The following is a 142890-nucleotide window of genomic DNA, read 5'->3' on the forward strand; positions in this document are numbered from 1 at the left end:
TAATGACACTCAGACAAGTTCTGTTAAAATAGCAACGTGCACGGGTGAGCGGCTCTCAGGAGACACTCACACCGAGTGCAGGCGATAGCTCTTTATTTATAAGACACATCGCGTATGCAAATACCTTCATCTTCCTTTAATACATGTTCTGTTAAAAACTTCCTGTGACTGAGTGTGTGTATGTTTGTATGGGGTCATATGAGTGTACTCTAATTTCGGGAACTGCTGTTAGAGATTTAATCTCTTGTGGTTAGGTCGCTGTCTCTGGCCTTCATCAACATACAGAGTTAAAATGTCAGTGTGCACAAAAATGAAAAGTACAGCATATTTGTGAAATATATGAACACATCAATATGAGCTTATAGTAAACAGTAGTAAATAAACGTATATATGTTAAAAATCTCATGACAGAGAGGATCTGTCCAAGCTGGTAAACAGAGCATTAAAATAATCTAAATGCGATGACACAAATGCAAGAACTATTTTTTCCAGCTCAGCTGAGGCGACAATATGTCGCAATTTTGAAATGTTCCTTAAATGAAAGAAACAGGAACAAGACAAAGATTTTATATGCAAGTCAAGGCCCAAAGAAGACTCAAATATTACTCCAAGATTTTGAATGTTGGTGTTAGTAGTTGAACAAAAAGAAGCAAGAACCCGACTGATTTAAGAATGTAGTTCAGGAGGAGCTATAATCATGGTCTAAGGTTTGTTAGTGTTTGAAACAAGGTAATTGCTAGAGAGCCAATCAGTAACCTGAGTTACCCAGTGGACTAAGCTGGACAGCCTATCCAGCTAATGAGGCTTAAAAGACTGTCATCGGCACAGAAATGATAAGAAATGTCACTAAAAGATTGAAAAATGCCAGCGAGAAAGAAGAAGCACCTAGAAAGAAAATAATGTATGCAAACCTGAACCCTGTGGAACCCTGCAGGTTAGGGAGGCTATGATAGAGGTGAACTTGTTTGTTCTAACAGAGAAGGTCCTGTCAGATAAGTAAGAAGAAAACCAGTCTAAGGCAGAGCCAGATACACCAGCCAGAACATTCAGCATATTAAGTAGGATTTTATGATCAATTGTATCAAAGGCTGCACTGAGATCAAGCAATATGATTACAGAACAATTCCCTGCATCAGAAGCCATTAAAAGATTATTATAAACCTTCAAGAGGGCGATCTCAGTGGAGCGCTGCTTTTGAAAGCCAGATTGAAAAAGGTAACAAATCTTTAATTTGCATAGTAAAGATCTGAACTGATTTTCTACAAGTTTTTCTAATAATTTGCTTATAAGTGACAATTTTGAAAATAGGCCAATAATTACCAGTAAAGTTGGGATGAACATTCGACATATTTAAAATACGATGGAACATAACTTTGCCTCAGTTCCACATGATAGACAGCAATGTGGGACCAATGCTGGTGAGTCCCAGACAGGAGAAAAGCAGGTAATGTATCTAAGGAGCATGACAAGAATTTCATTTTACCTATTACTGTAGTTAAGTCATTAAGTGTAATTGGAGGGAAAGAAAAGTAAATGACCCAGGGCACTGAGGACCATCATAAGGGAAGCTACTTGAGGAGATTTTGGATCTTAAGCCCATCACCTTATTTACAAAGTGATTGAGAAATGTATTGCAATCATCGTCAGAAAAGAACATAGCATGCTGGGTTGGAGGGGAAACAATCCTGTTGATAGTCTCAAATAATACCCTTGGATTATTCTTATGGAAATGTATGAGATTATTGAAATAAGAGGATCTAGCCTCTTTCACTGACTCATTATATATGTGAAGAAGCTCTACAAAGTATTTGTGATGGAAACTTAGACCCGTGGACTTCCACAGATGTTCTGCTCTTTGACGGGAATGTCGAAGATCACAAGTTTGATTATCTAACCAGGGTGTGCAGGAACTGACAGAGCAATGACTACTCTGGTTTTGTGAGGAGCGATCTGAATAAAAGTGGCTATCAGGGTTCAATACAAGACTTAACAAGGAGCTCAACATGGTCACAAAAAGTTATGAAATTAAAAAGAAAACTTAGAAATGATAGCTATCAATAAAGCGCCTGTACCTAATACAAACTTGGGAAAAAGTTTAAAAGTTTAAGAGTCCATAATGCTCAGGAAATTCCTAGTGGTACTATTTGATGTGTCCTCTGCACGAATGTTGAAGTCCCCAACAATGATGACCTTGCCCAACTTAATAGCAGAAGTCTGACAGAAAAGATGCTGCAGACCCAGGTGGACCATAAATTGAAATACCATACATCGGTTGATCTCTTCCAGTTTTGATCATAATTATCTCAAAAGAGCTGTAACAGCTCGAAGAGATCATCTGGCATAAAAATGTCTTTTTAAAAATCACAGCTGTTCCACCTTCTCGTCCAGAGATCTGAAGTTCACAGAAAAATGAACAGTCTGCAGTGCATAGCTCTAAAAGATGTGAGACTTCATGCTGCCATGTCTCAGAGATAAACATAAAATCAAGCTAAATATAAGCTAAATTATATCAAATATAAGACTGTTGTCAATTGAGCGGCCATTGAAAACTCATTATTATACAAAATTTCAGTTATGTGAAAACAAAAAAAAATTAATTATCATCATTCAGAGTAACAATAACATTTAAAGTTGATATAGCAAGTTCCATTAAAAACACTTTCTAAATTCTGCTAGTACAAAATAGTCAACATTGTTTTTTGCTGTTATTTAGTGTGTTTGTTGGCCACACATACATGCAAATCCAATATTCTTTAACACAGCTTGGGTCGGGTCTCTACCACCTACTGGTAGAAGCATCTGTTCTTTGGGTTTCTGAATACACCACCAGCCAAAACCTAAACTGAGCACATGTTGTCACTAAAAACGTCATCTTTCACATACACAACCATTCAATACATTTTATCATATTACTAAAATGGCATGTCATTTTTTTTATCCATTAGCAAAGTATTAATATATGTACATAATAAATTTTGCATTAAATATGCAACAATATAATAAAAGTATTTACCTGAGTGCAACTGTTAATCACTGCTTGACTCTTTCAAAATATATATCTAATTAAAATGTGGTTGGCTGTTGTTTTTGTACCAGAGATTTCAAAGTGTGTAAATGGATGCAGTCGTCTGACTTAAATGACTTGTTTCAAATTCCTGAATGTTGTCTGCGTTCATCTTCAAACTAACAAGAAATCTAAAGAATTGGAACCAGATCCAAAGATCTGCATATCGTCAACATCTCCAGGTTTACCTCTGCTAAACTGACTGATTTTGTCTTGCAAGAGGTCTCTTTCTCTCAGTAGGCTTTGCAGCAGGTTGTTGCAGCAGGAACATAAGTGGGTTGAATTTGACTGAAATTGCTCGGTCTGGCACATGTCTTCTATCACAGAGGTGTTGCAAGGAAACTGATTGATATCCTCTTTTGAATAAACTGGAAATAAACATAATTTTGGGGTCATATTTTTTATACTTTCCATCAGAAAACATGTTACAGTACTTATGATACATTTATTTTCCATTATAAATATATATTTGTGTTCACAACTTACCGGCAAGGTGGAGGGAGATATTGAGGATGGCTTGTAAGATACACAATACTCCTAAAGTTACAATCCCCATCCTCAGGAGTCTTCTTTCTGTAAACACAAAAACAGATAAATACATAGTACATTCACAATAGTGAGACAGCTTTCTGATTACTTCAAAATCGTGACTGTTTCTCTTTTAGTTTGCATTTTTCTCATATTCTTACCTGATTGAGCAGAGTTGATGCTGCTTGTTCCAGTTTTGACCTTTTTCCCCCCAAGGTCATGTATGGTGGAATACTCAGAAAGCTCTAATTCTTCCGCCATGAGGTTAACTTACAGTGAGATGGGTTAGTCGTGCCTCAGTTTCTGTGCCCTGGCATCTGTTGTTTCTCAAATGTGACGAGTTGCCTTGACGTTATTTTCTAAAGAAAAAGCTGCTCTTGATTTGAGGAAGTGTTTTCATTGTGGTTTTATGTTGATGAGTCAGCCTCTGGAAAGATTAAATTCAGATTTAATTTTAGTTTTGAAATATGTTTCTGTACATAGTTGATTAATCACATTTATCTTTTTACTTAATTTATAATCCATTTGCATAAATACCCACCCGCCTTTTAAAGACTTCATTCTTTATGCAGTTTAAAATGGTCACAAACTCAACAGAGAACCAATTTGTTAAGGTCTTGAACCAGGCTGGTCAAATTTGCTATAAATTGATCTGCAACAGCAAGCAGTTCATTTTGTTTGTCAATCAATGTTGTCAGCAGATTTCAGTCTACAGTTGTGATTTTGTAAAGGACAAAGGTAAAAATGTTTATTGCAAGAATTTTGATATTCAGGTTGTAGCATCCAGTCGAACTGAGAAGGCCAGAACTGATGGTTGTTGAATGACCTTTATTATTCCTTGCCGTGTATCAGACAACGAACCAACGTAAGAGCTAGACAAACAAATAAAACAATTACCATATTATTCATGTAACACCATCTAAACTGCTCATTACGCTGGTCTAACCGTTTTCTATTAAACTATATAATACATATTATGCATTTCAGATTGCTCAAATTAAATCATATACATTACAAACCTTGTTCCCCTGTCGACTGTAGCTAGAACCATTCGTCTTTGTACAATTTAACCATATTCTTCTCTCCCTTTTCTCCGTTAGCATTAGTTTTCCGTTTTCTTCCGTCTTTTTGTACATCAAGTTGTTTACCATTAAACCATTCACTTTCGGTCACACAAGAAGTTACCAAAATAAAAGCACAAATGTTATATTGCGTGAATATGCGCTAGCTTTACATATCCGCCGTTACACAGGTAATATCACTTACACATACTTGTGATGTTATGATCTCACACTGTGTCCCCGGTCATGTCAGTTTAACTCTGTGCGCCATGCTTTTCGGCCAGGTTTCATGGACTCTGTGTGCACTACGTCTCGGACTACATCCTGTACGACTGTGTGTAGTGTTGTTTCACATCCAGCTTATCTAGACGCTGCTTGTGTGAGTTCTCCTGTACCTGTGGCTGCTCCTAAACTCACTCTTTCTAAGACTGCTAATTATGACATGGACAACTTAAGTACAGCAGAGTTGCTAGAACCAGCCCACCATAAGTCTCTGTTTACTGAAACTGTGTTTGGCTCCACTAACTTGGTTCACCCAGTGACTGTTACTGTTCCTGTGCTTCGCTCTCCGCCTCCAGTTCCTGTAACCAGGGCAGCGCGGGCCCGGCTTTCCCTTGCTCCCGTATCAGTTCCTCTGGAGAGGGTGGCTGAGGTCCAGCTGGTCCCTGCTTCTGTCCCCAGCCTGGCAGAGGCGCCGTTCATCCCGGCACCCGTACCTGCCCCTCGGGTGGGGTTGATGGACGCCCAGCCTATGCCTGCGCCAGTTCCGGTTCCCTGGGCGAGGTCTACTGTGACCCTGCCGACTCCTGCACCCGTCTCAGTCCCTTGGGTGGGAGCAGCAGAGGTCCAGCTAGCTCCTGCACCTACACCGGCCCCCAGGGTAAAGGCAGCCAGAGCCCAGCTTGTCCCTGCACCCGTATCTGTTTCTCGGGTGGGGATGACTGGTGTTCGGCCAGGCCCAGCACCCGTTCCTGTTCCTCGGAGGAGAGCAGCCAAGAGTCAGTCACCTGTTCAGTCACCGGTTCAACTACCTGCTGTCCCACCATCACTACAACCACAACTACAACTTGCACTTCAATCGATAGCACAGTCATCAGCTCAGTTCATTGCTCAGCAACCCGTTCAGACACTGCCCACCTCAGCTGGAAGCTTTGGTGAGCTTTCTCCGCCAGCTGGGGACTGCGTGGTGCTGACACACTTTGGACAGACTGTTTGCCCTGCACAGCCCCAGCCGTTGCATCCTAAGCCGACTGCGTGCCCTGTGCCGCTACAGTTAGCATCCGCTGAGCCAGAGGTCCCCGCACCTGCTGGCTCTGCATCAGTTTCCGCTGGGGGTTCAGGAGAACCTCTCCAGCCTTTCCTCGTCTCCGCTGGCGGCTCTGGTCAGCCCGGCCAGCACCTCCTCGTCTCCGCTGGAGGGTCCAAGGGGCCCGTCCAGCACCTCCTCGTCTCCGCTGGAGGGTCCGAGGGGCCCGTCCAGCCGCCTGTCTCCGCTGGAGGGTCCGAGGGGCCCGTCCAGAGCCGCCTGTCTCCGTCTCCGCTGGAGGGTCCGAGGGGCCCGTCCAGCCGCCTGTCTCCGCTGGAGGGTCCGAGGGGCCCGTTCAGCCACCAGCAGCCTCATCCACACCAGCTGCGGCCGCCGTGTCTCCGCCCACGCAGTTGCCTAGTCCAGCTTCATCAGAGTCTGCATCCTCGCCGTCGCCTGGTCCGGCCTCTGCTGCATCCTTGCCATCGCCTGGTCCGGCTTCGGCATCGCCTTCGCCTGGTCCAGCCTCAGCCTCAGCCTCAGCCTCGTCTTCGCCTGGTCCAGCTCTAGCATCTGCTTCTGCTACGCCTGGTCCAGCCTCTGCATCTGCTTCTGCTACGCCTGGTCCAGCCTCTGCATCTGCTTCTGCTACGCCTGGTCCAGCCTCTGCATCTGCTTCTGCTACGCCTGGTCCGGTCCCCGCATCGCCTTCGCCTGGTCCCACCTCGTCTGGTCCTGTGCCCACCGGGCCTCGGCCAGTACGCCTGACACTGGAGAGCCGCCGCTGCCTTCCGCGCGGTCGGCCCCCTGAACTGCTCCGTCGTCACCTTCGCCGCCGCAGTTGCCTTTCGCACGGCTGGCCTCCTGACCGGCTCTATCACCTGTGTCGCCCGCCTGGTTGGCCCCCCGACCGTGTGACCCTTGAACTCTTGTGCCCGCAGGCTCCGGGTCGGCCTCCTGAACTGCACCACTGCTGCCTTCTGCACGACCGGCCTCCAGATACGAGAGGACGTGGCCTGTTGTGTTGCCGCCCTCCAGGCCGACCCCCTGAACTTTCTTTGGACTATTGTCTTGTGCTCCTGTGTTTTCTGTCGATTGTTTTGTTCCCTGTTTACTTTGCCCGTCTCCCGTCAGTGTTGCGTTCACTCTTGCCGTGTCTTGTTATGACTATCAGTGTCACCTGTGTTCCCCGTGTGCTCCCACTTCCCTCGTTAACCCTCTGTGTATTTATGTCTGCGTCTCCCTCGGTTCTGTGTCACATTCTCCCTCATGTTGTGTGTGTGTTCCTCCCTGTTCCTTGGCGAGCTTTGTATTTAGTTTTCCCAGTTTAGTTTTGTATTTCCTACGTTCTGCCTCTCCAGCATTAAAGCTGTGATTTTTGAGTTCATCCCCGAGTCTGTGAGTTTTGCAATTTGGGTCCTCCTCCTGCCTGCCACACAGCGATCCATGACACACTGTTCTGGTTGCAGAGACTTTTGCCGTTCAGTCATTTGGTCAGCTTCTCCTTCTGGACTGTGATCCAAACTAAGACTTTATCAACAAATACCCACATATCTCAGCAATGAAATTGGGAATGGAAAGCCAAGGGCCATGGGGAAGAGTCATAATGATTTGACTGATCACCTACTTCTCATCTACTAGAACCATCAGCGAAAAGAAGAAAAAAGAAACACATCACGCAAGAATGATCTTGATCAAAAGAATTCAACAGATTTATTGAGCACATTTACTTATACTCCCCTACAGCACAAATCCTTTTAATTTGAGTACTCAATATACTTTCTCCAAGTTCCAGCCTCAAGCCAAGATGTCATTTTCATTTTATTATTGAAATGTTGCCATTTATATCACTGATGGAACAGATTTAATATTTCACAGTTTTGAAAAGCTCTAAAAATACAAAATTAGTTTTATACTAATACAGCTATAATGCTGCAGCCTTAAGGGATTTTTGTTTTCCTTCTGCAATCACTTGCATGCAATTCTTAAAAGTATGCTTGCATGCAAATCCAGACATATCTTCATTACTGCATTCAAAGCTAGTTGTGTTCAAAAGACTCCTTCATGGCTTTAAAGACAACTGACTTACCTTTGAATAAATAATGTGTGACTGTAGCAGAGTAATGCAGTAGTATTACTGCTCTATATAAATATACAATATCAAACCGAAACCAGCACTTTTTGCAACAAAAAAATGTCTTCAATGAAAAAAATCTTGTCCTGTCACTGAGGTAAACACACTCGCTACATAAGTCAACAATTTGAAGAGGGTGCGCGTGCTTCATAGTGGGTAGTAGAAAGAGGGAATATAGACTTTGCCCATCCTATTGTTATAATCTGTCTGCAATGCGATGGCAAGATTCAGGCAAAAGTTTTTGCAGAGCAGTATGCAGTATCACCTGGCATTAAGAACCCAGCCTTGATATCCTTCAGCAGCTTTGTCACCAAATACACCTCCATCCATCGCATGTACAGTTAAAATAAAGAAAAAATGAAAAGGGTATGGAAAAGAAAAAAAAATTGAACTGGTGCTTTTATTCCCAAAGACTTGATTGCCAATTGAAAAGCAACAGATGTTTGCCCATGTGAGAAACCAACTGATGGGTTGCATTCTCAATGGCAGTGATTTCCATGTAAACACATGAAACTCTTTGAGAGAAGAGATGGAGCACAGAAGTGTTTTGTTCATTGTGTTTCAACACCCAGTGTTAGGCTGCACAGCTGACAGACAGTGTAGCTGGTGTTTCACGGTCATTCTCTTTGAACGTACAGTATACAGTTTCCTAACAACACCAGGTGAATATGGAAAACTTTTTTTAAAAAAATCACAAACAGCACTAAATAATGGATAGAAAGATAAATTTCCCATGAGACATATTTTACCTAAGTCCTTTACACAGAGAAGAAGAAGCCTGTTATAATGTAATAGTAAAATGAAATAAAGCTGTGGCAACAGTAACAGCTCTTGGAAATTAGGGACTGTGAAATGAAATTAAATACGTGCTAACATATTACTACAAGCTGAAACTAAATCGAAGATGCATTTCATAGATATGTTTTAATTAAAAGGAATTATGCATTTGTTGAGTGTTACAACATAGAATAGTCTGTGTAAAACACACACACAGGAAATCCCACAAAAAACTGACAATAGACAACTGTCTGTTGAATATGCAGCTTTAAAGAATTTTCAATCATTTTTCCACCCAAAGTTTATTTTGTTTAAAAGGAGAAGGCAGCTTCTGACCAATCAGCATCTTCAGAGCTACCAGAGTCAGGGCACCTGGCTATCGTAGTGAGTCTACAGCAGGGGTGTCAAACTCAAATACACAGTGGGTCAAAATTCAAAACTGGAACAAAGTCGCGGGCTAACATTAATATTTATTGAAAAAAAATTTTTTCCTCCAGATATAAGAATGAATCTTTTCTTATGGACTCAAATACGTTTTGCTGGAAAACTGAATATGGAACAAGCAAAGCTTTATACTAAACAATATATATATTAGCTGTATAATACCAGTAGGCCAGCTCTAATAGTAATTTGGTATGGCTTCGCGGGCCAAATGTAATTAGGCTGCGGGCCAAATTTGGCCCACGGGCCAGAGTTTGACACCTATGGTCTATAGGTTGTATGATCTATTCTATACTGTTTAAATAACTGTATAAAACAAACTACGCACTGACTTGTATACAGTATGTTTTACATCATTAAAATGCTGAAAATTCGAAACCATTATTGGCACTAACAGGCCCTAAAGAGTGTGTGACTCACCCATGCAACATCCACAGTAATATCCACAGACTAACCAGTTAACAAGCTAACAAGCACTGACTTTACTGTCTGTCTCTCTATAAGCCCCGAGGCTCCAAAGCAGTCTGTTTGGTATTCTTTGTCATACATGCTGCAGTTTGGGATGAACAAGCTAGTATCAGCACCAATGGAGATAAGTTGAGTGTACAGTTTTGTACGGGTTTGTACTACTGAACTGCCTCAGCAGCAAGAAAATACAGGGAGCCAAAGAGGAAAACACGATTACATTAGACACAACCTGTTCTGCTGTTAAAGTCTGTGATGTCTCCGATTTTAATTGCTGACAGTTAATTTTTTAACGGTAAAAAAACTAAGTAGGCGTTAGACAGGTAACACTTTTGTAAGTAAAAGCACATCTGGTGTCCTATTGTACAAACTTAGTTCATATCAAACCTCCAGGTATACCAGTGGAAAAGATGTGGCTGAGTATAGCATTATCCATGTTGTCATCTAACCATGACTAATCATAGCACTCTTATATTTTGTCTTTCAAAATGTGGAAATGCTATCTCAGTGTTTTTAAGCTTACATAACAAAGATTGCACATTTGACTGGCATAACCTTCTACCCAAAATGTAGTGGTATGCAAAAACTTGTGTCATCATATGCAGGATCAGCCACCGCCTGTCAACCTCAGGGCGAAGCTGTAACAAGGTACATGTGAATTACACATGTGATGGGGCTCCTACATACACTGACGCCTGTTAAGCTTACATTTATGTATGAACTCTGATCCAGCCAATTTAATTTTCCCCAGAGGTGAAATGCTTGGGAGGAAAATGCTAATATATGTCACCTGAGTAGACTGCCACTGTCAAAGCAATACTTTATCATTTCAAATTAAAGCTTGAGTGCTGCAAATGATACAAATACTGACAATGCTGTACCACTCCCATATCCTCCTAACAACCACATGGGAGTCCTACATGATAGAGATGTGGAGATGGGTGAAATTAATGGGTGTGTTCAGACAGAGCAGCACTGCTTCGTGACATGCAAGTGGATTACAGGAGGCAACAGTGCATTCTAGTGGCCAAGAGGAACATAAGTTGCATTGGGTTGTAGTTAGTGCCAGAATTTTGGGGAAAAGACGCTTTTCAAATGACTAAAACAGTGATCCAATGTCTTTGTATTTTTGATATTACATGTTTACAGGTTTCCTTTTTAATCAAAAAATCATACCGTCATGCTGCTAAGGCTCAACTTTAACTAACCTGGCAAAACCAATTGGTGATTGGTAGTGCTCTCACTCATGACTAGAGTGAGAGCACTACCAAAAAAATAAATAAAAGATGATTTTGGGCTGTGTGGCTTTGAAAGATACAAGTATATCATACGGTATTTATAGCTGTGTCCATCCATGCAGAAAAAAACAATCCCAAAATCAGAGGCAGAGGCACACACACTGCACACATGGTCACTGCACACATTCACTAGCAAACACTGAGCCTTTCATGCATACCGCCGTCTCCCAATATTTCATATCATGCACCTGTGCACACACACTTTCACATTCAGTTAAATGTATTCAGATGCACTGGTGCAGGAGGGCACGCAGAAGGATCCAGCAGCACACGTACAGTTATTTTAGTGTGTGTTTGCACACAGAGCTGGTTTTTGAAAAACAATACATTTATCGTGGAAACAATAGAAACAGAAGTCATAGGTGTGCAGGTGTGTGTGTCTGGATGTATCCACTAGTGCTTACACTGTCATTCAGCTGGCAGGAACCACATATATCAACGTAGCAGGTATTTGAGGGACTGCTTTTAGCCAGCATACTAAACAGATGCCTCAGTATATTTAATATTATTTAGCGTAAAATGTTTCTCAGGGTTTTCAAAGCACTCTTGGCAACCAGCTCTATTTTTTGCAAACCATCGCCTACAATTTGGTTAGTGTGCAATGCCGACTTCAAATACAGAGTGTGCGTATATCATGTGCAACTTTGTCTACCATAAAATCGGTCAGGATGACCGACAATTCGTCTTCTGCGAAAGAAACGAGCCTGATGTGACATGTTGTTTCTCATTAGTGGCGTGCAGCTCACTCCTTTCCCTCTTAAAACAAATATTCTGCCTTGAACATGTGCGTGACAGCTGGAGATGAGTACTCAGTTAAGTGGAAGAAAATAAATCAAAGCACAGTTGCCATCTTTTTGTGATGATTTGTCTAATTCTTGTGCGTCCACGCAGGGGAGGGGAGGAGAAGAGATGGAGAGGTAGCAAGGGAATGAGGAAGAAGAGGTGGTGTGTGTGCGTGTGGCATGGAGATTTGTGAGAATGTAAGGTGGAAAAGATGGGCACAGAGCGAGTCAGAGAGACAGAGACAGAGAGAAAGTGTGTGTTTGGACCAGCTGCACAGCAAATCTGTTTATTCTGCACAATTTGGCATCAAACACAACAGACTGCTGAATGCTTGCTACTGCTTGTGGTGCCCCATTAAAATGGAATTTATTGCTGCCTTAAGAGCAAGCCCGAATTACACATTTTTCCCTCTCTGCTTCGTTCTTCTTTCTCTCTCATTTGCACTTTTTTTCTCCGGCTGTGGTGATGGCAGTGCCTCCAATTCTTGCACCACCTGTCAGTCAAGTCAGAACGGCTCATTACAGACCCAAACAGGCAGGTATTGTAGGCATGCCCACCCATAAGTCAGCCATCACCACCATCTCCACTGTCACCTGAGTGAGTAGCACTGAGACATCACTGGAAAGAACCTGGAGTTTTCATGAATGCCATGATAATATTGCGGCATGCAAATGCTATATAATACTTGTGTTTCATTTTCCAGCACGTCTCCCGCTTATTTCGTTGAAAAATGTCATCAAAACGCGCAGGCCGGCTTATAATAATCAAATATTTGGTTGAACATCAGTCTGCGAACGTTTCCATTAACACTTGTAACCAGAACTTCTGCGGCAAAGCGAGCACGAACTCTGTGCCCACATCACGCAACATAAATCTCCTCAACCAATGATAAATTCATATTTAATGACCATTGCCATCGTCTGGGAAGGAGGTGCATTCTTTCATTAATGCCTCTTTCCCCTGCTGCTTGGTTGAGATAATTGATTTCTCTGTGGTAACAAGGTATCGACCACAAATGGTAGCCAGCTAAGACAGCGGTTCGATTCAAAGGAGGGGTGGAGAGGGAGTGGAGTTTAAAAAAAAAAAGAGAGAACAAGGGATGGAGCTGAAGACGAGAGCGCAAGAGTTCTGAAAGTCAAAAAGCCACACAATTATTTGCAGTTAAGCAAACACGGGTGGGTGTAAATTGGACAATGATTCTTGTCCTGTTTTCAGGCTTTTTAAAGGCAGAACATAGTTTGGTATTTCAGCTGTTCGCAGTGCTGTGCATTTAATCCGCCAAATGGAAAGCATATTGATCACACAATCTGTCACATAATTCATTGAAAAGAGTGTCAAAAACAAATCTGGAGGACCACTTTTCAAGCACATGCTTAGCCTGCTAAAGAAGCAGTTTATTGGCCCCGTTTACGAATATGCACGACCGTACCTTTGCTCGGCAAAAAACCTGAATTAACAGCTGGTTCAGCCCAGCTCCTTTTCTTGATATGATTTTAAAAGTATACCTCAATGATGCCTTGCCTAATTCACAAACAGGTTTTCCACTCTGAAGATCAAGTTCTCAAAACACAGAATTAACGTGTACAGAGCATTTCTCTGGTGCTTTACTTGACTTTTTTTCCTTCAGAGATGTATTGATTAGATGCGTTATTAGATGTTCGGATTTGACAGTCATCCATTTCTTTGACATCAACCTGACCTTAAGCAGACAATGGTGTAGACGGCGTGTACATGCCACACGGCCGAAAGGTTGACACGTACACTTTATTTTCACTCAATAATGGCAATAAGTAAACCTTGTGAATTGGGTAATTTATTGATTACATTCAGTTTCCAGAGACGGTGGTGGTAGTATTGTTGTTCCCTTTGCCATCACTGCCTGCAATTCACTGTATAAATAGAGGAATTAAACAGTGTTGTTGTTATGTGTTTACCAGCTTACACTGTAATTTATTTAAGAGCTCTTAATTGGACTACTTACTCATTTGGCCCTCGCTGGTCCCATAGCAGAACGGAGCTCTATCACTGCACACTGGGGCATGCTGGAATATGGAGCTACAGAGACACACTGCACACAGCCAGCTGTTTGATGTCTGCAACTGTAGAGCGTATGCTGCACCGTACAGCATAAATAAACACACAATCCCCCGATGAGAGGACAGATCGACACACAGGAGACCTTATTTCAGGCTAATGAACTATTAATGCTGATTTGAAATTCAAACATTTTTGGAGGGTCTTTTTTTTTTGCAGTCATTCGAGGCTCGCTGTGTGTGAGACAGAGAATGAAAGGAAGAGAGAACAAACCAATTTGGATGAACTATGCGCACACTATTTTCACACGCACGCACACACACACTCGACACAGCTGGGCTTAGATCTCTGAGGGGCTGATGCGTTGCTGAAGCTCTGTATTAAATGAGGCCATAGAAAATCTATGTCAATGGGTTCAGCCTGGCTTAGCACTCTCCACAGCAACTGTTAATGGAATAACTATAAGATGTATAAATGATCACTGCTTTAATTCATAATAATGTTGGACCTCATCGCCTGCCCATTCAGCCCAACAGATTATGGAAATAGCTGTAATGACTATTGGAACAATGAGCCAAATTGCATTATCATTCAGTGCCACGTCAGCTTTGGAATAGCTGGTACGGTGCTTTTGCCCTTTCACTGAAGATCTTCAATAGCAATGGCCAGCATTCAATTTACACCAGGAAAAATTAAGCATTAAACATGAAAGGTTTTAGGCTGTGCATTAATAACCTGCTGATTTAATAGGGTAATACTAATCCATGTTCAAGTATAAGAGGGTTTTGTTTAGACTGAATTACCAGTAACAAAATCATATCCTACACGTCTGGTCTTACATGCTCTACAGTCTTCTTTCAGCCGGGTTCCTCAACCCACATGTCTAACCTCTTGCACAAATACCACCTACCAACACAAAAGAAACACTCTTTGCGTTTTATTTTTAGTTCAGGCATTGACTTCCACGTTATATGAGCAAAGACAAAGGGATAAATGTTAAGATTCACAGGCTCTCTGATGAATGACAATCGTTTACACGTTATTTCATTAGAGAAAAAGAACCACATGAAGGAATACATGTACAAGGATGTATCAAATATGCATAAAATAATGCAGTATTACAGGATTCTTACAACCACAAACAGCAGGATGTAGCTTTCATAAGTCAAAATGTTTCAGTTTTTATCCAAATGAATATCCCCAAATGCCTTTATTTGAACCGGTACCATCACACAGAGATTTGCTACAGGTGATGATGAGAGCAGACGACTGACTTTTCTTATCGTTAGTCTAATGGTGCAAGAAAACTACAAATACTTCACTGTGCATACATGCAAATGAGTTTTCACAGTAATACAATAAAACAGCTGAAGCTTTATTTTGTTATGACCGCATAAATGTGAGTCACAGATCTCTTGACTTAACCATCCCACATTAGTAGAGTAACTTCTAAATATCTGCTGATATATTAAATGAAAGGAGTGCCAGGATTTCTGACTGATTACGTACATAGTATACAGTATGGTGTCTTTATAGGTTACGATTGCATATGGAAAGTGGTGCAACAGCAGCCTCTAGTGGTAAATGTTACCATGTAGAAAATACACTTTGGTTTTTACAGTGTGCAAAAAGCATTCTAATTTCCCAGTGGGTATCAGTGTTTACACAGAATATATTTTTTAAGTATTTGAAAGTTTTTCTCAAAAAAATGCCATGATTGGTAAAGATCAGAGCGTGTCAACATGAATATATAAAACAAAACATAAAATCATTAAAACAAATGTTTAAATGATACGGCAACCAATGCTCTCAACAAGCCAATATTAGTGATTCTCACCTCTTTGTTCATTCTAGCTCTTTGTGCTTTTCATGTGTGCTGATGCATACCAATGACTTTCTTATGGTCTATGATGCATCCATGTAACTGTGGTTACAACCACATGTTCAGGGAGGGGGGGGCAGCATTGAAAACAGCATTAAACATCACATGAAGTAGGAAATCTCAATCCCTAAATTAGTGTGAGTATGGTTGCTCGGTCATTAAAAACTCTTATAATCAGAGACGGAGCCGATAATAAAACATTAGTGATTAAAGATACAAAAAAACAAAAAAACAAACCACAAATCCTACATTCTCTCATCTTTTAAAAAGAACAAAAATCTTGTTAGAAAGCTTTCTTAAAAAATATCTTCAGTAATTAAATTGGTAAAGTTATTGTGCTAAATTTGCATAGTCATATTCCAACATGATTATATAAATATACATATATATTCATTTACTGCAGTAAGTAACCTAGAAGCATAATGTAGTGAGGGGTTTTTCTTTCGTTACCATTACTTCAGCTGGGGGGAAGCAAAGAAGCTTCCTTGGCGATTACAGGCAGATGTCGCTTTGCTCTTGCTCCCAAATCTAAGGATGAAGAGGTCGGGGTTGAAGGGAGCACACAGAATTACAAGGTTAGTAAAAGTCATTTCAGACAAACAACTGAATCACTATTAAGATTATTGTTTTCAGGGAAAACCAGGAATCAATTCTTTATATGTGGACAACTGAGTTAACTTAATTTGATTATTGACTGCTCTCTATGCAGGCAGTCATGTTACCTACACGTGGCTTTTAGCGCCCTGAAAAACTTTCACAATCCAACATTTTCCAATTCTCTCTACCTAAAATATTGAGAGACAAATTTCTGCATATCCAATCTGAAGCCTTTAGTTAATATCATAAATGCATAGGAATATCCACAAGATGTTTTATTTCCCGCTGATTAAATGACAAGAACAGCAATGGATCTGCTCTAGTCCAGAGTCTCAGTAAGTACTGCTAGTGGCACAGCATGTTGTCGTACTTTTTACAATGTGACAAATTGAAATGTGTCATGTCTCTTGGAACCTATGAGGGAAGAAACAGCTTCACTTTTTTTAGACAAGTATGTGGATTTTGAATGCTGAAGTTCCAAAATCCTGAAGTCTCTACATGATGTTGCTCACAGGATGAGATGTGAGGTCAAATATGTCCAATATTCTGTCGTTTTGCCAGTTGATGCATCATATACAGTACCAAATAAATTATAGCCAGAATCTTTTTACTTATGTATTTTCTTGATTGCTTATCCACCTCAGGGTCTTTGTAATAGTATACAGAAAAATAAACTGGAAATGTAAAATTTGTCTGTCTTTAGCTCAGAATTAAAGTGTGTGTTTTGGAACTTCCTGAAGCTTGTTATGTTAAGGGCAGAGATGTGAAAAAACTAAACCATCAGATGTAAATTTGACTGATTTAAACTGATAACATTTCAGTCTGGATAAGATGTATGTTCGATCTTGTTTACTGTGAAAAGAATTGGAAAAAGAGAGTGAACTCACAAGGTGGTACTGGAGAGGGTGTGCTTCATGCGCTGAGACAGTGAACTGGAGGAAGGTGTTTTGGCCATCATCTGGTGCTCTGGAGTAGTTACTGGCCCCAGTATGCTCACTACAGATAAACCCATAAATCAACAGAACCTCAATTTAACAAGACAATATTATCAAATCTGTTGAGTATAAATGCTGAAAAAAAGGATTAAGGTTGGTTGATTTGATTCGATTTTTATCGTATGCCCATTTGCTCCACCAGTTCTAAAATCTAATCAAACCCACTTTTATCGGGGTATTCATTTTAGAGGAGCCTTAATGTACCTTTCATTGATTTACCTTTGTGGTTTGGAGTGTCAGTGTTGTGAGCATTGTCAATGCTTGCATTATCTGGATAAGCAAACTGGCTCCAATAGCTGTCTGGAATACTGAGCAAGCGCTCTATAACCTAAGAAGACAGGAAATAAATCCATTATTTATAGTCGAACACACTGAAGGACAAACACTGATCACTGAGGTACAACCATATACACCCACACACACACACTATGTGCTACTTTATAAGACATGCATTAGAGTTCTAAACATAATGCCTATTCTGAGAAGCCAGTCCTTATTCTTCACTTTACCCTTGGTTGCCTGTTGGTGTCGTGCAGGATGGTCATAGGGTCTGGGTTAGGAACAGCATGACCTACAAGGGTGGGGCCAAACACCCTGGCCAGGTTATTTACATCCATCTTGGTGTCCACACTTCGAGACACCCTGATAATAGAAAGAAATTCAGTCTTCTTGAGCTGACCTTATAATGCAGATTCAAGATATTTCATAATTACAAACTGTAAATCTTGTGTGTTAAGCAGAGTAAATTAAAAAATAAGATAAAAGGATTCTTAACACGACTAAAGAAAGGAATGAAAATTACTTCTGCAGATGGATCATCACACATGCCAGTGTGTCTCGGTTTGGTTGAGGCAGCTCACTCATCGTCTGATACAACATAGCAAGACTGTTGTCATCATCCTGGATTTCTACAACATCCAAAAAAATAAATTAATAAATAATAAGTACATAAGATATTTTATATTCATGGATACTCTTCCCTCTATCCCAGGCAGGAAATTCAACCACTCAGTGCAAATTCAGCTCTCTTAAAATAAAAGCGTCAAACATTCAAACACATACGAATTCCTGCAGGTCCTGCAGTCTCACGAACTCACCCGCTGCTTCCATGAAGGCTTTGTTGAGGTGGAAGGTGAGCAGTGGCTCTGGAAGGTTTCTGAGGAAGTCTTTGAGGACGCCTGCAATGACATTGATGTCTTCGACTTTGTTAAGAGGAGGTAGAGTCTTTCCTCTAATGAGCTTTTCCTTCAGCTCTTTCACCACACGCTCATGGCCAGAGACTCTGTACAGGCCAACCTGGGGTAAGGAGGAAAAAAGAAACTAGAGCTCAGCTCTCACTGTCCAGCCTTACTGTGACTCTGCTTTACTTTGAAGTAAAATACCTAATTAGATGGAAACAATCTACTGTAATCACTTAACGGAAAGGATTGAACTGTTAACATGCAAACAACAAGTAAACAGGGCTTCAATAATGCCTTTCCCACCTCATGTAGGCCTCTTTTTTCAATCTCCTTAATGCAGTAGATAACCAAAGCAGGGATCATTGGAGCAGTGAGTGGAGCAAAGTCAGCCAGAGTAGACTACACAAGAATTATATCAATTAATTACTATGTAGGTGTGAAAAAAAAAAACAAATCATGCAAAATATATGGAATAGAAGCGATGAGACCAATAAGAACAATGTACCTCAGTGTTCTTGACAGGAGTATTAAGAGCAGTAGGATTACAGGGCATGGGACACAGGTCACGACACTCAGGATGGGCCACAGCCCTGCAATCCTGGCAGCGAAGATACAGCTTGCCAAACTTTGTTCTTCTTCCACATGACACACAAAACTCTGACCGGATCACCTTAGTGATAGAGGGAACACAACTCAATTAAACAGGCCAGTAGGGATTAAGAAGATAGAAATATAATCTCAGTTATTTACAGTGAATTCATTTTAGTCAAGAATTTAGCCGTACTGTTTTGGAGATGAAGTGATGTTTCTTTCCTCCTTCATTAGTTTTGGGAGTCTGGAGTTGGGCTGGAAATTCTGAGACAGGTGTTCTGGGAGCCTCGCTGACAGTTTCAGAGTTGTCAGTAGTTGGTGTATCAATCCAAGATGGAGCAACTGCACATGTAAATCAAACCCCAAAACACTGAGGAAACTCACCAGTCCAAATCACTTATTTCAAGCGTACATTGGTTGTTTGGTATGATCATGTTGCTTTCAAGTGTGTTCGTAAGAGGCTATAAATAAAAGATGAAGAAAATTCTTACCGCTCTTCTTTCTGCTGCGCGTCCAGTAGGGCACGGTCTCAATGGTGGAGACGGCCTCAACAGCGCCACCATTTACAGGTACAGTGATGGTTGTTTTGGCCACAATGGATTCATTCATCTGAAGTGTAAGGAAGGAGATATTTCATACTAATTCATAGATACAATCACCTAAACTTAGGCTTTCAGATCCAGACTTTTTTTAATGTTATTTAGCACATCCAGCTGCAGAGGTCAGTATTACCCTATCTGATGGGCATCCAGTAGAGCGAGGCTTCTTCACTGCCTGCAAGTGACCTTCTGAAGGTTTTCTGGAGGAACGCTGTGGATTGAAATTGAATTTTCAGAACCAAAGTAAATATCAAGAGACATCTGATGTCCCTTCTGACACTGAAACATGTCAAGATGACAGAAAATAAAAAAAATCAATGCAAGAAAAGATTCATGTGTGCAAAATGTGATTTAAGGCATGACTCACTCGTTTCTGTCGTCTGCGCAATCTAACATTCTTCATCACAGATGAATCCCAGTCCTGCAGAAAACCACAGCATTTTACATTCACTTGGCCAATTTACTATCAATGTTTCTCAAAAACAAAAAAAAACAAAAAAAAACAACTATGCTGTCACACCATTTGATCAGCAGTTCTCATAAGATAAACCTTTAAGGATCATTTTACCAAAGAGTCATCCGTATGGTCGTAGCTGATGTCTGACACCAAAGAAGCTGATTCATCAATAGTAGTCAGTCTGTAAGACAGATCAAGTTAGTTGTCTGTGTATATGCCAAGTTTAAGAATAACACGGTTTTAATCACGCATATGAAATTCTCTCCCTTAAAATGTTCATGCATATGTGCTAACCTGCTACACGCAATAAAAGTTTAGCTTGTCTTTGCTCAGAGTATAGCCATTTCTTCTCAGCTTGTTTTTGTCCCTCTCCCATGCAAAGAAAAAAAGGAGAAGAAGAAGAAGAAAGAAACAGAAGTGTCTCCTTCTGACCTTCGGCTGGAGTTGAGGTTGCTATTTGCAGCTTGTGCTGCCTGGGAGTGGGCACTGAGGAAGGCCAGGGCTGAACGTTGTTCCTCACTGAGGAGGACGCTGCCACCGTTGTTCTCTGAAACCAGCAGCTCTCGGATCAGCTGTAGCTGCCGCTCCTTTTATACGCAAGGTTGAAAGAAACATAACTGTCAGTCAGCAACAAATTAATATTGTAATCTTCACAGTGAAATGGGCATCGTCATTATCTGAATATGAATCTTCATCTATTCTTTCTCCATCTAATTTCACATCAGCAATCCTGCTGGTTACATAAAGAAAGAGTAGAAAGAAAAAAAAACAGAGTAGCACTGACTAGCTTCTCATATACGGCCTCAGCTTTCTGCCGCCGGCGGATCTCCACGTCCACCTGGTTTCGAGCGTGTTTTAGTTTGACCTCCAAGGCTCCCCTCTCCGTCTCTGCTTTAGCCAGCATCTCCTTACTGGAAACTAACTCCTCGCCTGCCTGCAGCCATTTCTTGCGGCAATCCTCAAAGTTCACTGCCATCTGGAGGAACTCTGGAAAACAAGACAAGGGGATTGCTGTATTGCTGCTGTGCACACTATACAGTTCATTATTTTTATTACAAAATTTATGTATAAGTTCAACAAGGAAGATCTGTATCTCCTCATCTGTCCATTTTTACAGTGTTTGGCTGTTAGTCTATTTATTACATCACTTCTACTTTCCCACGCTGCAAAGCTCAATGCTAACACCATTGCTGTAGTCCAATCATCTTTCTTCAAACCAATTACCCTCAACTCTTCTTTAAATAGTACTGCTTATCTTTCATTCTCTCTTCCAGACTCCTTTGTGCAACCCACCTCCTCCCCATCCTTGCTTCATCCAAGCCTCCATCTTATCTTCAACGCCACAATCAGCATCTACACTCAAGGGGATCATGTCTTAATTCCCATCACTGCTGGGATTTTGTTCTGTTGTGATGGATCATTGGATTGTAATCGTCAAATAGCATAACTGAATTCTCTGTTACAATAAATCATGTTCAATTGCTTCTAATGATGGCTCCTAATTGAGATTTAGATCTGTTATTTATAATCTATACTATTTAGAAAGAGGACAAAAACATAAGATTGTTTGTAGTAAGTGAATAAATAAAAAATAAATGGAGATGATTGTGACTTTCTATTTATTTTACTAGACTCCAAATAGTTATTTCAATTTCTATTTGTATCATCAGGTGCGTTATCAATATTCACTAGCTTTCTATAACCCTGACTGAGTGAACCTTTAAATTACTAATGCAGAGGCTCTATAATCAGTGCTGCTTCTGTGTCCATACAATTCATCACACCCTCTAACAAGTACTCGGATGGGAGGAGCAGGTTGGTGTTAATAAGTTGGCTGAAATACATCCACCTTAGTACAGCTACCAAGTATAACACAATTCCAGAGCAGACGCGCTTAATGCTGTTACTTAATGCTTACAAACACTGCAGTTTCACTGAAAGGCTTCTACAAAGGTGACTAATACCAAAGCTACGTAAGAAATTAACTTACGTGGTTCAATGCTCTCATTCAGGCCGTCGACCTGGGCTCTGAGACTCTCAAACTGGTTGTACAGGTTCAATGCTGACAGCTCCATGGTGTCTTTCTGTAGATGTGTTAGCTGAAGATTAGTGAGACAATGTTCCTTTCACTTTAATTACACTTCACACTCTCAGTAATGAATCAAGTCAAAATGGGCAGTCACGTTAGACAAAAGGTTTATCGTATGACAAATAAATACTAAGTTTGTTTCCTTGTTGTTTAAGCACTAATATTGGCATTATCGTCAGTTTATTCAAACACTCGCAAGCGGCTAAGCTAACTCCATGCTAGGTTTATCATTACGATGAAGTCACTGGCATGCTAGCGCTAACTTTAGCAGGCTTGAGGTCAGCTGACTGTGCAGCCTATCGTTAAAGTAACCGAAAGAACACTGAAACAACAAAAACAACGTACCTATGCAATAAAGATGTTGTAACAGTGTGACGGGCAATGTAATGTAACACAATCCGATGCTAAGAGGGACGCTTATCCCCACAGTAACAACAAAGCCACACCTGCCCGATTAAGTTTACACATTCTTCTCCAAAGTTCAAAATCAGCGCCGCTTTTCTTACTCGTCTATTGAAACCGGAAGTTTGTGCGCCCTGGCACCCCCATGGAACCGGAGTTGTAACTGCACCATAAATGTGCGGCTCTTTATGTCCGATACACATATGCAGGTGTTACAATCTGTAATATCCATTATATATATCGTTAAAATACATCAAATGCAGTACATAGACACATGTTTCATATAAATATACTCTATAAATTTCTTATTTTCTTTAGCCCACATAATTAAACATTTCAGTTACATAAAACATGCAAATTTTGATTTTATGTACTGTATAGCCTATATAATAAGTATGTAGTCCAATAGGTATAAAATCCAGAAAGCTACACAACATAGGGGGGGTTCATTTACAAACACAAGTCTAACTTAGTTTCACACCCTTATTTTCTTAGAAAAACAAAAACAAAAACAATCAATGCTTACATGCTTAAATTTACACAAAATGCCAGAAATCTGCAGTCATGAACACATTTTTCACCAACATCTCAAAAACTATTAAAGATTAAAGGTGAGTGGATGGAATGACCGCTATATTAAACAGTTTAAAGGTAATGTTTGAAAAGCACATGCCAACTCAGAGTGTAATGAAAGAAACAAAACCTTAAATAAACACTGCATTCTTGATGGATTTTTACTGACTTAGTGCAAGCAATCGTTGCCAGTACGATTGTTTATTATGTTATTATTACTCTATGTGTTAATGTGTTGCATCATCTGTTATAGGTTTCCCGTTCATTTTTAGTTGTGTTAAATACAGGGGCGGAGCGTGGGGGTGGCTTACGGGGCTTAAGCCCGGGTTGTTTTGTCAGAAGCCCGGGGTATTTTGGAGTGTAATTTTTTCATAGTTAGATGCCTGGCTGACAACTGTATAAAACAAAAAGTACACACAATATTCGAAGCACATAGTGCACACTGTGGGAATTTACGACTGTGCGTGAATCCCCCCCTGATATTGGTATGATCCAAGCTCAGGCACTAAGCGACTGAGCGAGGGGGCGGGGGGAGCTGCTGCCCGTGAGTGCGCTGTTGGAGAGACGGAGCCAGCCATACTAAGGAGAGCTTAAGTTTGAGCAGGTACCAAAGCAAATCATTCGTACCGTACAAATAATGTAAATATGACGGTGCATCACGAAAGATTGATATCAAACTGATCACTTGACCAATATTACGTTACTTGCTCTTCAAGTGAATCAACAAATGGCGAAATGAAAAGCCGAACAAATGCTATTTTTTAGAGAGTCTTAGCTTACGTGTGTTTATTTCATATTTTCAGTTCTTACCCTCCCCGACTAATTCGGTTTCAGTTATGTACTGAAATATAAGAATGGACATTAGAGGCTTCTTTAAAGAAAAAACTCAGGTAAATGTTATTTTATATATTATGCTTTGTATGTTGTTCAGTATATTTCTATGCAAAACAAGAGGGATTTCAGTACACAGCAGGATATTCACATTTGTAACCAGATATTTACATACACTTTAGGGAGAAAACATAAAACATTTTTACTGTACAACATCAATTTAGAGTAAACTTTTGTTTTAGATAAATATTGAAATATATTTTGAATTAGTTAAATGTCAGAATAAAGAGAGACAGAGCTGTCTATTTTTTATCACTTTCATCAAATTTAGGAGTACATATACACTAAGTTTGTTAATTAATAAGAAAACTCCAGACGATTCCATTCTGAGCTGAAGAAGCTTCTGATAGGTTAGTAGAGTCCATGTGAGTAAATTGGTGGCACAGCTGTGGATGCATATAAGGCAAAACACAGAGCCTGTTTCTTTGACATGGGAAAATCCAGAGATGTCAACCAAAACACCAGGAAAAGAATCGTGGAGCTCCATAAGTGTGGCTCAGTTTGAATACAATTTGGTGCCATTTGCAATTAAAAAACACAGACAGTTTCTCTCTTTACTCTTAAAGTTAACAAATATGTTTTTATATTTATCAATCTAAAAAAATAAACATTTAGTCTGATTTGATGTTACAATTAAAAAAGTGTTTGTGTTTTGATCTGAAGAGTTTGTAAATATCTGGTTTCAACTGTATATTTGATGATTGTCAGCACAAAGAGGGAGAGAGAGGAGCAGAGATTGAGATGGAGAATGAGGACAGAACAGAGATGAACAAGAGCAGGTGAGACACACATGTTAGTCAAATGGTTGCTTACTAAAAGTATCACCGTATCATAGGTACTCATGTATCTCGTACCTAGTGTTTCTTTTTAGGTTTGCTATTTTTCAAATTCTACATTTATTAAGTTCTGCAGGCTTGTTTGCACAACAAGGCTAAACAATTATATAAACTTTTCTCAATCTAAATATTGTACTTTGGTAGAATTAAATAAATAAGTGTAGTGCAGGTCTATGATGATTTTTAGTGCTACTATCATCTAGTTCTGATTGTGGTTATGTCTTGGTTAAGTCCTCAGTAATCCTGCTTTTGAACTGTTGTAGTCCTGTTTTAATTCTGGATCAGTTCTGGGTCTGGTTGAATTGGGGTTTAGTCCCTGTGTCTTGATACAGCCCCGACTTCGTTCTGTCTTGCTGCTCAATTAAAAAACTAGTTTAAGGTGTCCTGCATGTGTGATATATATATTTCCCTATATGAAGTCATTCTTTTTTGAACAAAACTCAAAACAGAGCCTATTAATCTTTCAGTCATTTCTACACCCCCCCCCCCCCCCCCCCCTCAAAAAAAAAAAAAAAAAAAAAATCCCACATGCATACTACCCTTTAGGGCTAAGCCCCGGGTGTTTCAAATGTCTGGCTCCTCCTCTGGTTAAATACATAAATAAAAAATACAGTGAAACAATAAAACTGGGGTTTCTGACAGTATTCATCTTTGCTGAAGCTCCACATAACTGCACTGGACCACATCCACACATACAGATGTCACATTGCATATGGACAAAAATCAAGCCATGAAGTCACAGCTAAACCTCAATTTCCTCTGTATCTCATTGTAAATGTGTATAGTGAAAATACTGCAAAAATGCATGCTGTTCTATCTGTAAACCTTAATAATGTGGTCTGGGTGTTCTATGAATGTTCCAAGAACCAATAAACACAAAATAGTTTGAACTGGCCCTCATCTTCCAAGATGGAGTGGCACATTCCCTCTATGTCTGATTTCCTTCCAACCTTGACCCATTCCCTCTATGTCTGGTTAAACCCTTAAAATTGTGCATTCATATCAGTGTAGCAATGTGAAGAAAATACAGGCAGAACTAAGAAGATCCAGTTTTTCTATGAAAAATTCACTATGTGTATGGAAACATTGTTATCCTTTGCAAAAAAAAAAAACAAGCTCACAAACAAAAATGCAGAAAACCTGTTCAAATTTAGTTCTTACCACTGTGTGTTTTTAGTCAACAACAATCCATATACTGCCATGCCTCTGCTTCTCTTTGCAAATAAACAAGTTTACCTCAAGCTGAAGTGGAGAAAGTGATGATGGTGTACGAAAGACGCCTGCATGAAACAGGAGGAGATGTGATGAAAGAAATTGAATCAATCAGGACGGTTCCTCAGGTTTGTGATGATCATTTGACATAAACTGACTGGACTGACCAACTCAGCTACAAGAAAACAAAAAGGTCACCTATGTTAATCATGACATAATCAGAGAAATTAAGGGTTTAAATCTCAAGACATGTACAGATCATAGTAAAGAACAACTTTGCATGTTCTTGGTGACTGTGAACAAAGTTTTGTGATAAATGAATGCAATCTATAATATTTGTGAATCATGAACACATTGCCATTAAGCTTGCATAGAGTTTCAGTGATGTTTAATAATGAATTCGTGTTCAGCACTTAGGTTTTCATATTTGTATTTCGGTTAAATATCAGTCTATTGAAAATAAAACAGCTAAAGTCAGGTGAGAAACCTCAAGCCTGCTTATTGTATGCACACAATTTAAATTTATCACCCATAACATACATCTGGACACCTGTATGGACGGCAATACTAAAGTAAATCTCACATAATTATGATATATTTATTTAGATCAGCATCTCGCAGTAGCCATAACTTATTTTCCACACTATGCTTAAAAGATCAAATTTGGCCACATCTCCCTCAACATTAGTTAAAAATAATTTGTTCATTAGATGTACAGTTTTCACAGCACTTGTAGAAAAAGCTCCTGGTAGCGCTCACACGTGAAAACCAAATTCGATTGTTGGCTCCTGCCCCCTCAACACGTAAACCTTAGCACCTTGACTCCCAGTGTCACCCAAGCGAGGTGAAGGGATAAACATGTCGGCTTTATTTATTCAGAATAAGTTTCCCATAGTTATCATATTTTTTAAAAAAAATCTCATTTAGTTTCACAGTTTCGATAAGTATTTTAATAATTGTAATATTGCAATATGTAATGTATTTTAATCATCGATTCATCACAAAATATTTAAAGAAAATAAATCATCTTCGTGCGGAAAAAATAAATAAAATAAACAAAAAAACCCGTGTACAATAAAATTGGTGTACTGTGAAATATTGTCCGAGCGTTTAACTGCGCCTTTGATAAAGACGTTTCGCCCTTTTTCCCTACAGAATAAAATTTACCTGAAATGTATAACAAACGCCTGTTTATAATGATTTATGCCCAACTTTTAACTTTAAACTATTTTACAAACGCAAATTTCAAATTTAAAAAATAGCTATCCGTTACGCTTTTACAATAGCCTATGAAGGTTAGAATTTAAACTAAATAAGCTGCTGCATTTGTCATTTTTTATTGAAAATATCTCTCCGTAAATGTTGTAAAGTCAAATAAAACTGGCAAATTAAAGTAAATCTCTACACCGCACCAGCCTTTTTTACACAGTATAGCCTCATAAAATCGATACAGCTGTGACATTAACCAAAAACACCAAGATGTACCAGAATCCTCTTGCTATACCATGACCTGGTTACAGGGTCCAAGGAGTTTCCTTATATTGCATTCAGGGGATTCATTGACCCCAGACCCACTGCAGCTGACGACACCTTTTACGTGCTGCAGAGTCCGAGGGAGAACACCATTCCACCGCCTCACCAGACTCACCAGCTGGTATGATGGTGCTCCCTGCTGGGTCAAGCCTCCATTCTCAGGGCAGTGGAATCAGGACACTGGTTCCCTTCAGATAATGCCACTGCTGATAGAAGCAGCAGGATGAATTCATAACTGCGCAGTGCAGTACTATAATCTCTCCTCAGATTTGTCTGACGTCGGTTGATTGGACTGCTTTTAACAGTGGAACTCCATAAGGACCCAAAATGTGCTGCAAAAACAACTCAAAATTATGTTCTTAATTGTTTTTTATCGCAGAGCTCCTCCTTTCCTTTGGAAGACTTTCATTAGCAGCAAGGAATGGTGATCTAGCTGCTGCATGAATTTGGATGTCAGTGGGACAGTGGTGGTGCAGGCAAACTCTGCTTACACCTGCAAACATTTAATAATTACAAAATAAAATGTAAAAAAAAAGTGTTCTGTGGACCCCAACAATCCGGTTGTTCAGTCTGACGTCACTAGCCGTGTCTGGGTCTAAACTCCGCTGCAGGTCCATATATCAAACGATCACTATGGCATTACTGAGAGTTGAAAAACTGTCTAAAGTCTTTCATCTTTAATAAAATGATCAGCGTTCTGCTCTACCAGGTGTAACAATTGAGTTTAACATCCAGGCATCCATGAAAACGGAATTTATGACATTTAACGGAGTTAGAAGTTAGCAGGGAGTTAGCTCGCTAGCTTCTATCTAAATACAATATAGCATGTCCTGACTGCGGGGTTTTGGAAACAAATTAAAACGTACAGCTCTGCTATCACTTCCAGCATAAATGAAGACAGAAAACTAAACAGCAGTGACGTTTGTAGGGTTACTGAAGTTGGGCTAGCTGGTATATAATGATGTGCTACGTGACCGCTAGCGACACAGCTATGTTAGCATAATATAAACAAGCTAACTTTTTTTCCACTCGATAAAAGTTAATGTGAGTGTTCTCGGTGGTCAGGAACAAATGTAATCGCATGGCAGGGTGCTGTAAAAGGACCAAACTTCAGCCAGGAGAACAACTGAGATAATCCATCCACAATACGAGGTTAGTCATTCATATACTGCTGCATGGGCTGGGCTGTAGTTACATCGTAAGGTTTTAAAAACTGAGCTTAAATAAATGATTAGCGGTAATAAAAGCCGAGGGAGGTCAACAGTGGTCGCTGACTGTTTTAGGAGCTTTTTGAGATCAAATAGAAGAAAATACATAACATTAAACATGTTAACAACACAAAAGCCATATTAAACGCAGACTACTTTAGACCCGGAAGTAGGATTCGTCGCGTCATCACTGAACAACCGGATATGATATAGGATAAGGTTAGGCGATTGGACGAATATATCGACCACCGACGATAGTCTGAGGCTTTCACCGATCATTTGTACAAGAGCGATTTATTTATTTGCCCATGAGTATGTTTGGTAATAATGTTGGTGGAAGCTAAGAGAAGCAGTCAACAGAAAAAAATAATAGGGTTGTTTTAACAGCACCCTCTTCCAGCTGCGAACAAATTCATTCATTCATTTACTCAAACTCATAACAAAATAAATGGACTTGTGCCTGCCCAGCTTTCAAGCTTGGAGATGCGTTTCAAAAAAACATGTCCTGTAATAACACATAAAGCAAACCTGTGGCTAAACTAAGAATCATTTCGAAAACGAATATTACTAGTTCAAAACTGCCTTAGACCTTTGCTGTTCTTCATGCTATGGAAGAATGTCTGTCCATGACCAATTTAAACTTAAGTGCCACAAAAACACAGCCCTATATCAGTAGTCCTGTGCATATTCTCTATAGTAACAAATGACATTTGCACATTAACATCACACACAGAGAGTAAATGCTTTTTATTATGTGTGATAAACAGGACACTAACATGATTGGCCAAAAGTTGGAGAAAAGCCACAGTTGTCCTTCCCAAAAGGTTGATTCTGTCCATCTGGACGTAGTGGGAGAAACGTTTCGTCACTCAACCAAGTGACTTCTTTAGTCTCAGCTGACTGCAGGTTTCCCCAAACTTATAAACAGTACATTCGCACAATGACTGAAACCAGCCCACTAGATAATTGAGCATACACACAGTTGTCTGTATTTGGCTGAGATTCAGCACTTCAGCACACGTCTTCTTCTGCAGCTTTCTGAGCATCTCCTTCTGTGGACACGCCACTTCACCCATCACCACAGCAACCACCTCTTGTCCTCCACCAAGCCTCTAAAAACATACTGTTACCAACTTTACATATTATGTTAGAAAAACATACTTACACAGATAACGGTTCAGATGTTTCCTCACAGAGGAGTGGAGTCTTGCCTAGGATTTTCATCACTTTTAAAAATATCATTGCTCGGCACAATCAAAGGCATTGGTTACTACTGACAACAAGAAATAACCATTTTTTAGTAGTGGGGAGGGAGGGTAACAGTATGCAATATACTCAGTTTTAGGTATTCAGTGTTAACTGTAGCTAGGCTCAAAGTGTTAATGCTAGCTTATTTTAAAAAACAACATTGGCATATGCAAAAACCTAGGGTGGCACTACGGGTGGCAAGAGATTATTTTAGGGTGGCACATAACACCCTTGTTGATCCGCCCCTGAGTATAAGGCGGCTGTGGCACTACAAAGTGCTGTTTCTTTGTTATTTATTGTAGACTGTACTATTTTTTATTCTTTATCATGCTGTTGCAACACAACAGTTTCACTTGTGGTATCAATAAAGTATATATTTATCTATCTATCTATTTATTTAAACAAACAAATAATCATCATGGGCATTTTTAATATTCCTGAAATGTATAGAACAAAAGTATTAAATGTTTTTATTTTTTTTAAGATTTTCACATGAGGCCACTTAGTTTGACATGCCTACCTTACTGACTGTGAGTAAATATTAGTCAGTGATATCAGTAACTTTTATATATAGACTATGCAGTTTTCACTATAAGTTTTATTCAGAGTAAGCCACCACAATATATATACTTCCTGCTCTTTCTGTGTATATTATTGAATGCAATACAGCAATGGGAAATTATGTGTGAAATTATAAAGTTGTGAAACAGTGAGTAATTGTGCCTTGTGTCTCGTTGCCATCATCGTGCCAACTGGGATGCAACCAACAGCATCATTAATCAGCAGCGGATGGCATATCTGGGTGTAGCAGGAGCTCTTTGTGCAAGATTTAATGACAACAACACACACACACGCTTTCAACTGCAGAACTTACATGTAAGTGTCCATATTAGAACAGTTTACAATTCAAAAAAAGGTTTTAGCTGGTTTATTTTTTTATTTTTTTAAATGAGCATTACTTCAGAACTGTCTGAGTACTTCAAGTCCACTATAGCTGATTTGAGATAATCAGATTTGTCAGTCGATGCGTCCTTTATGTCTTTATCAATTATTCATCTTTATTTGTACATTTCCTCTAGTCATGGATCATTTGACTGCCAGAATATCTCTTTTCCTCTCTAATCAGCAGCTCTTTCTTAAAATGGATGGACTTGTTCTGTCTGCAAGTGTAACCACACACTTGAGGAAAAATGAGACATAATTAAATTTGCAGTGCAGTTCTTTTCTGCAGGATTTCCCCCATTCTCTGTGTTGCTATAAGTGCATGATTATGATATATTACATTTAGGTTTGCATTTAGAGTTTATTAAATCAGACAAACTGCTGTAAAAGGCACACACCCCTTTTAATGAGTTTATGCAGACAGGCAAGTCAACAAACATCCTTGCATCATTGAAGCATTGCACACCAGAAAACTGTATGGTGACATGTTTTTCTTACATTCGCGATCAAGTTTTCTTTTTTAGGCATTGTTTACTCGAATAACAAGTTTACAGATTTCCTCTGTCTGTCTAAAAGTTGCGTGGATACTACAAAAACAAGATCGACATTACAAACAAAAGTGTTATGTGCATTTCAAGACTAAAAAAGTATGAGGATGGTCTAATGCACAGAAGTTTGAAAGGAAGCACCCTGCAGATTGTGCTGAGTTAAGTCTTCTCACTGGCACCATTGGAAAGGTAATGGATCCACAAACAGCCTCATGGGGAGCACTTGGCAGGTATATAGTGCATCTACTTAGGCCCATACACTGAAGCACGACCCACTCTCTCTATACATCCTGTGTAAAGTGAAGTTTTTATGGCATGACAACTGTCCAATCCACATCAGAGGAAGATGTGCACCTAAAAGATGCAATGCAATCCAATTAGTCCTGAAAAATACTGAAGTTGAGCAGCTTACAATGTTACATTTTTGTTGAGGTGGTGTATTTAATTCAATTATCTGGTCATTGAAAGGCTGTGGTTTCCGATGAGGATGTATTAGATTACAGTCTACTGTAAGTGTGCTTTATATTTTAACCACAATAAAGGGAACTCTGCACATTACATCACAGCCTTACTTTGGAGTTCAAGCAACAGCACTCTGACAGCAAAAGCTGAAAGATAGAAGCTTTACACAGGTAGTTTTGTTGCAGAGATATATTGTTGTATCCCACTATAGATGAACAGATTTGACATCAGCCGCAATGTATTCTTTAGTCAGGGACAAAAAGTTAGCATACTTAGTTCACAGGACGTTTTCAAAGGACAGCAGAGGAATCTGCTAAGTGAGTCTGCAAAAATGTGGAAAAGCTATTGGCAAGTGAGTACTGTGAAAAGATAATGTGCATAGGTGGACTCCAAAACATCCCATCAATTAAATTACAAGTGGAATCATCCACTCAGAGAGTGGTTACTGGAAAGGGCTCCCTCCTTTTTTCACTGCTCCAGAGCCAAAGCATCACGAACGACAACAAAAACAACAACTTTCATTTCGTGAAACCTGACGCTTGGTAAACACTCTGCTCCACAAGTCAGACACATTCAAAAATGGATTAGACAGTTTGAAAATGGGCGAAAACTCTATAAAAATATTATTTTTTTAATAACTTAACATTTTATGAGCAGTATATCTTTTAAAGTACAAGAAGAAATGTTGAAACTAAACTTAATTATAAAAAGAAATCCAACTCTATTTATAAGTTACAGATGTTAAACTCTGATTTACTAATGAAACAATTATCTTACATAGAGGTGAAATAAGCCCTAGTTTGTTCTCAGGCGAACAGCAAGAACAAGTCAGGCAGTGTTCAGTGCTCAAGCATATTCACAATGCATTTTTTAACAGTGCTGTTTCTCAGAAAAGTGCAGACGAAAGGAGGGGAAAAAAAAAAAGTCCCTTTTGCATTGGCTCAGTATTACTAGTTTCAACATATGCTATCAGTTACTGTAGAACTGTTTAAAACCTTTAAAGTTAGTTACTTCCTTTGCAGTCGCTTCAGTTTAGTAGGAACATAAGTCATGAAATAAATCATAGCAAATGGGAGAAAAAAATGGCACGGGAGATGATTTACAGTGTGTATGTAACTGTACGAGGGAATGGCTATATGTAATTTCCAGTAACAGTTAAAATCCTCCTGTATTTCTGAAGTAATAAATAATGATGGTGCATGCAGAGAAATAAAAGGAGGTATTGATCATTCGCAGATCATCAAACCCGCTCAAGAGTCACAGTCTCTCCTCCACTAATCTCAATAAGAATCCCATATATGGTCCTAGGCACAGCTCATAGCTGCTGAAAATAAATATATTAACAAATTAAATGAAATCAGGCAAGAAAGTGAGTTTTCTGGAAGAGGCTTCACTGGCCCATGGTGCAAATGGGAATGACGATGATGAGAATGATAGTCACTGCAGTGGCTATAAGTGCAATCAGCTTGCAGATCTTGGCCCGGCGGAGATCAGCTTCTTTACGCCTGAGTAGAGCATCGTAGCCTGGATTGTAGATGTCGTCCATCCAGAACTCCATGTTGTTCGGGTTCAGAGACTCGGGAGCCTGAGGGACATAATTCCATTTAGTTTCTATACCAAGTAGATATATATTTATTATTTCACACTTGTTCCATGTTTTTATTGGCTGACCATTCATTTCCTTTTGCACTAAGACATTAAATGTGCAACACATAAATATAAATAAAGTTTGACTGATCGATATGGATGTCAGCTGACTCTGCATTAGGCACTGATATTAGGCAATCAAAAAAAAAAAATCATACAACATATTTGCTTGTGTCATTTCCACACTGCTTGTGTCGCTTTAAAAGTCAGAAATTCTTGCCTGTAAGTCCAATGGTGAGATTCGTGCTTCTCTGTCATCTACAGTCCATATTGGTCTTCCCCTTCCCTCGGCCAATCTGGGGTCCAGGACCTTTCCAGAGCTTAGCCCCCCTGTGAGACTGCTGTCTTTGTGGTGGAACAGGGATGAGTTAAACACTTGTTCCACCAGGCTGGCAGGCTTTTGGGAGAGTAGGTTAGTGGTGCTGCCCGACTGATCTGCCTAGAATAAATATGCACCAAACACAGATTTTATGTATGCTGTTTAGATGACAACACATCTTTAAAGTATTTAAAATTCCGTAAGTCGACAATGTTAGTTATGCTAAATACCACAATGTATATACATTTCAATATACTTCTTTTCAGTCTTGACCAAATCTTAGTCATCCTAAAAGTTTAAACCAATAGCTCACTTGTCAAACAACCACATAATCACAGATGTCTAGTCGGCAAAATACAGAGTTAAAAACATGCCTTTTTGAGGCTGAACATCATGTTTATACTCATGGCTGAAACTGTTGTGTACATTTAAGGGCGATTAATTATATGCTTATGAACTAATCTCTAATCTAACATTTATTTTTTGTATCATAGAAAATATAGGATCAAATACTATGTGGAATTACTCTACCTGCCCGGTTTTTCTTTGTGAAGCTTTGCCATCTTTACTTTTCGAGAATGACACAGTCCAGTCTCTTGCAGAGTTAGACACATTCAGTTGTTTGGAGTCAGAGACACTTTTCTCTTCAGGCTGGGTTTTAGAGGCACGACTAGATGATGCATCCTTCTTCCCTTCTTTCACGCCCTTTGAATCTGCCTGACGTTTGCTGCTTTCTGTTTGATCTCCTGGAGTATTCCAACGGCTCCAGTCCAGACTACTGGAGCTGGTAGCGGGAAACAGATGTCCAGATGCAGACAAAGGTTGAGGTTCTGATGATTCGGAAGGAGTTAAAGGGTGGCTCATGAAAGAGGAGACACCACTAAGAGGTTCAAGCCATCTCCCACCTGTAACTTGTCCGCCACCTCCGGGTGGCTGCTGGATCTTTTCATCTAATCGCTGTAAAGCAGAAAGTACCTGGGAAATCTCAGACTTCACATCATTCAGCGATTCTAGTTGTCTTTCTATCTGGCTCATACGAAGCAGTAACTTACAGACACTGGCTTTCAGCCCATCGTCACTGCTTTCTAGAGAGTGAAAGAGCCTCTGGAGTTGACCTAGCCGGCCACGTCTAGCCTCAGGGGTGTCCTGGTTAGCGGTGCTATCACTGGGGTGCAGGACTCCTGTGGAACCACACATACTAATGTCATCTAAGAAACGAAAGATTGCACTGATGTCATCTTCCCCAAACTCAGGGTCATCTAATGAGGTCATAAAAGAGAGGCGATCAGCATGAACAAGGCTACGGAGTCGCCGAGGGTCCGGTGGGTCTGTCTGTGTTGCCTGAGCTTTGAATCCATCAGCTCCACCTGGCAATCCACTATCTCCACTCTCTCCTCCTGAAGACCCCCCAAAGCCCCTACTGATAGCAGGGGTTGAACGTCTTGGAAGTTGCCCCCCTTGTGATTCTATGCCCATCCCAATGCTGTCTAGGCCTAGCCGATCCTCTAGACTGTGACTTTTACTGCTCCATGCATGCTTTTTTGTCCTAGGAGGTTGAAGGTGCCGTGGGGATGGCTCCGGGATAGAGCCGGGTCCGAAATACGTTGAGTCCTGTAGGTCATCCAAGCTTTCATGTTTAACTCGCTGCTCTGGAGTCTGGTAAACTGCTGTTGGTGATGGGTAAGGATTAGCGATCATATCAAAGCTGAGATTGTCGAATCCTTTCTGCCCTTTGTTGGGACTGGGAGACTCACTGCTAACAGTGACCTGGGGTATTAAAGGTGGCTGGTTGTGGAAGTCTTTCCTGAAGATGTTTCTCTTCTGGTCAACCGGTGTTCCCTGTTCAGCTTCAAACACCTCCACGGTGGCAGAATCTCCACTAGACTCACTGTCTGTTTCCAAAGGTAGGTAGATATTCTTCATTGCGTTGTCAGAGATTTGACTGCTAGGATACAGAAGGGTGGTGTGAGGCAAGTCGAAAGACACAGCCCTCGCTCTTATTGGGGGGGAGGACACAAGTGAGATAGGATCCGGGGGAAGACTTGCTCGTTTCCGCGCTGAGTAATTTGATTTTGGAAAAAGCAAGTGCTGGTCAATTGGCTGGCCACTGGAGTCAGAGTGGGTGCGTACTCGTTCTCGACCAGGGATATTCAGCTGGTGGATCCCAGGCAGACTGGGGCCTGGGGACTGGTCAACAGGCAGGACAGTGGGAGCTCTCATTGGTTGGCTCCCTTCAGAGACCCCACCCGTCATCTGAATAAGATTGAAGATAGTTACTATGTCAGCAGCGACACCTATGGGTGATAGCCCCTGGCCTCTGGTAGAAACTCTGTCCCTGAACAGAGTGGCTGGGAAACAGGGATCCCTGCTAGCTGCAGCAAAGAGCAAACTCCTGAGCTCAATAAGGTGCTCGAGGTCAAAGCGGCTGCTGACCATACGACAAAGATCCTGGAACGTAAGCCACTGGCGCATATTGGCCAGTTCCTCCAGGATCCCCAGAAGAACTCCAGGGTATTCCTGCTGCAGGTTAGCCATGGTTGCTCACCTGACAAGCAGAAGAAAGCAGTTAGGATAGGCAAAGTTTGCTACAATTTAAATATAGCAATTCTCAAATGCAAGACAATGCCACAAAACTACTAAGTATTAAAGCCACTTAAACATGATTGCAAAGGGAATTGAAGTCCTATATTTGACCAGTCAAAAAGTGAGTGAAGATAAAATAGTTTCCCCAGGAAAGCATGTTTGTTGAATTACTTAAATCAGAATAATGCACATGCTGTGTATAAATAACAAAAAACAATAGTGATGTAAGTGAAGTTATTGTAGCCTAGGCATTACTACTACTACACATTTCTTTTGTATTATTATTATAAAAATATAGTTTACCGGTTCTAAATGATGTCTTACTCATTTTATAGTCACATTTATTATGCTGAGGTTCTTATATTAGCTTACAAGTTTCTGTTAGTTACAGAAGTGATTCAGACACCTTCCTGTACAGAGGATACTTTTTTCAGTTTTGGAAAGCGACCTTATTCTGGGGTCCTAAAATAAACGATCATCTGATCTGATGACGGCGTCACACTGCGCACACTTACCTCACTGGACATTTTTAATCCACCTTTTCTATTAACAGCTTCAGGGCATTTACTGAACAAATGAAGACCATATGGATGAACATACTGACGTGCATTTGGAAACTCCAATTGTTGCATTTGTAAATGATCTAAATATACAAACAGTATGGACCGCTGTCTTTCTTTTGTTTTTAAAGAAAAAAAAAAGACCATGACCTCTTTTGGATTAGTGTGTCAGATGGGATAAAACCAATTACAGAAAAATGCTGCAAATATGCAATTTAGGTTGTAAACACGTCGGTAACAGTGAAGCATATCCCAAGGCAAACCTAAGTGTATTTCCACTTACCTGAATCTACCAGTGCAGAATTACAGCCACGCCTGTATCCATCAACCAAACATCCAGATTTACACTGACAGAGAAACCGTATTCCAAATAGGTCTGGTGTAGCATCGTTTTAGTCATTCTTCTCACGGGCTTCTCTGCGTTTGAATCAGTGTCGAGCCCACAGCCCAGGCAGGAGAGGAGAAAATTAGAAATCAGGTCATCTTCCCACAAGTCCCTGCAGTCCCCTAAGGGACCTCAAAATACATCCAAACGGTTTCCCCTCACCACAGATCAGCGACGACACTTGTAAAGTCAACAGTACACCGACATTTCTAACTGACACAGTGCAGGAGAAACACTCTTGGCAGGGCACTGTGATGTGCAAGAGTGGGTCAGGACCTGGAGCATATTTTCTCAGGCTGCCATGGCAATAATTGGCTATGTGTGCAAGATGAGCATGAAAATAAAGGGCAGATTAAAAATTGATGTTTGCTAATTGACACTCCTTAAACTTCAAACCGACAGTGAACCATAAGGTGCAGGCTAAATTGCCTGCTGGATTGCTGTGCACACACAAAAGTGTCTGCCAGACTCCAGCCCTCCCAGAGTTTTCACCATTACTCTGCATTATCATCCATAAAGGGTTGTACTTAAAACCCCATTAGACCAAGAGAGATGCGAGGCTTTCATCGCTGAGTAGTAGCACTCTGCTACAATGAGGATGGACATCTCTAATTCATCCAACAACTCACTAGAAAAGCATCCATCATCCTGTGTACTCAGGAATCAATACAGAGAATGAGCAGTGGTATGAAAAGCAGTGTGGGTGTAGGCAGTAAATGCTTTACTGACAGGGCCAGTTGAGTAGCAGCTCTCATAGTCGGGTATGAAAGAAAGACACAATTCATCACTTTCAGTGAGTTGTTATGTCATGATACACTTAAAAATACAGAAAAACTGAGGGAAACATTTCAGAATAACAGTATTTAAACTCTGACTTAAAACCTTTTTATGACAATACTAGTATCAACAGAGACATTTTGGCTTTATAAGAGGAAAACTATAACAACAACAAAAGAGTCAACCTTTTACAGAATATTACTGCAGGAAAATGTAAACGCTGTGAAATGATGTCAACTCTGATGAGATTCTCGTTTTCTTTCCTTCTTCTGTTTTGAACTCTTCACTGGTGTTACTACAGTCGGGGTGAGTGAAGGGTTCAAAGCTGGATCTAATGCTGGATTAAGGGCCAGCAGGTCCAGTATCGGGGCACTCTGATCACCTGTTCAAACGCAAACAAATTAAAAAGGACATGAAAGAGTGAAATGGGAATATACACAATTTAATTGTCTGGGGTAAGGGTGGTTACCAATGTCGTCCTCTTCACTGCTGTGTTCTGGATCATGGCTCTGGACAGAAATCCGGGCCAAAGCTGCAAGCTCAGTTATGAAGCTTTCTTCTGCCTCCTAATGGACAAAGCATCACAATGTTAACACAACACATCTAAAGGATGTAAATACACCTACTAGCAAAAAGTACAGTGCAGACGAAGCATACTAACCAGTAACTCTTCTTTGACCCTTTGCATGGTTTGATCCTGGGCTATTTTCTTTTGCCTAAGCTGCTCGCAAGTCATCTCCTGATCCAGATCATATTGCTCCAGCACCTTTCTTTTGTGAAGTTCAACCCTAATACATTTGAAAACAAAGATAAATTGAAAATTATATACAGTGGTCCCTCGTTTATCGAGCGAGTTACGTTCTAAAAATAACCCGCGAAGTAGCGCGCTGGGCCATTTATATGGATACATCATAATAACATCGGAATGGTTGGTAATATTAAAGTCCTGTTTGTGGCACATTAGTATATGTGAGGGGGCAAACTCCTCAAGATGGGTGGTGACCATGGTGGCCATTGAGAAGTCGGCTATCTTGGATACAACTTTTTCAATAGGAAGAGGGCCATGTGACACAGTTGTTGGAACAACAAAAGTGATGGTTTGGTGTGGTATATGGGTTACAACGATAGTGGGTCCATTCTTCATCAATGGAAACCTCAAGGCGACTGGATATTTGAAATTGCTACATGATGATGTGTTTCCCTCTTCATGCACTGAAGCTGGCACGTTCCCTGAGTTTTTCCAGCAAGATGGTGCACCACCACATTATGGGTGCCAGGTCCGAGCATTCCTAGATGAACAGTTTCCTGGAAAGTGGATTGGTCGTCGTGGGCCAGTTGAATGGCCCCCAAGGTCTCCCGGTCTGACCCCCTTAGACTTTTATCTTTGGGGTCATCTGAAGGCAATTGTCTATGGTGTGAAGATACGAGATGTGCAGCACCTGAAACTACGGATACTGGATGGCTGTGCTGGCATTTCTCCTGCGGTGTTGCTATCAGTGTTTGAAGAGTGGGAGAAGAGGGTTGCATTGACAATCCAACACAATGGGCAGCACATTGAACACATTTTTTAAGTGGTGAGAAACTTGTAAATAACTCATAAAAGAATAAAGTTACTTTGAAACCAAGCACACCATTGTTTTTCTTGTGACATTACCAATAAGTTTGATGTGTCACATGGCCCTCTTCCTATTGAAAAAACAAAAGTTGTATCTAAGATGGCCGACTTCTAAATGGCCACCATGGTCACCACCCATCTTGAGGAGTTTGCCCCCTCACATATACTAATGTGCCACAATAAGGACTTTAATATCACCAACCATTCCCATGTTATTATGATGTATCCATATAAATGGCCCACCCTGTATAATCCGTATAATCCACCCCCCCGGTAACTTCTGCCTTCCTTTAGCATGTCCAGAAGTCCAACTTTTTGTGCGATGGTTAGCATCTTCCTCTGCCTTTTGGGTGCTAGGGCAGGTACCTTTTACAGTGCAAAATGTTTCGTCGACATTGTTGTGTTTGTTGGGGAGAAAACTTACAAGCATACAGTACAGCACTTCGAGTCACAATGCTAGCGATCTGTAATTCTGTAATGTACAGGAGACACAGCACGGAGGAGATTGATTGACAATGGTCTCCAGCTGATCAGGACACAGAACACAATGTGCTGTAAAAAAATAAATAAATAAAAAAAAAGCATGCAAGATTGCACACCAAAAAAAATCGTCGAAACAGTGAGGGTACGAAAGGTGAACCGTATTATACCAAGGGACCACTGTACATGTTTTGTAAGAATTAATTTACAATAAAGTACCACTTAAAAAAAAAAAATACCAGCTCTACCAGTTTTATGTACCTCTGTTGGAATTCAGCAGATCCGGGTTTCTTGCTCCAGTTCATTAGCTCTCTCAGCAAGGCCCTGCTGCTCTTTTGCCCCTCATTCACCTCTGAAGGATTGAAGGAAATGTTTACAAGAGTAAAAAGAGTAAGGTGGATTTTCTGTCTACTGACTACTAGCTGCCGTACAATTTTAAATGTAAAACTTGCCATTTATTATGCTCATTTCAGCTCTATTATGTTATTTTCTGACTCTAATAGAACACCTCTTCTTGATTCACAGATCAAAAGAAGCTTCAGTTATCTCACATTGGAAAATGGTGAACTCTATTCGATCGAGCACTTCTGAAGCAAGTAATTTCAGCTTCTCCTTCCTCCTTACAGGAAATCATTCATAGCTTAAGCAATAACAACACATCTGACTAGCATCATCTGCTCTCTTCTGTTAACAGTTTATCTCAACCCTGTACTATCACAGCTCTTACAGTAACACTCGCTAAGTGTTCACAGTCAGTGCTGTGTACTGGGAGAAAATGCCTAGAGTATTGCCTCCTTTTGAGGGAAATCAAATAACCACTTTATATATGAGTTACCTATCACCTTGAAGTAGTTTATAGGTAACAAGTCCTATTCTTCATACCTTGTTACAACTAAGGTATACCAAAGAGCATCTCTGAGCACACAACACATCAACCTTGAAGTAGATTGGCTACAGCAGCAGAAGACCACAATGAGTGGCACACCTGTCAGCTAAGAACAGGAAACTGAGGCTAGGCTCACCAAAACATTGGAAATACAAATCGAGTGTAACCAACATGAAGGCACCAATCCATCCTTCCTCTTCAACCATTTTACATCAAATAGCTCAAAGTGGTTTGTTGACAATAAGTTCATTGTACTTAATTGTCCTCCAGTCACCAGATTTCAAACCGAAAGAACTCCTTTGGGATTATTTGGAAGGGGACATTTGTAACAAATGAGAAAATTATTTTACAAATAAGAAGGCAGCTCCTTCAAGATTTCTGAGTACTCAGTAATGAATACAGGGTTACTCTGGTTACTTTAGTTTAAAAACTAAACTCGTGCTGGGTCTGTCTCACCCTGGTTTATTTTTGAATCATCCTGGCGCAGTTTTCTGGTGATATCCTGTAGGTGGGAATAGTAGCTTCGGACCAGCGAAGTAAGAGAATCTTTGGTCAAGTAAACGCTCTCTGCAGCAGCTTCCGTCAGGTGGTGCTAGTGGAATAAAAAGGTTTTAGCCTGCAACCTAATGAAAACCAACCACTGGAAGCTAATTCTCAGTTTATTAAAATAAGTGAAATTAAATAACTTTCACCCAGGTCTTACCTTCAGGCTAGAAGCGGTCTGTAACTCTGTAGGCGGGTCTTCCCTCATTTGTTGAATGGCATAGCTTAGGGTGTTGCCTAGTACCAGCTGTGCATGGCTCTGAAGGAGCTCTGTTCCCGTTTCCAGTTCAGACAGGAACTCCTGCTGGAAGCTATTCCCCAAGAGCTGACTCTCTGGGCCCAGATGTCTCTCTGCTAGGCTGGGCCTGCCATTCTGTGACCGTTAGCAGATAACAGTGTTCAACAGAAGAATTATTAAAACACTGAACAAATTAAAAACAACTGTGTTTATATGTGTGAATTTTCCCACCTTGAGAGTTAAATTGACACACAGCGGGTTTTTACTGGGATCTTCTATTAGTAGAGCTCTGAAATCAGTCTGAGATAGTGCCTTCAGCTTGGACAGCCTCATCTCTTTCAGCATATGTAGACAAAAGTGCCTGACCACAAAGTGCCTCTGCACAACCAGCAGAAAGTGCTCATGTTTCTTCTCTATCAGCTTCCCCATTTCACTAAGAGAAATATTACATTCCATTACTTCCTATTAACTCATAAGTGAATTTGGCCACAGTGCAGACCTAGTTTTTTTATACACTCAATATGTCATAAATATTTTTTACGATTTTACCTGTTGAGTGTGTAGCTCTGTTTGGCTACCATGTCTTGGATGAGCTTCATCTGTTGTTCCCTCAGGTGTTGCAGACAGGACTGCCCTAAAGCAATCCCTTCAGTCCATACCTACACAAAGAGAAGCTCAGTTTAAAACAAGGAAAAGCAATTTTGTAAGATTCTCATTTAATTAGATCACTGGGCAGGGTTTAAAAATCGGAAGAAATTACTGTATTTTCCGCACTATAAGGCGCATGTAAAATCCTGAAATCTTCACAAAAATCAACAGTGCGCCTTATAATCTAGTGCGCCTTATGTATGAATTTTGGTTTGTGTTTACTGACCTCAAACTGATTTTATGTGGTACACGATGCTCAAAAATCTGTCAAAAACATTTTTTAGTACCACTTTTCGGAGCATTACGGTTACCGTTGCCAGGAGCCTCGCGGAGTAATACGTACTGTGCTTCAACATAACATTACCGTGTTGTGTGTGTATAACGACTCCAAAATGGCACCCCTCGAAGAGACATGCTTACGAAGTGGATTTTAAACTCTGAGCAATCAGTTATGCAGTAAAAAATGGAAATAGAGCAGCTACGAGACAGTTCGGTATTAATGAGTCCATGGTGCGCAAGAGGAGGAAGCAAGAAGATGACCTAAAACTAATAAAGAAGACCAAAAGGAGTTTCCGAAGGGAACAAGGCGCGATTGCTGCAGTTAGAGGACAAAATTGAACAGTTATTGAACAGAGAACAGTAGGTAGAAGTGTCTCTACAGTCTCTATTCGACTCAAGGCAACAGCGGTAGCACGTGACATGCAGATCAACGACTTTCGAGGGGGACCCTCTTGGTGCTTCCGTTTTATGAAAAGGCATAATCTCTCAATCCGCACAAGAACTACTATCTCACAGCAACTACCAAACGATTACAAAGAAAAGCTGGCCATTTTCCGCACCTACTGCCAGAATAAGATCACTGAAAAGAAGACCCGGCCAGAACTCATCACTAACATGGACGAGGTCCACCTCACCTTTGACATCCCTGTGAACCGCACTGTCGAGAAAACAGGGACCAGTACGGTATCTATATGCACCGCAGAGAAGGAGAAGTCATCCTTCACTGTAGTTCTGGGCTGCCAAGCTAATGGCCAGAAACTACCACCCATGGTCATTTTCAAGAGGAAGACTTTGCCAAAAGAAAAGTTTCCGGCCGGCGTCATCGTCAAGGCTAACTCAAAGGGATGGATGGACGAGAAGATGAGCGAGTGGCTGAGGGAAGTTTATGTCAAGAGACCGGATGGCTTTTTCCACAAATCTCTGTCTCTTTTGATCTACAACTCCATGCGTGCCCGTCTCACCACTACAGGGAGTGCAGAATTATTAGGCAAATGAGTATTTTGTCCACATCATCCTCTTCATGCATGTTGTCTTACTCCAAGCTGTATAGGCTCGAAAGCCTACTACCAATTAAGCATATTAGGTGATGTGCATCTCTGTAATGAGAAGGGGTGTGGTCTAATGACATCAACACCCTATATCAGGTGTGCATAATTATTAGGCAACGTCCTTTCCTTTGGCAAAACGGGTCAAAAGAAGGACTTGACAGGCTCAGAAAAGTCAAAAATAGTGAGATATCTTGCAGAGGGATGCAGCAGTCTCAAGATTGCAAAGCTTCTGAAGCGTGATCATCAAACAATCAAGCGTTTCATTCAAAATAGTCAACAGGGTCGCAAGAAGTGTGTGGAAAAACCAAGGCGCAAAATAACTGCCCATGAACTGAGAAAAGTCAAGCATGCAGCTGCCAAGATGCCACTTGCCACCAGTTTGGCCATATTTCAGAGCTGCAACATCACTGGAGTGCCCAAAAGCACAAGGTGTGCAATACTCAGAGACATGGCCAAGGTAAGAAAGGCTGAAAGACGACCACCACTGAACAAGACACACAAGCTGAAACGTCAAGACTGGGCCAAGAAATATCTCAAGACTGGTTTTTCTAAGGTTTTATGGACTGATGAAATGAGAGTGAGTCTTGATGGGCCAGATGGATGGGCCCGTGGCTGGATTGGTAAAGGGCAGAGAGCTCCAGTCCGACTCAGACGCCAGCAAGGTGGAGGTGGAGTACTGGTTTGGGCTGGTATCATCAAAGATGAGCTTGTGGGGCCTTTTCGGGTTGAGGATGGAGTCAAGCTCAACTCCCAGTCCTACTGCCAGTTTCTGGAAGACACCTTCTTCAAGCAGTGGTACAGGAAGAAGTCTGCATCCTTCAAGAAAAACATGATCTTCATGCAGGACAATGCTCCATCACACGCGTCCAAGTACTCCACAGCGTGGCTGGCAAGAAAGGGTATAAAAGAAGAAAAACTAATGACATGGCCACCTTGTTCACCTGATCTGAACCCCATTGAGAACCTGTGGTCCATCATCAAATGTGAGATTTACAAGGAGGGAAAACAGTACACCTCTCTGAACAGTGTCTGGGAGGCTGTGGTTGCTGCTGCACGCAATGTTGATGGTGAACAGATCAAAACACTGACAGAATCCATGGATGGCAGGCTTTTGAGTGCCCTTGCAAAGAAAGGTGGCTATATTGGTCGCGGATTTGTTTTTGTTTTGTTTTTGAATGTCAGAAACGTATATTTGTGAATGTGGAGCTGTTATATTGGTTTCACTGGTAAAAATAAATAATTGAAATGGGTATATATTTGTTTTTTGTTAAGTTTCCTAATAATTATGCACAGTAATAGTCACCTGCACACACAGATATCCCCCTAAAATAGCTAAAACTAAAAACAAACTAAAAACTACTTCCAAAAACATTCAGCTTTGATATTAATGAGTTTTTTGGGTTCATTGAGAACATGGTTGTTGTTCAATAATAAAATTATTCCTCAAAAATACAACTTGCCTAATAATTCTGCACTCCCTGTAGATACTGGTGTCAACAGGTCGTTCAAAGTTAAATTATGAGCTGCGTGGGAGCACTGGATGACAGAAGGCGAACACACATTCACCAAGACAGGGAGGCAACGCCGAGCAAGTTACGCCACTATCTGTCAATGGATCGTGGATGCTTGGGCTAAGGTATCAGTCAAGTGTTGTCCGAGCTTTCACAAAGGCTGGAATAATCACTGAACAGCTAAGTAACAGCAACGAGACTGATTCGGATAATGATGAGAGGGATCCGGGCATGCTTAATGCCGAAATTGCCCAGATGTTTAACTCAGACATGGAAGGTGAAGAATCTGATGGAATTGTGGAAGTTGAATGGACTGAAAAAGTTACAGCGTAGTGTTACAGCTTAACAACGTTAAGAGTTACTGTGAATGAGCTTAATAAAGGTCGAGTTATCTGACTGTTTTGTTTGTCTTAATGCGCCTTATAATATGGTGCGCCTTATGTATGAAAACAGACCCACTCTTCAACAGTGCGCCTTATAGTGTGGAAAAAACGGTACAGGGAAAAAAAATTCATTAAATTTGAAATGTGAAATGAAACAATGACACAGATTCAACACAAGTTTTCTACCTGTTCATATGTATCCAGCTCAGCCCTAATGTCATCCAGTTGCTGCCTGGTAGTGCACTCCACCTGCTGTAGCTGAGCAGACAGCTCCTGCTCCAGATCCAGCCACAGTTTCTCACAGTGTTCAGCAGAGAGCTTTGTCTGAGCAGGAACAGAGGAGAGAAAAACATCCTTGGCCAGCTCCCCGAGCCTCTTGGACCAAGAGGTACGAAGTTTCTGAAGACACAGAAACTACATAAGAAAAACAGACGAGCTCTGTAAGCAGACAGAATTTAGCGATTGATCATTTACCTTCCAGAGGTCACAGAGGCCGTCAACCACCCTTCTGTCCTGCTGCTGCTCCAAGTCCCAAATCTGTTGCCTGTGCTTCATCAGCAACTCATGATATACCTGGAGGGCACATAAGCTCAGACTTACTTGCACACTTTCCATGGTCTCTTTTGCCTAGTTATTGTAACTACAGTGACTAAAACTGACAAGAGTAAAATTCCTCAAGTACCAACAGAAAATCATATTCTTTAAAGCTCTTTCACACAATCCCATTTCAACAGTAATCCTTAAGGTATTGGACCTGACCTTGGTAAGCTCCTGTAGGTCACTGGGACTCTGTTTCAGTTCTAAGGCACGGCTCTTCTCCTTGGTGTGACTCCTCTGAAGCTTCTTCCTCTTGGACACCTTTTTGCTGCACTTCTCATTCACCAGCTCATTTGTCTTTTTCATGCAATCTGCAGCATAGAGGAATCTGTCAAGCTCAGGATTATCAAGACAACTGCATTTGTTTTATTGCAGTGCAAAGATAGTTTGATGAATATAGAATAAAAGTTAAGTAATATGCTTTACTTGGTGTATTTAGCAAGTAGTCGTGACAGAACAATGTCTCCTAACTGCATAGGCTCCATAGTCTACTTAGGTTTCTCACAATTATTAAAATCTCGAGCACAAAAGGAAATAAAAGTACCAATAAGTCCAAAAAGAAAAGATTCTTTGGCTGAAAATTGTAGGCACAGTTAACGTCTAAACAGCATTGTCCTGTTTTTGTTGTCTATGACAACAGTGAGGGATATGTAGAAAGAGGCTGAGAGTCTGGGATGCACTAATACATACAGTATGATACTCTCTGCTGTCCTGAAAGAACTTGACCTTATTTAAGCAGCTAAAGAGGATTCCCAGAAAATGGCCTATTTTCAGAGTCCAACACTTAAATTTAAGAACTAGGCTAGATATTACAGATTGCCATTTGTCTCTGGGAACCATTTGAGTATATTAGAAGATAACTCCACACACATTTGGTCAATCACTGCAAAACTGTCATTACATTTTTTTTTCCTGTTTAGTAAATATATGCCTTAAGAAACATACATCTTACTGTCAAATATAATTCTCTTATTTGGTAGAACCACACAATAATTTCATGAGATTCAACTAAAACTATTTCAGTTTATTCGTCTTACCGTCAGTGCACTGCTGAAGGCCTTCAATCAGTGTAGCCTGAATTTTTGAAAGTATCTTTTCCATTTGGCTAAATTTCAACATGTTATCGCTTGTCAGCTGTTCCAGAGTTGTAGCCATCAAGCCTTGCCTTAGAGTCACCTCCTGTCTTAGCAAGGCAGGCTGGGATTGAATGAGACCTGTCAGCTCCTCCCACCACAACAACTTCTGTTGCATTTTCTAAGAAATGGAAAATAACAGAAATACTCAGAAGCATTTTTTCAGTCTTAAAATGATGACAAAAGTGATGAGAATAAAAATAAACGCTACTCCAAATGACGAGTGTTGGTTAACCTTTAGATCTACTTCTTGAGCCTTCAGCAGATGCTTCTCTACTAACAGAAGTGTCTGAATCAGAGTCTGAATCACATTCTGAGCTTCATCTGGAGAGAAAGAGCTGGTCTTCTTAAGTAGCTGTTTGCACAAGTCCTCCACCTGTTTGCTGAAACTTTTGGACTATGAAGAGAAACAAACATTGTGCAGCCATGTTTATTCATGGAAGGACAGCATAAATAGATGGAGTCTAAAAGATGTGAAACAGCTGTTCCTCTCGACTTTTACCATTTGAAGGCCACGTTCAAGAAGATCTTTCTGACTTCTCTCAATTTCTTCCAATGTGCACGGATCATCTTGACTCTTCTCACTCACAGCTTGGCCTGCAGTTAACTGTTTCCTCAACTCATTCAGTTCCTTAAACGATAAAAACTGATGCTTACATTAAAAGTTTTAAAAGTCAGTGATTCTAAATAGAGTACTAGTAATTGACTCCTACCTTTTCTTGCATCTGAAGAATATTCTTGGAAAAGGAAGCATCATTTTTGTCTTTTGGAAACCGATAGTTCAATATTATTTTCACCATCTGTAGAAAAATCTAAAATATGAATAAAAAATATATATTAGTATGACAACATTCTTTAAAGGATATCTACAAGAAATCTAGTACATTATAAGACAGATGATTAAAGCTCACCAGATATTTTTCGTCTTGAAGCTGAGAGCAGTGATGTTGTATGTCCTGCAGGGCCAAACAGTAAAGGCTGATCCTACTTCCAAAACTGTGTAAACAAATGGGTGAGTGTTGTTACTTGGATCTGTGCAATGTGCCATGATTAATTGGTGGTTATAATGTGTGTGTACAGTTATTTTTTACCCCGTTTGTGTCAGTGTGTGAGGATAGTGGGAAACCCTGTTAAATCTCTGGTTCTGTAAGCTCTTGGGGAACAGCGAAGAGAAAATGAACTGACTGCTGCCATCGTTGTCCTGCTCTTGGCTCACAGACTCTCCATCCATGAAGGAGGACGACTCTTCATTAGGCATCACTGGCAACTTTGAGTGCTCATGTAGAGACGGATTGGATGCTCCATCTGCTAAAGGCTGACAGGAACAGTGAAACATAAAGCGGAATCAGTAGCCAAGTAGGCCATGTTTCCTTCTTGTCATTGTAAAACACAACTTATACATATTCTTTATATCAATTGTATTTCTAACTAGCATTGTGCATATTGTAGTTAATGAAATATGCAGTTAATGGAAGAATGCAACTACTACTTATTAGTGTATGTCAATCGAAGCCAAACTTCCATCAGTTAATTTGCATCAAGTTAATATTCAATCCACTTTGATCACATGCACTTAACAATACTGTGGGTATATTTGGCAAAATATTTTTCAACTGCAATGTTAGTTAATCACGTGGATTCGTCTGCATACGTAAATTCATTCACATTCTACTGATATTTGTGGTAAACAGACAAAATTAACAGCTTTAGCCCCCCAAAAAAGGAAAGACTTTAGCATATCTGGAATAAAACACTGTTTAGTTGTGTACGTGTAATTCTGCCACATGTTCTAGAGATGGTGGACTTACTCTGTATTTTTGGTTGATGGGATAAACCACTTTTGCTCTGGATGCAAAAGCAGCCACATCGCTGTTCACGGGTGGCTGCTTCTTCTCCTGCTCAATAAGTAAACAGAGTAAACTATTAAAGAGAAGTCTTAACCATCAAAAACTTTGTGACACTGAATAAAAATCCAAGTTTATGTATGCACAGTTTTGGTCAGAAGTTTACAAGCAGTCATCATGGGCATGAATGTTGTGGTAATTTTGGACTTGATTTACCTCATTTATGTACCTGTGCAAAACAACACTAACTTTCAGTAATTGAGTCTTAGAGTAATACTTTGTCATGAGTGGTTCCACTTGGAGCCTCCTCCTTGCATTTGCTGACATAGTCCCTTTGGTTGTTGTCTAATTCAGCATCATCAGGTTCAAGCAGTCTACTTGCATTGTAACCCTGATGGGACAAAAGAGAAAACAAACATCTCAAATATGGAATGTAAAGTGTAAGGAATCAATACAGTGGATTCGGCGGATGTGGAAGAGACTATTTATGCTTACTTGTCTCGTCAACAGCAAAGGCTTCAGACAGAAGACATACAAAAGAGCAGCAGCTAATATTCCCGACAGCCCTCCGCACACTGTAGTTACTGTCAGCAGTCCTGTGTACAGATGCAGCGACTCGGGGAAACTGACCAAAACGTCGGTGGCGCATTCCGCCATCATTTCCCTCTCTTCCATCTTTGCTTTGCTTCAAACTGTAGAAATAATACGGAGCATTTTGTAGGACTCATCGAGTAAACAATAACATCTGACGCTAGCTAAAAAAAAACAAAAAAAAAAACAATCTCTACACCAAACTTATCTGCTCGAGAATGATTTCAAAGGTTTTCGTGTTTCGTTAAAAATACGGTTCTAAATTTGAGCAAGCTACGATTTCCAGCAACTTATTTGAGCCAAAACCTTGTCCTAAAACGACTAACTAAAAAAAAAGAGGGCTGGAAGGAGATTTTCAGAGTGAGTCAAGACCGTGCTGCTAGATCGGAAATGAAATACGTTTGCTTTCAATGTTAAAGCACGATGAATTATCTCTGCATAAAAATAAGGGAGTCAATGTCTATAAGAACACTGACACAAGTAAGAGAAAAAAAGATTTCCAGCAAACTTAGAGTTTCTTAACATATGTGGTTTTTTTTCTAGCGCTATAAAAGTATTTGATTTTAGGCTGATATTTTATTTTGAAACCACAGACCGGAAACTATCCAGTGCACTTTGTTCCTCTTGACTTTCTTGGAGTTAAACAGTTCTTCCCAAGTTTTGGAGATGTTTTCCGAAGTTTTTCCGCAGTAGCGGTTATTATGAAGCTTGACTTTGTTTAGGTCTATAAATCGTTGAAACGGCGTAAGCCGTTTCTCCGTATATGTTAAAGTTCAAGGACGACGGTCTTGAGCACCGGAGACGCTGTTACATTAGGTGTTTCTCAAGAAAAGCTAGAGAAATGTTTTCGTCGCCACAGCACAGTGAAGTGCAGACACAATGCAGACAGTTAGCTAGCGGCTTCCCTCGGTGGTAGCACACCAAGTCACGAATGCTTCGGGTACACTTTACCGTGGAGAGGGTCGCAATATGTATATATTTCTTAAATATCGAAGTATCGTGTTTTGCTCCAGCCTTTTTATATTCACGTTGCGGTCCCGATGTAACAAGGCGCACCGGTGTTTTGGAGGACACAACTGGAAACCAGTCTTGTTATAACGGCACTGCCCTGAGTACATCATGGCACACAACATCTTCTTTCCCTGTGAAACATAGGGTGAGTTGCTCAGTGGTAAAAAAAAAAAAAAAAGCCAATGGTATTTGTTTAGCTGTCAGCTAGAAATTAAATTTAGCAACCAATAGATTGATTCACATCATCTAAATAAATTAACCGTTCTTTCGTAACAAACTCTTGTTTTTGTTTGTTTGTTGTTGTTGTTTTTACAGTTGCAGTCATAAGTTTACATCCACTCATCACGAGCTTGACTTTCATGGTAATTTGGGGGCTTTTAATGATTTCTATGAACTGGTGGAATGATGGTACCGCTCCATCTTCAATGGCTCTAAAAAAACAAGAACTGTGTGCACAAGTTTGAATTTATGTTGGATTTTCTCTAATCCTTCTCCTTGGTGATCATGACTGACTACAACTGTTAGTTTCTTTTTAACACCATAAAAAGGATTTGTTTGATACCACTCATGGATTGATCAGTGCTCAGAACAATGGGAAAGTCCAAGGAACTCAGTGAAGATCTGAAAAGGAGAATTCTACCAAATCATTAAATATGTATGCAAGTATTCCACCCTTTAAAAAGAGCGGTGAAAATAAATAATTCAAAATTACCATGACAATCACTATCATGATGAGTGCATGTCAACCTCTGACCATAACTGCTGGCCATAACATAATTACATATTTAATATGTAATTACCTCTTAATGCTCTTATCCCATCAGATCCTTGCCAGTATGGATTCAATACAACATGACCCAGGCAGACAATCAGCAGACCCATTACTTAGAAAGGATGGTTTGTGCTTTTTCTTAGCCAATAACACAGAAAATAACTTTTAAAATAATGAAATAATATGCTGATTCAACTGTACATTACTCCATGATGTGAAAAATAATGTTTGGTTGTGCTTTTTTTGCCCACTTGTGTTGTTCATTTGAGTGTAAATTTCCATAATGAACGCTGTAATAGTTTTGCTTGGGGAATGTGTGATATACAGGCTCTCTTTCAGCTTTTGTAGCTGCTTTTTTCAAGCTGTTCAAGCACCATGTGTACACATTTACCTGACAGGTACAGTGGAAATTGGTGAGGCTAAAGCCTTTTTCGGGAGGGGACCTCTCGCATCTTCAGCTCCTGCTGGTCCGTGGGGACACTCTTTTTACTCTTCATTTTCCTATGTATCAAATGGCTTGCACCTCAGGAACAGCAGAAGCACCCTCACCCGATATAACCTGGGCCACTCGCTGCCTCAGGTATGTTTCTACATGATTATTACTAAACTATTCCAAAAAAATTGTGTTGGAAGAAACTAAATATATATTGTTTTGGGTTTTTTTTTCTTTTTTATAATCCTGCAGGTTCAGAGTGTAGTGCCTCCAGCTGCATTTGGAGTAAAATTTCACAAGTGTGCACAGGTACATCAACAATATTGAAAGAATTTAAAAATAAATGCACATTTAATGAACCAATTAACCTGATATAAATTTATTTTTCAATCATGTGACCAAGGTGAAGCTTGACACTGATCCCCCTCAGTTGACGTTCTTTCTGCTGGTTCGCAACGTGGGCCCTGTGGGTGGCACCAACCTATCTCAGGTGGCTATCCGGGACTCGATTTCAGGATTAGTACCTCTAAAATCTGAAGGCAGGGTTGTGGAAAGAGGCTACCAGACATTTGCCATTGAGTCGTTGTTGGGTATGTTTGGGAATGAGGATGTTTAAGAAGATTATTTTTAGTCAGACTATGTCTGCATGCTGCTTCGGCAGTTGATATGTTTATTTTGCTCACTTAGCTGGATCTCAAGTTGTTCTCAATTATACTGCTCACGTAAGGAGTCAAAAGAGCGAAGTCCTTGACCTTCCAGCTTTTCTCACCTTCTCTAATGCCTCACAGGTACTTTTTTCAATCTTCCTAATTGGCAACACTGTCAAACCAAAGCTTTCTAGATCCTAATTTGCAGGATAATAAGGTCATTTCCAGTCCTGTTAGCCTGGTTGTTTATTTCTTTCTTGGTTCCACAGAATGATGTCAGCATGTTTGGCCCATTAAGGGCTAATCTAACGCTGAGGATGAATTCCACAGACAGGGTAAGTTTGGGGCAGCACCTTAATTTGTAACAAAATCTACATGACAGCATAAGTTGTTTATTGTTGTCATTTCTTCAGTGTTATATTTAGCGTGTTCATAAAAGGGACTTAATTGTAAGTGTGACATATAGGTCTCTCTTTTAGATCTATCCTAACCACGGTGTTCATTTTGCTGGATTTGTTGCTGGGTTCTTTGTCACCATGGTGCTGCTGCTGCTGGGGTTTCTGGCCATAAACGTGATAGGACTCAGAACTAGACTGAATCTTCTTCAAAAAAGGGTATCACAAGTTCATCTCTTAAACCTAAGGATAAAGTGTAATATTGACCATGAACAATTTAAATGCAGTTGCTATAACAGTGCTTAATGCTTATTGCAATATATTTCATTTGCATAGTAATGTCTGTATATGTTCTTTTGTTTTGTTCTTCATCTTCATTCTGCCGTATGGTGTTTCTTTTGCTTCAGAGAAACAGAAGTGATTCAGACCCTGAGTTTGCAGACTCCAACTTGAGTGAGACAGTCAAGGATGAGGCAACATTTGAAGACAAGATTGTGGACACCATGGTTCTGGAGGATCCACAGAACATGTACAGGGCTTTGGAAAAGTGAGTAGATCAGCCCAGCATGACTTAATTTCCATTAATGGAACAATACCAAAAAACAATTAGTACAAAAATGAATCGTTAATTGTGTTACTGTAAAGTTGTTCCTTTTTCTACATTATGTCAAAATCAATACCTGCACCTTATTCTGTTTATTGTGTGTTTTATCTCTTTAGTCTTGAAATGTCTTCACTGCTACATGCCACCAATAACCTGGAAGCCATCCGGATTCAGATTTACAAGGGCGTGATGTCCTCCTTGCTTGCCAGACTTCAATTTCAGGGCCAGGCCAGTGCTCAAGCCCAGGAGAGGCTGCTTAGTGTGCTTCACGGGCAGCTGCTAGGCATGGAGGGACGGCTCAAGGAGGAGCGAGGGGCTCGCATGGTTGCCTTGGCTGGTCAGTGTAACCTGGAGACTCGGGAAGAAATGGAAACAGAGCACTGCAGAGAGGCTGCTGAGAAGGCCCAGGCTGAGCTTCTGTGTCAACATGCAGATCAACAGGTAGTAACAATCTGTTTTTGCATTGTTAACTCTGCCAAGGATGTTAGCATTATGGGATTACACAAAAACTACTAGGTCAGTGTTTATGATATTGGACAAAGGAAGAAATCTGTTCTGAATCAAGGTGTGTATACTAGTTTTGTTTTTAACAGTTCAGTCACACTGGCAGCTGGTAGTGTAGTAGGGTGTAGGGCATCTACCGTAAAACTGCCAACTTAAACATGTAGAGCTATCTGCTGTGATGGGGGACCCCAGCCATCAAGGGCTGACTGAAATGTAATCGTTAAACCACTATGGCAGAGGCACCGCAAGTACAACAGCTGTTTTGGAATATGAAGGTTTCTATGAATAAAATAAATATAAACATGTGTTAGAAGAAAGATTTCATTTTCACAACTTTAAGATTAATTTTGAAATCTTGAAATCTCAGGAACTTCTTCAGTGTAGTGTCCTCCTGGAGAAGCTGCACAAGTTGAGCCAGAGTCAGCTTCAACGCATCTTATTGGTTCGTCATGAAGAGGCCTCAGCGAAGCTCCAGAGGCAGATCATTGAGTGGCGACGGGTGGAGCTGCACAAGATTTTCTCAGAGGAACTGGAGGAGGCCACCAGGATGGGAGAGTTGGAGAAGAGCACAGCCAAGAATCTTCAGCACGAATACTTTACTTGTCAGGTGAACAGTCAGAGCCTTTTGAGTTGGGTTATCATTTAATTGTCATGCCTGTTTAAAGAAAAATGTTGTGATATGCATACATCTACACTTGTGGTGAAACATTAACATGAAACACAAAGGACGTAAATAGTGATGACTTCATAAAGTTGTTGTTTTGTTTTTGTTTGTTTTTATCCAGGATCAGCTAGAGGAGGTTCTGGATGTAGTCCTTGCCAATCTGCGCTATGTGCTAGCTGAACGCAGCGCACAGAGGAAGTTTCTGGTGCACAGCCTCCACAGCCTTAACAGCCTGATTTCTGACACTTTCTCCAGCACCTCCAGCAACTTGGACAGCTGGTTCACTTACATCAGGGGGTTGGTGCCAATTTAAAAAAAAACACAAATGTTCCTGCGTCTTAATAAAAAAATAACTGAAACATGTCTGGTAATCATGTGATATATACAAAACAAAATATGCAGTATCTAAAAGTTCAGGGACATAAATGCTCTAGTGTTTTTAAAAATCTTGTTGATATCTACAAATACAAGTACACTATGCTAGAGTTGTTTCACTGTGGTACTCTGCTCCCTTCTCCACCAGAGGGAGCAAACTGCCTGCAGTGCAGGTCGACCACCTACAGGAGAAGGCTCAGAAAGAGCTGGTGATGCTGAGACAGAGACTGGATGAGGCACTGAAGCAGGAGAGGAGAGCCATGCATTGTGGACTGATTAAGAAGAGGAGGGAGCTCATATCTGACATGGTGAGCAAAAGTGGATATACACAGGTCTCTGCATTTATTCATTGTAACTGATGTCAAAAATATGTTTCGCAAGGTATTTCCGTTTGAAAAATGAAATCCTTTTTTTTGCCTTGTCCAGGTGACGGTCCACAAACAGAGACAGAAGGACCTGTCGAACATGTGCAAGGGTCTGGAGGGAGGGATAGAGGTAGGACAGCATCTGCACTGTTGGCAGAATTTACTGACAGCTCACAGCTTGGAGCTAGCAGAGCTTATCAACAACCTGGATGAGGAAGCTGCTGCAGACATCCGCAAGGTGCCACACTCAGACTTCACATCACTTTGTGTGTCAATTTTCTCCTGTGAGACATGAAGTTGCATAAATATGAAGTGAGGTTGGTCTCATACCTGTTCTTTAGGTCACCATGCGTGTGATCCAGGGTGCCATAGCAGACATCAAAGCCATCCAGCCTTCTGCAGCTCAGGCTGTATTAGCCCTCTTGCCTCCAGGAGAGCAAGACTTTCCACTGCAGATGGAACCAGGGCAAGGATCAGGACAGGGAGCGAGTGCTCTCCTGGTGGGTCAGGAAAGACTGCACCAGGAAGGCAAGGCAGCCTTGCGTATCCTCAGCTCCACCAGGGAGGCTCTGAAGGAAGACATGGAGAAAGAGCTACAGGAGCAGAAGGCACTTAGGACACGCTGCAAAGATTTCTTCAGGTCAGTGAGTCAATTTTACTGATTTCAGAAACTAAAGATTGTGTATGCGGTCCCAGTAGAAGATGGAAAATCAAAGAAAGAAACAACAAACTGGTTCCACAGGTTTAGGATGATAGCAGGTGGGAATTCTTAAAGCAGCTGCAATGGTAGCAGATGCCACACACTGTTTACTTCCAAGGAACTTTTTATCTTTTATAAATAATATATACATTGGATAATGCTACCCAGTAAGTTTAGAAGAGTCAAGCTGGTTCACCTGTCACATTTCTCTTTTCCTTTCTATCATAGGTGTTTGTGTTTGTCCCAGCTAACTCTGTCTGAAGATGACAGGCTAAAGATGAAACTGGAGTTTCAGAAATGTCTTTCTGTGATAGATCGCTGTCTGGTGATGCCACACGCTGTCGCCAGAACTAAACTTCTGTGTGCTCTGGCAGCTTGGAGGAAGGAGAGCGAGAAACAGATGGTGCATATATAATCACATGTTACTCATTTTAAATGCTCTTAAAATGTTGCTGTATAGAATTGCATATTGTACTGATTGTCATTCATTTCATAGTTTGAAAAAAAGTTCGTGCTACCCTGAATTGGAAAGTGGATGGATTGGGTGGGGGGCTTTTTCCTGCCTTATTCACTAAACTTAAAATTAAATCAACAATGCCGTCATAGATTTCTCCCCCTCTTCTTTTAAAAGGCATTAGCTAAAGCAGTATGGCTAAACAATTTAGCTTCTTTGCACTGCAGTTTTTCAACTGCTGGCAATGCTCTGAATTAAATTTCCCTGGGAAACGCTGATCAAAGCATGCATCGTTTTATGGAGGCATGTAATGTGGTGGTAAAGCAAGTACTCATCTCATTTTCATCACCAGGCCTTTATGCATTTTGGTATTGATAAGTTCTTTTGAGTCAGTTCGTGGCATTTTTCCCATGGGAAATATTTTTCCCATGTTTATTCAGTATGCATTAATATCTTCTTGTTTTTGAATCTCTTTATAATATTCTTAAGGTAACTCAAAGTAAGAAACTGACCAGTGGAAAACCACACTGCTGTAATCCTCAATTGTGTGGCTGCTGGATGAGTGTACATTGTTATTGAGAAATTATAAAGGGGATCCACAGAGTGGCTTCATTTCTGATCACGTCATGACATTTAGCTTGGAGTTCTTTCCCAACCACCTTCCGGATACTGTGGCTTTTTGCAGATGAATCCACAATCCAAGGGGAAAACCAGTGAGGCCAGACAGAAAGCAGACACATCCGACCTGCAACTTTTCCAGAAAAAGCTTAAGGATAGGATTCAACTATATGAGAGGGAGAAGGAGATGGAGAGCAGTATAATGAGCAAGGTATAGCTGTTTCCTAAAACCTTGATAATTTATTTTTAAGTTTATTTATTATCATCCTGTATTTTTACAGCATGTTAAAGTGATCCAGGAAATTCACAGAGCAAAGAAAACCAGAAGTCTTGAAGACAGTTTGAGTTTAACATCACAATTGTGCATCAGTAGGTTTTGAGTTTATACCAGATGACTGAAAATCATCCATTCTCAATATGGCAGGTGTTGGAGGAGATGAAGCATGAGAGAGAAGATGATCTGCACTCTCAGGCAGACAGCCTGGCTGTGCAAATGGCTATCGTCCATTACCAGAAGGCTGAGAGGCGAGCCAAAGTTTTGGAGACCTGCAGAGCAATGCTGACTCTCCATAGCCTGCTTGTTCAACAGCTCAAAGAAAGGAAGCATTTGGAGAGACAAGACATGGCTCAGAGTATACAAAGCCACTGCTTGGTAGGTAGTATCTGACTTGTGTGCGGTAGCTGCTTCTCTCCTGAAGCCTATAAATTTTCATTCTGTGAAATTTTTCATTTTTATCTTTAATTATTGGGTTTCTTCTGAGACTTGGTTATTTGAAGGTCACTTTGACTTTTGCCACAGGGCCTAGAGGAAGCAGAGCAACAGCTTCAGGAGGAAAGAACAACGTTGGACAGCCTGCAAATGTCTCAGCCCACTATAAAGTCAAGTAAAACACATCAGGACGACTCTGGTGTGGGAGATGAGAACTGTGAGCAAGAAACCGTGTTTCAGTTGCAGACAGATTGCAGGATGGGGGCCATCCTTCAGGATGCACTTTATAAGCGTGAGCAGGTTACTTCACTGATGGCTGAGAGGTAAGCTATTATTCAGCATTATTTAGAGAGCAATGAGGACTTTGGGGGTATTGATATAAGCCATTCTGATGTTTTCAGGTTTCACTTAATGACTGCCAAGAGTCAAAGCATGGAAGATTTAAAAGAACAAATGGAGCTCAAGAGACTGTATGCAAACTGTGACCAGGTCTCAGGTTTTTTTTCCCATGATAAGTGTTTGGATAATATGTGTAATAAAAGCAATCAAAACTTTGTACCAGTTAGTTCAGACAAAATGTGGGCTAACGAATACTCTGCACTGCTCTTCGTTACAGGATCTGGACTTTGCATCTCAGCTGGTCAAGCGGTGTCATGTGTCTACCGAGGTTCTCCTGGAGGCCCTACGTCTCCTTCTCCCAACCCTGCCTGAAAGTGAACTCCTTTCAATCAGTGATGCCCTGTGCCCCAAGCAGCACCCTCCCTCAGGGTCTGCAGAACAGGAACACCCAGGGTAAGAACCAGGTTCTGAGTTTCTATCCTTTTATAAGAATCTGGAGGTTCATACGTCATCTGTCAACAGTGTTCAGTGCGTTTGACTTATGAGAGTGAATCTTATTATATTGTAACAGTAAATAGAGTTCTGTCAAAGAGATAATCAACTTTTTTTTCCTGAAGGAATATCTGAACAGAATAACATAACCACTACAGTTTGCTAGGGAAAAGGGAAGTAATGTAAATGAGCCGGTAGAAATGGTTGACAACAAAATTGCAATCTTTAATGAGTGAAATTAATACATATGCTAAGAACAAACGGAGCAGAAAACACAATGAAAGAACTTTTGTGTTTTCATTGATTTTGGAAATGGTGTCTTTCCAGCAACCTTATAGATTTATTCATTACTTCATACGATTTTTCATGAAGTCATACTTCACTGACTTGTTGCAGTTCTGTGCCTGGGCATGGTTAGTGATCACACTATGGGTATACTGCATCAGGGCATGCTACTCTTAACCATTATCAGGCACTGTACACAGCAATCACTGCACACAGCTGGACTTTGGAGGTCAAACGTGCTCAGGCTTTGTAGGATACCTATAATGAGTACATCCTAAGAGCCTGGGGGCTCTCTTAAGCAGGTGAGTAAATTACAGATTCAGTCTGATTCACACATGAGGCTGGGACACTGGTTCAGTCCAGCACAAGGGCCAATGGAGTAGATGACTCACAAGAAAGCAACAGAATATCAAGTGCAGCCACTAATCTTGATTGAGCAATAAAACTTATAAATTTTTTATCAGGGCAATAACATTAGACGGTGAAGTTCTTTGAGGAAATTTAAATTGGACATATTGGAGCATAATGCTATTAGTTTGACTCTTGGCTTAATCTATTATAGCTGTGCAGTATTTAATGTGTGTCATGCTCTTTTACTGAAACTCTAAAGATTGTTTGTTCCTTGTTTAGCTGAGTGATTTAATGAAGTTAAATGAAGTTAGATGAAATTACTTCTCATCATTTTTAAGTTGGGTCTCCAGCATACATAACCTGCATGCAACAACAAGTTGGTCTAGTCTTGCTAAGGAAATGATAATGTTTTGTTTTTCTTTTTTTCTTTCTGCTAGTACACAGCCAGTCTCAACAGTTCAAGTTCTGTTTTTTTAAGAAAATATATTTGAAGTCTCTTATTTGAGAAGAAACAAAACTCTGTGTTTCCCCAGCAGCCAGTTGAAACACAACCATCTCTGCGTATTGTCTTAAATGTAAATAATAACAAAAGCTGTTTTCCCTGAGCCAAGATAAAGAGATAAATGATTTTACTCATCATTTAATTTCCCCTCTTGTCCTGGTGCACTGGAACAGTTTTGTGTGCACCCCGCTGAGTCTGGATTGTTTTACTGATGAATGATGCCTCATGCTTTGGATCTGAGCTTCTGGCCAAAGGACAAGGGAGTGAAAAGTTTGGAACAATATGCAAGACATGTGTTTTTCTTTTCATTAGTTCTTTTGTTTCTGCTTTTTGTTTGGAGAATGGAGTTCACCAATTCTTAACAGCTGTTTTAGTTTTATTGAAAAGAGAATTCATGTATATAGTATTGTTTAATTTTAACAGTGACTATTATATTCATTTTTAGCTCCCTATTTTATTCGCTGGACTGTGCTACAGTAGCTTTGCGTGATTTACAGTTCAAAATAATTCTTGCTGGGCCTTTAGTGCTGCTCCTCTGTCTGAAAGAAGCCCTTTCAGCTCTTCTCCCTTTAAGACCATCATCCAAGAAGCCAGCGCTCTTTCCATTGGCTGCCCCTCATAAACACGGCAGATAGGCGGGACTTGTGTGCTCCAAGCCAAAACTGTGTTCTTGAGAGCCATATTAGAAATATATGCTCGCACTAACATAATTCAGAGTACCAAAAATGATCTGAAATCTGATTTTTTGACTCATATTTAAATATTATTTATACACACATATAGTCTGTGAACTCCTGTTTTGAAGAGTTGGTAGTTATGTCTGCTGTTCTGAGGACAAATGTCTCCCTTGATTTGTCAGTGTCCTTTGCTAATTTGGACACTAATATAAAGCAATCAGGTTGCTCCAAAGTGGTCAGGCTTTAAATTTCCCTCTATCCAATACCACAGTTTGCTTTAATACACTGCAAAAAAGCAAATGTTGACAAAACTCAAAATACTGAGGCAGCTTGGTTCAATGGCTGTCTTGAGTTTTCTTGGCTTTTCACTGTTCATGTTGATTTTAGACTTTCATGTTGAAACAGCAGTTTTGGCAACTTGAAAATCACCTTATTCATCATAATATACCTACAGTGTAGGAGAATTATTTGAGGACTTGTCATAGCATGCTGTATTAAATCCATAGGTAGGTGTTCAGAGGTTCTGTCCATGCCATCTGCTCGCTGCATAGCTAATGTACCACATATAGTCCCCCCATTACAAAACCCTGTTGATGACTCATTTGCATTTTGACAGATATTGTCTATGAAGTGTCACAAGTACAGAGAAACCAGAAGACTTGCACTGTTTACTGTCAAAATAAAGACTGCCTGAGGGATATACAGGGTCTTTGCCTGGTTTTAGCAGGAGATTAATGTTTGCAGAATTCATATTTGATGGAAGTCTGCCCTTTTCTTTAATTTCCAACAACGTTCTGTAGAAAACTGGTGCTAGAATCGACCAGAATTCTTTGTAGAATTCTGCAGGAAAGCCATCTGGACCTGGAGCCTTATTATTGGGCATACTTATCAGGGCTTCCTGGAGTTCACCTGGTGTCAGTGGTGAATCCAGTGCCATTGCTTGAGTGTCCAATAATTTTGGAAGAGTTATGTTGTCCAAAAACTGATCAATTTCTTTTTTAGATGGGTTTATTTGTGGTGAATACAACGTTTTATAGAAATCCCTGAAAATGTTGTTTATTTGTATCGGATCATATATTGTGTTCCCAGATGAATCTTGAACAGCACATATAGTTGTTTTTTCTTTATTTATTTTTAGCTGGTTTGCTAGAAATTGACCGGATTTATTACCATGTTCATAATTTTGTAGGCGTAGTCTTTGTACTAAGAATTTTGTTTTTTTATCAATTATCTCATTTAATTCTAGTTTTGTTTTGCGTATTTTGTTCAATGTTTCCTGATCTTGGTGGGACGCGTAGGCTTCTTCTAGTGATTTGATGTTTTTTTCTAATTCCTGAATATTTTTGTTTTCTTTTTTCTTTTTATGTGATGAGAAAGAAATTATTTTACCTCTCATCACAGCTTTCCCTGCTTCCCATAGAACAGAAGCTGATGTTTCGGGAGTGTCATTATAGTTCAAATATGAAGTCCACTCTTTTTTAAAATATTTAATAAAGTCTTCATCTTTAAGTAGTGATATATTAAATCTCCAGTTTTTTCTTGGCGTAGTATTATTCTTGTGCATTAGTGTTAAAGATACAGGACCATGATCGCTGACAGCTATAGGGTGAATCTCAGTGTCTGAAATGTCACTCAGCAGTGAGCTGCTGACCAAAAAATAATCCAGACGAGAGTAGGAGTGATGGACATGTGAGAAAAAAGTATATTCCTTACTGGTGGGGTGAAGGGAGCGCCATGCATCGCAAAGACCAAAGTCGCTCATATACTGTTTGATTATATTTGTGGACTGCCAATTACGCTGAGTTCCCGCTGTATTGAGCCTATCCATGTCTTCATTTAGTCCAAGGTTGAGGTCGCCTCCAAGAACAAGTGTGCCATCTAAGTGTTCAGAGAGTGCACTGAAAAAACCGTGAAAGAATGAGGGATCATCAACATTTGGACCATATACACTTGCAATACATAGCTTTTTATCACGTATAGATAGTTTAATGATTAAGAATCTGCCCTCTGGATCTATAACTGTATCGAGTACTGTGAAATTAATATTTTTATGTATTAAAATTGCTGCTCCCCTTTGTCTAGAATTATAACAAGCTGAGAACACATTAGGAAACTCAGGTGTTTTAAGTTCATTCGAACCTCTAAGAGGTCTGTGGGTCTCTTGTAATAGGACAACATCTGCCTGTAGTTTTTTGAGTTGGTTAAATATTTTTAACCTCTTTTCTCTGGAGCCAGCTCCATTTATATTCCATGTAATGAACCTCAGTGTACCCATAGATGTTTGTGTATAACTGGGATGTATGCTGTGTGCGTTGCTTAGACAGGTGGAGAGAATACGTCACTTGTTCATAAATAAAGAGAAGGAGAGAGAGAAAAAATGTGTGGCGAGATGCTCCCTGAGTCTGACTTTGTGTATGCATAGTTACTAATATGAGTAGGCTTGGCTTAAGTGTGTGTGTATCTTATATGACTGTGTGCGCTGTCTGACTGATGTAAATGTGCTGCCGTTGAGCGCATGGTGCGTATGTGTCGAAATAAAGGATGTTTGTGGATGAGTGTCGAAGCAGGTGATCGAGGCAGTGAAAGGAATAAAGAAAGAAACCAAGGACAGGGGTGAGCAGCATAAAACCAAGAGGGGGAAAAGAGAGGAGGAAAACAAAAAAAAAAAAAAAAACGAGAAGAAAAAAAAAAACAGAAACAAAACGTAAACATTCCAATTCAGTTTGGTAAAGTAAATCCGTTGGGCATCTTTCTTTGCCTTTAGACAACAATTCTGATGGCAAAAGAGCCAAACGGGACAGGCCAAAAAAAATAAAAATAAAGACTGCCTACCTAAGACCGACTCTGTGTTTTGAAGGCAATCTTAAAAATATAGTAATTCTCCTAAAGGTTTTTTCAGTTAGACTTATCCGGATTTATTAATTAAACTTCCCAGCTTAACATGTTGTACCCTACTACGAAGGAGATAAAATATTTAATCATTTTTCTCTAAATGTGAGATTACAAAACTGATGAATTGTTGCAGTGTGTGAATAGTTAGGAATTGTTTTATTAAACCAGTTGTCTGCAGACTTTGTAAAGCAGCTGACAGTTTTGTATTCTGTTGGTGACTTTTTGTTTAGGTGTGCTGAGGAGCTGAACAGAGTTCTTCCTGTGAAACTGAGAGAAGATGTGGTGCATAAAAATATGCTGAATATTCCAAGTTGTGCTTTGGATAAAGAGGGGTGAGTTAAACACATTTCTTTGTTCTTCTACCAACCACCATATAAAGACTTCATGTTACACCACAGCCAAGGCTAATTTGTAGTTTAGTGGTCACCAGATATTACTGTCAGATCCTTAAATTGAAGTGAAATGTGCCTGTCGGATTGCATGGTTTGGCTGCGGTGACCACACGCATGAGGTAAGCGCGTTAACACTCTAGTCCTGCTAACAAAAGCTCCTTTGTCCTCCAAATCTCACAGACTCCAGGAAAAGAGGCAAAGTCTGATGGAAAAACTGCTCCCCAGGTCCGGTCTTGTGCTTCAAGGGGATACTGCACCGCTGCTGACTAAGGAGAAGGGAAAGAAGAACAGCTGTAGCAAAGCACAGCAGCCACTTTATAAATCTGGGCTGCCTGTTAAAGAGCAGCAGAGCGACAGTGGAAGAGAAGAAGTTGTGGACACGGTAAAGGAAGCAGAGGAACACACGCCTTCAGCCTCTGCTTGCTGTGCGCCGGGGAGCCCAGCAACCAGGGAAAAGCTGTTTGTTTTCCGGGATCCACCTGAATCATGTAACAGTGTAGATGTCCCAAATAGAAAAAGGAAGAGGAATTTCCTCAATCTGAAGAAAGGTTCAGTGGCCCCAACAAACCTACCTTGAAATTTGTCTTGCCTTTTGTATTATTTTTTTTAATGAGGATGGTATTTTATATATGATCATGCTCCAAAAAATCTGGTACTTCAAAGTGTTTATATGATCTGACTTTGTTTTATTTTTTAATAAAATCAGCTGGCTTAAGTTGTTTCCAGTCATTTCTCCCTGTCTTCTCAATAATTCAGATTGCTAATAAGCTGGTCAGAAATGACTGGTTGAGTAATAAATTGTTATGTTGTCCTAAACATCTTCCCAAAAGGCAAAACTTCACTAATCAATAATAGGAGAAAGGAACATGCCAAAGTGAAACCTTGTAGCTGTGTGTTAATGAGAAAGCTGCTACTTTCAAACATCTGTGTTAAAAGCCCTACATTGGACAAACGGATACAAAGTTTCCAAACACGCTCACACCTGTGATTTCTACTAATGAACTTCGTGACTGCAGGTCAGATGATTTAACGTACAAAGTGGCTGACTTTAGTCTTTGATTAATAGCTCTCCTTAATATCTTGCTTTTATGTAATGACGGGCAGTAGGACAGAAAACACCGCAAAATCCGTCCGCCCATTGTCAGCAGGGAGAAATCAGTCACCGCTGCTATTTAGACATGGCTGATTTGCTCTCCACAACGCAGAAGATCCCAAATGTCTTTTTGGGGTTTTTTTGTGTGAGCTGTGCTGCTCCTCCACGTCATCCTACGTGTTTTTTTTCTTCCACTCCATCCTTAAAACAGCAGCCGGCCCTCCTCTGTACTATTTGACAGGCTCTACCAGTCCAGTCCTGCAGAGCGTTATCCGACATGAAGCTGGGACTCGCAGCTCTCCTGTGCCTCTCCAGCCTCGTGTGGCTGTCGGAGTGCACACCTCCGACCTGCTACTCCAGAGCTCTCGACCTGAGCAAAGAAATCATGATGCTGCTGGATAAAATACACACTTCTCATCGCACGGTAAGAGAGTCTACGTTTGTGGCGCTTTTGGCATCTTGATGCCACCAGTTATTTAACTCAACTCTCATGTTTGCTGGGTTGCAGAAAACATGTGCTGAGATTCTGCCTGCCATCTTCCTGGACGTGCATGTAAGTTGTTAATTTTTTAAATGTTCAATTTTCTCTTACTGTATAATTTCCCAGTAAATGAAGCGCTAAATGTATCAATTTAATACAAAATCAACTGACTAATTTAGCTGTTAAACTGGCAGACGACAAATATTTCCTGTGGCAAATTTGTACAGTTTGGATATGTGCATTGAGAATGCCCGAGGCACAAAATCTTAAGCTTTGATTTGACCTGATGTGCAAATGTTTGCAGTTTGACAGCTGCGCTGTGCAAAAGAAAAAAAAAAAAAGTATTTCTCTTGGAGATTGAATGTAAATACTTGTTTCATGACTCCAGAACTCCTGCATCACTACCAAGCTCCGTGACTTTCTTTACGTGGTGTTGAACCATCCCAACCAGTACTGCAGAGAGAAACCCAGAATGGTTCTGCTGAAGCGCAAAATCCAGAACCTTTACAGCATCATCACCAGAATCTGTTATCGGGTAAGCACTCCGCAGTGTGTGTGGGTTTCTTTTTGAGCTTTTATGTTTTCAAGTAGAGCAGCTACACCACATGTTTCTTGTTTCTTGTTTCTTGGCAGGACTTGGTGTTTTTCACAGACGACTGCCAGGCTATTGATACTGGAAACACCAGTCCTTACTATGCAGAGGACAGGCTTCAGCTGCTCCAAGAGGACAGATGATCAACAAAAACACAGATATCCGGGCATACGCTGCTGTTACATTCATATAAATACCACAGTAACAACACGTAGAATGGTAGAACATGCACCATAAACACCACATACTAAAGTGTATCAGATGCAGCATAAACACATCATAAGGCTTTGGTAGTGCACGCAGTGCTGCTTCACACTGTACCCAGTTGGGTACACACTCATGTTATTGGACATGCATGGCTACATTCCAGCAAGGAGTGCAGAACTTTCCACAGGAAATTTGCTGAATGCCAACCATGCCGATGAAAACCTTGAAATAACAAACCAAGGGAGCCAGCCTTAACCGCTGCTTACTTACCAGGGCTGATCAAAGCTCCGCGTGTCATTAAGAGAAATATATCGTTGTTGTCGCAACCTGTAGCCTGACAAACATGTATTTGAGGGAGCACTGTAACGCATTTTGTAAACATCTGAAGACCTGAACATGGTGGGGAAAGTGTTATGCAAGAAATAGATATCTAAGCCATGCTTGTACAGTATGTTCCTTCTGATAGGGTTTGAAAGAGTTGTGTCAGTTCTGCTGCTTGTACTCATGCTGAATGAATATCATGGATCAACGGCATTAAGCAGACTGAATGTAAAATAACAGATGTATCACTGTCAGAGAGAGAAACTCACTGCCTTTTATGAGTACTTACCCATGATTACCCACATATGCAATAAACCCTCTCTTTATGTGTCAGAGTTCATGCCCTTGTTGATTTGTTCTTCAGAGTTATTAAAAAAATGTCTGCCAGTTGTTTTTGGAAAGAAGGGATTATAAAAACAAAAAGAAAAGAACTGGAGGGTGAGTCAGCAGAGGAGCCCTCCCTGAAAACATTATTCATACTCTTAACTTATTTTTCATTCAGCTCTTATTGATTAATTTAACTTAATTAGAAAGCTTTTTGTTTTTTATTTAAAGCTGTTCTGTATTGAGTTACCACTGTGTCATTTGTCTCTTCAGTAAGCGGTGAATGTGTTTTGAAATGTGACCCATTAACTGTGACTGAAAGAAATCCACAGACAAAATGACTTTTTATTTCATTTTGGCGTTTTGGCCACACAAGGTTACTTGGACAAATAATTATGCTGAAATCTTGGATTTTCAAGACTGTTCTTCCCAGATGTGAGTTGTGGCCTTTGCTGCCCTCTGTTGCTGAAACCACACAACCAACCTACGGAAAATCTCCTACTTTTGTTAATTTATACAGACAGAAAAGAATTCTGGGATTTGTTGACCTTTCAAAACTAAAATGTACAAGAAAAAGTTGTCCTCTTTTCACATACATTTTTCAAAGTGTGAAACTGTTTTCTCATCACAGGCTGAAATTTTGCTTTTTATGTATACAGCACTTTTCTCAGCGCCCTATATTACTGCTTGGATGTCATTCAAACAATTATGAATAGATCTGCTTTATGAGTCATTTTGGATGAGGTCATGGTGTTTTGAATGCCGGCCTCTGTGGCGATGCAAGTCCTTGGTTTCCGTTCATATCAGTGTAAAAATAAAATGGAGTGCTTGAAATTACCTGTAAGGTACAGCATTACCTATTAGACATTCTCATTTAAATTTTTTGACAAAAGACAAGAGGCTTAATTATTTTTACATGACAAAGTTGCTCTTTTCTTTCACTGTCAAGTCACAGAAAGAATGGCCAAAACAGGAACATGCTTCATGAAAGAAACCAGTTGAAAATTCTAGTGAATTATTTAGCTCTTGAATTTTTCATTTGACATCAATACATCAATACTATTCAAAAGTAGTCTGAAATTCTGATCTAGGTTTGCTTTTTTGTTTATTTTTTAGAGTAATTGATGTATCTGATGTTGCAAGTGTAAAGTATTATGTTTTAAATTTGTCCCAAGTTTACCGATGCCTGATGCCACCCCAGCTTGTTGTTAGATTTGCATTTTTAAACATTACAGACTGAGATTACCTAATGTGTTCAGTGTATTGTTGAGCTCTAAAACAGCTGGTCATAAGTACATCTAGACTGTGTTGTCTCTCTCTTTTTTTTCACTTTTTATTCAGCAATTTAAATCAAGAAAAACAGAACAGGTGGGATACTGCATTGCACTGCATTCTTACAAAAAGGTAGCTTGCTCCTCAGCTTACATAAAGGCGACCCATTTCTTCAACTTCTTTAGAAAGGTGTCTCCTTTAGAGTTTGGCAAGAAAGTCAACCTCTCCATTATAAAGATTCCCCTAACAGTGTCAATCTATTCATTAAGACTTGGAGGGACTTTGGTTTTAATATTCAGATACTGGATTTATCCTTGATAGGTAGTTCTCATTTGTTTCATAGTCAAGTCTCAGCTTTAGAAGGATTTTGACAGTGCTCTGATCTGTCACAAGGTGGTGCTGATTGACCTATAATTCTACATCTTATATCATTCTACATGTTGTACATCTGCAACAGAAATGCATTTTAAACCTAACCTTTGAATGAAAGTAATACTAGAAAAAACACTTTTAAAGGGTCTTACACTGTTTATCTTTCAATTGCAGTATTTTTTAAGCAATCATCACCCTCTGATTCATTTTGTTCAGAAGCCATCACTTGACCTATCCGTCTTAGGTAATTATAAGCCTTTTTCCATCCATGCTTTTATTTAAAAAATTCTTGAAAGAGTAGTTGTAAAACAGCTAACTGAACATATGCGGTGGAATTGTTTATTTGAAGAGTTTCAATCTGGTTTCAGAGCTTTAGTGAAGGTTACAAGTGATCTTCTTTCAGCCTCTGACAGTGGACTCATCTCTGTGCTTGTCCTGGTAGATTTCAGTGCAGCGTTCAATACTGTTGACAATAACATTTTATTACTGCGATTAGAACATGCTGTAGATATTAAAGGTACTGTGCTGCAGTGGTCTGAATCATATCTATTTAGTAGACTCCAGTTTGCTCATGTAAACGGAGAGTCCTCTTCACACACTAAGATTAATTATGGAGTTCCACAGGGTTCTGTGCGAGGACCAGCTCTGTTTACATTATACATGCTTCCCTTAGGCAGTATCAGTATTAACTATGCAGATGACACCCAACTTTATCTGTCCATGAAGTCAGATAACACACACCAATTAGTTAACTACAGTAATGTCTTAAAGACCTGGATTACCTCAAATTTTCTGCTTTTAAATTAAGATAAAACTGAGGCCCTGAAAATCTTAGAAATGCAGTTTCTAGCCAAATGCTTTCTCTGGATGGCATTACTCTGGCCTCCAGTAACACTGTTAGGAATCTTAGAGTCCTTTTTGATGAGGACATGTCCTTAAATGCACATTTTGAACAAATATCTAGGACTGCTTTCTTCCATTTGCACAATATCTATAAAATTCTTTTAGAGTGGCGCTGAAAAACTAGTTCAGTGCAGCATTTATTACTTCTAGGCTGGACTAAAAACTCCCTGAAAACCCTTCAGTTAATCTAAAATGCTGCAGCAAGAGTGCTGACAGGGACTAGAAATAGAGCATATTACTCCTGTATTGGCTTCCCTTCATTGGATCCCTATTAAATCTAGAATTGAAATTAAAATCCTGCTCCTCAAATACAAGTTCTTTAATAATCAGTCTCATTGTATCTTAATGACATCAGAGTACCACATCACCCCATTAGAGTTCTTCACTCTCAGACTGCAAGTTTACTTGTGGTTCCTAGAGTATTTAAAAGTAGAATGAGAGACAGAGCCTTCAGATTTCAGGCCCCTCTTCTTCTTCTGTTTCCGCTTTTAAGATTAGGCTTAAAACTTTCCTTTTTGATACGGTATGTTGATAGGGTTGGATCAGGTGACCCTGAATACACCCTTAGTTGCGCTGCAATAGGTGTAGGCTGCTGGGGGATTCCTATGTTGCATTGAATGTTTCTTCTTCAGTCACTCAGTCACTGGCTATGTGTTTATACACCTCTCTACATTTAATTATTTTTTATTATTAATCTCTGGTTCTCTTCCACAGTGTGTCTTTGTCCTGTCTTTATCCACCTAACCCAACTCGGGTTAAACTCTTTCACAAGTATAGTACAGCTGGACCATTTGAAGTTCAGTGCACACACACACACACACACACACACACACACACACACACACACACACACACACACACACACACACACACATATATATATACACAATAAGCAATAAGCAATTTAAGCAAAAAAAATTGAAAAATGCTAGAATACTGTGCATCATAAATATTGGGTCTAACAAAAATACTCAGTCTCTTTTTAATAAATATATAAATGACTCGTACATTTATATATTTTATAGTTTGGATCATGTTGCATAAGCATTTTATTTGATCAATTTTCTGCATGAATCATCAGGTCTGAACTCTTCACAGCTAATTAACCTACCCTGCAGAGGCGAAAAAGTTAGCAAACGGCTCTTTAAGAAATCCGCCTGCAGTGCGCTAATAAAGCTTAATTGCTGAGCTTGTTAATCATCATTCTAGGGCCTCAGAATCCACCTTCTTTTAAGGCAAACGAGAACAGATCATTTAAACCACATGCGGCCAAGTTATTAAACAATTTTATGTCCTGTGACACTGCACCAAAAATGTTAAATGCTGCACAATAAAAGCACAACTTTGCCGAAGGGTGACAGAAATCATTGTCTGCCTTGCTAAAATAAATGTCCTTATAAATGACAGATCATAAACTTATTTACATGAAAGGATCTCTGATGCAGTTTGTGATTTCGTTTGGTTTACGGGGTTTTCAGGCAATTTTCCATCACATTTAGCACTTTTATTGCACTTTAAAAGAAAACGCTGCCTCATTAGAGCGCATAAGAAAATGTTTCCCCCTTGTTTTCCACTAGATGACTGGCGCACTCAACGCGATAGTTACAATAATTACGCTGTTTGGCAAATGTGGCTGTGTAGTGTTCGGGCTGCATGGCGATTCAAAACTCTCATACTGCAGAGCCACGTTTCTCCCACGCCTGCAGTAAAGGCACCTTTTAAACGCACAGTTCAGATTATGAGCTCGCTCGCTCGGGTCAGCAGGGCACCGATGCAGTTCAACAAACGTGGTTGTAAACGAATCATTTAACAGTTCCACTCCTGATGGCCTCTTTGTTGTCCCCGTGGTTAACGACCTGAGCCACGTGCAAAGTCAGGTCACGGGCACAGGCCATTGAGGGCCTGTGTGACACGTAACGGAGCCAAAACGGTACTGCCCCCTCCGGTGGGCCTTACCGTCCACGTAAGCGCGAGAAGGACAGTAATCCAGTAATCTACACATTCTGCATGCAACATTTGTAATACCATATATATATTTGACAAACAGATGACAGTGGATAAACTAATTGATAAACTATTGGTTTAAAATAAATATATTTAAATGAAACTGATATAAAATCTGATCCTGTGAGCGCATATACGCCCACCGTCATATATGCCAAACTACTACTGAGAGATTATTGAACTTTTAAAAAAAATATTCTCTTTTGTAAATTCATTTTATTCCCATAAATTCCCGCAAATTTGGGTTGAATAGTCATCTTTTTTACGAGCTTTCTAACATTAATATTGTCCTAATCTTTTAGTTTTCACTGAAGGGTTTCACACTATTGCTGAGGCCTTTATTCGTGGGTTAATTAATAGCTATATGTTTGTTAGCTTCACTCTAATGGGGAAATAGGTTAAAAAAAGACAGGGCAGGAGAGAGAAAGTGTTTTCAAAATGTAAGAACTTATCAGCAAGTGATATTTGCCAAAGATGAAATTTATTTTCTCTGTTTTTCCTATTTGACACTGGATTTGTAGATATTTTTGTTTTTTGTTTTTGTTTTTTTTTAAAGAAATTAAATACTTTAACTTAAAGTAGGAAAAGCATGCTAAGTTACAGTACCGTTTACAGTGATTTTTCCTGGTGCAGGACAGGCTGCGGTGTCCATGGTCACTATTAGATTAGGTTGAAGGTAGCAATCTGATGATGCTCTGTATAGTTTCTATTGCCAAATTCCGCCTTTATACTGAACTGAAACTGGTTAAGGAATGGAACCCAGTCATGATCGTATGATAGCTCATATAATAGGTGCTAATATATCGCAGACTCCAGTTGGCTAAATCCATGAAAACAGTTGAACACAGTCTGTGCACAAAGAAAAACAAAAATCTACTGGCGCTCACATCAGAGCGGATGTTAGGGTTCCATCTCCTTTCATGTTACATTCCACTTTAAATCCTGCCTTTAGTTACAGAGCATGGATGCGTATTTGACATTACTCGGAGTTCAATTAATTATTTTTAAGAAAAAAAATCACATAACATTAACTTATTAATATGGGAGTTAAATGCGTTAAAAGTTTATCTGTTACTACAATCAATCCTCAACAAGCGCCCACGAAATGTTTCTTTTAACAGTTTTAACAGAAGTATTTCGAAAATAGCTTTAATATATTATTGTTATTCATAATAATAATAATAATAATAATAATAATAATAATTTATTTTGCTCACTAAGAAAATAAACGTTTAAGTTGAAAAGAACCAAAGGCTTACCACGAAACAAAATATGAATAATCGCATTGTGTATTAAGTAGTAATTCATGCGTTTTAAATGGATGGTTTTGGTTAGGTCAAACTTTGCAGTTATTATTATTATTACTGGAACAAACCAGGCTGTGTTATGTTACTCTGCGAACAGTAGATGGTGTTGTGGTACCTGAAAAAAGTTGGGGGGGTTTCAGATTTTATGGATTTTGGCTTTAAAAAGGTGTAAGGTCAAAATGTCTCCGTATTTATTTATTTTTTAAGTAATAACAATAGCCTATTGTGAGCATCGTTCTTTACACTTGTTGTTTATAACATTTGCAATATTGCATATCTTGGTAACACTCTAACTTTTTGTATTTAAAAATATATGGTCTTTTTTTAAAATAAAAATCGATACCCTTAATGTGCAGACATTTTCAAATCATTTACACAGTTGTACCATAATTGTATTTATTTAGAAAACAACATCAAATTACAGTAACAAATTTCCGAACTTTCTTTAACTCAAATGTAAGTGCTTTCATAATCTCTACTTGGTTTTATTCTCTAAGCTTCTTTAATGATCAAGTAGCATACGGGTAAAATAATGAATTGTATCGTTTTGAAAATAAAGAGAACAACCAGTTTAACCCATATTCATGGCTTAATACGCTTCAACGAAAGGCCAGTCGGCGTTTTTTCAGTTCGCTGTTTCCTAAAACTACAAATTCACACTGATCGTCGTAATTGATCGGGACTAACACGAATTGTGTGATATGAATTTTTTTTTCTGAGATACTTCATTTAATAATTCAGCCCAAAGAGCCACATAACGCAGGCCTATCCCACATGAAAAAGTAATGCAGAGTAAAGGGCCCATTCCTTAATCATTTATCCAGGCTGCTTTGACGGCATCTAATAACCCATTTTTCTTTCGTGAGGATCAAGAGGTTTTACTATGGAGTCAAACAGCCTCCTGTGATCTTTTGGATGATCTAAACAAGTGACTTTTGTTTTCTGTTTGGCTCCTGGCAAGATAGAGTGCTGGAGACAAAAGAATGAAAGAGTTTCAAAGAATCGGCCGATCCCCTTAGGCTCTTTTGTGTCAAGTTTCTCTTCTTTTTCAGATAGAGCGTTCATCCGTGTGATTTGAACCTATTGTCGGGGATTATGTATAAATTCATCCCTCATGGACGGACTGGAGATTATCTGAGAAAAATAGATGAAATTTAAAAAACGGGTATAAATCAAATCGAAAGAAAAAAACACTTTACCTTAAACTCAGACTGAAAGCTGTAATATTGCAAAAACTTCGAAGCCGAAGGAGAAACGTGTCTTTGAGAGTGCCTGAATAAATGGGAAACTCTTTGGGAACACTTTCCAGGACAGAAACCTTTCAGAACTGAGGAGGAGGAAATCACGGCGCACTGAGGAGTGTTGCCCGTCCCAGTCCCCCGTTGACATTTTAGGAATGATAAAAGTTCCGCCTTGCCTGGAGCTACAGCCACGCTGGAGCCGGCCTCTGTCTGTGGCAGATTGCCTTTGCTCATTACAGCAATTATTTTACTCGAGTTTAACCCCTGCTTGAATGGCAGGGAAGTCAAAAGAAAGCCTTTAAAACTGCTGTGGAGTGGCCTGTAATCCCCCCCACCCCTTCTCCACCTCCTCCTCCTTTATCTGATCCGCAGAAAATGGCAGAAAATGACTCCGGTGTTCAAATTCAGGTTAAGATGTTTTCTTTATGTGCCACATGGCTCCTGACACCCTGTCTTCCCCCTCAAAACGAGGTGTCACCTGGCTCGTTTTACACCCTAAATGCACATAATGACACTCAAGCGGATAGTTTACGAGGAGTTTAGCCCCGGAGAAGCAATCTCCCAATATTTATCGGCGTGTTTTGAAGTCAGCACAACTGGTTGTCTCACCCCCTTCTCTTTCTCTTTCTTCCTCTCCCGCAATCTCCACCCCCTCTAAACTCTTCTGGCGCCAACAAAATCTAGGTTAGTTGTTTCAAAGCGAGAGGCGACAGCTGTAGCAATACATTCCACCAAATACCATGTGACAAGTTTAAATTCACAGCGCACACCAGCCGGAGCGCACAGTGAGTGTGACAGGCTCAACTGCAAGGAAAACTAAAGCAAATGTGGGACTTTCTATTGTCACTCTGTCAGTATGGGTCACGTGAAGCCTTTAATCGTCCCTGTGACGTTTTAAAATAAAAATAATAATTAAATGTTGAAGTCATCGAGCTCATTAGAAGCCTGTTTTTTAATTTCTACTCCTTAATAGACCTGATAGATTTTTTTGAAGTAGAAGAAATATTTTTTTCTGTTCATTAAGGCGTTAAAAAGATTAAATACTGACTAAAGTTCCTTACAGTAATTTGCCTCACCGTCGGCGCAACAGTGTGCATCCTGTCAGTCAAAACGAGCAACCTCTCAGTGAAAAAAGAATAAACAATTTATTGTTAAGTTATGTCACAAATATATTCATAATATAAATGAGGATATTCTTCAAATATACATTATTTTACAGTACAATTATCCCTTCCGAAGGGAATCAATCCGACAACAGACAGTGCTGTCATAAGAAAATAATAAAAATAACAATAAAAAAAATGCTGTGGTTTTCAAAATTCACAAAAGAGCACTCACCTATACTGGATTTAGTAACCCACTATAGTTACGCATTGATATGAATGCAATAAAAAGAAAGAAAGAAAATGAAAAGTATGGATGTTGTGGTGTGGCAGCAGCCTACAGATGCAATTAAAAAAAAGCCCAGCCTAAAGTTTTTTTTGGTGCATAGTCTCTGATGTGCAGCCCTTTCGCCTTTTCACCTGGCTGTAAGCACTCGCGAAGGAGTGAGCTGTGTGGCCACAGCACTACAGTCCATACTTAAAAGTCCATTAGTGATATACCATAGGGCTACAGGTTTAAGCTGTTTTCTACCTCCGCGCCGCAAAAATGTCCACCTTAAAGTCATTTAAAGTCTCATCCTATTTATTCAAATAAGATTTTACATTGTTTATGTTCTCCTTCGTTCAAATTCATTTCGGTACAACACAGTTGACATTAAATGACGAATTAAAGTTGGATTATTTGTGCAGTGTGGGAACTTACTGGCGAGGTCTAGAGAAGTGCCTAAACTTCAAGAGCCTCAGAAGGGGGGGGGGGGGGGGGGGGGTCTGTGAAGAAGCCTCGCCCTCACCTGACAAGGTGTGACACTGACCTCGGCACCAGGATGCTTCTTTATGTGGTGCAGTGTCACCTCACTGGTCCAAAGGGGTCCCCTCTGAATAGGGGCCCTCACAAAACATCCTTAACCCCCCCCCTTTGCGTCCCGCTGCTCGTTGCGCTCGTCCTCCGTCCTTGTCAAGCGAGGTGATACATACTGTATCCGACGTGAGCGGCGTACAGTCCAACCGGAGAAACCGGCAGCGAGTGCCTCTGGAACGGATGCGACCCTGCATAGGACGCGGGGACGTGCGTACCGAGAGGAAAGGAAATCCCGAAAGCTGGAGGCAGCATAGGCTTTGCTGCCATTTTCAGTTTTTCAAGTTCTGCCTCTTGCAGGCGTTTGGCCTTAGCTCTTCTGTTCTGAAACCAGATTTTAACCTGGGTTTCCGTCAGGTTGAGAGAACTGGAGAACTCTGCGCGCTCGGCGATAGAAAGGTACTGCTTCTGGCGGAACTTCCTCTCTAGGGCGAGCAGCTGGGATGTGGTGAAGGGGGTCCGGGGCTTTCTGTTCGTCTTGTGTTTTCGCAGTGGACAGGCAGGAGGACTCAACCTTCCTATGGGAAGACAGAACGATTTAATTCAAAACTCTGGTGTCGACGCGCAATGCCAGATCAACACAAGACCAACAGAAAGTATTACAGACATGTAAAACACAATACCAAGAGAAAAAAACTAGATATTCTCGCTTACATATGCTTATATCGCTAAGAGACATTTTTAAATTCTAATTTAGTAACTGAAACTTAAACTTACTTGGAGATGTGGGAGAAAAGCGTGGACTCTGTATCCACGAAGTCCTGTCTTTACTGTCCGGGCTCTCGGGTTTAATCAGCACGTCTTCGGGCATGTTCATGATCTCGCCCACTGAAAATGTAGAGCTCATAGGTAAAGTCGAGACTGGTGTATCCAGGCTACCAAAAGAACCCATCCGCGCCCCCTTTCCCAGCACTTGGGACGTCCCGGCTACAGAAGCAGGATCCGGCGATGGCACCTCTTTGCTGGGTTTCCTGTCAGCCATCAGCGCCTCTACGCTGAAGGGCAGAATAGGGACTTTTGGCTTCCCGGTCTCCCCCGTGGGACTCAAGCTGGTCTGCATTTCGCCTCTGCTGACGAGAACCGAGCGGGGAGAAATATCTTCAGCCTTCAAACCAGCAGCCAGAGCGGACATGGATATCGATGGGGCCATACAAGGCCGACCGGCACCGCTGAAACGACTCGTTACAAAGCAGTGTCGTGGGGAAGAGATGCTATTGAGTTGGTGCGGTGCTGCCCTAATGTGACGGTATCCTCATGTTTGTGTGGCCAAATTGGAGCGCAGCTCCTATAATAAGGCAGACGTGGACAGAGAGGCAGCCAATCAGGGAAGACGTGGGCTGGACCCGGAGTGAAAGGGGGCTGAAGAAAGTTTCTTTTTTTCTTCTTCTTTTTTTGCAACAACCAATGTCAGATAAACATAAACACGACAAAACTCTTGATGGAGTGTGGTTTCATCAACCCCACACCCCACCCCCTCGCCCCCAATCACTCCACCACCACTACCATTCTAGTGAGTAAAGCTCCAACCATGAAAAGCCAAGGGTGGTTTAAAGGCGTGTGGGTTCCTTCTATTATTGCCCCTACTCGTTTGCCATGTTTGATAACACAAATATACGGTCTCAAACATTTTGACTGGGTCGACCCATTTTCCACTTTGGCCTCGCAGTGCTTTAGGTAAGTCCTGACTGTTGCACAACAATTTCCTCCCTCTGTGCCACGCACCCCTTTTGGAGTGCGCAGTTTATTGATGGCTGCGGGGGCTCTAATCAGATTGAAACACACAGGCCTTCGCAGTCATTTAGGGGTAATTATCGGGCTTGAGGGGGGGTGTCAGTGGGATTTTTCCCCATCTTTGACTCCATCCCTTAAAGTAAAAAAAAAAAAAAAAACCCTGAAAACTGATGATCAGTGGGAGCCAGGGAGAGATATTTTAAACTGTCATTGATTTGCCTAGATGTAGCTCGCATACCCTCTCATTTTCTGGCCACTCCACGAAGAGGGGGTTTTATATAAACCCACTAAAGCTATCTATTCCCCCTGCATTTAAAAAAAAAAAAAAAGGGGGGGGGGGGGGGAGCACAGCCCTGCCTCACTGGATGCACGCATTTGTAAATATAATATTCAAAAAGAAATCCCAGAAATTCACAAACCTTTGGAGTAAAGACAGGCAAGAGATTACCTTTTTTAATTGATGTATTTAGTGATTGATTTTGAGCGCAGTCAGTTCTCGTGATGGCTCCTGCGTTGCTAACTGCCAGGCATTAACAATCTGTCACGATTTGTCAGTCTTCCTAATGGGCAGACAACTTATGTTGTTTTTAGGCGCCAGCAGCGGCGCGGATCAAAGCGCCCCACGTTTTAGGGAGACTATTGAAAAAGTTGAACCCGCACCGAGAGCGCGGCACCGCCTCCTCCTTCTATCCGCCCTATAGCCCGGGGACACTGAGCCATTCAGCCTGAAAAATTAGTTTTCTCTCAGCCGATCGCACGCTATTTCCATCCATTCAAATGAGAGCTATAGTCGTGTAATAGCAGGCTTCTCAGAAGAAAAGGTCAGCGCCCACGGAAGGTTACTTGTGAGCGCGTATCCTCGCTGAAAGGGATTCCATGGTGCAAGTGTTTCCCAAGATACGCGTCAGACCGCGGATCCCTGAGGAGACGAGTTGTCATGACTCGGTGCGGGACTGTGTAGGGTGCTGAGACCTCGAAACAGTCTCAGGGAGGGAAATCCGGAAAATCCATGTTGTGCTGTAGTCATGGTTAAAAATGCAAATGTTTCCTTCGCATGAACGATGCAAATAACATTCATCAGCGATTTGCCAGCTGTTAACGACAAAGTAAAGCCGATGAGTTAATAATTTGCTGTTCACTGAGGCTTGCCGTCAGTACATATCAAGGAGCCCACGCTGTGTGTGAATGATAGTTTCAGAGAAATGATGGATCCTGAAAAACAATATAAAATCATTCAAATGATCAGTTAAACTTCAGGTCTGTCTCGACTGATTTCCGGTTGTCACTTTCATTTTTAAAGCCTGGTTGCTGTTTTGGGGTTTAGAGCATATAAAATGGAAACGCGTAACGCGCACGTCACCATTTATCATCACCTCAGCTGCACATCCTGTGTGTCAGTCAGTGTGTGCGTGTCTGTGCAGGTAGGAGTCTCCACGTGGAGCTGTTGTGTGTTTGGAAACACTTCAAACCTCAAACCTGAAGCGAGTGGCATCGTTTCTGGAAGCTTTTGAAGTCACACCGGGGTCTCCTATATCCGACTGTCCCCTCTGCTTGGGGCTCAAACACTTAACCCGCACTCTTAATAAACAGCGAGTCCTCAAATAAGTGTGCGCAAACACAAATAGGCACACAATAAAGTTAAAGTGAACAGCATTGAGGTTCAACCTGCTTTTTTCCCGGTGATGTCCACTATGAAAGTAACGGATGTTTTGTTTTACTTTTAATAACACAGGTCTGTGATCAGGGAGTGTGTTTTTGCTTTAGTGACCACAATCACGCGATAATAACGATCTTCTGATATCCATCAGCTATTGACAGATAGTGTCTGGTGTGCGCGCTTCGCACACCAGACACTATTTCCTCACATATCTCAGAAAACGATGATTTTAATAAAGTCACAATTAACCCCCGCGGTGCCTGAACGCTGCAGTGTCATTGTTTCCGATTAATTTGCCTTGTGAACAGAGGGCCGGCGGTGCTGGCAAACAATGTTGATGCAATTAGCATCCCAAACAGTGACCTTAAAAAAAGAAAAAAAGAAAGAAAGACCGGTATGCCGTGGAGAAGACGATTACCATAGCGTTTCATTTAAATCCCGAGGCAACAAATGAGGGCCGCGTTGAGTTACAAAAAACTGTAAGGCTCATCGGGCCTTTATTTAACTTAATAAACTACCTCTGATTCCTAGTGAGGAGGCAGGGACTCCCGACAAAGGCCTATTGTTGCCCGCTCTGAAAGTTGTCTTAACCCTTTTCATGCAAGGTCTGTCCGTTTAGACTGTAAAGACATAAAAGACAGAGTCCACGTCAAAAGGCATTTCGAGGCAAAAAAAAGTTTGCTCGACCTTCATCTGGGGATCGTGACATCGCGCGCGTGAGTATAACTGCTAAAATCTTGATTTTTTTGGAAACGAACAGGTTCCATCAGCGACGATGAAGTCCGGATAAATATTATCAGAACGCCTGACCTGTAACATTAAGTGGCTTTGAGTTAATTGGATGGCGACTTCGTGATGCACCTAAGAGAGATGAAAGGAACAGCCGGCAGTGCCGCCCAAGGTCTCCGTAATGATACGTAATGTATCCCATTTCAAAGCAATTAGCGCAATCAGGCGGATCGGGGCACTTTGCTGCCGCTAAGTAACAATGCCTCACGGCCATTTAAGCTTAAGATGCAATTGACACTCTGCAGACTGGTGGTTCAGTCGCTTTAGCAGGTGTACTCATCCAAAGTTCGCAAGTCTCCTTTTTCTGAAGACGGTTTTTAATTCTGTCAAACCTCGCTCACCCATCCAAGCCAAGGCTTCTAACATAATAGTCTGATTAAATCTTAAAGCTTACATGTTTTAAGCTTAAACATGTAAGCTTATATAACTTTGAACAGGAAATAAATAACATAACAAAGACTGTCTCGATCATGATTTTAAAAAAGTAAAATTGAATAAAAGTAAGAAGAAGAGTGTGGTCCCCATCAAAACATGCATTTGGAAAAATTACGCAAATTCAGCATTTTGGAAAACATGAACGTTGAATAGTCATGCATTTCGTGTCATTGTATTTTAGTTATTTCAGTGTGTGTGTGTGTGTGTGTGTGTTTACAGTGTAAGTCAGGGTGAAAAATTAAACAATAAACAGGATGATTATATATCCTGTAATCATCGTGCGCTGGTGTCTCAGAGAATCACAAAGGGCTCGTCTTTAAAGCAGCCATGCCCCGTGGAATAGCGTGGAAAAGAGAGCACAGAGAAATCAGATCAGATCCAAATGTGAAGCCGTGCCGAGCTGACGGCGATAGGTGCGTTTGCAGCTTGGCAGCGATTTCAACGACTGCGTGCGGGTTACGGAGAAGAAATAAAGACAATTGTTGTTTCTGTTACATGCCTGTTTCTCCGAGTCCATCAGATGCACAGCTTACTGAACTCTCTTCCCCATTCATCTCCCTCACCTTTCCCCGGCTGACAGGCAGGATGAATGCGTCCCCGCGGTGTTGATGAAAACCTTTTTGCGGTTCAGGTCAAAAAAAAGGGAGAGTGGGGTTTTCAGTCCCGGTTGTCGCCTCCATCCCCGGGGAGGAGGAGGAAGCATGTTGTTAAAGGAGACTCTCTAAAAAGAAATATCAGGATTTATGATGATTCAAGCTTGTCTGCTTAGCACTGATACCCCCGCAACCAAACTGCAAGTAGCCTACTGCAAATGACAGTCGCACCCCTCCCTCTCATATGATCGTATGATGTAGAAAAAAACGGCACGCTTCGCTCGGCACTTGTTTTTCTCATACAGGCATATCAGTGGATTGTAAAACAGCTTGGGTGTTTGGCTCAAACGGCCCTGTTTGTGTTAAAACCACAGCAGCAGCACTAAGTTAAACGCACCTGTGACCGCGTCACGTCTGTTAAAATATTCATGCGCTAATCAAAAACCAGCACCGCGACGGCGCTGTCACTGAGGTTATTTAAGACCTGCGGGCCCCACAGGGAAGAACACCGTTTAGAGTAACACGCTTACTAATGAGTTTGATTGTAAAACAATGAACGGTACTAGACTTTGGGCACTTTTTTCAGTGATGGAGTATCAGAATTTAGGGCTAACATTTAAATACGATAACTTTTGATTGATGATTATCAGACAGCAATATCGGCTTAATTTCACCGTAGCCTACTTCTGGAACTGTTTAGTGAGTTTGACTTTTATTTTTAAGTACTTTTGATTGTTCTTTAAAAAAATCAATACTGAAGTTTAAGGGATAAATTCCAACATGGGCCTATGTGTATCATTATTATTATTATTAGTTTATAATATTATAAACTATAATATTATAAATATTATAAATATAAATATTATAAATATTATAACGTTTATAATAAGTAGAATCATATATATATATATATATATATATATATATATATATATATATATATATATATATATACACATACATACACATATATATATATATATATATATATATATATATATATATATATATATATATATATATACACACACACACACACACTGACAATTACTGATACATACGCCTTGGGGCAGATAGCCTCTCTGTGTCTCACACCATGACCTCCGCATGACTTTAAAATCACACTGATAGCACGGCGCTATCAGTGACCGTCCATGGCGTTCATCGCTCTGTAAAACTTAGATAAAACTGCGGCTTTTTAAATTTACAGCGTTTCATCGTTCAGTCAAAGACATCTCAATTACCCGAGGTACTGGTGTGAAATTGAATTATCGCCCCTTTATTTCTTTCACGCCATTAAACAGGAAGCATACTAAAAATCATTTGCAAATCACTGGCCTGGGTAATATGATATCTATATGGATTGATTAACTAATGGCAAATCGTGGGATTTGTTTTGATAAGTCCGTCATTTGGGCTTTTCAAACGCCGAGCCTCTTGTTGATTAGAAAGTGAATAGAGTCTTAAATGAAATGCTTAATAAGCGCATAACAAGCAGTAGTTTAAGCAACAAATCGTTCCTGTAATCGGAAATGAAGAAAAAAAAAAACCTTTATAATGAAGTAAATGATGTAGAGCATTTAAACACTGTCACCCTTAATTCACAACGCTCAAAACAAACTGATTTATTATTATTATTATTATTATTATTATTATTATTATTATTATTATTATTATTATTATTATTACACTTTTTATTATAATAATACTAGAATATAAATACAGTAATTGTTTTTGTAATTTATTTTTGGTAACCACACATGATCTTTAGTAATCTTTTTACACTATTTTAAATAAACAAATTGTCTCACTGTGATCATTATCTAATCACTCGTTTCACTTACTCCTGTTTTTGTTTTAATGGCACTTATTATTATCTCCTCTGTGGACATCATCACTAATTTGCTCCTCCAACACATATCACATCACAATCATTTTCAATTTTCATCAAGATAAGGAAGAAAAGTGGTCATAGTTATTTGTTTTGAAAATTAATTCTGTGGGAACTGACATGAGATACAAATCAGTTTTGAAATGCAATCATGGGATTTAGACAGTGGTGTGTGTGGCTCGGCCTTTTTAAAAATATCACTGCAAAAATCTCTGCCTTGTCCTTCCAGTGACACCACGTACATAAACCAATGCTCACAAAAACCTTAAGCCCATCATTTTGGGTTGTTCTCTGCCGCTTTATAGAGCTGACCAAAGAAAAGCAAACCTAAACAAATAAAGGAGGGGGCAGAAGCAGGGGGTTTGTCTGGGAAGTTGTGCTGTAGATGGCGAGCCGCTGTGTGCCCTGTCCTTCAGATCACAGCGTAGCAGACTTGGCTCCATCCTAATCTCACAAGTCTCAACAGTCTGAAACTCAAGTTTATCCAGAGGGGGTTGAGCCTCTCGGAGCTCCCCATCACCATCACATCTAACCCACCCCAGCCTTCCGCTTGCCTCCACCCAGAGGAACACACTGTCAGTGACCCTTTACTGACTCTGGCTGCCTAATCCTTTAAATTTGGGCAAAGCCTGAAATGATGAGGAGTTTGGCTTTTTTTATATACAGGTGATGTCCTTTGCCTCTGACTTCTCCTGTGGCTGGCAGGCTCAAATTAAAGAACAAAAGACACAACAGATCCGTGTGTTGTAGCGGGGAGCAAAAAGACCATGTGAGCTGCAGGAATGCAGGAGGATGTTTTACAAATTCAGCTAATATGGACCCGAGGGAGGAAAAAGAATGGACAAATCAGAAGTTTTAGGCAGACTTGTTCACACTGAACACACTATAAGGTCACAAGCAAGCAAAAGGATGAAGGACACTTAGAAAAGTACAAGAGTGCGGTCTGATTGGTTGGAAATATTTGAATAAACTATACAAGACAGTTTAATATAGTATGTTCAAGTTGTTGTTGAGATGTTGAACTTCAGCAGTGTTTTAAAGCCACCAAAATCACACTGAAGATTTAAGATTAAGTTGCTTTTTTTACAGTAAAATACTGAATAACTGACACCAGCAATACACAGTAAATCCCTCCTAAAGGTCTTAAAGATGGCTCATCCTGTTCAATTATTGTAGCATAACTGCAAACATTGTGTGATTTTTTAAAAATTACAGATCAAGGATATTAAGAGTTTTCTTTTTTTAATGTTTGGAAATTGAGCTCTGAAAGGATTTTTTTTAAAAAGGTGTTTATAAAAAAAAGACATCTCCACCAGAGCACCACCATTGCCTCTGCCTTTCTGTCTGTTTTATGATGTCAAACCATGTTAGCTTTCTAAATAAGGTTGTCACATACTCCATGATGCCCCTGGAGTCACAGCTTCTCAGTGAGTGAGCTCATTCGAGCGGCAGCGCTTGCACCCACCTCCTTCCACAGGCCCACCCCTCTCCTATGGGAGACATATTTAATTTAATCAAGGCCTGTCAACACATTGATTTTGGCACTTTCAATTATGGCCCAGCCATTTACGGGCTTCATGGGCTGTGGATCTACTGATCTGTGATGAGGGGGGCCCTATCAGTGCAGGACCACATGGACGAGGAGCCTCTTTGTCTTCCTTATGGCCCTGCGCTGTCTGCAGGAGACACTGACACATGGCTGGTGCTTCGGTTTCACTCCCCTCCTGCTACCCATAATTAATCCCTCATTAGACAGGTCTTTATTGTTTAATTTGTGCCTTTCCTAATCAAATTGGGCAGATTAATTGCTACAGAATTTAGAAACGGTGGTGAAAAATCACCGCTTTTAATTGCCTTCAAGTTTTATGACGCCCAAGGCTCTTTTACTGAGCCATCACTGGACACGGGAGAAATATCTCACATTCTAAAGAATGTTCTCTGCACCAGCTTTTGAGTGATGATGCATTACTGGGTTGCTTTTTTTTTTTTCAGAAAGCACAGCTACTTAGCTGAAGCTCATTAAAATGTTTCTCTGAGATATATTTTCCCTTGCAGTCCTAATTGCAAAAGTCAACCTTACAAATTCTTGTGTTTATTTATGGTCTTGGCCTTTTATTTGTGTTCTTTTTGGACTTTATAGGCAGGGTTGTGTATTTGTGTGTGTGTGTGTGTGTGTGTGTGTGTGTGTGTGTGTGTGTGTGGGTGGGGTCTAAGAAAACAAGAGTAAGTTTAGGTTTCCAAAGAGGTCTAGGTGTGCGTGAAAGTGACACAGCATATGTGAGCATATGTAAGAAAATGCTTTTAATCATTAAATAATCTTTTCTGTTGGATGTATTGAAGGGCTCTGGGATTATTAGTGCCTCTCATATTGTTTGAGTGCAGTGGAGAAAAGTGAGTTGGATGAATGGTGTTAGGTGTGACAATAAAAATTGTAACAAGCTATTTGCTTGACACATTTTTACAGCGTATATTTAAGTGGTGAATAAAACGCCAGTAGCTTCTAACACTTAATAAAGAAATGCTTTTGCACGCTTTGCACGGGCACCTTGTAAATGCAGTTCTAAGCCATATTTAAGTGAAAACAGAAATGAATATTGCAGTCACTCTGTAAGGGTAAAGGTTCACACAGCTCAGTGAAGAAGTAAAGGTCAACCTTTGTTCGCAGTGCCGAAAGAAACTTTGTGATCATTGCGAATTAGGTAAATACAATAAATAAAATAATAATTTTTAAAAAATCTGTAATGATCATAATAAATTATTACTACCCCAAAATACAACAACAAACCAGACAGTTTCAGGCCCTCCTTTAACAGTTTTGGAAAAAATATTAATGGTTTGCAGAAATATTTTAAATGTGCATATGCAGTAATCATGATTGTACTTCACACAAAAAATAACTGCTGATTATAGCTTTACTGCAATGATGATGTGTGCACAAAGCACAACAAAATTATTAAAAAATAATACATAACCTACAATCTTTTGTTGCAAGTGCAACATACCTGTAAACCTTTGCATAGACTCTGATATCTGTGTGCAAATGTGTGAAAAAAAGAGCTGTCCTGGCTGGTTGTGCGTGTGTGTGTATGCAAAGCATCATGTTTCAATGACATCATTTAATGAGAGCACTGATGTCAAAAGTAAGGTAATTGCGTCGGCTGTCGTGTCACCATACACCTTGGCAATTATAGCGTCACTCAGCGATTATGGATCATTATCTTTTTAAATGGCGAGCAGTCCAAACAATGGACTTGCACAAACCGATCTACTAATTGCTAGCAGATATAAGTAGGCATGTGGAGCCATATATATATATATACACACATCTATATATATATTCAGCTTCTGTTGAGTGTATGCAAATTATGAGGTTGAGTTGTACAAATGTAATTATTAAATTTCACTTGATGGACAGATGAGCACAGCGAGAAGTACATGTGTGGTATTTAGTGATGGATCACTTCTTCACTGTTAAATACAGTGAAGAAGGACAGAGCTGGATGGTCTTGTGGGAAAATGAGCCATTTACCATTCGCCAGAGGTTACTGAGCCATTTTTTACAAAAAAAGAAGAAAGAAAAAAAGAAAAAGAAAAGGTGGAAAAGTTGGAGAAAACTCCAAGGTGAGTCATTAAATCCATTAAGACAGCAGTGATCTACTAACAAAGGAATTTGTTTTGACTGTAATATTATTTATTAATTTTCACTTTGTTCCACGTGTGCAGATGAAGTGTTTTCCTCATGGATTAGCTGGTGCTGTCCACAATTGTTTTGCCCTCACTAACCCCTTTTGCCCTCTCTGCACCAGTTGAGACCTTATAAGGCAGCGTAGATTCCTCTGGCTTGTATGCTTCATATTATCTTCACATCCCCCTTATTCAATATCTCTGATGATTATCTCTGGTGAAGCTGAGGCCCACGACCGTGCAGGAGCCTCGGCCCTTTTATGCACAACTGGATCACGGTTCGTTCTTTTTGTGTGTCATACTGTAACAGTTGTGTAACTGGTTTTGTTTCCAACAGATGGTTGTCCACTGTTGCTGTGAAACATTACAGACTCTGAAGTGATTGTTTGGAAACAGATTTAGTTCAATTTATTGTATTTTTCTTTCAGCAAGTGCAGATGTTTTACAGGAAGACATGTTTTCAAGATTAAGACTGTTGATGACAATGAAAATCATTTATATGTTAACTGCTTTTAGTCCAGTATCATAGAAAGCAGCTCACGTGGCCTTGAGTTCATTTTAATAGGTGTTAGCAAGCACAAGTGCTCTGACCCAGAAAATTTATTGGATTAAGTCTGCTCTCTTCTCTCTAATTTCCCTTCTATTTGTTATACCAGTGGTTACTGACAATCTAATACTACAGACAAATTGAGCAAAAGCGTACACAAAAAAAAAAAAAGTTTGTATTTCCCTTACCTTAACCATCTCCTAAATCCACCCAAATGTTTTTGTGCACAGAAATATCAGCGATTCAGTGACTTTACAAATAGCTGTTGGGTCAGAAAATGCATGTGTCATCTGTTTCTAGTTCTAGCTAATTAGCACTACAGCTCATCTGTGGAGGATGCTATAAATGTTCACTTCCTGTCATGCTACAAAAGCAGTTGTGGGCATAGACTGTATATAAGCAATGGCTGGAACTACAGACCCCAACAGGAAATCATGTATCTCTCAGCTCCCTTGCTCTATGTTCTCAGTAAACAGTTTTCGAAAGGGGGCATGAGCTCAGTTGCTAATTTTAACTTATGCTAAAAAAAAAAGAGTGGGTGATATCACGGTGACTATGTCCATCATTCATACGGTCTTTGGTACAGGTAAAACAATTTGGTGAAGGTTGGCAAAAAGAAAATGGTTAATGAAATTGTTCACAGCAAAGATTATGGATTTATTTGACTGTGTTCATTTACAGAGAGATCAGATTATAATGTACCGTTTTTTTGGCACAACGAGACAAGAAAAAGTAGGCATCTATACAGCTGGTAACTCTAAAAGTAACCAAATAAAACCAAAAACACTCAGTTTGGATAAATAGCACTGGAAACATGCTTGATTAATTTTGGCCTACTTTTAACAAAACTCTGATCTGGTTGAGTCAATGTGGACAGCACGGGCATAGTGGACCCTTCATTAACTACAGATCCATAAAAATCTAAATACTAAATGTATTTAGACCAAATATATACTCCAGAAGAAGTCCTGTTATGAAAATCTTAAGGATTACGCAAACACAAACTTGACGTATGAATGGAGGCTCATTATGAGCTGAGGTTCCACAGCTAATTATATCTGTGCTGGGCTGTGATGGTGAGGTTAGCTACTTGCTGTGTGGCGGAGCCACAGAGGCTGCACAAACATCTTCTCAGAGGCCTCGGCTCCTTGTTTAATGAAACATTGCAGGGGCCTCTGTGAATGCACACAGAGAGGCACGGCACAATCTGACGGACAGTGTCACCGAGGCCATGCCAATTATGTTTTCAGCAAAAGCCCACCAACCCCTTCCCTTTTCATCCCGGCCCCCATCCCACACCTCGTGCTCCCTGCTGAGACATAGAATAACAGGACAGAGATATGATTACTAATCTGCCCCCCCCCCCACACACACACACACACACCAGACACTGAACACTCAAAATGATGGGATTTGTTTGTTCAGTCATCAAGAAGTGTTTCAAACTGAAGGAGAGGTCAGGAGGGAGGATGGCATAATGAGAGTTTGCAGCTTCAGATGTTTGTTTTTGTTCTGATTGGATTGCGTGAGGCTTGATGTGTCTTTGAGTGCTCGCTGGTTTCATCTTGGGTGTAGCAATCTACTTTTAATGGCAGCAATTTGTTGGGTCTACCAGGACTGATGTCATGGACTGTACACTGCATCACAAAGAGACGCTTAGTTTTGAACAAAGTAGCACATTAACCGTGTTTTGCCAGCTTTGTGGTAAACTCTAGGTCACGTCTCCTCTCTCGTGAGCCTTTGTGTGCGATTGTTCTCCCTTTCTCCGGTTGCGATTTTCTGCTCCGAGGTGCCTCTGCCGCTCTTTTCACATGTATGAGGAGGTGATTAAGTACTCTTCTTATGGGTTCATTCAAATTTTCTGGCAAAGATGTTTCATCCACCTGACAAAGAGGGATGGATATTTCATTTGTCAAATTCTGTAATTGTGTGGGAGTCAGTCATCACATATGTAACTGAAGAGAGAGCAAGGGGCAGGGGAATAGAAGAGGAATTACGTACAGAGAGTGCTCTTTGAGGGTGATTTAGCTCCTGGTTTCAATGTGAATATGATCAGAAGAATAGGTACCACTGCCTATTGTCTTGTGGAAAAAGATTTGTCTCTTTGTCACCAAGAGCCCCACTCTCTCTGAAATCATTAACTCTGCTTTCACGACGCATTTGCACCTTCATAAAAATGATTCAAAAAATTAAATGTGTGTTTTATTCATTTGCTCTATTGATCTGTCGTACAGTTGAATTTAAGTATTTTGACACTAATGTATTATTGTTCTTCAAGCTGTTTGCTTCAGCACATTCAATCATGTATGTCCTTAGATCCATTTTCTTCCGCTTCAGTTCAGTGTGGTGGCGGGTCTGGAGCCTATCACAGCTGCTAGTAGACATATTTATGATGTAGCTAATTTAACACACAGTATTCACACTGCGAGGGCTAAAAAGTTATTAAACACATGTCTAAACACTGAAATGAATGGGCAGCTATGTGTCATCTAACAAGTTAATGTCATTTAATAAGTGCATATTTGTCTCAGAGTTAAGGGTTTATCAGAGCAACCTGGGACCATTTAGCTCTGAATGTTTGGGTGTATCTACTTATTAAATGATCAAATAAACACATCAGAACAATTAGATTTCATTTTTGAGCCTACATGATCTTTACCTGCGTATGACATCTTCTTCTGGCTGAATAAATGAAAAAGTTTTGCATGGATAAAGAAGATTTACACAAAAGTGCACAGTTACACATTAAAGGTTTGCAGCTGAACGTCGAACTGTTTGTGGGCGGAAAATGTTGAAAGAGATCTAGGCTTTATGTGAAGCCCAAGTTTACAGGTGAGGGGTTAATCTGCAAGTTTTTCTCCGACATTTGAGAGAGAGACAGTCATACAAAGTCACAGAAAAGTGGTTTAATCTCAGTGGTATCAAGCACATTAGTGAGAAATGAGAGCATCTGTTCTGTTTGATGATGGCATTGCACTTTCAAATGGAAATAAATGTCTGTACTGCACAACATTTGGAACGTGTGTGTTGATGTCTGTAATTTGTAAAAACACAACACTGGTACTATAATGTAAGTTAACAAATTCTAAGCATGACCAAGCATTTTCCCGGCAGATTTAATAAACAAATAAATAAAATGAAATAAAAAAGCTCACAATCTGGCCTCAACAACTATTTCCTGTGCCATCCTCTATAGCAAAATGTACCATATTCACGATGAAAGTAAGCTTATACCTTCAAATTTCTGTCTTTTCTCTGGTTTAGTGCAGCAGGGGAGCCACTCAGTGGGGGATAAACTTACATGATTATACAGACAAAAAGGCCTGTAAATGAACAGCGCAAAGGCTCAGAGTATAAGATACGGCCATGTCTTTATTTCTGCGTAACAGGATTAGCAAGCCCATGAAAGGCACACAAAGTGGCCGGATTATGGGCAGTGTCAGTTCACTTTGAGGAGTTCCTAAATCTAGGCGAGGAAGCTCAGCTCTGCCCTAGAGCTGAGATCACCCCAGCCCTTACGGTGTGGCTTGTGTAACACGAATGCCTCCTTGACTCCTCCGCCCCCTGCAGTACACACTTCATTAGGCATAAGAAACACAATTAAAATCAGTTAAAGAAAGACCACTGACTGCTCGACTGTTGCTTAATAGGCTTAAGAGGCTAAAATAAATCTAATTGCATGTTATTGGTTGGAAGTTAATCCCCCATGGCTTGACACTGGGGTGAGTTTTGGCAGATTTGTGCTATGTGGTTCTGCACCAGCTAAAGATTGGCTCAATGAGAGGAGCTTTCATGGTTACAAAACCAAAGGAGTGCACTTGACTCCTGACAGGGGCTGAAAACCACTAAAAAGCTTGCTAAGTGGTCTCAAGTCGTGTCGAGTGCGCGCTCTTGTATGACGAGAGCACCCTGTGAGTCCACACACAAGTGAAACGATGATGGCAGGATCATGGTGCCAAGTGATATAAGGTTTCAGTTTCTTGTGCATTTTCATTTGCGGAGAGAGGATTATGAAAGTTTGCAGGCGCAGGAACTAAGAGGCAGCGTCATGGATTCGTTGTTTCATTACACAGTTTTGCAAGATATTACGTGGAATTAATATGCAATTACTCCGTCTGCCAGAGACACCTGAGCTGATTTCAAAGCGCCACATTAAATGAACCAAAGCAAAATCAAACACTTAACTCGCTGTTTGGTTTCTGGAATTGTTTCCAGTCGTGTAACAATCCTGCAAACAGATTGTATTTTTCTCCAGTCCCACCATAATTGGAACCTCACTTTTGCCCTTTTGTACATATTATTAAGTTGTTAAAGCTATCAAGTCAGAGGTTGGGCATTTAACCGGATAGCCACACGCATTGTTAAACCTTTTTTTTTTTTTGTTATTTCAACTAGACAAGATTTGCCCTCTCAAGGTTTTTCCTTATGCATACAATACCTTTCATCTGTGCATATGGTCATGAATGTGCTGGTGCATGATGACTAAATAGCTTATGGTGTAAATAGGAGCCAGGCAACTGAGCTCCAAAGTGGATGGAAACAGTTTTCTATCTTATTTACTTTGGAACGAACAGGAAAACCACCTATTTACTTCCAAGCCCTTCTTCTCTAGAAGGTTTAAGTCTGCCTTTAATTTAGTAAGCAATTCGACAACTCACTTTTCACAATAAGTACTAATGGTTCTCCCTTGGATGGCAGCCTGTGGGGTGTAAGATTAATTACATTGTGATGGCCTCCTTTGCTGCACGCAAATGCCAAACAGAAAAGTCAGCCAACCTCAGATGACACAGATTCAGCTCAAAGCACAATGGCCTTTCCTTGTTGCATCTGCTGTTTATGTGCCACTGGTGGCCACTGTAACGCCCAACCAAGCCTAACGGTAACTTTTAAACAGTAAACCAAGTAGTGGTTTGCGGTCACTTCTAGTATGGCTTAAGCTTATTGTGCAGAGACATGAAACTGACTAATCAGAGCCTTAAAAGAAACAGTCGAAGGTTATGTGATGGATCAAGTAAAAAAAATTGGACAAACTCAGCAAACAAAATATACATTTTTGAGCTTGGCGCAAATGCTACTCATGCCACAGACATTTGAATAAAGAGATGGTACTCGACCCTATTAAGTGACAAATCTATTTCAACATAAATCAGCTTATGTTATGTGACGAATTTAAGGTCTGCAGAAAGTGGCGTAGCTACAGTTTGTATAGTCACTACCAATCACTGTAGATGGCATCTGACGACTCTCTGCCTCCCCTCACAAACATGCAGATACCAATAGGTGCTTATCACGTGGAATGGCAGTTGCCAGTCAATAATTAGCACAATCCATTATGTTATTTTGAAGAAAAGAATCTCTTTGAAAGTAACTTTGAGCCTTTGATCACAGCCTGATCACCTGTTTACTTATCTGGCTTGAGGCGTCTGTTTAGCGTTAGGTGCTTCTGCCTTCACGTGGCCGAGCACAGAGCAGAATGGTAAAAGGAAAAAAAGTAAAACATCGAGACGACTTTAGGGAATCCTCCAAATGTTGATGAATCCTGCAAAGCACATCAGAATATTCCTCAATACTCTAACACAGGTTTAACGCTGCTTGTAAAACACAAGGCAAATTGTGAACATACAGCAATCTGCTTAAAAACCTGGTAATAGAAAATAAATTTCATAAACACCGGTGCCAGCAGAGATTTATTTTTTTACCCTTTTAATTATGTAGGTGGAAGGAGCCTCATCTGGGACTCTCCTCGGCTCTTACTGGAACAGTGGCGCGGCTGCCCCTCTGTTGGTCTTCCATGGTCTCTTGTGCTCTGGGGGCCTCTGGATGTCTGGAGTTTTGATCTCCTCCATACCCGCTTCACACCCTGGAGGACGGGGCTGTGGCCCCCCCACACTCCCTAGCAGATCATTACATGGAGAAACCTTTGGAATGCAAGCATGCTGATCCACACAGGTATGCACACATGGGTATTCACAGACGCGGACTAAAGCTTTCTTGGCTGCTGCCTCAAAGCACACTGTGCGCTGTCTATCTTGCGTGCTGCACAATATCGTTTATTATTTAGTAAATATTGATATCTATGACTAGCTAGTTTATTGTGATGGTGCTTTGTGTTCTCTATTATTATGTTGCTCTTTGTTGTTTGCTGTCTCCTCTGTTTGTTTTTTTTGTTTGTTTGTTTTTTTTTCTCCATACAGGTGACCCAGGAGTTCTTTTTTTTTTTTTTCTCTCTCTTCCCCCCCCTTCTCACCGTCTCTTCTCCCCTTTGGTTTTCTTTCTTTCTCTCCCCCTCTTTCTCTCATTCATTCCCCCTGTCCTATTTATTAAAAAAAAAAAAAAAAAAAAATGACAAAGGATGAACTGAAGCTCTGCCATCACGTAATGTCGCATACTGCTGTTTCTGATGTCATTAAAAAAAAAAAAAAAAATTATGTAGGTGGAAGGAAGTTTCGTATTCTTCTACTCAATAAACTATATTAAGCTCTTTTTTAAATGTATTTGTTTGTAGAAGAAAATAGAAGCATAAAGAGTTCTATTATTGGTGCATTTTTAAAATACTGAAAATATAATGTTGATCTTTGTAGGAGTCCCACATTATCTCTGTTATTAAAAAAAATTCCCCATTGGCTTTAATACACTGACATACTTTAAGATCAAAATCTGCAAGCTAAGCAGTAATAAGTGTTATCATTGGATTAGCTGGCTCATAAGTCTGCTTTCCGCTTTCATAGGTCTGGAAAAAAAAGTCCTTTCACACACAATTTAACCTCAAGTTCATATCCTTATGCATTACACCAGTTATCTCAATATCTGGTTATATGCAGCATTAAAACTTTTACATAATGGAAAAATCTGAATCTACAATTGTTAAAAATAAAGTTATAGCATGAAATTATGTGAAAGGTTATTTACATATCCTAAAGGTTAACTGTGGCAGGCAGGTTAATAAAATGTGACAATTTCATAAAGATCAATTAAAAAAATCGACACTATAATTCATATTCTACTTATTTAGCAGTCGAAGATTGTTGACCTGCACAAGCCTGGAATGGGGTTCAAGACCACCCACAAGAACCTTGGTGAGAAGGTGGTCAAGGACCGAGTTTTGGTAAAATGAGCATAAAATGAGCATCAATTGCCTTTGGTCTGCGGTTATGAGAAAGGTGGTGGATCAGCCCAGAACTGCACAGGAGGAGCTTGTTAGTGGCAGCTGAAGGCAGCTGGGACCACAGTCACCAAGAACACCATTGGTAACCAGGGATGGGAATCGAAGGTTTCGTCTGCTTGTCTACCAGTCCTGCTTATTGGTTTCACATCTACTTGCGAGATTTCAGTTTGTGTGTTGGAGGTGAAAAACTATCAGCATAATCTACAGCATGATATGGTCAGTACCTTTATTTTTATAGCACAAATAGACAAGAGTGCAAGGACAAAGAGAAAACTGCATCTATGACAGAAAGAGATGCATTAACACAACTTCAGCTCTTTGCAAGCATCTACACAGATGACATGCTAATGCTAAACTAACCAAGAACCCAGAGTGAAGGCTGAGTGAATGCAGCCCGGCAGCCCACCATAAACCGCAAAAGATAACAAACTGACGAGCAGTCAGGCTTCAGCGTATCTGTTCATGTTTCTACAGTAGAATCACTGTGGCGATCGCTTCAAAGTATCCCTGCGCTGGTTTTCATCTTTGCTTTATGTTGCTGGCTTTGTGTTCATGTCCTCAGTAGGATAGGCATTTGTGTTGGTGTGCTTGGCTGTAGCCTTAGGTTTATATTGTTAAATAGTAACTATGAGACAGTGTGTTTCAGCAACGTTTCAGAGTAATAAGAAAGTAATTTAATGAGTAGTATGAATAGTTACTTTCTCCTTTTAAGAAAAGTTAAATAGTTAAAAATATCCCTACAATAGACTGAAATATTGCAGTCCCCAAAAGCCCCACCTGTTCAAGAAGTCACATATACAGGCCTGTCAAGTTTGCCAGCAGACATCTAAATGATTGAGAGAAGGTTTGGGAGAAAGCGCTGTGGTCAGATGAAACCAAAATTGAGTGTTTTGGCATCAGCCTGTCATGAGAAATGCTGGGTATGACCCAAAGAACAACATACCCACAGTCAAAGCACAGAGGTGGAAACATTATGCTGTGGAGCTGTTTTCTGTTAAGGGTGCAGGACGACTTCACCACATTGGGGGGCCAATGGATGGAGACACATGCTGTAAAATACTGGATGAGAACCACCTTCCTTCAGAAAACTGATGATGAGTTATGGATGGGTCTTCCAGCATGGCAGTGACCTAAAACATAGGAATGGCTGAAAAAGAAGCATATTAAGGTCATGGAGCGGCCTAGCCAGTCTCCAGAATTCAGGCCCATAGAAAATCTGTGGATTTTCTGAAGCTTTAAGTTGCCAAGCAGCAATCAAGAAAATTAAAGGGTTTAGAGAGTTTCTGCAGAGAAGCCGATCAAAATCCCTCCTGAGATGTGTGCAAACTTTGTGACAAACTACAAGAAACATCGCACTGCTGTGCTCACTAACAAGGTCTTCCAAGTACCAAGTCATGCGTTGTTTGGGCATCAAGTACATATTTCACTCAGTGGCATGCAAATCAATGAATAACTTTCTTTTTCTGGATTATTGGTTGATATTCTATCACTTTCCATTAAAATGAAACCACCATAAAAAAATCAGACAATGTTAATTTCTTAATTTAGCAGCAGATTGAGTAATTATTTCTGTATGCATGTGCAATAGTTCAACAGTAGCTCAAGAACTCATTTGATAGATTATTGAAAGAAGGAAGAGAAAAGACAGCTGTGCTTCCTGCATATCCATATGAAGCCCCAAATTAAATCAACCTTTCACCGTTTCACTCAACAAGTGTTTGGATTTGCCTTTTACATCTCAGAAATAATTTTCTTCTTTTTTCCCCACTCTCTCTCTCTCTCTCTCTGTTTCTTTTCCTCGCTCTGTCTTCTTTCAAAAGAATAAGTGGAAACAAGAATATTATCACAAGTAGTCAAGCGAGTAACAGCAGCCACGTTTTTTGAACTATAATGATTACAGTGCCTTGGCTTGAAAATGGTTTGCAGTAAAAGGAAAAGTGGGGGAGGAGGGAGGTAAATGCCAAGGGAGGGATTTTTACATGTGTGTAAAATATACACATGCATGTAAATATATCACTTTATGTATTTATCATTCTAGGGAGAAACAGGACTACAGAGACCAGGGGGAGTAACAGAACGGAGCGGAGTGAGAGAGAGCAGGAACCTCTTCTGGTATCTAAATGATTACAATGAGACCCTTTCAAGCCGTAGCGGCCATTGCTGTGACTTGATATGATTTTTATCAGATGCTGAAATGCTACATTACCAAGTGGCCAGTAAATTATGTCTAAACCAATTACAGTGGGACCCTGTGCGGCCCAGCAGTCGCAGAGGGCCAAGTAGGACGGATGGGGAGAGGCGGGTGGCGGCAGAAATGAGAGGAGGATATGATAGGGCGGGTTTTGGCGGGGGGAGGTGGGGGCATGGCTGGAGTTTGTCTTGATTAGTGGAGTCTGGGGGCGCATGAGAGTCTGGCGATAAGGCTGCTTCCAGGCCCTGTGTGTGTATGCGTGTGTGAGAGAGAATTACAGAAGTAGTACATATAAACAAAGGTAAGCAAGGGTGTTTTATTTGTACGTGTGTGTGTGGCTGTGTGCGCATGTGTGCATTTAGGGAAGGTGTGAGTCTGTCAGAGGTCAGAGAAATCAAAGCAGAGAGGCATGGGAAAACGTGTTTCAAAGCCGCCCCCTATAAATGAGAAAGCAATAAATTAGCCACAGTTTCTTAACGCCTGTCGAATGAAACTGATGAACTGGATTTATACATCTGGTCAAAGAATCAGTGTGTGTAATAGACTGCTGAAAATGGTTGTTTTATCACAATCTGCTTTTATCATAAAAACAGAGTATTTAATATATAAAAAGCTCTATTGTGTTACATCAACCACAGCAGTTTGTTTAAAGTAACTGCACAATATTTGGAAAATGAGAGCGTGAGCTGATGCTACCTAGACCCAGATTCTTTCTTAATTCTCCAGGTTAATATAAATGTATTAACTGGGCAAGTCCTCCAAATTGTTGTTGTGGACAGATGTTGTAGCTGCTAGCAGTGAATAATCTTTAATAACCTTTATCTCTGTGTCTGACTTTGGCAATGCTATGTATGTGCAGGCATCTTCAAAATACTGACATAAACTGGTTACAGTCTTAAATGAAGCACTGAGGTTTATTCATTTTAACGCTCCATGGTACAGAGTACTATACTGGCCTGCCTGCATTCCCGACCTGTCACTCACTGACTGTGTTTGTCACATTACTGAAGGCAGAACAATGATGAGAGGGGTTGAAACCCTTTACCAAGTAAGAACCTGATGCAAAAGAGAGGTTTTGTAGCACACCCTGGCATTTTATAACATGTAGTTGACATCAAATTCAAAATGAGCTGATAATTTCAGAAAAAAGAAGCAAAAACCCAAACACATTTTATTAGTTTAATCATTTGATATGTTGCCTTTGTACTATTTTAATAGTAGTTTTTCATACTTCTGATGCATCGTGGTAAAAACTTCACCTCTCTGAATGAAGTTAACCTTTCAACCAGTCAGCTTTCAACCCACATTATCGTAGGGTGACACATCTTCTTGTCGGAGCACTGCACAAAACCACGTCCTTATATCATAGCCTCTACTTTGGTTAAATTCCCACAATCCTCCTCTCAACATAGACGGAGAGCTACACAAACGAACGTCAACGCGGGACTTCAAATTGGCCATTATCCTGTCCATCTGAGCTAATTTGTTTATCCCCATGCTTTTCATAAACACCATTATAGGGCAAATAGGTGATCATAAAGTGTAATGGCTCTCCCTCCTATTTACTCTGACAATTAAGATAAACTAAAGAGATTCAGCTGAACATCTTTATTGGCCTCTCCTTTGAGGACAAATGGAATAACTTTGCCTTGTCGTCTTTGCGCAGAGTTACGCAATGTGGCTGACAGATTTATTTATTCATTGATATTAGCTGTCATACAGGAAGCCATTAAAATCTCTATCAGGGGAAAGATAACTGGCAGCAATAAAAGAAAGTTTTTATGCAAGTGCACAAGTAACAATGAGCAATAAATAAGCATCAGAAAGCTGAAAATTGAACTCGGCATAGCGTCCACACTAAAGTGCATGTGCCTGATGTGATACATTGTTCCCTTCATGCTTTTATCCCTGTTTATAAATTTTCTATTTGTGCACTTCATTTGTTCCACTAACATACTATTGGCCTGTCATGTTAAATTCCATGTTTTGTATATGATGAAATCCAGTTTCCAGTTGACCCTGCCGCTGGCAGAGAACGCTAAATAGGAACAGAAAAAATGAATCACTTTGTTGTAGAAAAACCACCTGAGCCATGACGCAGAAACGAACTCTTGCATCCCACACTCAAGATTTGCCCTTTTCTCCATTTTTGTGCCCGTTTTATCGTTTAAAAAAAAAAGGACTTTAAAACTGAAATGAAAATCCCCCTTTCTTTGTAATGTTTATACTGCCTTTTCCCACATCCGCTCCCGCTCTGTCTGTAGCCTCCCACCCCTATTCAGCATATTCCCGGATTAGAGCCAGCGATAGACTGCAGATGAAAGGGGAGAAAGAAGGGGGAAGATGGTAATGAAGCAGAGGGAAGAGACAAGAGGTCCCTGCAGGGACTCTGATGCCTCGCGGGACTTGTTTTGCTGTCAGACCACGCTAGCCCCCACGTCCACAGCTCCCCGTGGAGAAGATGTGTCAGAGGATGTTCTGGGTCAGCCATGGGAAGAGACAATGTCTGAGCAGATAAGGGCTTTCTGCCAAATTACCACTGATGTGTTTGATCTTCGGTAGAGTAAATAAAAACGAGTTGGCTCGAGCTAACAACTGGAAACTGGTGAAATGGTCTGAATGCAAGTGGCTCCGATGCCTACGTGCAAGTTACGGAATAAACTTGCTCGCACACAAACACACGGGGCCTTTCCAATGGCAGCAAAATATGTAGAATATCTTTCCAAAAGCCATCAGGTCTTTTTTTCTTCTTCTTTTTCTTTTTAAATGCTGTTAGCCTGATATCAACTGTGAGTGGCAGGCAGCGCCGTGCGACGTCATCCTGTGTGCAGTTCTGCTTTTGCTCAACAATTTACCACTTTAAAAGGCCCAATGGCCAATCTGCAGACAATCGTCCCCTGTAACACTATCTGGGCCCTGTTGATAAAATGCAGATGTAGCTCCTCTCAATGTGAATTTGTGACCCATTAAGTAGAGCCCCTCCTCTTCCTTCACCACTCCATCCCTCCTCTTGGCAGAGACTCCAGACCACCTTTTCACATGCATTCCCCAAAAGCAGGTATGTGGATAGTATCAGGCTAACGAGTCACAATGGTGAATTTGTTCAACAAGGAACACCGTATTACTTAAATCCAAGTGTGGCTCTCCCTCTCTTTGAGATCTGCCGACCAGATTGGCACAGTCTCCCCAGCGTCTCATTTAGGGACGAACAAAAGGTGAATTCAAACGCTGCCTTTGAGGTTCACAAGACCTGACTCCAGTCTATTGATCTCAAGTCTCCCCTCAGTCTCCCAAAATGTCTTCATTGGTTAATCACAAGTTGCCTGTTTGTTTTTTTGTGTTAGGTAAGTTGTGCACAGACCAGTGTTACTTTTAAGTGACTCAACATGTGCTAACTTCCCTGCCATTATCTGCCTTCATTAATTTGTTCTTGCTCATGATTTCCAGTTTGTGCTTAACAACATGTATGCTGTTTGTTTGTTTTGGCTAATAGAATATTTTTATTGCAGACGGGTATTGTAGACTTTAATTGCAGTTTGTAGAGCCAACAATGCAACTAGTTTTTCAAGGTCACATTATGAGGCGTGTGCTGTTACCACAGAACTGAGAAGTCTGGGCTTTAAACAGATAGATTTGAATAGATAGAATAATGCAAAGTGGGATGAAAAAGTTCCACACGTTCACTGTGAAAAAACTAAAACCCATACCTGATTTAAATGTCTCCAACAACCTCTTCAAAGTTGTCCCCTTGTGCACCTCTAGACTGCCTCTAGTGTCCTGGTTCATTTTTTAGCATTTTAACACACTGGAGCAGATCCAGCATTTGTCATAGTCAGAATGGGATGGAATGAAAAGTAGCAGCCAGACTGGAAGCAGTTTAGTGCACTTCGGTAACAACTATATGGGCAGGTTTACAATGTAAGTCAAGCACAAAAATAAATGTATTTAGGCCTATGGGTCGGAGCCTGTAAAAAGAACATATATGCCAAATTTGACTGGTGCAGTTTCACTTTAATTTCAAATCCTATCAGTCTGAAACATCGACGGTAAGAACAGAGAGAAATTCTTTGCTTCCCAAACTCTTCTTTGGGACAAGGGAGTTGGCTTCTGTCTAACTGCATTTCAATGGTTGCTTTTTCTGACACAACAGTATCTATGACTTGACTTTCAATTTAAAAGGAGCCCTGCCTGTTCCAGGTACCAATTAGACTATTAATAAGTCTGTTTTTAATTACTCATGGAAATAACTCAAGAGAAAGTTTGTCTTCCACCAAAAGTATTTGATCCATTCTCTCTGTGTGTATACATCAGTACATAATTAATTCTTTTGAAGTGAAATGAGTAGAAAAAATTGCACATATATTATACATATACTTTTTATAATAGGCACTAAAAAGAAGTACAGATATTGTGCTTGAATGTCAGAGTTTTAAATTGCATTTTATATTTCCATATCATTGCAGTAAATTTCATTTTGATCGCTCTGACCACGTCTCATTTGAAAGCAGCCAAATAACAGTGTCCCAAACTGTTTATACTGACCTCATTGTTCAACTTGTAAAGATCCCCCCCCCCCTCCTCATCTGTGGTTTGGCCCAGTAGTGCCTCTGGCTATGCTTTTACATACTCTATGATCTAGCTCATTGCACCACTTCACTGTGAATGGAGAGAGTTAAGTCAAAGCCAGGCTAACAGAGGACAGCATTATGGATGAGCAGCTTGTGAAAAAGGCCCATTCAAAAAAAGGCCAGTGACAGTTTAATTGGCCGAATTAGTCACAATATTCAAATCGTCTCTGTTGACCAGCCAGTGACTGAAGTGTGTACTACTGCAGACTGGGCCAACCACAAAACTCTGTCCAGATTGCAAATGAGACACATTAGGCTTTCCCTTCCTGCCAGCAAACCCCAGTCCAGTGGCACAGCACTTTTGCCAGTTCAGCTCCTTGAAAAAGTTTCATTGCTACTTTCTGGCTACGTGGAAAACATTGAAAACTCCTTTATAATGTCTGTCAGCTCCTCCAGCCTCCAACATAAACAGGTGTTCCACCCAGGCCAGTGTATTTACTTATGTCAAGGCTGTGCTTACATATACCAACATTCAACACACTTTTAACATTCTCCTCAATGCTACAGTCGGGCTCCATTTGGCATCAGTGTCTGAGGCGCGCTACACTGTTTCATGAAGACAAATTAGAGCCATCTAATTTGCCTGCTGAAAGACTTGCTGTGTAATGCAGGTGTCAGGGCCCAACGCAGGCGTTAACTCCCACCAGACCCCCAAACACACACACACAGACACGCAGGCACATAAAATGAATGCTCATACTAACGTGTACGTACCTCAGAAACAAAAAATATCTCAAGCTGTCACTTAAGTCCCCACAGCATGGTTAACACGGTTGTAAAACCGTGCCGCTCCAGCCTGTAATAACTGGTGATGACAGTAATATGACTGTATGTGTGTGTGTGTGCAAATGCAGAAGTTTTGTGTGACTGTGAAAAATGAAAACTGTATATGAACTTGTTTGTGCAACGAGAACAATTGCTTGGGATTAGCTGAAGGATCAATTTAACATTTTTTGGAAACTTTTTGTCCAACAGGGAAAAAAATCAGGTCAGCGTCAGAGATTCTGTTCAAAGCTGAGGACAATGTTTACGAAGAGCAATAAACTTTACTGGTTAACACTTTTTATTCAGTGACGTTCCATGACGGACAACAATTGTTTTCTTCAACACATGTACATATGCACATTGCCCAAAAATATGCTTCACTTATTGCTACCTCGCTTTTGCGGTTGCTGTGTGGAGATATAAATGTGCAGAGATTGACACATGATGGTTGCTTGGACATCCCTTTGCTTATTGGGCTTTCTGTTTAATAGTGTGCAAACAAATCACATGGCTAGTGACCTCTTCACCCTTGCTTTGGTGCCAGGTACACTGGCCTGAACTGCCAATAAACATTTGCTTTGAATGTAAATTGTTGGGCCCATCATCAGTGAATGTGACTCCTGAAGCTTTGATGTACAAAGCCCACTTATGTTCACACCGATTGCTATCATGTGTGCTGCAGAATTTTCTTTTAAGGAATAGCTGCAGTATTCAATCAACATTTTTGCAAATCAAGTCTGTGGAGTTGTTTAACTTAGCATAGCTAGCTCCCCCCTGCTCCCGCTCTTGTCTTGGTCTCTCTCTACCACACACTTAAAAGATAAAAAAAAACACCAATCTTCTCATCATATTCCCACAAAAAATGTGAAACACCTCCAAAGAAGATGAACATTTAAAAAAGTTCGGCTCTCTTCCGAAAGAAGAGAGGATGAGATTATATGAGAGAGGGAGGGAAAGCGATATTGCATATTGAAATGCCTGAAGTAATAATCCTTATGAGACACAAGACGTGCACTCCCTAGTGTTTGTATGTGTGATGATGTGGCTTGGCCTTCAGCCACTTCCAACAGTTAAAGAAAGCACTTTGAGAAGAGAACAGAGGCTGTCCCTTCCACTTACCTCCCCCCCACCTTCCTCTCTTAGTCTCTCTATATAAATGCTTGGCAGTTTTACGCATGGCTGGGAGCAATTTCCCACAATGTGTAAATTAGTCAATCTCCCAAGTCAGTAAAGTGGCCTTTGATGGGGAGGACATTAATGAAGTGTACCATTAGGCCTCACATTTGTATTCTTAGGGGCTCTCCAAGCTTTTGATGTCGCGGGGCCCCATGGCTGATTATCCACATGCCAGCGCTGCATGCCTCTGTTACTTAGACGGGAGGGAGGGAGGGAGGGAAAGAGGGAGAAAGCAAGGATGCTGGACATTTAATGTTCTCTCTCTTCACTCGCTGCCCTGCTGGACTGTCCATGCAATCCTGCTGGCCGTTTGAGTTTGGCAAGAGAAAGGAAGAAAACGAGGGAAGGAGAGTTGAGAGGGTGATCGGCCCAAGCAGTGCAGTTTAGAAGCTGGACTTCTCTCTGACACTTCAAAGCGCTGTCTGGAGTAAATTGCTGTGGACTGCTTCATTCAGAGTGTAAGGGCTTTCCCCTCGCAGATGACAGTTGCATGGTGACAAAGTTCAATTGGCATTGGTTAGACTGGAGAAGAGGGAGGGGGGCAGATCAAAGCAGGACCATTGTAATGGTTTTGTTCCGTGGAAAATCGCTTTTTGTCCCCGGCCTTTTCAAGCCAACTCCTGGCTCCAGTCAGAGTAAATGGGATTTTTAACTCCCTTGTGTGGGTGGAAGGGTGAGGGGAGGGGGAGGACTAGAGGGAGGAGAGATTCTTTGCCTCAGGGTACGGAACTCACCCCCTTCCTACCCTCTGACAATGCAAGGCCAACTATGTTGATGTTATTGGGCCTTTCATCTGAACCCGGCATCATAATCGTCACAGAGAAAGTTTAGCAGAGCAATTGCGCAATTACATTTATTGTAATTACCAGAACGTGATGTGGCAATGACTTAGTCCTTAAAAGGTCCTTAAAATGCTCTGTGATGTGCTCTCATCGGCATTTGTACAGTCACACAAAAACAAATCCTTTCTGTCTGTTTTTATATTTGTTTCTTCATGTTTGTCTTCGTCTGGCCTCTTTGTTTCACTGTCATTCTCAGTTTCACACATGACACCTCAGTTTAAAACCTGGAGCGCTTCAACATCTATCATCTGCTCAACTGCCAGCTCTAGAGTATGGTTTGTTTATATCAATGTTGTCTTGAGACAGCCCTGGAATAGGTGCACTAAAATATGCACAAACACACATACAAATAGAATATATATGACAAAAAAACAGAGTTTGTACAAATCAAATAAACTTGGTATTTGGAATGAGTTTGATATAATTTGAAGTAAACTTCAAGATTAGTTTTCTGACTTCTTGAAGGGCATTCTCCTGACACCCAGCCTAAATAAAGACAACCATTTGAACCAAAAATGTTCAAATGTAGATTCATCGCTTTATCAGACCTGTTGCCACACACTGAAGTTCTTGTGTAATTTGGCCTTTTCTCCCTGTTTTCTTTCCTTTAAAAATAGCTTCTTGACAGCTGCAATTCCTGATGAGGCTTCAATGAACAGTAGATGGATCAGCTAAAGAAACAGCTCTCTCTCAGGTCCTGTGATGGTCTTTGCTTGATTTATTTCCCCTTGTTTCTTAGTGACTTTCCGATACCGTCATCTGCTGTAGGTTTATAAGCCATCCACTTCTTTTACCTGCAAATTTCCTGCTGCACACCATGCCAGCATATGCCAGCTTTTTGGCTAATAACTCTTTGACAAGCACCTTGTTGGAGCAAAAAAAATTATTTTAAACATGTAAAATTGTATATTTGGTATTTTTTCATAGATTCATCTAAAGAAATGGGAACAAAGGCTGCTCATAACAAAGTGCCTTAAGATGCAATTTAAATTAAAGTTCTTTGCTAAGTTGTCTGTTACACGGTTCATCCCTTGAGTTATGTGCCTTTTTATGCTTGAATGTGTCACAGGTCAGTTTTAATGGCTTAAAAAACAAATAACTTCCATTGAAAATGGTCAGTTACAAGGACTGGGCTGAAAATGAGTGAGAAAGCCACCAAAGAAAAACTTTAAAAGACCTTCAGAACGCCTGACCAAGACCACTTTAAAATACAAGCAATATATAAAGAAATGAGGGGTAGATCCAGACTCCGTTCACAGTACTGCATGTCTAGTTGTGCACAGATTAATCTGAAGACTTGACAAAATTATAGTAAGATAACCCAAAAGTATGTCTCACATCCAGCATTGATGTTATTTGTTATACTACCCTGTTTCTCCTTACCTGATCCTTACTAAGGATCAATGCATCATAATTTAAGTTTTTATAGTAAAGTCTCCTCCACGCTTTCATTTCTCCATGTGCCATAAAACAGACCAAAACCAATATCAATCAAATGTTATTCAAGTAAATTTGTGATGTCTTTTTAAATTAACAGATTGTGTTTTCATTTATTTTTAAGATAGAACTGGCCAGTACATGCTCACCATTACAAAGTTACAAACTTACTTGAAAACCAAAAAGGGAACTATAGGCACATAACAGAAAGTCTAATTTAGGAGTAGCTATCATGCTTCTTCAAATTTCATATAATACTTGGGTGTAAAGTATCAAAGAAAGGATTCAGCACAATCAGAACATAAAGCGCTATTTTTGCTTTCTCAAAAAAGCTAAACTTCTCTCCCTTCAGCAAAAGGAAAGATTACAGCACTCTCCCCGTCTTCCCTCTCCCTGATAATTTGACCAAAGTCCCTAAATTACAACAATTCCCAGCTTTTGCATCAAATCTTCTCATTCCATAACAGCTCATTTGTCACACAGAGCTTCTGACTGACTCTAAACTGAGCATCAAAAGGCATGTGTGCGCGTCTGTATGTCTCCACTCACACAAGGTATGAGGACATTTTAGTAGCCAAGTGCGTCAGACAGAGCTCGAGCTTGGTCTGTGTGATTGACTGTATGAGCTGCTGGCCAAATGTCTCCATTTTTTCCCTCGAGCTCGGGGAGAAAAGTGTTATTTCTTCAAAAGCCCCATTTGAGAAACCCCGCAAGCCTGTAATTGCTAGGGAAAAGGCCGGACAACCTGCCAAGGCAAACACTTGAGAGGGAATTTGAAATATTGTAAACAGTAGAGTAACCCACTCGCTGTCGAGACCGAGACCGGTGAGGTGGGGTGGGACGGGGGGTGTTGGAGGGCTGCAGATGAAACATGGGGTGTGTGAAAGAGAAATGCTTTTAGATTTATAAGCACGAGTGATGACAACAGTTCGCTGTCTCCTCCGAAGCTCCATCAAAGGAGTAGCTCTGTTTAGCCCCCAAAAAAGGCCTTCTGTTTTATTTTTACCTACGCGCTCAAGATGAATACAAGATCACACCTTCAGCAAAACCTGCCACAACTTCAACAACTTATACACTGAAGTTGTCGATCCAGCAACACCTCCCACTCAAGTCTCGAACAGTGAATGTAGTTTATGATCACCAGTAACCTCCTTTATGTGTTGACACAATATTTTTCTTGTGCTGTCAAATAAAAGCAGGGGGATTATTTTCCTAGCGCGACCCCATTTTCCTGTCTTAATGACCCGAGCCATGCTCTCCCGGAGTAGGAACCATTAGAACCCAGTTTGGGTTCAGTGCAACTCTGCAGTTTTGTAGGCTACAGCAGCAGCCCAGCCTCCCCCCTGCACCCGCACCGCTCAACTATCCTCACTTGCTTTTTTCTTTTTTTTTTCTGTTACCCTCCCCTCTTAAAAACCAAAATCCCCCAACACCAATTAGAAGGCAAAAACGGAAATCTTCGACCAAACATGACATTTACAGGCGAGAGCTTAAGACTTTTGATAGCCCCCCCCCCCCCCCCCCCCGCTCTTAGCACAACCATCACCCTTGCTCTCCTACACATAATACGCAGGCGCTCTCGTGGATGCAAATGGCCCATACACACCTTGATTTTGCTGTAATTCACAAGCTTATCCAATTGTTCTCAAGGTCTGCTTCAGATGTTTGGCGACGTGTGAGAAAAACTGGCTTGCTTCCTTTCATACGTTTCATGTCACGTTAGACCGCCACCCTGAGCGTCAATCTCTGCCAGTCTCCACAAAATTACATCTGCATGTGCTTGTATGGCTGCACTTTAACCAGACTGGACCACAGCATTAATTAAGATGGAAACACATCATTAACTTAGACCCTGCCCCCCCCCTCACTACTACACAGCATACACACAACCAGTTGGGCAATTACTGATAATTAAATGAATTACAGGCAGTCTCTGCCTCGCCAGCTCTGGATGGTGGCAGCTGTGTCAGGGTGCAACAAATATTTGAACAGCACAATCCAAATACTCTCTGTGAGCTGTTTTTACTTCAGAGCAAATCATCCCCCGAGCCCGCTCTGACAGCAGCAGTCGGCGTGGCCATGTGGGCAGTGCCAGCAGGCGGCACGATCCTGATGAGCCTGAGCATTAATGACGAGGTGATTAGTCAGCTTTTCCTTCCTGCGGAAGAGGCTCAGCAATTTCATCCCAATCATAGTTTGCTTTGAAAAGTTTTGGATGACTGTAAAAAAAAAAAATTGCAGGGGCAATTAAATTGTTTTTACTCCCCCCCCCCCCTCAAGATTACTATCTCATGCTCTTGGAGTCATGGTTGACAGAAAAGAGATAAAATGGACCATTTACTGCCTCCTTAGGGGTGGGCTCAGGCAGTGAAAGAGAGAGCAAGAGAGAGACACTGCAGGCCTGGGGAACAGAAACCTCTGCTTCTCCTTTTCGCTGCTTTTATGGGTCAGTACCGCTCACAGCAGTATTGACCCATTTTTTTTCACATTTTCTACCGCCTTTGCACTTTTTTCTCTTTGAAAAAATGAGAAAAAAATCATTTTGCAGACCTGAAGAGATAAGTAGACACACAAGGCAATGTCTCTGCAGGCATCGCCTTACTTTGTTTTTCTTAAATGCTATTTACAATGTAAGAGATTCGTGGGAGTATAAAAACACTGTGATTTATGTTTCGACATCAGTAACAAGTTGTGCACTGTTAAGGTTTCCTTGAGGCTACGCCAGCATAAGCAGCCTTTTACTTTCCCACCAGGTTTTGTGTGGCATTATTAAATGTGTCTGATGTGAAGCAGTGGGGTACAGGAGGGGGGTTATCAGATGCAGATTTGGTGGTATAGGCAACCACAGTTGGGAGTGGCCACAAATGTCTCTGTGTGGTTTTGATAAAGATAGAGATTTATGCTCTTCCACTATTTATTGGTCTGGGCCATTGTGGCGATGCCTACTTAGACCTGCCGCCACCTCTGTCTCGACAAGCTGGAAGGAAGGCGGATATCGTTACGCACCCCCTCCCCTCCCACATCCACCTCTGCCACTCTGTCACCCCCATCCATTGGCGTAACTTTGTGCTGAACATTGAGGGGGTCAAGAGCTCTGTCTAAATAAATAAAAAATAAATAAATCTGGGTAAATTCACAGATGATTAAACATGCAACTATTTTGTTGGTAATACCTGAAATGAGTAAAGAAAATCAACAACCTATTTATGCAAGATAATAAGTCATAATTCTATTGGGCGGGTTATATTGGTTGGCTCTGTTTATCGGGGGGGGGGGGGGGGGGGGGGAATCATGCCAACTGGAGAACAAACACTGATAGACAGGTGAATAGATGAGCTGTCACTTGAATACAGTGACCTGCCTGATGAAGTGTTTATCATAAAGAGGTAACAATGTGACAGCTGCAAAGAAGATTTCTCCAGGGAGTCAGTGGTGGTTGAACCACTGTCTTTTTCAGAGATCAAAAACAGACATTAATATCAGGTTTAGCTACAAAGGCCTAAATTCACATTATAAATGAATTTGGAATAATGTTGAAAAAAGTAAAACCACAGGCCAATCGCGGCTCTTCATTTTGAATTAGAGGGAAAATTTCTGATTTAAGGAAACAGCTAAACATATTTTTAACAATTATTAGACACACTGAAAAATAAAACAAAATTAAACATACCTTTATTTCATCTAACTAACCACTAATATAAAATCACATTAATGTCATTTTGAAGCTCAAAATGTCAACATGCAGCAGCTCCTAATACCAGTTACTTGCTTAGCGGAAGCTCCCTCCGCCACAGACTGACATGTGTTGCAGATAGTCCACAGAGGCTTCATTCGGAAGAGCGAGGGCGCAGAGAGCAGGAGGGGGAAGCGGTGCGTTGCAGAGCCTGTCCCCCCTGGCTTATTGAATTACCTAAATGAGCAGTGGAGACCAGGCTGGGGCTCTTAGTCTTTTGAAGTTTACAAATCATCCTGACTGCTCTGGGCCTTCGGGGGGGGTGGGGCGGTGGGCAGACGACGTGAGGGAGGGAGCGGGCGGGGGGTATCGTTTGATGCCTTAAATAAAAACATCAGGGAAACAAACAAACAAGGGAGAAAAAAGGGGGGATAAGGATGAAAATGGCGAAGAGGTGGTAAGGAAACACCACGTTACCCATGGCAACTTGGGAATGGTGATGGTTGAGAAAAACCACTTCCTGTGAATGATGGGAAAATTGCATATGTTCACTGTTGTTGCTGTCGTCCGGATAGACTTGTATGTGTGTGTGTAAAGTGAACCTACATTCAGCAAAAACACTTAGTTTAGCTTAGGACAAAGACAGGAAACAAAAGGGACATAGCTAGACAAACCTGACTAGCACCACTAAAGTTAATTTACTCACCCAATAAGTGATTTGTTCACTGCATATTAGAAAAGATGCCCTAAAAATCACCTTGTGGGATTACATCACAGACTATTTTATCCTCACGGGCATTTTTAGGATTCTCTTCTGTTGCGGGATACTTTTCTGTCTCACTAAGGAAAATAATTCAGTTACCTGCTCTATTCTTAGTTAGGCTCAACTGGACTTTGCAGAAACTAGAGAACTGGCAGCTCAAACACCACTGAATGACTGAACAGACCATTTGGACATTTGTTTTCTCACATGGCACTCAGCTGAGCACAATGTTCAGTCCTGCAGTACATGTGTAAAAATGGGTTTGTTACCAAACCAAACATCACCATCCGAAGCCTTTCTGAACACCACCTTCTGCAGTGGAATATTTATTATAAATTAGTAGCTGTTCCCTGTTTACATCATTTACACTAATTAATGGCTAGCAGCTTTTTCTTTACATTGCAGAAATGCTGAGAATGCTATTAATTTTTTAAACCCTCAACAAGAAAGCAAATGCATTTCCTATAAAAAAAAAAGGATATAAGCAAGCATAGACAAACTTTGGTGTCCTTTCTGCACATTTGCGATATCCTCTTAATATACGAAGAGGAAACATGAATCTTGAATTTAATCTAGAAGACTTTGCTCTGAAATCACCTCATTTCACTCCTTTCAAAGTGCAATTAAAGAAAGGCTTTTTTTGTCAAATTATGGCAGTAGATCAAGATTAAATGAAGAAAATATCGATAAAATGATTTGTCTCTACTATAATAGATTCAACATTTTGAAATAAAACTGGATTTTTACCCCCACACAGAAGAATTCTTCTGTAAAGACCAATCTGTAATTGATTGTGTCTGGATATGATGGGGAAGCGATAGCATGTTGTTTGTACAATCAGGGGCTTTTTCCAAGCTATTAAGTGGAACTAATTAATTATGGCATGGAAATGCGTTAAAATGTCTCTCCCCCATTGAAGACAACATCCATTTTCAGAATGGAAAAGCAAGAAATGTAATTAGTTACATGACGGTAAAATGAGGGTGACTTGATTCAAACCATATTGTTCGCGTTGCATGCCTCCATTTCCCATTTCCATTCCTCAAAGCACCCGTAATACTGTATTTTGTTTTCAAAAGATATTCGCCGTTCTCTCTGGCTGTCCCATTTGCAGTTGATTGTTGAGATTCATGAGGCCGGCTCATTTACTGTATGTGAAACACATGCATACAAGCTCACAACTCAACAAATGACAATGGGGAAAGAGTGATTTCAGCATGCAGATTACCAGGGCCTCAATCAGCAACTATCTGGGGACAGTAGGAATCCGTTTCAACTCTGTGACCCACTGGCTCTGTGTCTCTGTAACCACGCGACTCCGCTCTAATTGGACGGCGCAGCGTCTGGGTGTTTTGAAGCTGGACAGAGCTCACGGCAAATTACCGCTCACTTCCTGTTCAATCTGAGTGGGCACTTGAGATGTTTAGGGAGCTGCTGGACTTTGAAAAGTACTTGCTTAGCTTGGCATCTCTGGTAACCATGAGGCTGTTGTTATGAAGAATCATTTACCATTTTGGAAAGTTAATTTTTGTGCATGCCTTATTTACAACGGCAACATCCCAGCGGTGCATGGAACACATCCAGTCGTGGGAACGGGTGAACTAAAATGGCATTTTGGTTAGGAAAATGATTTTCCTTGATTTGACAGAAATAAGTATTTAATGTTCCTGCATTTATGCAAAACATATACTTATAATCTGTGCTGGAAAATTATTTGGAAGGAAGGAAAGAAACTGTTATGCTGTGGTTAGAGTGGATTCTCTTAATGTATTTGCTTTTTATTTACTTGTTTTTTGTGTTTTTACTGAGGCAATACAAATAAAGTGTGTTCCATGGGGGGGGAAATCCAACTTTCAATATTTTTGTTACCCTATTCATACCCTGATCAAGCCTTTTTAGAGTAAAACAGCCAAATAAATTCATCAACAACACTGGCTAAATGTGTCACGCTTTTTGCATAATTGCTTATGAATTAAGTATACTCTGAATGCTGTGTTTTCAGAGTAGTCAGGAACAAAATAATTTTTGTGTTAATAACTTTGGAAAGTGTACTAATACAAAGGTTACAGGTAACGACTACGCCCTTCCTTTAGGTCTGTGTCCTTGTCACCACACCGGCTCCAGCAGGCGTCACGTCTCCGTGCTCCTGCCTGGTGAAAGCAGCGTCCAGTGGAAGAGGATTGGTAGTGACATCTGGCAGTTTGATAAAGTGGATTTGGTTTCTTAGGGGCAATTCCAGGCTGCTCTCCCCAGGCGCCAGGCCTACTCTGGTTAGTATATGACTTACATGTGTAGGCTGCTGTGAGGGAGGAGTGGTGTGTGTTTGTGTGTGCACATGAGAGAGAGAGAAAGTGTGTCATGCACAGCACATATCTGAGCAGGTATACTGTATGTGTGCTTGTGTGTGTTTGCGGTCTGCTGCATTGAGCTGAGGGGAAGCGGTCGCTTCAAATGAAAAACAGGAGTCCATCCACCATGTACATTGATGCAAACCTTTCATCACCGGCTCCCCTAAAGCACGGCTTCTCCCCTTCTAATTTACTTTAAACACACACATTAGTATCATCAATAAGCGCTAATGGCTCTTTATGAGAAAGAGGGCCATTTCTCATTTTTCTAATGAAGGCCCCATGTCCTCGCAGAGCCTCCGCTCTAATCCGTGGCGAGATGGCTGATCCGGCCTTCCGTAACATCTTGTGCCACCACAGGCAAGTGAAGACACCAAACAACATGCAGACATGTCCAAATACAGAGGCCAGTGCTCGCTAACATGTAGCCCTGATTTCCCATTCATTCCTTCACAACACACACGGCATAACATACTGACTTCCACATTCTCTTCACACTGTAAAAATCTTCAAGTATTGATTTTAGACATAAACAATAATAACTTAAAATGACGGTCACATCATTCCTAAATGATATTATTTAATTTTCCATTGAGTGCATGAAGCAGCCCTCAAAAGATTTGTCTAAACAGGCAAAAAGGCTTTTGAAACGCAGCCATAAGAGTTAGCAAAATAACTCAGAAGATTAAAGTTGGTCTGAAAATGATACTTAAATGCAGCACTCAACAAAACAATATTTAGAGAAGAGAAGGCGGAGAGAGGAAGAAATAAAAGATTCAACATCACAGTGCAACTTATTTAAATTGAAAGTCAGCTAGGAGAAAGTTTTTCTTTTTTTTTACATTTTGCAGTATTTTGTTTTTTCATGCCGCTTCAAAACAGAATAATTATTGCTCCATCTGTGCTGAGCGACTGATTTACGAACGTGTTGCGGGTTTTGAGGTGCGCCTAAGGATTCCACCACATGAAAAGTGGACTGAAAGTTAATAGCACAGGCTCACTGTGGCTATGAAAACATCTTGGGTGTTTTCTTGCCAAGGCTCACACGGACACATCGGGCTTAAAGACAGACTGTGCATTCTGCAGTGCCACCATCAAAAGGAGCGCTTACCCAAAAATGTAAATAGGATTTTTCATCGCCAGGCAATTTAAAGTGCACCTTTAAACAGAAGTGCAAGTAAGGAGATGACTGTGTGTCTTTCACACACTGCAGTCGATGAAAGAAAGAGATTAGAAATGTTTTATCAGTTAATGCTTTGTCGTTGTATCCCCGTCTTGGTTATTGTTTACAGTAAAAGAACCATAATGTGACAATACAAATTTACAGCTTTACTTAAGAAAAATACAGACACGCTCTTATCATATAATAGAATGTACTATTCTCAGATGTTTTACATACGTATGGTGCTGTTATTTTTGTGCAGCATTTTATTTCTGTCAGGGTTTTGCTGACAACTTTTGAGAGCATGTCTATTTTTATCAATTTTATCCAAATTTGTACATAACAGCCAAGTCTTCAAATTGACTAATCATGACAGCAACATACACTGGAGTAAATCTAATATTTATTTGCATGACACTGATATGTAGTAATGTTTAAAAAGTGTTTTTAAAAGAGGCATAAACTGGAAACGCTGTTGTGCAAGACGTGCAAGTAACGACCAATTGCCTCAAATGTACTTGCACGTGTGTGTGTGTGTGTGTGTGTGTGTGTGTGTGTGTGTGTGTGTGTGTGTGTTTGTTTGAAAAGATTTAAATGCAATATTTAATTGATTGACCTCAGACTAAAACAAATACGATCACATCATGAGTGTCTTTTTGACATTTACATTAAACCTACTTGCAAAAACAGCTCTGACATTAATCATATTAAGCTTTTATTAATTGTTGTGTATCATTTACATGGGTGACAAATTGAAGGGAAAAATGCCGAACCCATGACCCCTGCAGTGGGAAATTGTGTTATACTGTGTCTGGAATTTTGCAGGCATGGTTTCAATCCATTTGTCTCCTTAAAAAAAATTACTGCATGTGTAAAACTGCGATATACATTTATCCTGTGATGAAACATTTCTCTCCCGGTGGGAGTGTTGTCCTCTGGAGCCTGAAGATGATATGCTACAGCCCTCGTGCTCATCAGCCTTCAGCCCAACTGAACACATGCTACGGGAGACTTTAGATTGATCGTGTTAGACAGTGCTCTCCACCACCATCATCAAAACAAAGAAGAGTATCTTTTGGATGTTCCAGCACTCCAGTAAAGCTCAAGAAACTTGCACAATCAGTGCCAAAGTGCATTAAAACTCTTCTGAATCACCCATCTGTGAATTCCTTTTGAAAACATTACAAAAGGAGATTTCAAAGTAAAGGAAAAAATGCATCAGACCGACACAGCGTGCTACAGCCACTGTTAAATATTTTTTTGCCATTTACAGGTTTTTGTTTTCCACTGATCCATGTCCTTGAATCCTTCTTCTCTGACTGTCTTTCTTTTCTAAGGCTGTATGAGGAACTTCTCGGGAGGTAAAGGATCTCCAGTGAGTGACCTCACCCGTGGCACTGAAGGGGAATTACAGGGCTTAGTTCTCTCAACTTGACCCTGCTCCTAATTACTTGTCGAATAAGTCTTTTTGCTCCTAGCGCAGTGTTGTGCTAACCTCCACTTGTCTGCTGTGTGTCCAAACATGGAGAAAGAAAAACACGTCCCAGGGAGCTTAGCCTCCGCGTCACATTCTCACAGAGTCAAACGACCCACCACCGGCTCTCCGGGACCCAAACAGGTACGCTTCTACTCGCCTGTTTTCTTCAATGAATGACTGGTGAGAAACACACGGGCACAATGAAACCTAAGATTTTTGCATTTTTTTTTGTAACTCATAAATGTAGGAAATGAGTAATAGGATACAACCTTGACATAACTTGTCTTAATCACCTCATATTGTCTCAGACATCTTTAAACTTTTTTTGGCAGATTCCCCTGTAATTATGGTTTCTTCAAAGACAATGATCAGTGCAACAACTTTGTGCGTAATAGACACTAATGATGGATAATAACACGGCTATACAGTGAGACAGAGGACTCATCATAACCAAGTACTTGTGATGTGACTCTGCGCTCAGCAGGAATGCGTTGCGTTTTCGTCCCTCTAAAGAAGCATTTACAACAGTGATGGTTGACTGAGAAACACATCCACTGTCTTCTCTTTGCAGTGACTCACACGCCACTTTCCCCATGAATTCAAACACAAACATGCAGCAAATATAATTATACAAAGCATAGGGCGGTAATCATTTCTACCAGCAGTGAAAATTAAAAAGTTGAAGTACAACATCCTCTTAGTTTGGTTACTGATCATATCTGCTCCCTTCACCCCGGCCCTCACCCTGGGAAAGCACTTTCTGAGATTACCAAACTTTGCATCATAACTCCAAACAAGGATTATCCGACTCAGAGATTAGCTTTAAAATGAGAGCTCCCCAAACTCTTTACGGTATGTCATCAATTTTGTCTAAATACTGAGCGATAAGGGACTTCAGTGGAAAAAAAAAGACAATCCTCCAGGGGCCAAATAAGTTAAAGGGGGCGAGTTTATTCCATTATTGTCTAATAGCTTCCATAACCATCACCCTTTACCCCCAATAAAGTCTCATTGCCCTGAGGATTGGGTCTGGATTACATGGTAGCTCTGCTAATAATGTCAAACACATGAAGAGGCCTGACCCCGAAACTCACCCATCACTATGGCAAGCGGGAGGCTACATTTTAACCAGAGTGTATCACACTGTGGTATTGGGGATAAACATAATATAAGGATGCAGCTCTCCAGGTTCTTAAAAAGTATTATATGTCTGTAGTACATTATTTGCAGTATGTGAAACGTTTATTTGCAGCATGTAAATACAGTATTCGGTTTTACAGCCTGGTGCTGCGGTGAAACAGACATGATAAACTGAAAGAAAGAAAGCGCACTCTGAACAGCTGCTGCCTTTTCTTGACTGTGTGTGTGTGTGCGTGCATACCGCAGTTTGCAGGCAGCAGCACTGTACAATTCCCCCCCAGGGCTGCATTGAGAGGCTGGTGCCAGAAAGTCTCACCTAGTCAGGTTAGCCTGGGAACGTACTCACACTACAGGCATTTCTTCCTCTCTCTCTCTCTTTCTTTCTGTCTCCGTCTCTCTCACGCACACACTCACATGCATGCACACAATACTACCCACATCATAAGCTAATGAGCCATTATATTGTCATTAGTGTTGTATTTGCACCACCCTGTCTCTCAACAATCTGTCATACTCTTCACATGGTGATGACTCACAAACTAAAAAGTTGTTGCAGATTTCAGCGTGAGGGTTTCCATGCCTGCATGCACACAAACACACACACATTACACGCACACACACTTTTGTGCAGGTTTGCATTCTGTGTGTACATCGTCCTGACTGAGGGCTTCTGTCTTTGCTTTTTTCTTTTTTGTTTTTGCGTGCTTTTGACAAGTCATTCATTTCCGCTCGTCAAGAGAAGACAAACTCTGAATCCATCTTGATATCCACTGTGAATCTTGATCACAATGCTGTTTCCCGCAGGGGGGGCCTCAGAAAGACCATGTGATTTAAGTAGACTTGAAATTTGTTTGGGGGAACGGCCGCAGCATAAAGCATGTGTTTATGTATGTAGCAAGTCATTATCTTTGCATCTTGATTAGATTTTCCAACATTTCTCATGTTTGTACACCTAAAATAGAGAGCATGATGGCAGGACCACCCAAACCGGGTGATCACACATGTAAAATAAGAAAAGGGATGCTCATTATGCAGCAGACAGTTTGTCTTGCTCTCTGGCGTGGCCTCTGCGTGGATTGTTTTTGGGGTGCTTTTTCTGGGTTTTTTGTCCAAAAAGACCCACACAGAGAAAAAGTGACTGACTGTGAATAAAGTAAAAGACTGATGGATAGCTTGTGTCTCATTTGTTCCTTTAAATTATTTACCTTTTCTCATGCAACAGTTGATAATGAGGCAACAGATTTGAACATCTGTCAAAATCTTCTCCTGCCCTGCTACTGTTCCATTAATTGTCTCATGACGCCGCAGGTGTTTATTTCCAAATGATCCCACATTTATAAAGTGTGATTTTGTAAGTTAATACTCTTGTCAAAACAAACTGATGAAACCGCAACGTGGAGCAGAGCGATTGCTGTTGCACCTAGAAGGGAGAGCACAGAGAGGCAGGCGTGCTGCGAGCAGACGGGCTCTCCCCAGTGTTCACCCTGAGAAATGCAGCTTTTCCTGCACGGTTTTGGCAAGTGCATTCAGTATAGCGTCAGAGTCCTTCACATGCCAAACACATTCATTGCTGTCAATCATTAAAAAAAACCCAAAACTGACCATGCACAACTAACTTTACACTTAAGCTGTTAAACTGATAGATAGTTTGGGGAGAACTGGCACAACAGCATGCAGTGGTTTATATAAAGCACTGGAAAGTGCAATGCATTAAAAAAGGATACCAATATGCCTCATTGGCTGATCTAAATTCGGCAGCAAACTGGAAAAAAATAAGCCCAGAGGATGATATTTAGATCTGTGGTGCAGTAATTTTAACATCTAATGAAAAAAAGGCTTTGAGATAACCTGTTCTAACTCAGTCACAAATTAATAAAACATTAGTGCCAAAAAATTATTGTAATTTTTTCTTTAATGACACATTTGTTGGTAATTGCTGAGCGCTGATATCCTGCAGTGATTATGGTGTCGTGGATAACCATCCAGAGTTGTTATGGAGTGACTCAGCACTGAAGAGCAAGGTAAAAGGGCCTCTTTCGTGCCAAAGAGGCGCTCCATGCTATATTACTCAGTGCTGCTTTTTGTGACAATAGTAAAGCAATAATTATGAGACCAACACTGTATTTTCACCATTAAAGCTCAGCTATGATGGATGTGGCTGTTTCAGGATTTGTACTTAGCCTTTAATTTACCTTTGAGTGATTGCCTTCCTTGCACAAAGCACAATTCTTCAAGGAAGACATAATTAAACACCGATTCTAATTGCAAACAGCAAAAAAACAGAACATGGAAATCTGTGCCTGCCTTGAAAGGTTCATTAAGTAGCATCAGCTTGTATAACAAATCCCAGGAAGCATTTATGAATATGGTATATATTTAGCTCCATTCAAATCTGGCTTTGCTCACATAGCCTGCACCCCTGTGAGTCAGAGTTTCAGCATTACCTGAAGAAAACTTGGCACAGCCACTGAGTGAGCGATGGAAAATTAAAAAGCTCAGTTAGTGCCTATGGGTGAGAAACAATTATGGGTATGTGTTCATTACAATGGTGTACAAAGGGAATGAAAATTCCTAAGCTAAATGTTCTACCATCAAAATGCCAAGCGTAAAATGAATGTAATTAAGCCCACAAATACCTCCGGCTTTTGTAAAAAAAGCTGTTTTACTGCCTTCAGCAGCATGCGAGCACTTTGCTTAGCCATAAGTAGTCAGTACAAGCGCACTGGCAGGGAACGAACCCTGAATCATTCATGCGCGATGCAACATGTCATTGTGTCCTGTGGTGTATTTGTTTAAAATCTCTGAGATATTGTTAATTTGGATAATATAATGAATTGAAGTCTCCATAAACAGCGAATTTGCGCTTGCGTAGCTCTTGCATTACTCAGCAGGGTTGTGTCCCTCTGTAAAAATCTGTTTCCTGCAGCATCCTTTGCCATCACTTTCTCTCTGAGCAGAATACTGAAAGAAAGAGTTAACAGTGGCATTGCTACACTAAGAGAGACAAAGTTAGCACCTGACAAAGCTTTAATTCCAGACCATACCAACTTCTAGGAACCAGGGAGGTGAGAGTACCGCTAAATCAAACTTAAACAGGGAGTTTAAATTGTGTTGCTTTGTGCGCTTGGGAACAAATGTTGCCATGATGTACTCCTCTAATGGACAGTTAATGTATGGGATCTGTGTGTGCAGAAAAAGGTTATTCCACAAAATATCTGAAAAGTGTGACAGCTTTAGTGGTTTGAGAATTCATTTTTGAACTACTATGAGAAAATTAGTAGTTCAGTGTAGTTTAGGCTTACTGTATTATTGGCCTGTTATTCTGTACAAAAAAAACACATAGAACAAAGCTGAATGTATTTAAGATCTACAAACTAGAAATACATTGTTTTAATTGACAAGGCTAAGCATTTTAATCCAGTGTTTTCCTTATGAAAACAGTTTGGAAACAGGTTTGGTGTGCTGGTAGCACTTAATTCTCAACCCTGATACCCTCATACATTTTTTCCGATAAATTTTAGTTTTCTTTTCTCTTACTTTACTTACTTTTGCTTGATTTGAGGGATTCATCGGATGTCTCTTAAAGATGCTCCTCGGATCAGGTAAGCCCTTCTCAATCCTGTGGAATGTACCATGGGCAAAAAAGTGTTAGCATAGTTGGTATGACATTCAATTGCTGTTAGGAAGTACAAACGTCTGAGTGGTTAAGTACTGTTTCTTCTAAACTTTAAGTAAGGAGGCTATGTAGCATTAGCTTGCACTGCCAATAGCAACTAACGTCACTGAAAGTTTGCTAACTTCCATGTTTTAGCAAACTTTTCAGGCCTGTAGGTGTAGGAGACTATTAATAAGATCATTATATGAATATCTATCAAAATGAGACCATTTTATGTAGCCAGCAAATCAGGTCAGGGCAGCTGTGGTTATTTACTTGTTCCTTTGGTGTTGCAGGAAACTAAGCTAAGCAAGCTACAAGCACTGGCCAAGACTGCCTGGAAAGATTACAAGATTGCAGGGCTAATCATGACTGGCAGTAAAGGTGAACAACAACTTTCTGATAATTTGCTGGCCCTAGGTTTTAATTAAATTTCTAATTCTTGCAAAGCTACCCTCTGACGCCTCAAAATTCCTTCTTTAAATGAGAAATGTGCCGCAAGAGACGTTATCTACATTCTTTTCTGTTGTTCTGTTAAGATTAAGCTCATATGATCTAAAGCTGAACTATTCCTTGCATTTTGCTTTATTATGTCAAAAATTGCTGTTGTTGACATTGTGGGAAAAAGTAACTCACTTCAATTAATGAAACTGAAAATCAAAATACTAAGTACAGAGGGTCTGGGTATGTGTTTAGGCTTGCCAGTTTCATATGAGTGTGCATGGTGTGCATTTCTGAGTGAAGATTACAGAGCATTTTGTTTTCTCTGACATGGACTAATAATAAGCACATTTTTGAGCTGAAGTAATACTGAAGAAAACCATTTGAGTGAGTTCAAGAGGAACAATCAAACTCTCTAAGGCGGCAGTAGTTTGACACTGCATGTTTTACTTCATGTGGACTTTGTTATTCCATCAAACCCATACTCCGGCATGCCCTTATATTGGAGCTCTACATTTCCTCCAATTGAAAACATCTTCATTGAGATACAGATTTTAAAGTCATATTTTGCCCCACGTTTTAGGTCCGGCCTGAGATCTGATTTTCCTTTCTTTGATGTTATGTTCATATTCTACCCTTTTCCCTGGAAAACACATGTCCCTCATTACGTCGCGTCATGCCAGTGAACAATCAGTTTGTCAAAACACATCTCTGGGCTGAGAGAGAAGGGATGAGAAAGCTAGTAAGTGGAAGAATGGCTGACAACAAAAGGGACTGTCAAGGGAATTATTTAAGCAGTAACAGATACCTGCTCTTAGCACCACACGGCCAGCGGCTCTGGGGCCTTGCCCCTAGCACCTTCTCCTCGATGTGTGCACTGGGTCTCCCTGCAACCAGATTGTGACGGCCGGTTGAGTGACAGTTTCAATAAGAGTAATTACAGTGGGCTGCGGGGCCCAGTTATGTTGTCTGGCGACTCCACCCATTGTGGAGCCACAGTAACTGTGTTAACTATGGTGTTAGACTAAGGTAGGAATCAGTCAGCCTCTGCTGGACCTCACAGTAGCAAACACACACATAAGTACAGAAAAGTATGCAAAACAAGAGCACACACTTTATTAAAGTATAACTGAGACAAAGCATTTCTATAAACAAATTTGTCTAACGTAAAGTGTTTTTACTTTCATGTATGTTGATTTGTCAATGACTGAGGTAACTTGATAATAATAGTGGCAGTGTGCATTATTATGCCGGCAGTTGTGGTAGATTTTAGCTAAGAACATTTGCTGAAATCCTGTACTAAAGTGCAAATATGTGTACTTTCCTTGATTATTTAGGATTCAGGTAACTTTATTCTTCTGCTTAATGGCATGCCAGAGAGAAATGGATACGATTTTGCAAAACTTCTTATCACTGATTTCATCCTGAGAGGGGGGTCAGAGAGGTTAGGCTGTTTTACATAATGATCATTGTGTGCATGTGTGCTTGTCAGGCCAAACAACGAGTGTCAAGATGTTGATATACTGTATGCTCTCTGAATGTCACGGGTTTGGTATGTTTAAATTGTTTTTGTTACAAAGTTTGAGAAAACTTTACAGTCCTCTTAACATTTTATAATGAATTTGATGACTTCCCTAAACAGTCTAAAGAATTCTCATATATGTTGTATCATTTTTAGAGACATTTTTCAAAATAAAATAAAAGAACTCATTTAGTCAGAACCAACAGCTAAACAGCTTTAATTCCCATAAATTGTGAATCCGATGCAGTCTTGCCCATTCATATAAGAAACTAATTTTATTGACAGTCATTAAGGGAAATTGTAGTTCATTGTTGTGTATTTTAATCTTTTTTTTTAAATCAAAATGAAGGTACCACCAGCTCTTTCCATTCATTACTACACTATTTAAAATCATGATTTTAAACCACATGAAGCAAAGGCTTACAACACTTTACTATTGCATCCATGCAAGATATTTGTACATTAGGATATACTCTATCCTAGGATATAACACATAGACTTTGTCAGCCAACTTGGCAACCCGTAGGATAATGTGTTTGGGAAGCAGGTAGGTGGGTATGGGAAGCTCATTCCACAGTGGAGCCAGAAGTGTTTAGAGGCCTGTTGTGTCTCGAGTCTCTGAGGTCACTTTAATACAAGCCCGAGGTCTTAAATCTGCCCCCATGTCGCTTCAGCAATTACACGAGGATCCCTCTCATCCTTCTTCCTCCTTCCCTGTACCAGTCTTCCTCATCACATTGCTCCTGTCTGCCACTGTGGCCTCTCGCATTCCTCTGCTTTCACGTTGTTCTCTACTTCTACTCTTATTTAATATTAAGCATAACTTTTGCTGTGCAACACAATATAGGACCTTCCTGCGCAAAATCATTATTTACCATGCTCCAAATGTTTCACTGTTACAGTTGAACAGGAGAATTAAGCGAGAGCCGTTAACCCGTCATCAGCCTGACTCAGTGTTTACTCAATCACTGATCTGCCACTAAACCAAGTTCCTGTCTGTGTAGTTGTGTTTGAAAGTCATCCCCACAAGCTTGCGTGTGGACAATAATGCTTTTAGGGGATTGGGTCATGTGTTGGGCCTTTTAACTTCAGTCAGTGCTGCATCCGATATCCTGGTGTGACTGGTTTCAGGGGGTAATTCGCTCCACCAGAAACACTGGCTTTTTAGAGGTTCCACATGTGCCCTGGCACCAGACAGAAGAGAGGCTGGTAGGTTCCATTAATTGAGGCAACATTCCTGTAGCGTTGTCAGGGGGTTTTATTGGTATTAGCTTTGCCCACAGGCTGTCATTATGCCTCATTTAGAGCCTGCGTGGGTGTCAGGTTGTAACCGTTTGAGAATATATTTAACCACTAACAAGCTAATCGTCAAATCAATCGAGGCAGTTTGAATATATGGACTAATTGATCCAGTCAGCCAAACTTGAAACAAACCAATAAAAAAAAGCAACATCACTTTTAAAACTATACGATTCTTATCCAAAATAAAGAGGAAATGTCTCAGAGTCTTTGGGAAAGAGGATTGACAGACATACTGTGTTTTCATAATGTGTGTGTGTGTGTGTTTTTATAGAAGTGGCGTGACAACATATTTGCAGGGTTCCCTTGTCCAGCATCCCAGAAGAAATGTCAAATGTGCCTTTAATCCAGACAGCTCACAGGGTGGATTCGCCGGAGCAAACACCCTAATAACAGTAAATCCTCAAAAATTGACATGTCCAAATTGCTTGCAAAAATTTACTCGTTTTTTTCCCCCCTTTGACGGAGACTTTTAAACAGACCGAGATGATTCAGCAGGTTGAAAATGAAAAGCAGATTGATTGGACCAGCAGGCATTAACCCTACCTATGGTTTGATCTCCTCAGGTCAGACGGGACTTCTGACACCGTCGTGCTCCTGACTGGTTTGATTCGAGCTTGTTGACAAGGTCAGCGGTAACTTGCTGAGAGCGTGTCATGACGGACTGCAAAGTTGCTCCTGACGCATCTGTGCAATCGTTTGTCAGCATGTCATGTTGCAAGAATGTGAGTTTGTTTTGCAAAAGGACAAAAGCAAAAAATAATTATGACTTCAATCATATTTGAAGGTCTTTTGTGAGCAAACAAAAGCACACTTCTCTACTCCTCCACTTTTACACTAACAAGTGTTTTTTAGACTTGCTGAACCGAGTGCACTTTCTTAAGAATTTTAATTTCTTGCTTGATTAAAGACTGGATCTGCAGTTTAGACATACGGAAACTCATCTTTCACTTTTTAAAAAAATTTTTCTCAGTGCTTGGATTTTCCTTTTAACCAGCTCCATGTGACTATTAGCTGTGCTTATTGTGATCGTCTGGACATGATTTGTTTGCACCCATAAAAGTGCACAGGAATTGCTTGTTTTTAATGGCCATGTTATCCACCATGGAAGCATGAAATTTAATGTCTTTTTTCCACTGAAACATCCAAAATCCCCACAGAACAGCATAGCGAAACTAAATTTGAAATATTCATTGTTGTTTCAGTCCGTGAGTAGAAATTTGACTTTGATCACGCTTATTAACGTTCAGATGGCATGCAAACAGAGAGAAAGCTGTTGTTGTATTTATTAGAGCGGATTTTTAAAGACATGAAATCCTTTATTAATCCTTTCTTTATGACTCAGTCAGAGGATGACCACATCAGGCGGCACGCTGTAAGTGGCTGCTAATTCACACTTTATCAGAGTGCGAGTGAGCCCAGGCTCCCTCCTTGCCCAGTGGTTGGCTGTCTCTCCGTGTGGAGCCGAGATGTGAAGAGTGAACGAAAAGTGCTGCTGCCATTCGACTGCAAATCAAATACACATCAGGCGGCGTGGGGGTGACAAACAGTCAAAACAGAACCTGATCTCAGGGGCAATTACCAGTGTTTGCTTAATCTTTGGAACGTGCTGTCGAAAAGCAGGGTTAGTTACACCGCTTGACTCTCCCTTTTTAGCCAGGGTGGTAATAGGGATTATTACTCATTAGAACTTCACAGTTTGGTGTTTGGAGATGTGGGGGTGGGGAGGGGAGTCTCATTTGTCCTCTCCATGAAAGAGACAGAAGAGAGCAGGCTGGGTTTACTGTGCACATGTGAGAACCCCCCAAACTAGGTAGACTGAATCTTTATAATAGGATCGTATTAAAGATTAAGTAGGAAAACTGATAATAAAGAGAAAACAGGGCTCTTAAGCTTGCGCAGGGCTTGGTACGGTCTTTTGACATCGACACTCATTCACCATTTTTCATCGCTGACCCTCTGGCAGTAGTTTCCCAATGATTCTGTTACCTGTTTGTTACCTCAGCATCAATTAAAGCTATTTGAAACCTCAACTCCCTACAGGCTCCTTCCACTATACAATTTAAGTGGCGTGAGACCTGGATTGCTTCACACTAATTCCATACCGCAATTAAATGACAGTGTCAGAGGCCCTTGAGGGCTGTGTGAATGGTTTTATTAAACACAATGATAATTACCAGAAAAGGTAATTGCAACTAATTCCACCCAGCCCTCGGGACGTTACATGGTAATCAGAGCTAAGGAGTTCAGGCTCTCACACATAAAAATATGTGAATAGCCAAGTTTCCACTAATGTTTATTTCAACTTTGTGTTTGACATGTGAAACAAATAGTCACATGGATATGTTATTTGGTGAATAGGACTTTATACAGAGACATATGTTTTGTGCCGAAAACAAGTTATCTGATTTTCATTTTGAAATCACCCAAAATTCATTAAAGGAAAATAATGTGAGGTCATGCAAAACGTGTTATAAAACAGGCAAAGCTCTGTAACCAGAAAGTAAAATTAACTTGTGTGTGTAGGTTACCCTTGTTTTCTCCTTTATGTAGCCTATATTGAGTTTGCTACAACCACACTAGGGGAAAACAGGGGTTGGAGAACGCAGAATGACCAGCTATCCTGTTGCCTTTGAAGATGGTGACCATGTCTCCAACCCCACTGCGGGTGAATAGAGTTAAGTTGGCAATGATATGCAATCTATAATACAGAGAGTAAGTGTAATAAATTGGTGAAAATCACAAAGTCTGTACAAACAAAAAAACTCCCATTCACATTTAAAGTCCAACCTGAACCTCAGAGTCTAACCTTGCTTTTGTTTAGGAATATAACCAGAAATCAGCCAGCTGGTAATGAGCGGAGTCGAGTCACCTACTGAAAAAAGAATTATTGCAGATGAGTTGATTGCAACGTGTCTGTTCATAAATTAGAAGGCAGCTATTTGTTAACTGTAACCAATCTGTCTTACAGTGATTTCCCAGTTGGACCACAGGTTTTTGGAAACAGTGACTCCCATTGGAGAGCCTTTTCAATCACTTCGCAATCAAAAGTGGTCACAGTATCGATGTCAGACACCAAAAAGTAGATAAATAAAACCTGAGTAAAACTCGTGTTTTTTGCTTCGTTGGCATTTAGATGTCATTGGATTTCCAGGCCTTAGCAAATAGCTTCCTGAAGACCAGGAATGACGACAAAAACGTTCTTGTGTCACCTCCTAGCTGTCATTTTTTGGGAATTTTTTCTCATAGTCAATCTATATTCATATTCTAAGATACAATAGCAGAACTCATGCATTTAAAAATTTGGTATTAGAACAATTGTAAGTCATCGGTGTCTGTCAACACTCGGGCACGTACTTAGCTGTAATAGTGTACCTAATATCTAAAATGCACTACTGCACTGAGTCATCTTTGTGCTGCTTTTATTGAACCAGGGATGGGCATTTCAAGCAAAACTACTATTCAGTATTCAATTAGAAGTACTTGACTAATTTTCAACGGTTCCCAAAACCACTCCTTTAAAGTTTCTCATTTTATCAGGTAGGTTTTTTTTGTTGTTTAATGGGAGTCATCGTGTTCATTGCTTTCACCTTTTGCTGGTAGAAATGTGTTTTACTCTAACGAATCCAGTTTGACCAAGCAGCAGCTTATGGATTTGACTTGTCAAGCTGGAAACTTTGTCAGAATCCCATTTAGAATAAGATGTATGTTGTATGTCAGATGTACGTGCAAAGTGCAAAGTGCAAAGAACTGAATAAGCTTCTCAGATGAGAGGTGAAACGTCTTCAAGAAACTTAAAGAAGTCCAGACGTTTTTCTTTCCAAGCTCCTTAGACTACAATGACCAGAATGACTGAAAACCTTCACAGACTTCGTGCAATGCGTAACTTTTTCTTCAATGTGTAGTCAGTGTTGCTTTTCTTTTTATGTAGGAAGCTTTTGCCTCTCTCGCTCCCTCCCACACTCACTCTCTCTCTCTCACACACACACACACACACACACGCAAATGCAAACATCTTGTGGTCATGTAGTGACTAACCCGAGGGATGAGAAGAGGTTTCATGCTGACAGGATGTCACTGCTCAGCAGGAGGCGGCTAACTAAAAGAGAGCATCAAAGAACAGCTAAATCAGCTCCCCAAACCACAGTCCCTGCATTCATCTAAGGTGCATATATGAAAGCATGTGATGTTGCATTTAGGAAAAGATCAAATCTTTTGAAGTAAAGGTTTATAAGTTCATAGTAACGTTTATATTTTTCAGTTTTTGTTTTTCTTCTTGAATTAATCCACGAATCTCTAATTTATCAGCCCTTGAAACATTCTGTAAAACATACATCCAGACTGGGTTGTACATACAGCTGCATTCACTTTGTTCTTTACTGTTGGCTCTTTTCATTACTTTGGCAGCAATAACACAGTAACCGCCATCCTTTAAAAAAAACATATACTACTCAACACACACACACACACCCACAGAGGCCCTGTGCATGTATAGTTTGACCATTGTGAAGCAGTAAAAGTTGTTGCGCAGACTAAAGGGAATATAATGAGACATTTATTTGGTGACAGCTTGACTCACTGTGCCTCTGTTTCACACTCATATAAAGAGATGCCATAAATGACAAAATGGAAGTCATAAACGTGGACAGAATTTTCATTTTCGAGGTAATAACTCTAGGAAATGGGCCCTCTGTGGGGGCGGATGTGGGTTAAGATCTATTTCTTTCTTCTTAAGAAGTAATTCATGTTTGTTTGTTTAAGACTGGCCTCATACATGTAAGCAATGGGTCATTTTTACAGCTTTCTCACCCCTTTCACTCCACGCATATTCTGAAAACCAGATTGACTGTAGGCGAGTAAACACTGACTTTATTTAATCCAGAGCGGGTTTTTCCCCTTCTGCGCTCCATAGCCTCACTATTGTCTCCCTGCTATTCTCATTCATCTCTCCAAACTACTGCCTCCACCCCAGCTCTCCACTGTCAAGCCTGTCACACACCCAAACAGGACCTGCTTTGACTGCCACTTAATTACACACCATTTTACTCTGCAGTTTACCAGTCAAAAGGAGGGGCCATCTGGGGTGTGTGTGAAGGGGTGAGGGATAGTTGTGCTGGGGGGGTACCGGGGCCTCTGTATCCTCTCCATCAATGTCGCCAGCCCCTAACAAAAGCCCCCATGACAGGGGATGAGTAGTAATAATGCAGTGGCTGTGCCTGCTGCTCAAAGTCACCCCATTCCTAATTGCCCTCAGAGATGGCAGATAATGGAGAGGCTTTGAAGTGAAAATGACCCGTAATGAGCGAGAGAGAGGGAGAGAGAAAGCAGAGAGAGAGGTGAGGAGGACTGGGGATAGCAAGGGTGTGTATGTGCGAAGACTGGGTGTCGACCTGTTTATGCGAAGGGAAAAGGAGAGGAGAAAATATAAGAGAGATGTTAAATAAAACAGGGTGTCTGATGTGGCGTTACTGCCCTCTTCATTCTCTCTTTCTATGCTCACAGGAGCGCAGAGGGTTCCAAGACGGGAGACGGACACTCAGCAGCGGTCCTCTTCATCCATCTTCCTGCCCCGCCTCTCCCTTACCCCTCTGTCTCCAGCAGAACCTCTAGACACCTGTCTCCCCCTGATGGTGTGCCTTTGCAGCTCCACTCTGAGTTTTTCCTCTCCTTAGATTCTTGCATCCTGTCATTATATGCTTTTCTTATCCTGTCTGTGCACCCATCCCTGTACTTTTGTTCCTTTCTCTGCTTTTCTTGTGGACAAATTGACAGTGGCTCCACCACTCAGCCTGGCGTCAGGGTCTTCCCCTACCAGCAGCATGCTTGAGATTCTTTGCACTGTCTTGCATACTTTCACATGATGCCAAGGAAACTCCAGCAATTTACATACAAAGCACTGTTCTTTTTACTGCATGCTCCTTTCGCCGTGCTGTTTGGTATTGTCTCTTGATTACCTGTCTTTGTTATTGGTTTAACACACTCTTCTTTAGCTCAGCAGGCTATAAAGGACTGTAGTACCTTTAAATAAACTAACAGACTGAAAGTAAAGCAAAGCTGGTTACATTAAATAATTGCACCAAAAAAAAAAATGAAAATTGTACTGCAACTATATACAAGCTATGCTGTACAATTATAGTATATATTATTCATATCTATATCTATATATATCTATATATATCTATATATATATATATATATATATATATATATATATATAAGAAGGAGACGGAGGTATCGTTTGGTCTTGCTTCCCGTGAGCTAGCCAGGGAGCACAGCCGTTTATTGACATCTGCAGAAGAACACTGCCGCTAGCTAACTGCTCAGCGCGGCAACAGCACAGCAACAACAACAACAACACCACACAGGGCGCCCTCTGACCCCGGAAGGACACACCGTCGCAGCGAGAGGGCGTTACCCGTCACTATGGCAACATAAACAAAACATAACTGTACAAACAGAACCCCAAACAGCCCTGATCCGCTACAATATATATCCTGCTGCTTTTACACACGCACTCACATAATGCTCAGCGATTCTCTGCACGATCAACCTCTCACATGTTTAAGCTGCGGGAGATTTCACTTGTCATGTTTGCATAGTAAGCTAACGATTGATAAGACAACGTCAGAGGAATTGGTGCGCAAATTATCATCACTCACCAATCAGTACTGTCGCTCTCTATACACAGTTCGCGCGATTGCAAAGTGAAAGCAAAAAAACAAGCGCAAATTCAAACGCGATTTCAATATGTCACATATTGGCAGTGGCTCACCGATGCCAATGACATAATTACCCAGCTACATTTCCGAAAGAATGCAAAAGCATTGACATAGATTTTTCCTTCCTACAATAGCCCGACAGGCAGGGTAGCCCGTCTGAAAAAAATCGCTAGCCCCAGGACGTCGGGCTAGCGATTTTGCGAGCCCTGTATCTGATTGAGGAATCACTCATCTTTGGAAAAGAGAGTTTATTACAGAGAAATGGCTCTTTCCAAAATAAAAGCTATACTATCCGCTTCTTCTGGGCTATATTCTCAGCAGCATAAGGAGAATCATGTGCTAACAGCTGTCTAAATGACTCGGCTAAAGTTAGTAGCATGCTTGTTGTTTTTGTCTTTGCACTAGGATGATGTAAATGTGCAGTCATATTCGTTGTGTTCCCACTAGTGCTTTCAGGTTAATCTCGTTGAAATGACCTTAACGCTACAACACGGCAAATCTCCGTTAACGAGCTACCGCCGATCGCCCTGTGCATGGGGCTAGACGGCCAACACGTTAACGAGCTAACTGCGCTAACACACTAGTTCCCACCCATGTAATTGAGCATTGCATGGCACATCCAACATACTGTTTTACTTTAGTCCATGACTCGCTTACCTTCAGGGTCATACGTCACATGAAAACCAAAATAATTCCAAACGCCAGATCTGAATGAGAGTGGGGGAGGTCCATGTTGCAAGGAGAGCTTAACTTCTGTCTCGCTAGCTTGCCCTGCGCTCTTCCTTCTGACTATGCTGTCTGTGTTGAGCGCTCAGTGGATCTGCGCTCGACAGTGCAGCCTAGGCGGAGTAGTCGAACGCAGATTCACTGAGCGCTCAACACAGACAGCATCGTCAGAAGGAAAGTTGATAAAATAAATTACAAATGTTGTATTGTTCATACATACGCGTACCGAACCGAAAGCACTGTATCGAACCGTTCAATATCGATACGAATATCGTTGCACCCCTACTATATATATATATATATACTATAGTTGATATTTAAATAAGTTCTATTTATTGCACAGAGACATCCTGGTGTAAACCTGCTGTGCTGTCCACTCTCTCACATTGGATTTTGGCTCAAACACTCAAAATTTCCTTTCAAGAGTAAAGAAATGATGTTTTTGATGTTTTTAAGTTTTGTATTCACTGGAAAGCAGAGGACTCTGTGCCTATAAGTAATGGACTGTGTTGCGGAAAACAAGACGAGGGGCAACCATTTAGAAGAAAAAAAGTCTTAAATAGAGAACAGATTTCAAGGGACAGGACCCAGAACGGTATGTTACAAAGAGTAGATGAAGTGAGGTGATGTATCAATGCCACTCCAGTAGATTACAAGCATAAACAAGCAAAGATCCTTTGCTGGCGATTGCATCACCAGCAGTGCTGCTGTTTACATCCTTTTGTTCTTCTGATTTAAATCCTATTTAACATACTCGTTACAGCAAAAAAAAAACCTCTTAACCACTGGGATTGGTTCTAATTGTATTTCGTATTAAAAATGCATCGATTTCAATTTATTTCTCAACTTTTGCAAGGAAAACAGTTCAGCTCTCTCTGTAAGCAAAAGTCACAACCTGTCCTTGGTACACAATAAAACACAAACCGCTCGACTGATGAAATGGTCAGTTAACTGTAGTCTGCCTTTGTCAGATCCCGTCAGCCATTGTGATACTCACATCAGTCTTTGTCTCCCCCCCTCAAACACGTTTTGATTTTGGTTTGACCTGCCATTTCAAAAGAGGGGCCTCTCTTCTTGACAAAGACCAGAGCCAACAGGGCCCCTCTGAATGACAATACTTTGAAGAATCAGTTGGGATTTACTGCTGAGGAGGTGGAGTGCATTAAGCCAAAGGACTGGTTGTTGTTGTGTTTGCCTTCACTAATTGGCTGGAAGGCAGTACGCTGCTGATACAATTCAGAGGGAAAACAGTGATCAGAGGAGCAGGAGGGGAAGAAATAAAAGGAGTGGAAACTGCAGATTAAAAAACCTCGTGGTCGGTTGGCATTCGGAGGACTGATGAGACCATTAAGATTATATTGACATGCCAGCCGCTGACATGTGGTTGAACCTTGTTTATTCACATTTAAATTATACTGTGTGTATTCCCACATGCTGAATGAGGTTATGACCTATTTCGTCAATGGCTTTGTGCAAAATTATAATATTTAGATGACATTTTGACCACTACAGTGACGAATGATTAAAAGCGGGTTTATTTTAGGATCTTCCAGAATCTATCGGGGACCCTTGTCCTGCGCAGAAACCTCAGACGGAGTCATTAAAATATGAAAACTGAGGACCAAAGAGTCCTGGTTCTTTCTAACCATGGGTACTTGCCTGCTTAGTAATCAGGACAAGCTGTGGGGAGACTTGGCCTAGAGTCTCAACCACAATTTCTTCCTCCGTAGTGGAAGAAGACAGGGAGGAATAACAGAGGTGGAAATGGTGAGAGAACGTTTTTGCTGGCCGAACAGAAAAGTAGCCATCCCTGTGATGTGTTGTGAAGAGGTACAGCATGGTCTAAAAGGCACGTATTCGCCTGTGTTTTTAGGCAGGCACACGCACATGTGTGTGTCACAAGCATACCATGCACATGCATTTCGATTTTTTTGCTGACCAGAGTGGCCCGAAAACAGAGACGGTACTCATCAACTTTTAGGTCAGAGGGAGCCCGAAGTGAGTGTGTGACATGGAGCTGAGAAGGAAACTGCAGGGGGGGGGTGGACTCAAAAATCAACACAAAAGCCAAAAAAAGCCAGGTTCTCAAATGGTCATGGTTGAAACCAGTATTCACAGTGAATTTCCGGCCCCAGTGCCATGCCTAAGTCCCCTTGATTATTTTCTGGTTCAGAGGTTGCCGCATTTCAAAGCTTCTTTTCTGCCTACGCCTGTGATTTCGGCTTGTTCAGGGGCGTACATTTCAGCAGAGAAACCCAGAAAAAGCTAAATTCAAACTGACTGATCAGTCACACAGGGTTCTCAGTCTTCCATTTGGGGTGTGTTGGTGTAGGCCTGGCAGTTCAGTCCAACTCTGCAACACTAGGCTGATATTTGGGTGTGCATTTGTAACAGAAGGTTAAATTTACAGTAAGACGTGGGAAATTCTAAACAGTTTTTTACAGCGAGTTCCTGAACTCATCAGCTACAGCAGTCAGTATGGCTTTGTGCTTCTGTGACGTTGCTTCAGGTGCAAATCACAATCCCAGCCCAATGGTGTATGAAAAAACCCACTGTGATGCACAGAAATATGAATTGAGCATCTGTATCAGCCAGTTAAAAGCCTTGTTGAATGCAGGATTTACCACTGAGAGTGGCTGATGTGGTAGTTGCCTATGGTCCATTTTTTCCCCTCTTTTCTAGATATAAAGATCTTGTTAAAGAATAAAATCTCTTTTTCCAAGACTGACCTGGATTGGACCAATTATAGTACGCCTCATTGAAAGTTCTTCTTATGGTGAGAAAGTACCTACTCCAAAGCAACAAAACGTTTTTAGAGTTAACAAAAAGTTCATGCAGTCAAAAGAATCTGAAGTTGTGGGAAAGAAATTGGCTTTTAGGAAACAGTGAGGGTCCATTGTCACTGAAATGCATCATGGGAAATGATGGATGCAGTGTTTTTTTGACCTCGATCCAGGTCCAGAGTGCTGTCTTGGACTCAGCTGCTTCAAATGTTTTATTTTTACTGTTTCTTGTAGGTGCGCCAGCAAACCGACAACCATTTATATTCACACCTACTCAGTATTTTAAGTTAGTTACCTCTGTAGCAGGTCATGCCAGTGACTGAAATGTCAATATACTGATGAAAGGGAGGGGGGCACAAATGGAAAGAATGAAAGCATTCAAGATGAGGGACCAAGTATCTGTTTCACATAGTCACTGTCGCTGCTTGGGGACGCTCCCCCCCCCCCCCCATCCTCCTCTTATGAGACATGAAAGAGCAAACCTCATAATAAAATGGAATAAACCATCCTCCAAGGTTGAATTATTGTAATTACGTGTAATTGAGTGTTTGGCGGCAAAGCCATTTCCTCCTCAGATCCTGCATGTACTTTCTGAAAATCAAAATCACTTTGTTCTTTGGCCCCAGCCACCGATTGACCTTCTCCAATTGCAGTCTTTCGTGAAGGGATGTGACATGAGACATGGTGGGGTGAATGCTGGTGAGGTGGGTTCTGCGTGCTACGTTGAATCACAAGATGAGTTACTAACCATCAGTTCCATATGGTTTCGGTCATGTTCAGTGCTCCTTTCTCGCTGTGCTTTTTTGGTTTTTTCTTGCCTATTTATAAATACACAAAGTCTCTCTTGGGCTTGGCCACTGGCCGGGGTTAAGAATGGAAGAAACCACCAAAACGTAAATTAGTTCATGTTTCTTTTCAGTGTCTCTGAGGAGGTTGGTTTTGTTCTGGGGCAAACGTACGTGCCTGTACAGTAGACATGCCTCACGGTGCATAATGGCTACCATTGTTTCGGGGTTACGCTGGTCAGCCAGCAGTCTCTCAGCAGAAGAGTACAACTTTAATTGACCTCAACTGGTCAGCTGTCGCGCTGGAGGAGCTTGTTTTTTGCTGTGGGTCATCAAAGGTTGTGCAAAAATTACACGTTGTTATATTGGTGTAGGAGAAAATTGCAACATACTATATACTACCTGCAGCCCGTCTCACTATAAGATAGATACATGTTGGGCTTTTTTTTTTTTTTTGTGAACCCGCCGACTTGGGCTGACAGCGCAGACTCAATTTTTCAACCTTCTGGCTGTCGGGTGTGAAGCAGTGAAGCGAAGAGCATCCTACTCTGTAAATGCTCTCATGGAGCTGTTTTAGGTCACAAGGACAATTGTGCAGAAGTTGCAAGAAACTATTAAGTGGGCTTGACCTGAGAGGAAAAAGAATTACAGCTTAAAGCAAGGAACTTCTTTAGCCCACCTGAGGCATTTATTTCTTGGTTAAAAGAAAAACACAGTTGGCAGGACTGCGTCAAAGAAGTGTAGCAAAGCATGGTGTTCCCTTTTGCTTGTAACCTAGCAACCACCATCCAACACAACACCATCAAGCAATAAACATGGAAGAAAATAATTGTGTTCACGGAAGAGGTAAAGCAAAATTGTCACATATGTTTTTATGTGTTGTTTTATAGTTGTGAAAGTCAGTAGTAAAAAGATAAATTAAACAAACTGTCATTGTTTCGAAGTCTAGAATTGCTTTTTTTTTGTTGGTTTCAAAATGATTGTATTACTATAATATAATACAGACAGAGGGTTTTTGTTCCCTGTAATCTAACTAGGGACAACTACCAGTATCTATGACAATAAATCACTAACCCTATCCCCTTTCATTTAAAATTGCTGCGTCATTGACCATTAATGGGGCCTTTACCAGTGCGATATGCAGACTGTGAAAAGAGGTCCGGGTACCTATAACAGACCTGTAACCCAAGACGGCAGCAGAAAACAAAATCCTGCTAAACTGAAATGCAGTCCAGGAATGATGAGCGATATACAGCATGACACAACAGAGAATAAACACAATGGAGCTTTAAACAAACGCATGAGGCAATCAAGGGAAGTGGACACAGGAAGGTGACGAAATACAGCTGAAACTAAGCAAAGACAAAGGGACAGGGGAAGTAAATAACATGCACGCACAACAAGAAATTTGCAAAATAAAACAGGAAATGACAAAAACTTTACAAGGCAAAACACATAAACGGAGACTTAACCATCGGGGGGGAAATAGTGAGAAAGGTGAGAAAAGAATCAACTGAAATTCCAGGAAAACAAACAAAACTAGATGGTAATAGTTGGTAAAACTAAAATTAAGGAAACCAAAGAATATAAATATAGTTAAACTAAACTGGGAATGTCAACAAGAACACAGAAATCAAAACACTGTAAGCAATAATCAATGAGAAACACAACTTAAAACTCTATATCTCAGACTGCAGGGTCAAAGAGGCAGGACCATGTGGTCTAATGCACCTCTGCTTTACACCTCAGCAGTCAGACTGCACCACTGCATTAAGTCTGAGCCTAAATAATATTATTAATGCACGAAATATTCACAGGTTTTTGGCCTCGTCATTTAAATACAGAGATTTCTCTGGATTCTCTGAATCTTTTAATGATAGTAATATTTTTCAGTTTTTTTGTTTTATTGTGGTCTTTACCTTACAATATAAAGCACCTTGGGGCAACTGTTGTTTTATATAAAATGCAAGCTTGCAAAATGCAAAAAAAAACCTGTATATAAAGCTAAGTGCTCTACTCTTCTCTTCTGTGCCGAGAGCTACTAAACAAAATTTCATTTAACAATAAAAGCATTCTTCTTCATAAAAAGATTCTTCTAAGTCATACGCTTTATATAAAAACGAAGTCATGATTGAATTGAGCCATGAATGAAGAAACCTCCCTTTTTAAATCTTACACTGAGAAAGGTATTCTTAAATTGTTAAACTATTTGTCAACACAGGCTTTCACAGGATGGTGAATCACTGGCTATCCTTAGTTCAACTTCTCTGAATAAGAGGCTATTTTCTTACTCAGTCATGTTACTGAACTGTTGCTACTTACGCTAATTTTTTTGAGTTTTTCACCAGGTGATTTGTTTTAACATTACACAACTTTTCCAGTATACTGTTGGCCTGCATCAACTTTTCATAAAAACTTGCTAATGCTATCAGAACGTGAATACAATATCTCTGCATTTTACATGTTGGCAAATCATTACATCATTATATTTGTTAAACAGAATCTCCACTTTTTTCTGGAAACAGGATTGTAGAATAGAATAAGTAGCAAGACTCAAGGTCATCATTTGAACCAATTAGAGGTAAAGCAATAATAGCATATGTGGAAGTTTTGGTAGACAATTAAACGTTTTATTTTGATCATAAAAGTCGAACATTACATGTGTCCTAATGAAAAAACATTTAATTCTAGTATTCACAGTCGATTTGTCAGTGGGTATCATGCACTCCCCACTGATTACATGGACTATAACTAAAAACTAAGTCATGATTGGGGATGTCAGTTTGCCATTTTCTTATGATTGGCTGATGAAAGGTATAATTTAGGACTGCCAAGACAGCAACTTCAAAAGCTTCCAAAGTCATATTAGGCTGGAATGTGAAAGCTGTCCAGGCAAAAAATGATCCAATTTTCTACTGGCTTTAATTACAAAGAGGATCTCCTTTCATTGGTGGGGCAATTGCTGTCCATTTCTGAAGACCGTTGTGGAAAATGATCAAGTCAAGCATTTCCAGAATGCTTAAATCTGGACCGTCTTTGTATGGCCATGGCATGAATACATCATATTTGAAACTCAAATATCCACAAATTTTGTAAAATGACCTCCAAACTAATGGAAACAAAAAAAACAAATTACTTTTCCATGCCTAAACACAACGGGACATTAAGATAACGCTGAAAAAAAAAGAAGTAATCTCTTTAATAACACTTTTGTTTATGCTTGCAGTGACAGCAAAGACAAAATCAAATAAGTGCCTTGTAACCATGTCTTTTAGAAAGTTTCCTTTTCTTGGCTGTCACCATGCCAACAAAATATAAGCATAAATTGCGGTTAATCCCTGGAGCAGAGAATTGTGCCTGAAGCCTGTTGGTAATGGGTGAAGCTCTTTCTCTTCCAAATAAAGTTAAGCGTTTGCAACAGCGACTGCATTATGGGAAATCCAATTTGTGATTGCAACATCTTTATTTAACCTATGGGCATGGGTCTTTGTTGGTCAGAGTAGCTAAGCTGCATGTCTTTCCCATGATTATTTTTCCAGAAAACGTACATGTACATGACCTTGCATGCAGTGCTTATGATTCACATGCAAAACTGGATCCCTGATTTTTGCAATGGTTAAAAAAAACATTAACATCAACATTTTCTCTGACAAACTCTCTCACAGTCTAACACACAAAAACACATGTGCAAATAGTCATATATAGAGTGTGAACTAATGCCAATTTGTCTGACGGACAGATGTAAACATCAAGTAGTTGTGTTTATTGAATTGAGAAGACATAAAGAAAAGAAACTTGGATGATTAGAAGCGTAATTGAGGAAACTGTGATTTTCTTTGTGCTTTGTTTTGTCGGAAAATTAGCTGTTTTTATTAACCCTTTGGCCATTTCTTCCATCTGTGCTCCCTGCCTGTCAGATCCCGTCAGACAGTATGTCATGGAAACGAACGCAAAGAAAAATGACTATCCTCACACATTTTGGGATGTGTCCATTTTGGGATTTGTAAGGCTGCAGGGTGTGGCAGGTAAGCTTCCACCTCAAAGGCTACAGTTCCCTCCCATGTAATTGCTCTTCATCAGATCAAGCCGCATGACATTCCTGCATACTGTTTCAACTGACTCCTGCCAAAAGACGTGGTTAGCTCCCATCAAAGAGTGCTATCTCTAAACTGAATCAGTGGTGCTTGATGGGATATCGTTGTGTCGGGTTTCAGACTACACCCTGCTAATAAACAATGCAAAGACATAATAGAAACAACACAGGGAGGGAGGCAGCTGAGCAAAATGCAACAGGAAGGTTTTCCTGATCCAGTGACATTAAAAAAAAAGCTGTTACACAAAACAGTGGTATTTATTTACCCCAAAAAGTGATCTTCTTATCACTGCTGTAACCATTCTAGCAAGTCAGAGGAAGGCTGCATCCTCAGGCAAAACAGAGATAAGGGCCTTTGATATAATTAAGCCAACGTCAAACGGCCGGCAGATGAGTCTTGTGAAGATAAAGCAGGCAGGACTGACAGGTCTGATAATAGTCCAAACAAAGAGAAAGTGGAGATTAAGGGGTTCCCTTTCAGGGAGTTAAGTGGACTGCCCAGAGGACGCTCCAAAACATGGCTCAACTGTCAGGGGTGAGGGAGAATGGATACCATCATCGACGCTTCATCCAGCCATAGATAGTATCTAGGAATGCCTATAAAGAATGCATCGTCTGTTGCATTATATTCAGGTTATTGTCAGTAGTGTTTACTTTATGTCGCATATTTATATTATTATGTTAGTGTGAATATTTAGCTGATTGTCCTGTTTAGAGGAATGAGATTAAAAAGGCAACAGCAGAAAGTAGGTTCCTAAGAATAAGCAGAACTAGAGAGAAAGGGTCAAAGGGCAGGCAAGGCTGAGGTGAAGGAGAATAAACAGAAATCATCTTTTAGAAGAGGCATTCCCAACCACAGGGGTCATCTCTGTGCATGACTGATTCGGAGTAATTTAAATAAAACAGTTAAAGTGACCAATAAATGATTTATAGCTGATTTCCTATACAGTGCATTTAAAAAGTATTTGCCCCTTTTCTGTTTTGTTAGTTTTTTGAATATTTGACACATTTAAATGTTTCAGTTTCATCAAACAAATGCAGTGACAATGATTCGATTTATTAAGAGAAAACAGCTTTAGAGACCAGTTAATTTGGCCTTGTGTGAAAGCTAATAACTGGTGGTGCCACCCTTGGCAACAAGAACCACAATGAGACATTTGCAATACCTGACAATGAGTGTTTCACATCACTGAGTTTTGGCCCACTCTCCTTTGCGGGTTTTTGATCCGTTAAGCTCATGCCAAAGCTTTTCAGATTTGTTTGGACTTTGACTAGCTCACTCCAAAACCTTTATTTTATTTTATTTACTTTTTTAGCCAGACACAGGTGGAGTTGCTGGTGTGTTTCCAGTGGCATGCGATGACTTTTACAGAAGGGCATTTAGGGTCGATTGCTCCCTCCAATACACACACACACACACACACACACACACACACACACACACACACACACACACACACACACATTTTCCTACACTATTTGCCTATTTAACAAGATAAATTGGAGTGCCCTGCACTCAACAGGGACTTCGTCACCTTTCTGCACTCCTTCCTGGATTAGAGGATTAGGCATTTAGATTTGTGAGTTTCATATGAGTAGTATAAATCTATAGAAAATCCTGCATGTACGTACACTACTGTAACACAACTCAATGCAAAAACAGAATCTATTGCACACAACAGTAATCTTGAAAACATGAACAGGGTGTGAAGTTTTTTTTATTTACGTTACAGTTTTTCTCAAATGTTAAAACACAAAAGCCAATCCTGTAACCCAAATGACCAGTAGTCTAAACACATTTACTAAATGTAGCCACCATATTCCAGTACCATAAACACATGTCACATGAAGACACAATTCACAAAACACAACCCTCTGTACTCATAAATCTAAACACATTTTTCCTTGCTAAAACACATGTTGCAAAACAACTCTGCTCATATCCTCAAATGAAAGCCCATGTGATGCAAAATGCTTGCCACAGTCACCAATCTTTGAACACAGGGAACACACCTGGCGTCATTCACTACACACAATGACTCAAAATTGAAGACACTTGTTGCTAATGCTGTACCCACATGTAAAAGCAAGTTCAGAGTGCACAGTATGCTGAAGGTTCCAAACAAACACAATGGATGAAGGCAGAGTCAGGGGAAGAGGAATTTGATGCAGAGGAGGGAGAAGAGCTGGCCCTGGAAGAAGAGGAGCAGGCCAATGAGGAAGAGGAGTTCAAATGAGAGGAGGAAGAGGAGCGACCAACGAGGAAGAGGAGAAGGCCAACATGGGAGAGGAGAAGGTCCAGGAGGGAGAGCAAGACAACCTCGCACCATCATTACGGACGAGATGCGAGCAACAGCTCAGCGACATGATGCCGCACAGTGATTGTGGTGTGTGTGTGGTGTGAATAACGTAAATAAAAAAACTTCACACCCTGTTCATGTTTTCAAGATTACTGTTGTGTGCATTAGATTCTGTTTTTGCATTGAGTTGTGTTACAGTAGTGTACGTACATGCAGGATTTTCTATAGATTTATACTACTCATATGAAACTCACAAATCTAAATGCCTAATCCTCTGCAGAGATCTACGATGATCCGTTACTGTATAGTTTCTAAAATATGCATTGGCAGTTATGAAACAAAGAACCTTCTCACAAATTGAGCATTGTGTTTTCAATTGTTTTGCTGTAGTGTGTAATGCTGTGTATAGTGTTTATAGTTTTGACAGCTTCGAGCTGCTCTCTTGGTGTGGGAGTTTGAGTTTTGCAGTGGGAAGGTGTGGTTGTGTTTATGTAGCTTTAGAGAAGGGTGTTGTGTTTGGACATTGGGGGACCTGGTGGTAACGTTTGTGAAATGTGTTTTAGCATTTGAGAAAAACTGTATTCACACCACACACACACCACAATCACTGTGCGGCATCATGTCGCTGAGCTGTTGCTCGCATCTCGTCCGTAATGATGGTGCGAGGTTGTCTTGCTCTCCCTCCTGGACCTTCTCCTCTCCCATGTTGGCCTTCTCCTCTTCCTCGTTGGTTGCTCCTCTTCCTCCTCTCATTTGAACTCCTCTTCCTCATTGGCCTGCTCCTCTTCTTCCAGGGCCAGCTCTTCTCCCTCCTCTGCATCAAATTCCTCTTCCCCTGACTCTGCCTTCATCCATTGTGTTTGTTTGGAACCTTCAGCATACTGTGCACTCTGAACTTGCTTTTACATGTGGGTACAGCATTAGCAACAAGTGTCTTCAATTTTGAGTCATTGTGTGTAGTGAATGACGCCAGGTGTGTTCCCTGTGTTCAAAGATTGGTGACTGTGGCAAGCATTTTGCATCACATGGGCTTTCATTTGAGGATATGAGCAGAGTTGTTTTGCAACATGTGTTTTAGCAAGGAAAAATGTGTTTAGATTTATGAGTACAGAGGGTTGTGTTTTGTGAATTGTGTCTTCATGTGACATGTGTTTATGGTACTGGAATATGGTGGCTACATTTAGTAAATGTGTTTAGACTACTGGTCATTTGGGTTACAGGATTGGCTTTTGTGTTTTAACATTTGAGAAAAACTGTAAGATCATTGATTCAGAATATTTATTATCATTGTGGCAATGAAACTGATATACTTTTTATGCTCTTTAATCAATCATGTTCTATAAAGCATATGCAGTGGTTATAAAAACAACATATTTTTATAAGTTCAAAAACACTGTTATGATCCTAAATCACTGAAGCTCGTTTACTTGCTAATGCTCTCCCAGAGCAATGAAAGCAGACCATAAGCACCTTGCCTGGCATGGTGTTCTCCCATCAGTTTACAGTCACAGAAGAGCAGCTTATTCACAGAAACAAGGTGCTGACCTCTCAGCTTTCCTGCTGTCATTCATTGTAAACATGAAACGGACACGCCCTCAGAGACACAGACGACTATACACTTTTCTGTGAGACTGAAATAAGCACACCTTACTGCAACAATAGTCGACTGCAGCAACAAGATGGCTGTAATGTGAAGGCTGAATGCACATATTACAGTTTTTCTCAAATGTTAAAACACAAAAGCCAATCCTGTAACCCAAATGACCAGTAGTCTAAACACATTTACTAAATGTAGCCACCATATACCAGTACCATAAACACATGTCACATGAAGACACAATTCACAAAACACAACCCTCTGTACTCATAAATCTAAACACATTTTTCCTTGCCAAAACACATGTTGCAAAACAACTCTGCACATATTCTCAAATGAAAGCTCATGTGATGCAAAATGCTTGCCACAGTCACCAATCTTTGAACACAGGGAACACACTTGGCGTCAGTCACTACACACAACGACTCAAAATTGAAGACACCTGTTGCTAATGATGTGACCCCACCTATGAAA

General features: G+C 40.5%; 6 protein-coding genes and 2 long non-coding RNA genes across 13 annotated transcripts; 3 read left to right on the forward strand and 5 right to left on the reverse strand.

Moving 5' to 3' along the window:
- Positions 1 to 18: 18 nt before the first annotated feature.
- LOC309706460 lies at positions 19 to 4827 on the reverse strand. The gene is made up of 5 exons (XR_014276742.1): positions 4612 to 4827; positions 4134 to 4464; positions 3754 to 4019; positions 3551 to 3637; positions 19 to 3432 (listed from the first exon to the last, which is right to left on the reverse strand). It is a non-coding gene; the product is annotated as an uncharacterized lncRNA (long non-coding RNA).
- A 9921-nt stretch (positions 4828 to 14748) lies between these two features.
- LOC309706271 (rac GTPase-activating protein 1-like) lies at positions 14749 to 22761 on the reverse strand. 2 transcript variants are annotated; one of them, XM_082532639.1, is made up of 17 exons: positions 22568 to 22761; positions 22124 to 22217; positions 20918 to 21120; positions 20566 to 20720; positions 20245 to 20314; positions 20044 to 20097; positions 19810 to 19887; positions 19569 to 19686; positions 19271 to 19419; positions 18992 to 19156; positions 18790 to 18885; positions 18403 to 18601; positions 18108 to 18213; positions 17815 to 17947; positions 17525 to 17633; positions 17198 to 17306; positions 14749 to 16241 (listed from the first exon to the last, which is right to left on the reverse strand). In XM_082532639.1, the coding sequence occupies exons 2-17, from the start codon at positions 22206 to 22208 to the stop codon at positions 16166 to 16168; spliced, it is 1905 nt and encodes a 634-aa protein (XP_082388765.1). In that variant the 5' UTR covers positions 22209 to 22217; positions 22568 to 22761; the 3' UTR covers positions 14749 to 16165. The 2 variants fall into 2 exon arrangements, with proteins under 2 accessions (XP_082388765.1, XP_082388764.1); XM_082532638.1 differs by having other exon boundaries at positions 22124 to 22232.
- A 688-nt stretch (positions 22762 to 23449) lies between these two features.
- LOC309705999 lies at positions 23450 to 48966 on the forward strand. 3 transcript variants are annotated; one of them, XR_014276655.1, is made up of 6 exons: positions 23450 to 23801; positions 24001 to 24087; positions 24797 to 24867; positions 30896 to 31001; positions 31644 to 31804; positions 40969 to 40978. It is a non-coding gene; the product is annotated as an uncharacterized lncRNA (long non-coding RNA). The 3 variants fall into 3 exon arrangements; XR_014276656.1 differs by lacking the exon at positions 31644 to 31804 and adding an exon at positions 48929 to 48966 and having other exon boundaries at positions 23453 to 23801; positions 40969 to 41039; XR_014276657.1 differs by lacking the exons at positions 30896 to 31001; positions 31644 to 31804 and adding an exon at positions 48929 to 48966 and having other exon boundaries at positions 23460 to 23801; positions 40969 to 41039.
- LOC309705995 (major intrinsically disordered Notch2-binding receptor 1-like) lies at positions 32879 to 37721 on the reverse strand. Of its 2 annotated transcripts, XM_082532155.1 has the most exons (4): positions 37470 to 37721; positions 34575 to 36588; positions 33945 to 34163; positions 32879 to 33662 (listed from the first exon to the last, which is right to left on the reverse strand). In XM_082532155.1, exons 2-4 carry the CDS (start codon positions 36576 to 36578, stop codon positions 33468 to 33470), a joined length of 2418 nt encoding a protein of 805 aa, XP_082388281.1. In that variant the 5' UTR covers positions 36579 to 36588; positions 37470 to 37721; the 3' UTR covers positions 32879 to 33467. The 2 variants fall into 2 exon arrangements, with proteins under 2 accessions (XP_082388281.1, XP_082388282.1); XM_082532156.1 differs by lacking the exon at positions 37470 to 37721 and having other exon boundaries at positions 34575 to 36661.
- Positions 38356 to 50546, reverse strand: evc (EvC ciliary complex subunit 1). The gene is made up of 20 exons (XM_082532150.1): positions 50050 to 50546; positions 49832 to 49945; positions 49519 to 49605; positions 48802 to 49025; positions 48622 to 48706; positions 48424 to 48522; positions 48213 to 48341; positions 47946 to 48107; positions 47615 to 47831; positions 46740 to 46888; positions 46455 to 46553; positions 46167 to 46379; positions 42660 to 42769; positions 42342 to 42543; positions 42033 to 42245; positions 41786 to 41921; positions 40705 to 40795; positions 39010 to 39136; positions 38818 to 38914; positions 38356 to 38730 (listed from the first exon to the last, which is right to left on the reverse strand). Exons 1-20 carry the CDS (start codon positions 50227 to 50229, stop codon positions 38582 to 38584), a joined length of 2883 nt encoding a protein of 960 aa, XP_082388276.1. The 5' UTR covers positions 50230 to 50546; the 3' UTR covers positions 38356 to 38581.
- Positions 48994 to 65041, forward strand: LOC309705992 (limbin-like). 2 transcript variants are annotated; one of them, XM_082532149.1, is made up of 23 exons: positions 48994 to 49066; positions 51981 to 52053; positions 52327 to 52508; positions 52614 to 52670; positions 52765 to 52951; positions 53049 to 53149; positions 53278 to 53343; positions 53488 to 53622; positions 53811 to 53950; positions 54124 to 54448; positions 54879 to 55118; positions 55297 to 55472; positions 55699 to 55858; positions 55977 to 56153; positions 56257 to 56555; positions 56844 to 57018; positions 57755 to 57898; positions 58112 to 58339; positions 58487 to 58719; positions 58798 to 58885; positions 59013 to 59188; positions 64165 to 64266; positions 64507 to 65041. In XM_082532149.1, exons 2-23 carry the CDS (start codon positions 51993 to 51995, stop codon positions 64901 to 64903), a joined length of 3849 nt encoding a protein of 1282 aa, XP_082388275.1. In that variant the 5' UTR covers positions 48994 to 49066; positions 51981 to 51992; the 3' UTR covers positions 64904 to 65041. The 2 variants fall into 2 exon arrangements, with proteins under 2 accessions (XP_082388275.1, XP_082388274.1); XM_082532148.1 differs by lacking the exon at positions 48994 to 49066 and adding an exon at positions 50751 to 51301.
- Positions 65042 to 65539: 498 nt separating this feature from the next.
- On the forward strand, positions 65540 to 67355 carry LOC309706377 (cytokine-like protein 1). The gene is made up of 4 exons (XM_082532847.1): positions 65540 to 65843; positions 65928 to 65972; positions 66289 to 66435; positions 66534 to 67355. Exons 1-4 carry the CDS (start codon positions 65697 to 65699, stop codon positions 66633 to 66635), a joined length of 441 nt encoding a protein of 146 aa, XP_082388973.1. The 5' UTR covers positions 65540 to 65696; the 3' UTR covers positions 66636 to 67355.
- An 8214-nt stretch (positions 67356 to 75569) lies between these two features.
- msx1a (muscle segment homeobox 1a) lies at positions 75570 to 77752 on the reverse strand. The gene is made up of 2 exons (XM_082534325.1): positions 77120 to 77752; positions 75570 to 76920 (listed from the first exon to the last, which is right to left on the reverse strand). The coding sequence occupies exons 1-2, from the start codon at positions 77550 to 77552 to the stop codon at positions 76502 to 76504; spliced, it is 852 nt and encodes a 283-aa protein (XP_082390451.1). The 5' UTR covers positions 77553 to 77752; the 3' UTR covers positions 75570 to 76501.
- Positions 77753 to 142890: the final 65138 nt, after the last annotated feature.

The sequence above is a fragment of the Aulonocara stuartgranti genome (genome assembly GCF_965226115.1).
Source record: "Aulonocara stuartgranti genome assembly, chromosome: 5".
NCBI lineage: Eukaryota > Metazoa > Chordata > Actinopteri > Cichliformes > Cichlidae > Aulonocara > Aulonocara stuartgranti.

What these genes read in the sequence shown, in the direction of transcription:
- LOC309706271 (XM_082532639.1), bottom strand. Translation starts at nt 22,208, where the DNA reads ATGGAGCTGTCAGCATTGAACCTGTACAACCAGTTTGAGAGTCTCAGA. An exon ending in AACCTCAACTCCAGCCGAAG is followed by an intron (nt 20,315 to 20,565) that starts GTCAGAAGGAGA and finishes TCTGTCTTACAG; the next exon opens with ACTGACTACTATTGATGAAT. An exon ending in GTGATGATCCATCTGCAGAA is followed by an intron (nt 17,948 to 18,107) that starts GTAATTTTCATT and finishes TTCTATTATCAG; the next exon opens with GGTGTCTCGAAGTGTGGACA.
- LOC309705995 (XM_082532155.1), bottom strand. Translation starts at nt 36,578, where the DNA reads ATGGCTAACCTGCAGCAGGAATACCCTGGAGTTCTTCTGGGGATCCTG. An exon ending in CACAAAGAAAAACCGGGCAG is followed by an intron (nt 34,164 to 34,574) that starts GTAGAGTAATTC and finishes TATTTATTCTAG; the next exon opens with GCAGATCAGTCGGGCAGCAC. An exon ending in TCTCACCATTGGACTTACAG is followed by an intron (nt 33,663 to 33,944) that starts GCAAGAATTTCT and finishes TATGTCCCTCAG; the next exon opens with GCTCCCGAGTCTCTGAACCC.
- evc (XM_082532150.1), bottom strand. Translation starts at nt 50,229, where the DNA reads ATGGAAGAGAGGGAAATGATGGCGGAATGCGCCACCGACGTTTTGGTC. An exon ending in GTGGAACCACTCATGACAAA is followed by an intron (nt 49,606 to 49,831) that starts GTATTACTCTAA and finishes CTTATTGAGCAG; the next exon opens with GAGAAGAAGCAGCCACCCGT. An exon ending in CCTTCAGCAGTGCACTGACG is followed by an intron (nt 46,889 to 47,614) that starts GTAAGACGAATA and finishes TCTATGCTGCAG; the next exon opens with ATTGCATGAAAAAGACAAAT.
- LOC309705992 (XM_082532148.1), top strand. Translation starts at nt 51,077, where the DNA reads ATGCTTCGGGTACACTTTACCGTGGAGAGGGTCGCAATATGTATATAT. An exon ending in ACGAATACTTTACTTGTCAG is followed by an intron (nt 55,119 to 55,296) that starts GTGAACAGTCAG and finishes GTTTTTATCCAG; the next exon opens with GATCAGCTAGAGGAGGTTCT. An exon ending in ACTTCACTGATGGCTGAGAG is followed by an intron (nt 58,720 to 58,797) that starts GTAAGCTATTAT and finishes TGATGTTTTCAG; the next exon opens with GTTTCACTTAATGACTGCCA.
- LOC309706377 (XM_082532847.1), top strand. Translation starts at nt 65,697, where the DNA reads ATGAAGCTGGGACTCGCAGCTCTCCTGTGCCTCTCCAGCCTCGTGTGG. An exon ending in TACACACTTCTCATCGCACG is followed by an intron (nt 65,844 to 65,927) that starts GTAAGAGAGTCT and finishes GCTGGGTTGCAG; the next exon opens with AAAACATGTGCTGAGATTCT. An exon ending in CCATCTTCCTGGACGTGCAT is followed by an intron (nt 65,973 to 66,288) that starts GTAAGTTGTTAA and finishes TCATGACTCCAG; the next exon opens with AACTCCTGCATCACTACCAA.
- msx1a (XM_082534325.1), bottom strand. Translation starts at nt 77,552, where the DNA reads ATGGCCCCATCGATATCCATGTCCGCTCTGGCTGCTGGTTTGAAGGCT. An exon ending in CTTTTCTCCCACATCTCCAA is followed by an intron (nt 76,921 to 77,119) that starts GTAAGTTTAAGT and finishes GTCTTCCCATAG; the next exon opens with GAAGGTTGAGTCCTCCTGCC.